Source organism: Xyrauchen texanus, chromosome 14, assembly GCF_025860055.1.
Source record: "Xyrauchen texanus isolate HMW12.3.18 chromosome 14, RBS_HiC_50CHRs, whole genome shotgun sequence".
Taxonomy (NCBI): Eukaryota; Metazoa; Chordata; class Actinopteri; order Cypriniformes; family Catostomidae; genus Xyrauchen; species Xyrauchen texanus.
In genome coordinates this window covers 37,591,217-37,735,395 of record NC_068289.1, presented here as the reverse complement: position 1 = coordinate 37,735,395, position 144,179 = coordinate 37,591,217, and the positions used below count along the sequence as shown (strand labels likewise).

The window sequence follows — 144,179 nt, the reverse complement described above, 5'->3', positions numbered from 1 at the left end:
AACAGTGGTACGTGGTTCCTATGTGTGAGGAACGGCAGCCGGTATTTCTGGTGCCCCCCTATGTTAAGATGGTGCCGCTATTGGGAGTAGGTGCACTACACGGACTGCGAAATATGCGTATAGGGAGCAGCAGTACTGGCCAGTAGTACTACATTGAAGATGAATAATAATAAGAAATGTATTCAGATGGTCCCTTACCACACCCTCTACAGTTTTACATTTAAATTTATGCATTTGGCAGACGCTTTTATCGAAAGCAACTTACAGTGCACTTATTACAGGTACAATCCCCCCGGAACAACCTGGAGTTAAGTGTCTTGCTCAAGGACACAATGGTGGTGGCCGTGGGGTTCGAACCAGCGTCCTTCTGATTAACAGCCCTGTGCTTTAGCCACTACACCACCACCACTCTAGTCTAGTTTCAGACTATAGAATAACTTTCTGAGTTATTAATAATAAAAAGTGTATATCCTTTCATATATGCTGAGAACTTTCCTGACCCATGACTTATAAAAATACAATTATTTTTATTTCTTTAATTATTTAACTTCTTTATCTTATTTATGTGTACATCTGTGTTGGTTTATTTTATATTTTTTATGTTTTTTTTATTATTTATTTTTTTCCTTCTTGTCAGTGATTATAGTTGTACATTGTTGGATCTGTGTAATTTTTTTTTACATCTTATTGAACCTTCTCTTTTTCAATAAACATATCCACCATTTTAGCACAATGTTTAGATTTTTCAGACAGTCTCTTAACACACCCTTCACAGTATTGGCACATTTCAGCATAATGTGTGGTCGTTTCAGACCACCCCTTACACGTATGAAACATTTTCAACTTATATCAATGTTAAATAAACGATCTGGACAATATCACCGTGACGACATCTGACCAGTTTATGGGACCAGTTTATTGGATTTGAAACGGGATGCATAATTTCATATTTAAATATGGGTCAATCCAGTATTTTACTGGACAGGTGGCAACCAACCATACCTGGAGGTCTAATACACCCTCATGAACAAAGTGTAGATATGGAAAATTGTGAGTTTATCGGGAGAAATTGTAAATCGGGAGTACAGTTGGAGGAGGGGTAGAAAAATGGGAGAAACCTGGTAAAATCAGGAGTGTTGGTAGGTATGGTTTGTATATGGAGAATGAGATTTCAGTGGAGGGGAAGATTTTCAGCGAATAGCGACACATTTCAATCTGTTCCTCACACAATGCTATCTTTTGGCTTCAGAAGATAAAGTGAATAAGTCATATATAAGTCATATATATCCATAAATTATATTTTTTTCATAACACAAAAGGAGATTTTTTTGAAAAATCATTAAGTAGTATTTATGCCTGTCAAGCTCAAAAAAAGAAAAGAAAAAAATTATATATATAAATTTATTATTATTATTATTTTGATTTTTTTTAGCTTGACAGGCATAAATACTACTGTATGATTCTTAAAAAATTCTCCTTTTGAGTTCCACTGCAAAAATAACAGCATTCGGGTTTGTAATGACACAAGAGTGGGTAAATAATGAAAGAAATATTTGCTTAAATATGGATTTTTATGACATCAGGTTGTTTCTGCTTATAGAGCTAGCTAAACTGAAAAAGATGCTGCCTGAGATGGTCCGATACGAGCCCATCTTGGAGAACCTGGAGCTCCTGAAGGATGGAGGGGTGGCCATCATAGACCAGTGGATCTGTGCTCATGCAAGGTATTGAACCATATCCATATGGCTCTCTCTGTCCTCTGTCATCGCTGTCCTGTCTCAAAGAGGTTACATAAGGACTGCTTTAAAAAAATAAAAAAATAAAAACCTGTAGGCGGACAAAAATGTGCTTTAGCAACAATGCTTGAAAGATGAGTCATCCACTTGATTTATTTACACTTTGTTGCTTCATTTTAGATTTTTTTGTTGTAATTTTAGTTTTTTATTTCCTATTGAAAGAAGATTTGTTTTAATTATTTGCTATTCCATGAATTTGGGTGTGACTTGGAAAGATTATTTCCTTTAAAAACAAGAAAAACAGGACCTATGACAAATTAGCTTGCACCTTCACCCGTTCAGTCAACTCATGACTTTACTGGTTATGACTTCCAAATCATTTATCAAATGCTGTTGTGCTTTCCTAATTGATTACATTTGTAATCCATGTTGTTTGCAATGACTTAGTATCACTTAATGTTAATCACGTTATCAAGTTACCCAATGCCACCCACTCACATATATGTTGCCTTTCTTGCCAGGTATTTCATCGGCACATCAGTTTCAACCTTCTCTTTCAGAATACACGAGGAAAGGGAGATCCTAGGTTTTGATCCTAACACCACCTATAACCGTTTCTGTGGTGATGGTGAGAAAGAATGTGAGCAGCCCACACACTGGAAAATTGTTTACTGATAGCCACTGTACTGCAGAAAACAAGGTGCAAGATGAACAGACTGCTATTGATTCCTAAAATTCAACAGGATTTATATATTTTTTGAAAAAAGTTTTTCCTGAAAGCGTTGAAAATATATTGTTTTTAAAAGCAGAGTTGATAGTTTTTGTTCAGAACATACTGATAGTGGTAACATAAGACAAGGAAAACAAGTTGAGCCATATGAGAAATATCACATGGCTTTCATCACATACCTTGTGCCATACTCTTCAAATCTGTGAATGCTGCTCTTCTGTTCTCACGATTCTTTGGTTTTGGTTGTTGATCTGTCTACAGAATACCACTGTGATGAAAGCTCTGGTGTATTGTAGACAGGTTTTTTGTATCTGCACAATTTATACCATTTTTCATTTGGATAAATTACATATATGACCATACAGTATTAGTTTGTATGATATTGTTGTCAGTGTTGTGCCTCTGTGTGCTTTAGTTGCTTTGCCATACAGATTTGTATTTTATCTCATTCATTTTAATACTACTTGCATCATGCTTTTTATTTTCGTAAGATGAAGTACAAAATAAAAGAAGAACTTTAAATGCCTAGGGATGTAACATAAAATGTTAAATCACAGTAACGCCAACATCAGCTTTGTTTTCATTCCTTGGACGATGAACATTTCTAAATTTTTCTCTATTTTAGTGTACCAGTGTATTTTTTAAAATGTATATTTTCTACATGCCTCTTACCATTTAAAGATGTTCTCATTTGTACATTTTTGTGCATTGAAGTGGTTATTTTAATGCTTACATGTGATGTGAAAGTTGATTATTTTTTATTGATTGTCAATCATATTTTTCCTCTTTGTTTTCCCTTGATTTTTGTCAAAAGTGTTTTCTTAAAAGAATTTAAACTGATCAGTGCCTTTCAATCGCTAAAGTCTGGTCTTACGTATCCAGCAAATCATAACAGATCTAATTGCAGATAAATGATTTCAGAATAACCACAGTATGTTTTGTTTCCATTTACATAATTTTTATGGGGTTGTTGTGGGTTGAATCTGGTTTCATTTGATGGTAATCTGCCTAGCTCAAAGCTGTACTGATCAGTTTACCTCAACTTGTGGGTGGAGACAATGCTTTGTGACTTATACTCACAAAGGGCAGCATGGGATGCTTTGTTCTACTGGCGTTTCTGGGAAACTTTTCACAGTTCCCAAGATCCATCTCTTTTTAACAACAGGGTGTTAAATGTGTGTCCCAGTCTGGGATGTACATTTTTACAACTCTAGATTTTGAGCTGACCAATATATGTATTTCAATTTAATATATGTGTGTTTAAATCATTGTCAAAACCCCAAATTAAGAATTTGACCATTACTTTACTGAATGGGAGTTGTGGATAGCACAGGCTCAGGAAACTGGTCTGTTGACTAGTGGTGCTGTAGGGTAAACAAAAACAAAGATTTGGACCAGTACTGAGACTAGAGCTGGAATTATTCCATTCCTTTCTTATCTACATTACATACAGGCATTTGGCAAATCTTTTATTCAAGGTATACATTTTATGACTATGATACATGATGAACATGACCTTTGTGTTGCTATAGTGTCACTGCTTTTACCTGTTTTTATTTAATCACAGGTAAACTCAAATTCCTTAGCTCACAGCTCTTATGAAAACTTCACAGCCTGAAATCAATCTGGCTTTTTTCATCAATAACATACAAGAGTGAATAAAGATACACAACACAGATTTCATTTTTATTGATTTGTTATCATTCAGACATCTCCAACCAAGTATTATTGGCATACCTGTATTGTCTAAAAAAAGAACAACAATAAAAATGTCTCACTATCGCATTTATTGGTTTTTATTTCACATGAACTGCACACGCACACGACGCGCGGAATCAAACCGGTCTTACAAGCTGTGCTGTGTGAAACTCCCGCCTCTCACTTACGCTATAGGCTACACATATATGTGTAGCTATGTGTACGGGATATCACTGACAGCGGCGTGAAAATCTGACGAGAGACAGTTGCGCGATTTATTAAGAATTTATTAATCGCTTTTAATTAATTTGCTGCCAGGTGTTGTTGAAATATCACATGGAGAGCGTTCTTTGCTAGGAAATACCTGGCAACATGTCTTCATTATATCACACGCAGTGGATAAATTAATCTCAATACAACAGCCAAAACAAGGTAACTATAGCCTACAACGTATTTCTTTTTTCTTTTCTTTTTCTTTTTTAGTAAGTAGCCAGAGTTCTGGCATGTGGTCAAGTCTGCCAGATACTGATGTAGGCCTATTTGTTTATTTTATAAACGATAATGTAGGTAGCTAAATTGAGAGACAATCGAAGTAACGTCCAATCAATGATTAGGCCTACAATAAAAGTTTATTTGCGGCTGGTATTAAATAGCAGACATAAAAGGAATAAATAGGAAGTATTCAGTAGGGACGTTTTCTCCCTACATATTTAACATCTCTGAAAATTGCTTTCAATAGAAACACATAAGGACAAAGTTAATAAAGGCACCATATTTAAAAAAGACAATTAGCCTTTAAATATTATTATTTCAAATCTCAGTAGATATAATGTTAATACAAAGGCTTCCACTCTCAGACAAAAAAAAATTGCATCACCATTGATGCGTTTCGTATGCCGAGAGTTGATATCTGTGTGTGTCTCGTTAACAACTTCTTTTATTCTGTAAGTTCATAAAAAAATCAAACATTCAGTTTGCTGATTTAATTTTGCTGAAATATGTTTACTGTATTTGCTTGTTAAACAATATGCAATATTGCTTCTAAAACAATATTGATCTTGTTTTAAGTGCTCTGTTTTTTCAGAAAACAATACAAAAATTATCAAGAATATGATTTTTGCCCTAATTTCAAAGGTCTTGTGAGAGAAAGAAAAATAAAGATGTAACGTGGATTCTCTTGACATAAAAAATATAATCATGCTGTAAAAGGGTGTATGGCGAGAAATAGCATTTTAGCTTAACTTAATTCTAAATGTTCACGTTACAATTTACACAAGGTCTATTTCTGCTGCGCCAAACTTACCTCAGACTTACTCATATGTAACACATCTTAAGAAAGTGTTTCACTGCTGTTCAAAAGGTATTTGTATTGCATAATTTATATGGAATTTTATTTCCCCGACTGAATAGACTTAATATTACATGGAACAAATGACAATAAAATGCAATGTAATCTCTTTGGTAATCAAAATACTTTTTACAGTTACATTTATACAATGTAACTGTATACTGATTACTAATTATTTAAATTAAATTTGATGTATATTGATTACCAACAATTTGTAACTGTAGTGGAGTACAGTCACTAATATTTTGTAATTGAAATACATAATCCTGTTACATGTGTTCCGTTACTCCCCAACCCAGTGTATCTCTCTCTCTATATATAGTCGTGCAGTGACACCAATAAAGCAAATACATTTTTAATATAACATCATATAAAGATTTATATAAAGTTTTGTTTGCACTGTTGTGCTTCATTTGAAGTCTGCACTTCAAATGTGCTTCATGTTGTAACATCTAAATGAACTGATTTTATCAAAAATATTATTTTACCGTGACTCACCAAAAAAGGGATTTTTAAGGTTTAGATGTAGTAGAAATAGCTCCTTAAGGTAACAATTGCAGGTTACCCTTTTTTACAGCAAGTGTCGAAAACAACAAAATGCAAGAATTGCTGAATATCTTTGCCAATGTAACAGAAACGGTTACATTTCTGAACATCTTTTCTCTTGTCTTTAATCTGAATTAGCACTTCTCCTCTGATGGCCTCCTTACAACAGTTAAGACTTCTTCTCTGGAAAAATGGCCTGGGTGTCATCCGGCAGCCAGTGAGTAGAGCCAAATCGGAAAATCACTATTCAAATTATTATTATTTACATTTATGCATTTGGCAGACGCTTTTATCCAAAGCAACTTACAGTGCAATTATTACAGGGACAACACCCTGGAGTTAAGTGCCTTGCTCAAGGACACAATGGTGGTGGCCATGGGGTTAGAACCAGCAACCTTCTGATTAACAGCACTGTGCTTTAGCCACTACGCCACCACCACACCTAATTATAAATTAATTATTTATAATGGAGTAAATTCTGTGAAAAATGACAGGTTTCTAGACAAGGTATTATGCACAGCCCAGGTGAAAATGGTATTGATGTTTGAATCATATATGGATTCTGTGAAATTCTGTGGTTGCACTTTCCATTAATGCTTAAAATAAAAGCATGACTTTGCATGATTTACATATTGCAATGTTCGAAGTTAAGAGGAAGTACCCCAGAGGAAGTGGTCATAGTGTGTCTAAAATGTAAGTTACTTGCTACTATCGTCTTGAATTAAAGCAAAATCCACTCTCAAGCGTAATGTTGTACTAAATTCGCTACAACACCACTCATTCTTGTGTGATATTGCTTAAGTAGAGTCTTTTGTAACACACATTTGTGTTTTTTCATGTTTTCAGGCTTGGTCGCTGGCTCTCCTTATCTGGCCTCTTGTGATCTTTATCATCTTGGCCATCACCCGTACACAGTTCGCTCCAATCCTCAAAGAACCATGTGTGTACCTCTCTCAAACATCATCCTATATATAGACTACAAGAGAAAGTCAAATAAATGTGTCAATATCTCACATTATCTAGTGTTTAATGATAATGTTTTAGTGTTTTGAGCTGAGAGTCCAATGGGAGTTTTCTAGTTTTGGAGATCCCTCGAGGATCAGGTTGTTATGTCTGGTCTTTCCCGTAAGTCGCTCCCTCTTGCCTTGCGGTGTGCTGTTCAGGTAAACCCAGTGTTTATCTATCTGTATATCCATCATACTGTAAGTAACTCAAAACACATTTCATAACATCAGTAAACTAATGCTTAAACTTAGTGGTCAACCATTTTGGCATCAGTGCTAGTTCTAGTTGATGTATTTGCCTTAATATTTACATTTGAAAGGTACTTACTGTTTAGGTGACGGTGTGAATAGGTGCTAGTTGTGAAAGAGGTTTTCTATTCTTAGAAGACAATGCCTTTGTTACTTGATTTTCCCACCATGTGATTCTTACATTGATTAGCTCAAGCAACATGATGAAGTAAAGAACCCAAGTGTTATTGGTACAGAAGTGACAAAGAAATATAATAGACGATAATCCCAAGATAAAAGTAGAGAATAAATATTTTTGCAAATGTTTACCTCACAATACTATATTGATATTCTCATGCCAATGGACAATATTTTTATTTAAAGATGCACTCAGTACTGGTAATTTTTTCTTTTGTTGTCCTGGACTTGGACACTGACATCTATCGGCATGGATGCAGCATCATTCAAACGCAATAGATTTCAGTTACCAAGGTGTATTCAGCATTGTTTTCATCATTAAATAAGCGTTACTCCTTTAAAACATTTATTGTAAATTTAAAATCTATGTATAAAATCATGAGCATTTACATGAAAATGAAGACTCCAGTCATTTCAGTGACCATATAAAAGCTGTTTTCATTCTATATGGAGAGGGTCTCATAATTGGGGCTGCCATGTTAAGATCACATGGCCAGCCGAATACTACTCGCTTAATCTCAGCAACCAGCCTGTAATTGGACACTTGTAACATTAGCTCAATCCACTCAAATATTTATATTTAAACAAAATCAAAACTCAGAACTAGCTAAGAATATAACTGCATAAACGCTGAAGTGTGCAAAGCAGATAAAAGAGAAACAAGTGAGTAAAAGATCACAATGACCACATTTACATGCACTTAAAGTGTTTTATTCCAGGGATTTTTGTAGTACCGGTAAGTGGTATTCTGAAACGTCATGTAAACGAGAATTCAATTACCTACCAAAATTGCTGAATGAAACACACAAAGAACATCCAATGCCCAACATGAGACATGAGCTAAGGGTATTAATACACTTTGAGGGTTATTGATACAAACAGTAGGCCTATACTAACATTGCACTATAATTAACTGGATAAAACTTGCACATGATCTTGCTCTTTTTTCATTATTATTATATATATATTTTTACATTATTCAACTTGTTCAACTCATTACTCAAAACAAAAATGTGCTAACACAATTTGTGGTAGCCTTGCATTATTCCACCACAAGGCGGCACTCTTAGAACATAATGTTGATTCAAATGTTCTAAATAAGAACGCTTTATCTTAAAATGTTGACTTGTTGTAGATCAAAATCTAAATCAAATGTTTTTTAATGATGTTAAGTGTTGTTAAAAACACCAGAGGGAGAGAAACAGACCTATCTTCATGCCATTTACACGTATCCACAGTAATAAAAAACTAAATGTTTTACAATGATAATAATGTTTTCAGTCACAGTAAATTTATTCATTTGGGAATCAGACTACACTGGTCACACTGTATGTTTCACACTGTAGATTCAAAAGAACTGGCTCATTAGAGTCATTAATTTGGGAATCAGACTACACTGGTCACACTGTATGTTTCACACTGTATATTCAAAAGAACTGGCTCATTAGAGTCATTAATTTGGGAATCAGACTACTCTGGTCACACTGTATGTTTCACACTGTAGATTCAAAAGAACCGGCTCATTAGAGTCATTAATGTTGTAATCAGATTACACTGGTCACACTGTATGTTTCACACTGTAGATTCAAAAGAACCGGCTCATTAGAGTCATTAATGTTGTAATCAGATTACACTGGTCACACTGTATGTTTCACACTGTGGATTCAAAAGAACTGGCTCATTAGAGTCATTAATGTTGTAATCAGACTACACTGCTCACACTGTATGTTTCACACTGTAGATTCAAAAGAACCGGCTCATTAGAGTAATTTGTTTGGGAATCAGACTACACTGGTCACACTGTATGTTTCACACTGTGGATTCAAAAGAACTGGCTCATTAGAGTCATTAATTTGGGAATCAGACTACACTGGTCACACTGTATGTTTCACACTGTAGATTCAAAAGAACCGGCTCATTAGAGTCATTAATGTTGTAATCAGACTACACTGGTCACACTGTATGTTTCACACTGTAGATTCAAAAGAACTGGCTCATTAGAGTCATTAATTTGGGAATCAGACTACACTGGTCACACTGTATGTTTCACACTGTAGATTCAAAAGAACTGGCTCATTAGAGTCATTAATTTGGGAATCAGACTACACTGGTCACACTGTATGTTTCACACTGTAGATTCAAAAGAACCGGCTCATTAGAGTCATTAATGTTGTAATCAGACTACACTGGTCACACTGTATGTTTGAAGTTTAAGTGCTAAAACAAGCTAAAAATGTGCTAGCATCATGCTAAAATCGCCTAGCGAAGTGCTTAAACCTGCTAGCATCATGTTAACACATGTTAGCATCGCCTAGCGAAGTGCTAAAACATGCTAAAAACGTGCTAGCATCACCTAGCGAAGTGCAAAAAAATGCTAAAAACGTGTCTATCTATCTATCTATCTATCTATCTATCTGAGTGTCTATCTCTCTATCTATTTATCTATCTATCTATCTATCTATCTATCTATCTGTCTATCTATCTATCTAGCAACTAAGTTAAACTTTAAACTACTTTAAACTACAAACTACTTTAAACTTTAAACTAGTTTAAACTACAAACTAATTTAAACTTTAAACTACTTTAAACTATATACTACTTTAAACTATAAACTACTTTAAACTAATTTAAACTTCAAACTACTTTAAACCTCTTCAAACTTTCTGGTCCAAACTTTCACAAGCCAACTTAAAGTTTGTCTTGACGAACTTTTTTTTCTAGTTGGCAGTTGGTATACAGTAGATCTATGTTTTCAAGTAGATTAATATTTAGGTCGGGATCTTCCATACAGATGAGCCACGCCTGCTCAAATGTCAGGCAGAGTTCACTTTAGCTTAAAAGAAAATTATTTGGGAATTTTTTGTGTCATTGTAGTTTTTGCCCTATCAATGTTGCTTTATATTTACATTTACATTTATGTAAATAAGGCAGATGCTTTTATCCAAAGCAACTTACAGTGCAATTATTACAGGGACAATCCCCCTGGAACAACTTGGAGTTAAGTGCCTTGCTCAAGGGCACAATGGTGGTGGCCATGGGATTCAAACCAGGGACCCTCTGATTAACAGCCCTGTGCTTTAGCCACTATGCCACCACCACGCTTTATGTTGGATAAAGCAAAGTATATCTGAAAATATCTGTCACAGTGAAAGAATAAACATTACATTCAGAATTGAAAAAAGTGTAATTATTATCTCAGATTAAATATTAGTTTATGAATGACTAATTAAACAATGCAACAGTCCTTTTGAGGAACAGTCCTATTGTGCTGTATATTTCAGTAAGCATGAATCATTTATACACTTGTCACACCCCAAGCAGATCATGTCGTGTTTATTTTATATCCTTCACTATTGTTGTGATGCTTTGAAACACTATTTGCATGACAAACATTGCATAACTATGTCTATAATGCTACAAAACCATTTTAGTGGTCACTGTTAGTCTATAGTAATGTACTTTATGACTCAAAGTACTGTGTGCGATTTAAAGAACTGAAATAAATCAAACACATTTTATTTCCATTGAAAGTCATACACTGGTGAAACAAAAAGAAAAAATTAAATTTTCTAGAAAACTATGACATAAAATAGAGATCAAAAGTAGACTATTGCGGATCTCCTTCTCAGATTTTTCTCGAGAGTTTCAGAGATCTTAACAATTTCTCAAATTGTGCTCAAATTCGCCAAGATACCATAGTCTGCAATTAAAGATTATACATTTCAGTAAGTATGTGCATGCTATCCACATTCATTGTATAGCTCTGCACTCTTTAAATCAACAATTATCTCATAGTAGCTTTTTGCCCTTGGCTGGGTTTCCTGAAGCACTAAGTAGAACGTTAGCAGCACTTAAGTAGTACTTATTCTCTAAGGTGCGTTTCCCAAAAGCATTGTTGTCCAAGTAGTTTGTAAAAACATTTGTAAAGACAATGGTACATACAATAAATTGAAATAATATATTTTGTTAATTGGAAAGCCATTGAAAACTATTTGAGAGGATAAAAAAGTGTTCAAAAAATCACATTGAAATCAATATGCAGTCTCTGCTGTCTGTGAATGCGACGTGGTAGGTCTAAATTTACAATTTACGAAGACATTTCTAATGATTGCTAGTCATGACAATGGGCCTCGCAGTGCAAAATCTGTCATAAATTTAAAAAATATAAAACCACTGTAAAAGTGATAAGTGGATTTTTTTAGAGAAAGCACTCAAGTAAACACTTTAAAGCTCAGACAAATAACATATCCCAACATACAGATGTTAGGTTAAAATGTACATGAAAGTACAAAGGAAAGTGTATATTTTAGGTGCTGTGACAAGTCAGAATTTCTTCAAAGTTTTTAAAGATCTTAATCCCCTTTCAAATTTTTCTATAGGTGCAAATAAACTATTGTCATATATAATAATAATATATTATCCACTGACAGCCAAAAGTTTGAAGTTTTATGGAAATAAATTGGTACTTTTATGGCTGGTTCAAATCGGCTTGCCTATAGTCTTTTTTACAAGGCAGTAACAAATTGCATGATGCATAATGGCAGTACGGCTACAAGTACACAGAGCCAAGAAATCTAAACTAATGTTCTATTAATATTTAGAACATCCAGGATTTTCCAGTATTAACGCTGTTTTTGGCCATCTGAAATTTTGGCTACAAAATAAATAAAGATTTTTTTTTTTTTTTTTATACATTTCATAACAAAATTCTAATTGAATTGATTTCTCTTTAACAAAATAAAATAATAAAAAAATACATTTTTAAGTTTTATTAAATTTTGTTAAAAAATTACACAATTCATTTTGATGGGATTTTGTTATGAATTTAAATATGTATCTTAGAAATAGGCTGTCTTAAATATGTAAATATGTATCTTAGAAATAGACTGTATTTATGTTGTTGTTTGATTGAAATATATGTTATAAATGTGTTAATTTCGATCTCAAACAAGGAACTAAAATAAATAAAAAAAATAATCATAAATAATATGTTTGCTCACATGATTACCAGCAACACATTTTTCAGTCAGGTGTCCAGGAATTTTACAAGGCCAAGGTGGCAACCCTATTCATGTCTGTGATGAAAAAATGACAAGGCCTAACCCTCCTGTTTCAACAGAAAATATGTCAACACAGGAAAGGAAACTGTGATCACTGTGACATTGCATGGAGCAACATCTGAGCAATGAAATGTGACTCTGCTCTGTTTCTTTTAGGCTATGTGGCACCACGAAACCTCCCAAGCACCGGTTTCTTCCCGTTCCTACAGACCTTGATGTGCAGTACAGACAGTTCCTGCACCAACAGATCCTACCTAACAGATGGACAGTCCAGATCATTCTTCTACAAAGGCCATCGTGGGCGCAGAGATACTGAATCTCACAAGTAAGATATGGATTCCTAGAAGCTGCTGAGCAAAATTACTGATTTTCACAAACACTTACTTTCCCCAAAAGTTGTTTCATGTAGCACCACACAGAAGTTCTGAGGCTAGTGTTTGTTGAGTCTAGATCTTTCTCTAATTAGATGTTACATTGTTGGTAAACCATATTGACTTAAAATTCTAATGCCAAACCACAGTAAGTGATGTAGATATCTGATATTCTGTAGACTGGGATCACAAAAAAGAGGCCATACCTGTATGTTGACACGTCACTGGCTAGATTACTATTGTGCTCATTGCAAAATACCTCTTGCAACATTTCTATCCCCTTTACCTTAGTATTCACAAAGCTAAATGCACTTCTTTTGTCAGTTGTCTAGCAATAACCCATGGTTGTTTTATGCCACAATGTTTGCCAAAGCCATTAGTATACAAGCAGTTCTTTTACATCTGTCTGGGTTTATTGTTCTGTCCTTAATGTCTAGGTTTAGTCAAAGTTAAAAAACTTTGTAGTCAATTGGACCATTGTTATTTTGTTGGTGAATTGAAGGTTTTTAGACACTGTTTGCTTCAACATAAACAAAAAATTTACATTTTAGATTCAGAAACGACATGATTTTCAGAATAAGGGCTAATGAAAATCCCTTATTATTGTTGCAGTTAGTGGGTAAATGTCAGGTTGTTCAGTAGCATATTATTTTGATGACAGGATGTTGTTGCTTGGTGTTGGATACGGCTTAGCAATATCACCTTTAAGTGGCAAGACATGATTACAGAAATATCAATTGTAGATACATTATTATTTATTTATTTTTCCAATGTAAAATGTCAGAAATAGGTATCACAGTTATCTGTTTAGGTTAAAGCATTGCATACTTGCAGAAATCTGTAAAAAAAAAAAAAAACTTTACAAAGATTCCTGGCAAAAGTAAGGTTTAAACTAATTGTTTACATTAGATTTATTTCAATAAGTGTAATTCAGTATAAAATGAGTTCATGTAATGCCAAAGCAAAAATATTTGCTTTGCCATTTACCAATCTGTATTGTTTAAAACGTATTAATTGTTAAGTTGATACTCCTCATTAATGTTAAATACTTCTGAATTCATAATATGTACATTATTTGAGGATTCATGTATTCAGTTTGATGTCAGTTAGTCATACAACTGAAATGTGTTGATCTTAAAAATAGGCTGAAATATATTTTGAATGCATAGTGATTTAATACTAGTTTAATGTAGGTTAAATAAATTTAGAGTTCAATGTTTTTGACACTTACTTAACTTAAAACGATTTAAAAAACTGAATTAGAATAATGCACGAGTGATTTAGAAATTATATGATTTTCAGAATAATAAGGGTGCTGTGGAAACTTCCATTGGAGCATTCTTTAACACTTCCTTTATGAATTCATTCTCTTTGTGTGTTCTCAAACTTGCTACCAGCTCATGTGAGTTTACATTCACAAAACTTTTTTGTGTAATCCCTCACCTAGTGCTTACCATAGTTAAATAATATTCCATCTTTGACTACGTGACTAATCTCTTACTAATATGTGCTTTCAATAATCGGTCTATCCTGATTCTTTGTGTAGGCTTAGGGTTAAACATCAGCATTTATATACGCAACTATAGTTCGCAAGAGAAATAGAAAGCTAAGGGGCTTGAGAAATGAATTAAAAATATGTCCCTTTGGTATTGTATTGACCCATGAGCCTCTGTTCATTTCAGGCTAGCATCACTTCTCCATGGCTTACTTCCACTGGCCGATCTGCAAAAGGGAGGGCTGGTTCACTCCATTCTTAAAAGGGAAACATCAAATCAACCAGAGCTCCTAAAGATATGGGACCAAATGCTCAGTATGTGCATATTTTTATATTTTAATGTAAAATACTACCCAAACCATTCTTTGAAAACAGTGATTATTTTTGCAGTTCTGATTGGAATTGATGCTAGTGACATAGAAATTGCACACTTCAGCTTTAGACTAGTTTTACATCAATTTCTATCAAATTAAAACTTTATTGTGTTTACCCCCTTTTTAAGAATCCAGTCTTCAAAGCAATGCGACTTCTGTTGTGAACACTTTCAACAGCTCTGTACTGGTTGATCAGGTTAGCCAATATAAACAGATTATTTCCTTTAATATTGACATAGCCATGTTCATATGTAGTCTTTATTTTTTGTATATACCACATTATCAAATTCCTCAATTGTTTGGCATAACTGCTAGAATTTAAATTAATATTCTGGGTTCAATATAAGTTAAGCACAATCGACAGCATTTGTGGTGTAATGTTGATTATCACAAAAAATAATTCCGACTTGTCCATCCTTTTCTTTAAAAAAAGCACAAATAGAGGTTACAATGAGGCAATGGACATGAATGGGGCCAAATTTTGGAGGGTTTAAAAGCACAGATTTGAAGCTTATAATTTTATAGAAGCACTTACCTATTTCTTCTGTTAAAACTGAAATATTATTTGAGCTTTAAATTAATTTAAATCGGGTTACAACGATGTTGTAAAATTGACTTTACACAGAAAAGTTTAGTAAGCAATTTTATCAAACTAAAATCACGTTAACACATATTGTTTATGTCTTGTGGGTATACTTTTGAAATAGTGAGTATTTCATGTTTACATATTGGCCCAGATTTGTGCTTTTTTTAAAGATTTTTGTACAGTAGTGATTAAGCTTAACTTGTATTGAACACGGAATATTACTTTAAGCAATTAAATGGAAAACCTAATTGTTTTTCTTGTGTGAATAAGTAATATTTATATTACATATTTATAATACATCATTTGAATTTATATTATATGAAATAAGGAATATTTTTACAGTTTTACTGCCAATATCTGGACTCCCACACCTTTTGACCTATGGTTTTCTGTAATTTTTTCCCATGCCTTTTCCAGTTGTTCATGATTACTATATAAGTAAAATGTATATTTAAAAAAGAATTTCCAAGAGCAATTTTTAGATGATAAAATATTTGTGAATATTCTAGAAAAATATTTCTAATAATTCCTGGCATTTCCAATCCAATATTGAAGCAATCTCATATACTGTGAAGTCACTTACTCAATAAAATTTGAGTTTGAGTTGGCCCTCACAATGAAAAATTATGTTTTTGTTTTGTTACTTTAAACTCTAAAGCCTTATGTCAAACCTCAAACTTAAAACTTCAGAGCCTGACAAAGTACGCTACAGGACTATAGTTTGTTTAATTGGAATGTATTTAAATATTTTACCATGCGTAATGCTTATTCAAGTATGTTGGCCTAAGTAACATACAAATGACAAGTGATATGACCATTAGCTTAGTTATGTTTGTCATTCCATATCGTTTTTAATAGGAGATGATAGCCACCATTTGGGAGTCAGTGAATGTCCTGAAAAAAACCTTATGCAGTTTCCCCTTGACTGCCATGAACATCTCAATAGATTCCCAGGCAGATCCCTTCATACATGGCCTAATAAACTTCTGCATGTCCAACAACACGGTTTTGGAAGCATTCTTACTAACCATGAATCAGGTTCGGTCAGCCACCCCACACAATTCAAAATCTGCTACTGAGTCTAATCATATTATGCCCATGTCAAATGGCAGGGTCATTTAATGAATAATAATACTTTATGGCTTTCATGCTTATCTGTGTATGTTTGTGAGCTGGCAGGTGTTGAAAGATATGCTGCTCAATAATCCGGCAGAAGTGATCAGTTCGGTTGGGCAGGCTTTGGTGGTCCTTGATAGGCTTCAACAAGAGACATCAGTATGGGACTTCCTGCTGGGCCTGCCTAAACTCACCCTGAAGCCCTCAGAGATGATAAGTTCTGGAGCAGAGGAACTGGGAAATCTGAAGAAGTATGTATCCAGGTGTAAAGGGGTTAATGGAAAGGAGGAGGCGAGAACCAGCTTGACGATATAAATAACATTTTAATGAAGAACTAAACAAAAAGACAAACACACAAAGGTGTCAGACAGCTGCCCGTAAATCTCTCTCTCTCTGCAGCTTACAGTCGGCCCTTTCAGTCTTGATTAGCCTGATTAGGTGCCGGGTGTGCAGCATCACGACTCGGCCCCACCCTCTGCCCTGTCACATTCCTCACTCATTCTCTCAGGCCGGGGAGCCCCGGCATGACGTACACCCCCTTTCTTTCCCTGGGAAGGGGGGGGCCTTCCAACCCATCTGCTGGCAAGTCATCCCCAACTTCCTGAATCTGGGAGGGAACAAGGCTAGGGAAACAACAATAATTAAAAACACAGGGGGTACTTCCGGTAACAGTGCAGTACCCCCTAAAAACCAAAGTAAAATTTAAAAGAGAGGGAAAGGCCAACGCGTAGCGGGAGAGAGAGGGGAGAGAGAGAGAAGAAAAAAAACACTTTCTCGCGGTTCTCTGTTACGCTGTAGCTTGGTCCTTGGACACTCCTCCACCCTCTAGCGGACGACAGCCGTGCCTCCCCTGGTGGATCAGAGGCAGTCCTCTGGCCCCTGGCGGACATTTTTTGGTGGACGGTGGGGTCTCCCCTGTCCCTGGCAGCGGTAACCACTCCAGGTGGTTGGTTGGGAGCCCCTCCTCCCCTCTCGGTCGGAGGCCGTTCTTCCGCTTCCAGGCGGCCAGGCTCCTCTGTCCTCCGGTGGATGGCCGCAGCTGCTCCTTTGGGGTGGATGGTAATGGTGAGAACTCCACTACGGTGCATCCCTCCTCCTTCCCGGATTTCAGCACTAGTGTAAAGGGGTTAATGGAAAGGAGGAGGCGAGAACCGGCTTGACGATATAAATAATAATTTAATGAAGAACTAAATAAAAAGACAAACACACAAAGGTGTCGGACAGCTGCTCGTAAATCTCTCTCTCTCTCGCACTGCAGCTTACAGTCAGCCTTTATCCCTCTCTGAGTCTTGATTAGCCTGATTGATTAGCCTAACATCAAGACTAAGTCTTGATTAGCCTGACATCACGACTCGGCCCCGCCCTTAGCCCTGTCACACCAGGAAATCAGTGTTTTGTGTTACAGTGGCTCTCAACTTGTGGCTGCGACCCAAATAGGTCACAGGTCTATGCTAAATGCAAATAATAAACTACAACTAACCATATAATCATGCACAGTTAGAATAACAAAATAAATATAGGTATCAACATTTAAAAGGAGCGAGAAAATGTTTCTCATATCTTTTATTTTGGTATCAAAGCCTGTTCATCCAGTTAAGCTCTATGGTAGTTTGGAACCAATTAATCTGGGCAAGGTAGAAGCCAAATTAAACAGATTCCCACCTGGGCAGGTTGCGTGACATTCTTGAAAACCATGAAAACAACTACGCAATGTTTAAAAGAAATATGGATCCAGACTAAATTAAATACAGTACATGTTCACTTGCATATTTTTGTACCTATGGAGTTCATGGTAATTTTGATACATTTCTAAATTTGATTTTAAGGACAGTTCCTGTATGATAATTTGCATACGACAAAGCATTTTGGTACTGCATTGGGTTGCCACTTGATGTCTAATGTAAAATCTGGGACCTGAAGCAAAACCAGTTGAGGTGAACTGCTGTCATTTAGAGGAGATTATGGCATGGTTTTCACAACACTGTTTGTTTCTAAAACACTAAAATGTTTTAAAAGTTTCTAAAATTATAATGTGTGATCTGCATTCATGCACGTGTTTGTGTTTGTTGACATGTTTTTTTGACTCAGCCTCTCTTTGCTAATCTGCATTTAGGGTCTTGACTTTTATCCAGAGGACTTTTCCCCAAGCCAATTTTTCTACTGACACCATGAACCCAGCGATTGATGAAGGCATTAGCTTTCTCAACCACATCCTTACTTGGAAGGGAAGAGGTATGTTGCAGATGACTTGCTTAACATGTTTTATGACCTGTGACATTTGTGTCACTCTATCATTTCCCTTATTAATTAATTAGCCATTATATTAAGTTTCTTTAATAGGTTTAAATGTTCACTTGGATTGGTACTCACTGGCTGCTTAAGCTTTTTTTTTTGCTGATTGACTAGCAAGCTCACACTGCTGTAAACTACAGAGTAGAACATGCAGTAAGCAGTGTAAGAGACAAGACTTGTTTAAAAGGGAATTCATGGTTTTAGAAAATTGTAACCAGTGAAAAATTTGCTTTGATAATCTGTGAAGAAACAATTCACCCAGATATGAAAATGATGTTAACAAAAAGTATGTTCCAATCCTGTATGATTTGACTTTCTTTAATGGAACAGAAAATTAGATGTTTGGGAGAATGTTAGCCTTTCATTACAAATGCAACCATCCTGTAAAGTGTTACCATTGCATCTTTTTCCATACAATGAAAAAGCAAAGCACGTAGCCCCTGGTTGCTTGCTATAGTGGGTGACATTAGGAAATATAGAAACATATATACCTTATAAAATATATAAAGTAGGGATAGGCATTGATACTTCCTGTTTGGATATTGTATCAAAAATATCTATCCTCACACAAATATATATATATATATATATATATATATATATATATATATATATATATATATATTTATTTTTTTATTTTAAACTAGGGATATTATTATTTGGTTACTATGAACATGAATAATTATCATAAGCTTCAAAGTGAAATAAAGAGGATTAGGCTATATTAACAAATACTTGTGCAGAAAGGAACCATTTATTCTTCCGCTCATCTTAACATGCATGCTGAAAGACAAGACAAGCACTTGCGCCATCGCAATGGTCGTTCAAACAAGAAGGATCAGTGCCTGGTAGAGGCAATGAAACAAAATCAGAGAAACAGCCTCTGGAGTAAATTCACACTAAAATAACAACATATCTAAAGGTGACATTTCTTAAAATGATTTTGTGCAACTGTTGTTAATAAGTAATTAAAAAAAGTTAACCATGGTTTTACTAAAGTAATATTGAAGTAGTAAACATGGTTAGTAATAATGAAACCATGGTTAATTTTTGTAAGGGTAAAGAAAACAGAAGTCTGGGGCCTAGGTAGCTCAGCAAGTAAAGACGCTGACTAGCACCCCTGTAGTCGCGAGTTCGAATTCAGGGCATACTGAGTGACTCCAGCCAGGTCTCCTAAGCAACCAAATTGGCCCGGTTGCTAGGGAGGGTAGAGTCACATGGGGTAACCTCCTTGTGGTTGCTATAATGTGGTTCGCTCTCAGTGGGGCGTGTGGTGAGTTGTGCGTGATTGCGGAGAGTAGCGTGAAGCCTCCACACGCGGTATGTCTCCACGGTAATGTGCTTAACAAGCCACGTAGATAAAATGCTCAGATTTACTGTCTCAGAATCGGAGGCAACTGAGAGTCGTCCTCCGCCAACCTGAGTCACTACGCCATCACAAGGACTTAGACCGCATTGGGAATTGGGCATTCCAAATTGTGGAGAAAAAAGAAACCAGAAGTCTAATAATTTTGTGTTACGCCCACAAATGTAATACATTTTTAATTACCCATTTTATCCCCCCAAAAAACGCTAAAAAATAAATATATTAGAAGTATCAGTATTGGTATCAGTATCTACGATTTTGGACTTGAAGTTATTGGTATCGGATCGAAAATAAAATAAGTGGTAGTGCCCATCCCTATCATAAAGTCAGTTGCCCAAACCAGTCTGTCTATGTGTTCTGTGTGCACCACACCCTTGAATTAAAGGTGAAAACATCCTACTTGGCATGGTGAAAAATTATAATTATCATAGTACATTTAAAACTTGTTCTCAACAAAGCTACAGTAACCAGAGCTGTAAAAGGATAATATTATTTGAGTACTGATGATGTAAGACTTTACTGTTACTGTTTTATCCAGTGTAATTCCCAGAAGGTGAATTCACTCATGCTTCAAGTTAGTATGTCACCTGCCTCCATAAAATCACACTAGAGTTCTCTATCAATCTTACAATTTCCTTTTATTTTTTTCTCTATTTTTAATTAGATGTGTTTGTCAAATTGAGTGACGTCATGACACCAGAAAGCATTTTTCCATTCACTTCAGAGATAAAGGACCTTATCAGTCAAATCCAGATTCCTCTTGACAAGGTAGGCCTCACATTGTTGTTCAGAGCAGGATCTAATCCAGTAAATGGGTAGTTCATGTCCTGAGGTGATATCCTATACATCAAAAACTTTTTCTAAGCACATTTTGCTAATTCTTTTATGAATGTAGTATTTTATGACCTCACATAAATTTAGAGACTACGTACATGGAATATTTGTGCTTATAAAAATGTATCAGTGACACCACATGAGCATTTAAAATGAACCAACGAAGGCAAAAAGAGGTAAAAAAAATTCCAAGGTTCCAGGCATTTCTGTCTGCTCCACTTGTATCATCTGTCATAATGAACAGCACACAAACACAAACCTGTTTTCCATTCTCAGTCTGTGTATCCTGTGTAGTCCTAGTACAATATATAGTAGGTTACCATTACTTTGTAGTCACTCATGTGCTGAAAGTAAGACGAGTGACATCTAGGTTCTCTTCCATAATCTAGTGAGGCTCTGCTGTCTACTGCCTACATAGGTAGCATGCTAACAGAAATAGAAACTTAAAAAAGAACTGATGTGGAATGCTAAGACAACTTACCAATCGTGCTTTTCAAACTACAATAAGTGCATAGCAGACATAACTCACTATTGATTTCAATAGAGTCTGACAAACTTACCGCAAATGTCAGACTCATTCTTTTCACATGCAAATGAGCTTGCGGTTCACTACAAATGTTTGCCAGAATTTAAAGCTCTTCATAATTAGTGGTGAACCTTCAGCAAACTTTTGGCAACAATAAAGTGTTTGCCGCAAAGTTCATTTGCATGGGTAAATAATGATTGTCGAATATGTGGCATGTTTGCCAGAGCTCTTGATTTTTTTGTAAGAGGGACTCTGTTTTAATGAATAGTGAGATGAGTCTTCAATGAACTTACTGTAGTTTGAGGAGCACTTTTGGTATGATGCATGGTTGTCTTTGTTGTCGTAGCATTAGCATGTTGTTAAGATAATGATGCAATATTATGCATAAAATACATGCCACACTTTTTTTCTCCATACTTTACAGTATTGAATGACTCATAAGCTTACTTTTTCTATGTTTCGGCCGCCTGAGCTTGTCTCGTGATTTCAATTGAGTGTTGTGTTAGCATGTTGATAAGCTAAAAACAGTACTCTGCATAAAAAATACATAGTACACAGTAGGGTTGCAACGGTATGAGATTTTCGTGGTATGATAACAGTCTCAGAAAATACCACGGTTTCACGGTATCACGGTATACGGTATTACAAAATTACTATTATTAGTGAAAACAGAAGGGTTATTTTATCTATTTATTTATTTATAAGCAAACACTTTATTATAATTGAAACTTGAAACCATTTATTTTATTGAAGTATGTGTTACACTTTTAAGAATGATGCGGCGTCATCTCTTGGTGTAAAAAAAAGTAAATAAATAAATAAATAGAAAAAATAAGAAAGCTAACAGAATTATAAACATGATAAAAAAATATAATGTAAATATAACATGTTATATAACTAAAGCATGTTAGCATTGCATGTTAAATTAACTACTAAATGAAACATAACATCAGCTGTGTGAGCTTTTGAGGTAATGTCCTAAGATTATTAATAATTAACATATACTGTAGGTGCACGACAGCACAGCCAGACTGCTCCTGTCTGTATCTTTATCTCAGTGGTTCTCAACTGGTTTTGCTTCAGGACAGATTTTACATTGGAAATCAAGTGTCGACCTGCCATAGATTAAACATAACCTGTATTTAATGTATATTGGGTTGCATTTCCTTTTATGTTGCATAGTTTTGTTCATGGTTCCCAGTACATGGATATGCATCAAGTGTCATTATTTTTGTTGATGATGTCAACAACAAAATCTACAGGAAGTTTTCTCTCCCCATTTTAAAAATTGAAGAGCATATTTACTTATATGAGCCCATTATTATCCCGTTAGTTACCTAATATTACATATATATATACACACATTACACAAAAGGAAAGGTTCCTCGTTACCATGGTTAGGCCAGTGTGCTAGTCTTAAATAATAGTAATAATAATAATAAACTAATATATTTATGATAAATAAATACTAGCTGAAACACATCTTGAAACTTTAATTAAAACTGCCACTGTTGATTTAAAATGAGGTCTAACAGATTCTACCTTTAGATTATTTCAAATGAAACATTTTGTCAAAATATAACTCGTGTAAAATCCTGAAACAAATTTGTAAAGGTGATGTGTGTAATTATTAATATTTTTAACTATTTTGGTAAAGGGGCCCACATCGAGCTTTAAGTAGTGCATAGGGTGCCACATTGTATTACTTTTGAGATACAATGTTCTGCATTGATTTGGTTTTTGTATCTTTTAAGCCCAGAAATAGTTGTGTACTAAATTTTCTGAAGTTTATCTGTGACTAGTGAGACTATTCTGCAATTGCGTAAAGTATTATATTGCTCTACAAAGATAGATACTTTTCTATCAGGCATTAAAAAACTGAATGAAGGCGGAGATTATAAATGTATTTTGCCATCTCTACTTCCCTGTTAATTTATTATTCAGTTTTAATAATAATAAAAATAGAACTTTTAATGTTTGTCACAAAGCGGGCGAGTTTACTTTTTTTTTTCTAAAACTTTACCCGTTTACATGCTAAAAGAGTCATGATGCGGGTCTCCTCGATGGATTGACTTTCAGCACACAACTGAATAACACAACTGCATGAATATGATAAATGATTACTGCAAGAGTTAGATTAACATACAGGTGTGAAGGGACTTAAACGTTTCTAAATTGCACAAATAAAAAATACATTTACATATTCGTCTCTGGCTTGCTTTTGCTCGCATGTCAGTGATAACCCCTCCGTGTGTCAATGATGCCGAGATCTACTTTTACATTTAATTTAATCACTGAGAAGGTTTACCTGGAAAATTAGTAGCACCAAACATCACAAGCAGCCTCAAGAATGGACAAAGAGTAGCTGTATAACACTTTTCCTTGAGCAGAATATTGCACTACAGATCGCTAAGTTTGTTCAAAGGAGAAAGCGAGATTGCACAAAATAAGTATAACATTAGGCAGAATATTTCCAATTTGCACAAGTATAAATCTCAAACTGGGATTTTTTGTTTCGTCTCTTATCTGGCAACCCTGAGCATTTAAATGCTTGTGGAGGCGCGTTAGGTCCCAATGCAAGTTAACTGAAATATCCAATGAAAAATTAAAAACGCTTTTACGATAAATGAGCCGCGGGCCACATTAAACCATGTGGAGGGCCTGATCCAGCCCGTGGGTCGTATGTTGCCCATGTCTGCTTTAGCTGTTTGTGACTTTATCATTAAATCTACATTAAATCCTAAATAGTCTATCACTTGGGCGGCCGCCGAAATATCTTCAATGGGAGAACCATGGCATTGCGCTTTCCCTGCTGTCCGCGACCCAGTCTGAATAGACCAGTTGAGAAACACTGCTTTAACTCACACACACACACTCATATCAGACCCCCTTGCCTCGCTTCTCTCAGACATTTTCACGCGTGCGTGAGTGTGTGTCGCAAGTTGACGAGTCTGACAGGCAGACAAGGAATAAAGGAGATGCGCACGTGCATATGAGATTCTGAATTTTTTCTCAATACCGTAGATAAGCAAATGAACATGTATGATAACCGTCAATTTTCAAACCGTGGTATACCGTAAAATCGGTATACCGCTGCAACCCAAGTACACAGTTTTTTGTATTTTTGCATCCATACTTTACTATACTAAATGCCTTAAAAGTTTATTTATACTTGCTTTGACCTGAACTTATTACAGTGCAATATTAAATTGCCTTCTCTGTGAAAGATTCATGTGCTGCTGCCTGAGAATTTGGCCAAAAGAAGATAACGGAAACTGGCTAACTTTTGGAACAGACTTCTTGTTGGTACTATGTCTAAAAGAAATCCCTAAAAGTGCCTAAAATCCCTAACCCCTAACTTGCCTGCAAAGTAGCTCACAAGGTTTTGGAACAGTGCCCTGCTGTTTGTATTTATAAAAACACACACTCACCAACAACTTCACCATCATTTATACTCTCAAATGTTTTGACCTTCTCAGGTAGAAGTGCTGTTCATCGAGGAAGACTTCCGTACCTTTTTGTGCGATCATAACATCAGCGCTGCCTACTGCTGGAGGTGGGAAGTTGGCCAGATATTTCAAGGAATAAATACTGGAAAGGTTTTGCAACAGGTATATTACTCACATACTATGCATATCTACTAAAAATAAAATTGTATGCAGTTCATTTTTACAGTTTGTTTAAGTAAAATAATATTAATAATTGTATCTTTTGATGAAAATGTTCTTCAAAAGTCCAATTTACTCTGAAATTACATAATTTTAATTGACGAAAATTACATTTTAGTTGAAAATGTGCTTTCGAAAAACTTTTAAAGACCAATCTTTAACCAGATTCAGTGTCATTTTCTTCTCAAAATATTTTCATCAACAGTATATTTGAATTAAAATAGTTAAATTATCACCATCATGCATCTTTTTCTTCTGGTCTTTGTTATTGTTGACAAAAAATTTAAAACTTTTCATCAGGTATTTAGATGATTAGATTAACACTGACAACATGTCTACTACATCTAAATGTAAAATAGCACAAATTATACAATAATTAATACAATTATCTTTGGTGTTTGATCACCCAGACACGAGAATAAGTGTGTGAGAACTCTTATTTGAGGTAAGCCTCGCCCTTACCTGCTTTATTAATGGTTATGTGAGAAAACATAGAAACATCAGCTGTGCATGTTACCTTGGAAACTATTTCAAGGTAACACAAAACAGCATGCTAGAGACTGATTGCATAAAACCTGTGCACACTTCTGGGAGCACCAATTAGCGATTTCCCTCAACACAGAAGGAACTCCACAGCAATATGTAATCACCCAATCATGGCTTTCTGTTCAAAGGTCATGCTGCAAGTCCACATGACAAACGATATGTTGAGTAATCAATAACCAACAATGAATTTATACGTAAATGTGAATGATACAAATGTATGAAAATTATGCTAATGCTAAACTTTAGATGACAGTGTTTGAGCGCACATGCTACATATCAGAGATCATATGAGGAGGAAGAGGCAAACAACTCATAGCTGCCTTTGGAAATTATGGCAGGTGCCCTGATGCCTGACAGTTCAGTCAGTCAGATACTTCACAGGCAGCGTTTTGAATATGAAGGCAAATTGTAATGCTGTCATAATGATCTAAAACTACTATTTCAAGAAAATATTTATTAAGTATGATGCTTATTTATAGCTAGAAATGGAGTTCTAATTAAAAAAATAATTATTATTACATTAATAGCCTAAACTAATTACTGCTTTCAATTGCTCTGTCATACGCATTTACATTTTTTAACCAACCAGTAAATCGCTCAGTTTTTGGATTTCGGAGGCAGCAAAGGCTTCATTTATGCTGCCTTCAAAAACTGACCAAATAAAGAAGAGATCTTAGTAGACAGGATGTGGTGCAAATATGTTTTGCCTAAAATGCATGAACATTAGCTCTACTAGCCTGAAAAAAATCTGAATTTTAGCGTGATTTGAGCTAAAGCAACAATCGTTGTGATATTGTTGTCAAATATTCTTGCTTAGTTGACATATGCAATTGAAACATAATCTTTCCACATTAAAGTAGATAGAAGCTGTACTTGTATGATTATTACCTTTATGGGGGTGTTACCAGGATGGTTGTTGAGTAAAGTGACTTGCCTTAAGGGGACATTGAACATACACGCTCTCTACAGGTAATGGTGGCATGGATTAAAAATTCTGCCTCGCAAGATGTGGCCTTCACAAAGGAGGTGTTGAGCAACATTCTGGGCCTTGTCTCTCCAGCGAGCTTGGATGCTGTGCTTAAAAACAGCAGGTCCCAAAGCAGTAGCAGTGACGATCAACCACTGAGCCTGTGGGAACAACTGTATGTGAACCCAGAATTTATTTTGCATCTGTTTTGGTGGAGATGCTGTAATGAGATGCCTTTTTTTTTGTAAAAATGTTTTCTAGTCATGTGGTTCTCAACTAGTTTCGCTTCAGAATCCAGATTTTACATTGGACATCAAGTGACGAACACAATACCAAACCCGCAACCCGTATTTAATGTAGTTTGGGTCGTATTTTCCTTTTACTGTCCATAGGTTTGTTTGAGTTTTTTGAGGGCACATCATGCAACTTGCCTGTGTTGGCATCTTCCTAATTTGGCGAGTTTCTACCCTGTGACATGAATTGTGCCAAAATAATGTACAGTTTATTGGAAGCATAGCCTTTGACATTAACAACAAAATATATAGGAACTGTGTTCTCCTCCCTTTTAAAAGTCCATAATCCTAAAAGTTGATAGACCATTTTTGGGTCATGAACCACCAGTTGAGAACCACTGGTCTAGTTTGTTTTTTTCTTGATGTAATGGTTGGTGTCATTGTAAAGGAGGTCAAGTGTGTCATTCGGTAATAATGATCTCACCTTCACCTCTATCCCATCTTTGGTTTTCCCACTACAGAATCTTTGGAATTGGCAAAGTAGCGTTTGATCTTCTACAAGGGATACCTGGATGGGATTACATTCAGACTTTCATGATTGGTGGCCAGACATCCATGCAGATGGCTAGAGTTGCAATGGAAGCACAGCTATGTATGTATCAGCATGCCCAGGGAAGCAAGTTGAGCAAATGAGCAAACAAGTGATGGAACTATTTCATATGCTATCAATGTACAGTAGTTCATTACAAATGTGAGCATCTGTGTTGCTTATTTGCCTAACAGCATTCATGCAGCTGGTTCTAAAAGATGCCAAGCATGTTCAGGAGATCTTCCTTTCCCTAATGCAGAATGAGACCTTTGCAAATGCCTGGGCTGACCATGGAATGGACTCCATTGCTCAAACTGTGGTCAAGGTGAGTCAGCTTAAGGCACGGGTATACTTAGATTTTCAGACTGACAGTCCATACAGACTTGGCTGATGACAATATTTGCCTCACACACGCTGTGCGTGGAACAATCAGCAATGGTGACAACCGAAGTATACTCAATCATCAAATGGAATTGCGAAAATAATGTGTTTTCAAGCAGGTTTTCCGAAACACTTTCTGTCATCGGTTGGAAAAACAGACAATCCCACTCCAAACTCATGCCATTGGTTGAGCCAGTGTTGCTATGTCAGGCTAATTGGAATGCTTTAACAATCACAGACATGTTTTGAAAGTTCCACAGTGTTTACACTTTTCAACAGATGGCTTACATACTGCATAGTTGTCTCTGCATATTGAGATTGGAAAAGAAAGTGTTTTAGCATTAAAAAATTACAAACTTCACCTTTAGATGTAAGCTTCATGTATTTTACATAAAGCTCCTAATTTACTACGTTGGATGTTGCCCCAATGTTTCATACAGGTTCTAGAGGGCCACACTAACTGCAGTGATCTGTCTGCTCCCTGGACTTGGATGTCAACATTCAGCTCTATAGACCCTCAGAAGTGGGACACCCTCATTTGCTCTGGGAATAACAGAAATCTTGAGCAAATGCTGTTAACACCACTTTATCCTGTAATGGAAAAGGTATAGGAATATATTTAGAATTGATGAACCGAACATTTCATCCTTTTTTTTACTGTTTTGAAAAAATTTAAGATTTTGCCTAAACAAAGTATGTCATCACAGGTCCAGCACTTGGTCGATATAGTAAATGGAAATGTAATGTACAATGTCACACCCTCCATACTTATGGCAGAGTGGCACAGTCTATATGCAACTTACCTGCAGTACAGCACTACCCTCCAGATCTTGATAACAGAGCTCAATCAAGACTACTTTGCTGCATGGACCCAAGAGAAAATTACAAACGATTTGTCCCAGATTCTGCTTAACAGGTCAGAAACCCACTAATACTGCAGTTAAAAAACTACGATGTGACCACTGACCAGAATGTTGCTTGTTGAGAATTACGAACTAACACTGAACAAAACAGTGCATTGGTTTCCATGTACCATAGAAATATGCTTAACAACTTACCTTTATCGTTTATTAAATGTATTTTTACGTTTATTTATACATTTGTTTTGCTTTTAAAACAGGAGTATGAGCACATTTGAGACAATAGGTTCTCTGCTAGAAAACAGTCCTGTGTGGCCCTCAATTGAACCATACTTCCACATGGCATATTGGATTATGAACTACCAACCCAATGCCACTGCATCACCACACTGTGAGTGTCGCTGCAAAAAATACATTTACATATGCATACAAAGTACAGTAAAGGGTCCATATTACTGACATTTAAGACATAGACCTATTTAAGTACAAGTGCAACTTTTTTTTACTATACTTAGTCCTTAAAATGTGATAATGTTGTGTAAGTGTGTGAGTACAAATAGTTATTATCTTTAATTATATTAGTATGATAAATGTGTAAAATTGACACTGTAATGCATATTGATACCATTTTTTCCATTGATTTCAAATTACCATACAGCATACTTGATCAGTTACTTACTGTAACATCATGAAAATTACTTCATCGCAAAAGAAACTGTGTGACTTTGTTATTTGGACCAAATTATAAAACCATTGAATGAATTATGTATTATTTTGTAACAATTTACTTTCTTGCAGGCACTGTTGGTTCATTTGGCCTTACCTGTCAGACTGGATTTACTTGGGAAACATTGGTTCCACAAATTCATTCTCTGATCTCTGAGGTGTCAAGTGAACCTAAAAGCCTTCTAAGGTAGTAATTATTTACTGTGGAACATTTATCGATACTTAAGTAATACTTATACAAATGAAATATCCTTGACTGTTTATTTTCTGCAAATAAAATAAAATGTGTCTTGAAAATGAAGCATGCTTAAAATATTATGAAAGCCAAAAGATGTACTCTGCATTAATTTCATCTTTAATCTTTTGTTGCTGTTGCTGTTGTTGTTGCAAAACATTTTTATATATGTATTTTCACATTTATTTTCTGCAAGATGTGTCATTTTTGTTGTGTATTTATTTTTTTCACTAAAAGTATGTAATATTTTCTTTGGTACTTTGGATTTGAAAAGATCTTCAGTTTCTTGAGGAAAGTTTATAATAAATCTGATCAAATGTGGAATAAGTTCTAAAAAAAGACAAAATGATATAAGAGGAATTCGTTTTAATTTCAAAAGTATTTATTTCACTGACTAGGTTTTCCCAAAATAGGCATTACAATATGGTTATTTATTGTTAACCGATTTTTATTGGTTTTCCAGAAGATGAAAAAAATTACTATATCGCTATATATAGTTATTGTGATCTAAAATTACTCATATCGTGATGTAAGATTTTGGTCATAATGCCCACCCCTAAATCGGTCAAAATAAATACATGACATTGTTTTTAATAGATTGAATGTCTCCACATTCCACCGTCATTAACATACAGACATTTGTCTTATTGCAGACCTATCCAAGGGACCGTGGCTCTCTTACAAAACATCTACAACGATACCTACATGGCACTTTTGCAACATATCCTTCCCAGCAGCTCTAATCAGCTTGTTGGTAATGACAGTTCACTACAAGGACTGTTGCTGAGCCTCATTAATACAATTGACAAGGAAGTCCAGCTCCTCTCCAATATCCAGTCCACAGAGCAGTTTGACAATCAACTCTCGCTCACACTGCTAAATGACATTATGGCAGCTCTTGGACTGGGACAGCTAGAAAATCTGTTGTTAGGAGGTTTCCAGACATTCAGCCTCCACCCAGCCATTCGTCAGGTCCTCACCAATGTCAACATCCAAATGCTTAACAATGAGGGTGGGGTTGCAGTGTTGCATTCGATTTTGAGCCAACTTGGAGCCGCTCCTGCCTCCAGAGCAACAGTATCAGTTAGAAGCAGGGCTTAATAACACTCAGTGCTCTATTTCAAGATCTGGAGATCTGTTCAGCATATGGTCAGGACTGTGCTGCTGATGTCCAAAATGTTTTTAATATTCTAAATTTTCTTTCTGAACTAGTTGCCGTTGGAATTAAGGACTCTTTTCCAATAACACCTGTTCAGAGTAACATGACTGTTTCTGTTGCAGCTGATGTGCTTTGTCTGCTCCTGCCATGGAGCACGTCAATGTCATCAGAAGCCACCATGGAAATTGTCAGTAAGGTTAAACATTTTCTTAACCAGATCTATGCATCACCTGTTGCCAGTTTAACCAGTGTCAATGAAGCTCTTCAAGCCTCCAATCTCACTATTTCAGAATTAGAACAAGTCTGTAATGTAATTCAAAATGACTGGGCAGTGTCCATACTGCCTCCTCTGTCTGTCCTCAATATGGTCAATCAATACCCACAATGTCTGAACACTTACAATGCCTCAATGCCTCATACCATACAGTCTGAGGCTGAATGTGTACTTCAGTTCATTCAGAGTGCTAATGGTTTACTTCAAGTAATACCAGTGTCAGAGAACATTCAAACAACTCTTAGATACTGGCTTAATATCACCGCTGTAGAGTTAATGAAAATAATTGACATGTCTAGCCAGGAATCTGATCCACATGCAATGACCGAAGAGGTTCTGATAACAACACTGTCAACCATTAGACAAAACCTTCAAAGTCTCGAAGTGGAAAACATGACTATGATTACAAGTGAGCTCAGTGTTCTGGAGGACCTTTTGAAAATAGTATTCAAAGAACAGTATCCATATCACACCATTAACTCGACATTGATGGCTAATGGACATTATAAACTGAAGGTATATGGAGAAATCACACTGTGGTATTTAAATAAGCTTGGGAATGCCACCAGTGGCAGCATGTTTGTGGAGATTCTTCATCCCCTTATCCACATAACCAAAATGCAGGTGGCTTTTAGCAATGCAGAAAGTGATTTGACTACATTGGTGATGAATCAGGTCCAGACTTTGACAGCCCTTATACAGCTTCCACTGGATGAGGAAGACCTTGTGCAGGTTGCCAATGCAATCATGACCATACTGCACGGTGAACTGAAACTGATTAAAACAAATCTTGAGATCCAAAATACATTTTATGACTCTTTTGACTCCCCAAAGAACATCAGTATTCCCTCTGAAATCGAAGCTCAGATCATGACCTACCTCAACATGACAAGGGACTGGATCACTAACCCACAACTGACAATGGCTCTTGCCAGAATTTTCCAGTGGAACTTTAGCTCTGTAGACATCACAACACCTGGGATGAATCTTGAACAGCTCATTCAAGCTTTGACTCCCCTACTCTCCCCTGAGGACAAAGCCTTTCTCACAATTGCTGACCAGGTCTCACAGACAGTAAATTATGCTCTACATTTGGCTAGTATTGATGGTGGTTTCCAAAGAGAAAACTTCACCGAAGCCATCATCAGTGCTGTGAAAGTGGTTCTCGAGAGTACGTCTAATGAGACTGGAACTCTACCACAAGATGTGGTTCACAAAATTCTTGATGTCTTTAATGGATCACTTCAGCTGATCCTGAACCCCAAAATGAGCTACACTGAAGCTAACAACCTCACACAAGAGACTGTCCAGTTGGTGGAGCAAATAATTCATGCTCTTTTTACAGCAAACGCAGCTGAGTTGTTGGTTCCCATCACAAATAGCATTTTCACCTATTTGGAGACGATCTCACAACCTGCTGGACCTGATAAATGGAATGAAGTGTAAGTGTAGACAATTCAATTTTTTAAATTTTTTTGTAATCGTTCCTTCCAAACACATACACATAGGGGAAACCGGAATTTGTTGTTACAATGTGAAGATGCCAAAAGGCCAATATCTCAGAAATAAGTTCTTCAGTAAAAAGTCCAATTGCATAAATGCAATTTTTCTATAAGTGGTTCTATAACTATGTTGGTTTCAGACTCATGGTTCATAAAACTATCCTAAATAATTTTTTGTATCATATTTTGAGAAAACTATTACACTTTAATAATAACGGTAAAGAAAGCAGTGCAATACATCCATAGAAATGCCTAAGGATACATTAAGGCCTGATTTAACTATGTGATTTATGGACTAGTGTGTTTAAAAAAATTAAATATCAGCCCAATTTTTCATTTGCGTTTTATGTGATATCATTTTATACACAAATTTCCTTTTATTTTTTTTACTTTTATAGTATCTAATTTTTCTTTAAAAGGATTTGTTTTCAAATAACTTAGAGAGAGATACCAAGAGAAACTTTATGTTCTATTTTTCAGTATTATAAACGTGATGAATGGACTTCAGAATACCCTGCCGTCAAATACCACAGCTCAGCCCATCATATCCATGTTGAAGAAGGTCACAGAAGGTATTCTGAGCTCAAATGAAGGCAACTTGACAATGGATGGGACCACTTACCAACAATTAGCAATGTTCCAGGGGAGCGCAAGCTTTGCAGATATCGCATCATTTGGGATGGACCAACTATTCCAAGCCTTGAAACCTCTATTCTCCCGCGAGCAGAGAGCCTTCCTCATGGTAGCAGAGCAGGTCTCTGAGGTTCTAAACTATGCTCTAGAAGTAGCTAGCACTGATGGTGGTATCCATAGTGATAACTTCACAGAAGCCATCATAAGTGCTGTTAATGTGGTTCTGGAGAGTATGTCTAATGAGACTGGAACTCTACCTCAGGATGTGGCTCACAATATTCTTAGTGCTTTTCATGGGTCACTTCAGCTGATGCTGAACCCTAATATGAGCTATGCTGAAGCTAACAACCTCACACAAGAGACTGTTCAGATGGTGGAGGGAGTGATTCTTAGCCTTTTGCCAGTGGAAGCAGCTGAGGTGTTGTTTCCCATGAGAAACAGCATTTTCACCTATTTCAAAACCATTTCCCAACCTGGTGGACCTGACACATGGAATGAAATGTGAGTGTAGAGAGCATATGTTTACTTGGATCAATTTGAAATTGCTCTCTATATGCACTTCTGTCTCTCTGTCTGTCACAGACCTACATACAGGGATGGGAGGGTTACTTTTGAAATGTATTCCACTACAGATTACAGAATACATGCAGTAAAATGTCATTTGTAACGCATTTCGTTAGATTACTCAAGGTCAGTAATGTATTCTAAATGCTTTGGATAGCTTCTTCAGCACTGGTTCAAGATAAATCAAATTGATCTTGTTTTAAGGATTTTTAGATATTGTTACAGGAAAACAATACAAAAATATTATCAAGAATATAATTTTTGCCCTAATATCAAAATTCTTTCTAGAAAAAAATATTTTTAAAACAAATATTTTGATCCAACTTGAATTTTCTTGATAAAAAAATATGATTGTGCCTGGTAACGTGCATGTAAAATGGCTAGAAATAGCATTTTAGCTTAGTGTAAAGCTGACAATTTACACAAGGTTTATTTCTATTTCTTCTGCTCCAAACTTTCTTCAGACTTACTTCTCTGTCTGCTCAAATTAATGTAACACATCATAAGAAAGTGTTTCACAGCTGATCAAATGCACTTTGGATCGCATCATTTATATGTATAAATGTTTCCATCTGAAAAGACTAAATATTAAATGAAACAAATGACAATAAAATGCAAAGTAATCTCTTCAGTTCAAATACTTTTTGAATGTAACTGTATTCTAATTACTAATGATTTAAATTGTAACTGTAGTGGAATACTGTTACTTGTATTTTGTATTTTATTCCATTACTCCCCAACCCTTCCTACATATATTCGTTTTTGAATATCATGGGTTTATGTTTCTCTTTTTCAGTATCGTAAAATTTATGAGAGCACTTCATTATTCTCTGCCGGCAAACAAAACTGCCCATCCCATCATATCTGTGATTCTCAAGGTCACAGAGTACATTCTAAGCTCAGATGAAGGCAAGTTAACTGTGTGGTGTTTGTTGGGAATTATTTTAATAACTGCAATACTTCATCAACGTATTATAAATATGGACATACAGTACCTATTTTAACTCGTTTAGTCTTATTCAGCCTTCTCACTTTCCTTTTCTTGTGATTTAATCAATCATATTTTTTCAGGCTATTTAAACCCATTGGACAACTTAGGAAACTTTAGTCTTGGCAACCTCAATGAAATATCACAACAGGTAAATTGACAGAAATTACTTTTTCTCAAAGGCCTGTTTCTGACAGCACGTACTGACAGCTAATTCACATGAAAGTTCATTTTGACTGGAAAATATCACATTGATGTATTTATTTTGTTTATTTATTATTTATTGCAGACTGAGATCACTTTTTAGTTTTTTTTTATCATTTAAACCTAGAAACAAATAATTTTTGTAAGGTCACTAATCAAACGTAAGCAAATTGGTGATAGTGACCATGTTAAGTTTGTACAATATCTCAGATTTTCTTGCTGACATTGAAGCACACACAATGGTCTTCAGAAAATGTTCAGATTGTGCTAGGATGGATCATCAGGTTTTGCATGTTGTCATTAAAGGGGGTGTACTAAACTTTATAAATCAACTGTTTACTCAAATTGTTATGCTGATAATATGCTTTGTAATTGAAAAAAAAAAAAGAAAAAAGATAATGAAATGTAATGTAATGTTGTAATATAATTAAATCAGAAAAAAGGGAAATCTAATGTTCACTAATGATCTCAGACTTTTGGACTCAACAGTAACGTATATGTACATGTGATTGTATGCTCATATCTAACTTGTTCTATGGTCCCACAGCTTGCGGTGCTTATGGAATCTATGTCACCATTCTTGAATGAGTCTGCTCAGACTGTCACAGAATTTGCAGCAGTGCTGGTCCAAATCCTTTCTGGGAATGCTGACCAAATGGCCTTTCACATGTGAGTTAAATTAGCTGTTGACAACACAATAACACAATTAACAAAATACACTCACTGAGCACTTTATTAGGAACACTATTGTCCTAATAAAGTGCTCGACGTGGTCTTCTGCTGCTGTAGCCAATCTGCCTCAAGGTTTGAGGTATTGTGCATTCTGAGATGCTATTCCTCTCAGTACAAATGTACAAAGTGGTTTTCTGAGTTACTGTAGCCTTTCTGTCAGTTCAAACCAGCCTGGCCATTCTCTGTTGACCTCTCTCATCAACAACGTGTTCCGTCTGCAGAACTGCCACTCACTGGATGTTTTTTGTTCTTGGCATCATTCTGAGTAAACTCTAGAGACCGTTGTGCTTGAAAATCCAAGGCGATCAAAAGTTACAGGAATACTCAAACCAGCCTGTCTGGCAACAACAATCATGCCACAGTTGAAATCAATGACATTTTTTCTCCATTCTGATGGTTTATGTGAACATTAACTGAAGCTCCTGACCCGTATCTGGATGATTTATGCATTGCACTGCTGCCACACGATTGGCTGATTAGATAATAAAATGAATAAGTAGGTCCACTTGTGTTCCTAATAAAGTGCTAATTGAGTGTATATCAAAACCCATTTGGCAGAAATTAGTGAAACTTTAGGCAAGGCAAGTTTATTTAGAGTACATTTCATACACAATGGCAATTCAAAGTGCTTTACATAAAAAGTATAAAGAAAATGCCAGATACATAAAAAAATATTTAAAAACAAATGAAGAACATTAAATAAGAATAAAAAGTTATACAAAAAAATAAATGTTTAAAATTAATAAAAAATAAAAATAATACCAGAAATAAAATTATGCAATCAGTAAATGCAGCACAGAACTAAACAGATGCGTTTTCAGTCTAGACTTGATTGTTACTTCTGTTGGAGCACACCTGACCTCTTCTGGTAGCTGGTTCCAGCTGCAGGTGGCATTATAGCTAAACACAGTCTCACCTTGTTTTGAGTGAACCCTTGCATTTCTAAGTGATGTGATCCTAATGATCTGAGAGGTCTATTAGTGTCACGATCCCCTGTTGTCTGCCCTGTGTTTCTCACTTGTCATTCCGGACTACACTTCCCATAATTCCCTGCCCTCATCACTGCCAGCAGTCATTCATTGTTCTCACCTGTGTGTTGTTTATTCATTATCCTTGTGTATTTAAACCCTGTTGTTTCACCATTCGTAGTCGGTTGTTAAGTGTAAATGTAATGTTAATGTCTTGTAGATTCTTGTATGTGTTCCTGCCTGAGCCCTTCGTGGATGTTTCCTCTTGTTTATGTCTTTTGTTTCCCCTCGTGGATGTTTTGTTTGTTCCAGTCGTGTTTGTCTTGTTATTTTCAATAAAGCTGCACGTAGATCCTCGTCTGTCTCATAACAATTAGATTTATATTCAACAAGCATATCTGCAATGTATTTAGGTCCTACAACATTGAGTGATTTATAAATGAGTAATAGTACTTTAAAATGTATTCTAAATTTAACTGAAAGCCAGTGTAAAACATGAGGACTGGAGTAATATGTTCAGATTTTTGGGTTCTGGTGAGAATCCTGGCAGCAGAATTATGAATGAGCTGCAGGTGTCTAATTGTCTTTTTGGGAAGGGCAGTGATAATTCTAACCTACTGGTGATGAATGTACAAGTTTCTCTAAGTCTTCACTGGATACATACATCTCATTCTGGCTATATTTTTTTTAGATCAAAGCAGGCTGATTTAGTTATTGCTTTGATGTGACTAATGAAACAAAGGTCTGACTCCAAAATGACACCAATATTCCTGAATAGATTTTTTGGTCTTTAGACCCCTGGAGTCAAGTTATGCGTTCACCTTGGGAATTTCACATTTGTTGCCAAATGCAATGACCTACTTCTTGACATTGTTTAACTGAAGGAAGTTTAGGCACATCCAACTGTTGATTTCATCATTGCACTTGCACAGAGAGTCTATGGGGCTGTAGTCATTTGGGATAGGGTTAGGTAAATATCTGCATAGTTATGGTACACAATTTGGTTCTTTTTCATAATTTGGCCTAGTGGGAGCATATAAAGGTTGAACAGGAGCGATACAAGAATTAAGCCTTGTGGGACTCCACATGTCATGGATGTCCACTCAGATTCATAGTTGCCTATGTTCACATATTAACCTGTCCTATCTTGTTATGACCTTAACCAGTTGTATCACAAAGTAGGCAAAGTCTTTTTTGAACTGTGACTGTTCAATCACAGTAAATACAGTATAGTTACATTGTTTCGTCTTCAGGGTCAATTTGACCATGACAAACAACACATTGTAGAAAAATACAACAGATAAACGCTACATTGTGTTCACCAGTCAGAACCTCTTATGTAACCTATTGCATGAAATTCAGGTTTCATGGTGAACATGGGATGAATATCATCAAGATAATACATGTTCATAAAATCACATGAAATCACTGTTCAAATTAGTTTATCTTATTTCGTCTTAGTTTTGAATGTTAAGCTGACTGTGTTTGTTAAATAACAGGTTGGAGGAGATGTTGGCTACTCTTTTGTCAACCTTCATGGATACTCCTATGTGGGATTCATTGCCCTCTGTTGTGTCCACCATTCAAGAGGTCATTTTGAACAGGACTCAAAATTTACAAGCACAAACAGGTGAGAAAAGCCTGCATTACAACTGAAACTACAAAATTGAACTTTATATAGCTAACAGAAATGATTTCTTCTCCACAGAGTTCTTTTACAGTCTTCAAGGGCCATTGTCCATACTTTTGTCAGACATTTTCCATGCCATGAACTACAGCAGTTTCACTTTTCCCTCCCTTGTTGGTGGATTGCCACAGGCTCTTTTGTTGACTACAGAAGCTTCTATACAGGTTAGAACGACAATTATCTCTTCTAACATGCCTGTTATGACACTTATAATCAGTGACAATGTCAGAATGCAGGTTATTCAGCCCATAATATGGGGTTGGGGAGCTGGTTTGTCTAAATAATCCATTGAAGCTTATTTGTTTTTCACATTTATGATGTTAACTGCACCAGTAACAAAGTCATGTTTATGATTTGTCTTAAGGACCTTATGTGTTTTCAGACACCTATAACAAGTTTATTACAGGTTTAGCTTAAAATAGTGACAATTGATTAAGCAGTGACAAATATTATACAAGGATGGCAGTATAAAATTAGAGCAGACTGAACCCTGAGTTGTCTCTGTATGATTATTTATTTACATTGGTTTTCCTTCTAGCCGACTCAAAACAACTGTTTTTGTGCAGCTTCTGTGAAAAAAATATTTACCTTTGATATACAGACTGTTCTGTCTCCGGTCTCTTATTTTAGTAGTAATTTATGTGTAGGAGGAGATGCCCAGAAAAACACTATTATCAAGGTCACTTACTTCCTCCAATTGTAAACAATTATGTAAAGGAATCATATCACTGAAAATCGGCTAAAAACCGGTTAGTGGGATGCCAGCTTTAGCTGTTAATCAGCTTGTGTGATTCTTATCATAACCTCTTTAGATTTCTAAATGGCCCCGTCAATAGCTACTTTCCCAACATCGGCCGAACATTTGAACAGTTCTAGTAGCATTTCCCAGTAGCATTTCCACTGGAGCACGGTTCGGCAATTCACAATTGTCAATTTACCAACACCTGGGTGACTAATTTGTTTCTAGGTAGTTGGCAAAGTTCAAAGGTGAGGTTAATAAAATTGAATACAAAAAATAGTGTATGTTTGGAGTATCTTCATGATTGTATAATGTTGATGAACTAGTATAGTAAAATGCCTTTTGTGTCAGGAAGGTAGATTGCATTAGTTAGCTCATTAAAACTCAAATAATATAGCATTATATTGTGATGTATTGTATTGTTATTATATTGTATATATTGATATATTGTAATATAGCGTCTCCATAGCGCACTCACTCCAATGTTGACCTCTCTCACAGTCGTCAAATTATGTATTTTTTTGTAATTTCAAAAAACACATTGAAAAAAGAAAACCGTAACTGGCATGTATCAGCAAGGAACGGCATGGATTCGCAAAGAGAACCTTTCGGTCTGATGGTAGAAATGAACTTAATGTGCCAAGAATTAAATAGCGATCACAGAGAAACAGCTTCTGCAGATAAAATAGCATGTATTAGGTGCTGCCTTTCACCCCTAGAGAAAATCTAGTTTCTTTTCACAACAGATGCTTAAATCCTGGCAGGAGTCATATTTCCCTGCCTCCTATTATACATTTGGTGAATGCTTTGTTTAGGAGAGTATCAATGATCACACAATGCAATGCCATTCCTTCAAGTCAAGGGGCCAGAAACAGAATTGTTATGTGTGGGCTCCCTCCCTCGGGCCCAAAGAGTACATTTGGTCAGGGAACAAAACAAACTTACCTTTCAATAGTGAGTGAATTTAGTACATTAATCTGCCATAAATATTTCTTTATGGCCATGAAACATCCTGGTTACTTCTGTAACCTCCAGGGAACGAGACATTGTGTCAATGAAGTGAAACTAGAGGTCACTCTTGGGAGCCCGATACACCTCTGATCTTTGATAAAAAGCCAGTGGGAATTGGCTAGTGGTATTTGCATGCCACTCCCCTGAACAAACGGGTATAAAGGAGCTGGCGTACGAACCGCTCATTCAGGATCTGAGAGAGGAGTTCCCAGCCATTTAAGCGGGTAGTCCAGCGTTGTGGCAGGAGGGACACAACGTCTCATTCCTTCCATCAGGGAACGGAGGTTACAGAAGTAACCAGGACGTTCCCTATCTGTCACTCACTCTACGTTGTGTTGATGAAGTGACACTAGGGGTCCCCTACAAAAACGCCACAACTAGCTGAACTGTGCTACGTGAACTGGCGGTGCGAGACGGACAGACTACTGTGTGCCTAGTAGCCAGCGCACAAGGCCGACACATAACCTCCCCCAACGCTGTTATGAGTGTCGAACTGCCCTTCAGGGACAAGTCTACTGCCCAAAAAAAATGAATAGGGGCAGGATAGCCCAGTCATGCCTTTTCCCTTTTTTTTTTCGGTTTTCTCCCAAAAAAGAGTGAAAATGTGTCAACCGACTGGGACCACCAGTGTCCACGTCGGGGGTGAGGTGTGTGTGTGTGTGGGGGGAATCATATATAATTTTTATAATATATCATATTTTTCAGCTGTATCACTCGCGGGATCATACAAGAAAAGCCAGTTTATGTCTATAAGTGAAACTGCTGCACCTGACACAAAAATGTTAAGAGAATGTGTTGTGATTTTGCTCCTCCTATTTGTGGCTAAATGCTTGCAATATTTCACATAGATGTCGCCACACTGATTTTTAGAGTCATAGATTAGCTATGATACATTTTCCACTGAGGAAGAAGTTGTCAGAGAACGCATAATGCACAGAATAAATGTTCTTTAGTAGATGTTTTGTATGTCTAATTTAAATGGGGAATATTATCATTCCAACAATTTCATTGAAACTGTATATTATGTTGCACCGTAGGTTGCCAGCCAATTAGCAAGTAACCAATTTTTACACACATTTGGTGCTTGGTGAGTGTTAATTTTGTACCATAGATGTTAACTTAATAGTACAACCTATTTTAAGTAATACAGGAAATACATTTTCATTATCACTTAAAATACTTAATTTTGTAAATGGAACACTTAGTCGGGCCCCTCACTGGGTCAAGGACTGCTTTTTCACTTGTCCCATGCTCACAATGACCCTGAATTTTTAGTCTCTGATATTATAGGATAACATTGCTTTGCCTAAACAGCTTTTGTTTTATTGCCGTCCTGTTTCTCGCTATTCTATAACATTATGTTCGACCAGCACATGTTAATTATTTTATCTCATTAGGCTGGTTTGGAGGGTCAGGACCTGAACTGCAGCAAGGTGCTTCAGATATGGCTGGATGTGAGAGAAGCTGCTGGAATAAGTGAGGCCAGCATGGCTTTGTGGTGTAAAGTCAACCTACAGCCAGTCATAGCAGCCTTCAATAAACCAGGAGAAAATACAACAGCCCACAATATGACGGTGAGACAATAAGTTTGCGTGTAAGAAATAATTATATTATTTGCCCATTGGATGCAAATTTCAGGGGCATTTTTTTTTACTTGTATAAGGACATATTTATTTTCTACCCTTATAGAAACATATATGTCAAATACTTCAGTAGAATTGATTACAATAAAAATGAAATCTCAATTTGACAGATTTTAAAATCAAATGATCACCAAACACACAAAAGTACATTATATATGTGTGTCATACACACTACCGGACAAAATTTTGGAAACAATTGACTGAAATGTTTCTCATTTGTATCATCTCATTTCCCTATTTGTTTCTAATATATTTGCTGTTCCTGCTTTAAACAGGGCATGGAGATGGACACTCTGTGGATAAATGACACCGCAGCTATGGTTGTTCAGTCTCTGGAGTCTCTATACTGGGTGCATCTGAATTATACCATTTCTAGTGAACAGCTAACAGAAGTCCTTTTGCACTACACATCAATGCTGTCCAACCTTTCTGTGGCAGAATTAACAAACCAGGGTGACTGGAATGTCCAGCTCTTCCAGCTGCATTTGTATCACAGGTGAAAAAATTATTTTGTAATTTTTGCAGGAAGTAACACAGTGATACTTGACCTGAGTCATATTAAATGACAGCAAAAAACTGCTCTGTTATAAATGAGTAAGATCTTTTAGAACATACACACTCTGTGGTTTATTGAGTCAGTGCAGCTTGAAAGGACTGCCAATAACAAAAGCAAGTGGCGCTAGTGTTCCTATAATACATCAACATTATCATGCATCAGATTATATTACAGAAATATATTCTCAAATTTGCTGAGGGATTTGCAGTTATTACCCGTAAGGACCAGGGGTAGCATCCATGCAAACAAACTGAGTAAATACAATTTGTATTAAGAGTAATTACATTTACATTAAATTTTAAGTATTCAGTTAGACTACCAAACAGGTTTGAGCAGATAAAATAGTTTCTGTAATTCTGTTATCTATGTCTCCCTGCTCTTTAATTGATTCTGCTTTATGTGCTCATCATTGTAATGAATTGACTACTGATAGGAATCAAATTATGCATTTCCCCATATCTGGGCAAATCAGTCATGAATGACTGCAGGAACATTTTTACGCTCACTGTAGATCATTGACCATGATGTAAATGCTCCAAGTGTATTTGAACTATACAGATCTGTTAATATATTGTGAGTGCCCACTGAAATGGAGAAAAAAATCGAGATGAATTAAAGACCAGTGTTTTGCAGTGTATAAGATTTTAAAATATATGTAGTTCAGTTTTAAACAAAGTACAGTGTACATTAAATATATTAATATAGACATTATGTATATATATATATATATATATATATATATATATATATATATATATATACACACACACACTGATCAGCCACAACATTAAAACCACCTGCTGTATTTGTAGGTCCCCCCGTGCCGCCAAAAGAGCGCCAATCTGCATCTCAGAATAGCATTCTGAGATGCTATTCTTCTCACCACAATTGTACAGAGCGGTTATCTGAGTTAACGTAGACTTAGTCAGTTCGAACCAGTCTGGCCATTCTCTGTTGACCTCTCTCATCAACAAGGCATTTCCGTCCACAGAACTGCCACTCACTGGATGTTTTTTGTTTTTGGCACCATTCTGAGTAAATCCTAGAGACTGTTGTGCATGAAAATCTCAGGAGATTAGCAGTTAAAGAAATACTCAAACTAGCCCATTTAGAACCAACAATCATGCCACTGTCCAAATCACTGAGAACACATTTCTCCCCATTCTGATGGTTGATGTGAACATTAACAGAAGCTCCTGGCCTTTATCTGCATGCTTTTACGCGCTGCACTGCTGCCACACTATTGGCTGATTAAATAATCGCATGGATGATTGTTGGTGCAAGACAGGCTGGTTTGAGTATTTCTGTAACTGCTGATTTTCTTGGATTTTCACACAAAACAGTCTCTAGAAGTTACTCCGAATGTCCAGAGAGGGGCAGGTCTGTGGATGAAAATGTTTTGTGTCATTTTTTTTATGTTGAAGTACTTCATCATATACCAGTTTAATATGCAAAGCCATTCGTAAATTCCCCTGATAAATGTAAACACTAGCTCTATGGTACTTTCAGAAATTGCACTGTTTGTTTGGGCATCCTGACCAGCCTGACACTGGTTCAACCAACGGGATGAGTTTAGGGAGGGACAACATTTTTGGACCAATGGCAGACTGGCAGAGTGTTTGGGAAAACTGTTTGAATATACTCATTACTTTTGCAATATAGTGATTTTAGTGTTGCAGAAATTGCACATATATCCTTTAAAGAGCCATTTGTATGGTTAAATATTTATTTTTTGTTGTTGTGCAATTCTAACTTCGTTCTCGTTCATCAGCATGTCCACTGTACAAATGGCTCTGGAGGAAATCAAAACAGAGGCGCCATGGATAGAGCCATACATCGAGGCAATTGGAAAAACCATGGAATACATCCTACAGAGTGGCAGTCTTCTCCAGAACTCAACTGGAAACCCTCAGATGATTAAGCAGGCTCTAGAAATTGTCCTTACTGGAATGAACTTTACACAGGAGTACATTAATTATATCCTCAGTGGAGAAATGTTTTTGAACCCCAATGGAACCACAATTGACAGTATTATAAAAGAAGTGATCCAACAAATAATTGAAATGGGATTGCTGCAGGACTGGCCCACACTGTATGGAATAATGGAACATGTTAATTATTTGGAAGATTCAAGTGGCATTGTGTGGAAAACAATTGAATTTGTAAACTGGCTCAGCACTACTGAAGATACGGGAATCAATTTTGTGTCGGAAATGTTGCTCAAGTTGTATGAGACAGTTAGGCAAGTTCTGCCAACCCTAACCGGGATGACACCTCCACTGAAATGCTTCTCTGACACGTTTATCGACCTTGCTGGGAACTTTTTGTATATGCTGAGACAAATCAAACATACCAGAGACTTATTTGCCCCAGTGGAGCAATATCTAAACCCTCTTCAAATACAGCTGGCTCAAGGACACAACCTACAAGATCTTTTGTCTAATACCAGAAACACCAGAAGGCTCACACATAGTGTGATAAGGGAGCCAGTTGATGACTTCCTTGACATTCTTGACATCGATTACCAAGCCTTACTTGAAATTCTTTCTATTCCACCTACCCAGACTGAAATTTTGGAGACCATCCACATTTTCTTTGCCAATCCAGACCTGGCGGTCATCCTAAAAGGTCTGTTGAGAGACACTAAAGCATATTCAAGTCAGGAGGAAACCATTGATACAGCTCTGAAGGTGCTGTCCTACTTGACACTTCCGAACAATGGACAGGAGTCGTTGAAGATGGTTATGGACATTGTCAATGAAGGATGGAGTCTGGTGGCCCTAGATAAAATAGAAAAGCTGGCAGAGAGCCTAGGAAGAACAGTTGACATGGCCATGCTGCTTTCCGAGCAGCCATCTCTGAACATTGCGCAAACAATTGAGCACATGGCCCAACAACTTCAAGCCTCAGTGTCAAACATTGTCTCACAGCAAGAAAATGGCACCAGCCCTGCAATTGAGTTCCTCACTACCCTCAATAGCATCCTCACCAAGAACATTAAGGAAGTCAATGACACCAGCCGTCAGATCACTGATATTCTTGAAAACATAATTGGTTCATTTTACAATAATGGGTCACAAATAACCGTAGGATCATATTTGATGGCTGTGGATCAAACAGCCGAAGCTTTTGCCTCACTCCTCTCTGGAGAAGTAGCAATGTATTTAAAAATATCTGGACAAATGCTGCAAGCCTTTGCATTGCTCAAGGCATACTCTATAGATACAGAGCAAGTTCTGATTTCAACCAACATGATTTCTAACTCTCTTAACCATGTTCTTGCCCTCTCAAATATCACAACGCTTCCAAATGGACAATCCATGCAAGAGGTCACCCGTCCTCTCCTCCTTAGCAGTGCCATAGCCACCCATGTATTGTTCAACCTCTCCATGTACAACTACAGCCTGAGCAGTAACGCAGAGAAAGAGATGCTGCTAAACCAGACATTTAATCAAATGGTCTTTGTTCTCCCCAAAGAAATGCATGTCTACCTCTATTCAATCAAATCTCCTCTTTTAACTGCCCTCTCCAGTGTATCCAGTACTGCGGAAATCACACCACACTTCCCGGAAATCTCCCAGCAGGTTACATGGTCTCTCCTTGCCTCTCTAAACATAACTTATGATCCGACATCCACACAAATGACTCCAGATGGTCTTGTTTACATTTTGATGACCATGTCCAATCAAGTGTCCATGAGTCTTTTTCAGGGCCTCAAGTTAACCGATTCTCCTATCCAAGTATCACAAGTGGTGGATTCTCTGAGCGAGGCTGTGCAATCTCTATACTCAGTAATGCCTGTTGAAGGAAGACAATACCTCAATATCACACTCTACCTCATGGAGGCAATATCCTCTGTCCTTAATGACACCAGCTCCTTTGGTAATGTAGAGAGAGTTGTATCTCAGATAGTTAATTCTCTCAGTGGACCTCTGGCCAATGTGCCAAACGTTAACACCAACACCTCAGGCAGCATTATTGGTGACCTGGAACAGAACATGAAGACAATCCTAATGATCCTCCAAGGGGATAAAAGCCCTCATAAGCAAACAGCTGACATTACTCTACAGCTGCTGAACACCATCCGTAAATTTATCTCGATGGGCGAGAACAGCATGGAGTTGAATCTCACCCAGAAGGTGTTGGGGACTGCAAGCATGAATATTGGGGATCTGTTTCTGATGAATGACACAAATTGGACAGACAAGTAAGTTTATATAAGGTCTTCCCCTTCTGAAAAAAATATCATGCTGTTTCCAATTTTCCATGTTGGTTAAGGCTGGTTTTTGCTAGTCTGGTGCTGCTCTAGCTGGTGGACCAGAAAAACGGCCAACTAACATGGACTTTCTGTATAAGTTGGTTGACCATGGAGCTCTTAGTGGTTAAGATAGTAAGAAGCCATGTGGGGACACCACTAAACCACCATCCAAAAATACAACATTATGCTGGTTACCAGCAATGCTGGTATTTTCAAAAGGTTTGTTATGAGCTCATAACTGTGCCATTTTCTTCTTGCTAATTGTAAGCCTTTTACTTTGCTCTCATGTTTTCAGCCACCATGAAGTTTAGCCTGAATACAGTAAATGCTAAGTTCATCAAAGAAATACGTTTCACGACACACTTTTGGGGTTATGAATATAAATGAACATGTTGAATTGTAGAACAATATGATTAAGTTGAACCCAGTAAAAATGATAAAGAATAAGTTTTGGTTAGTTAATTAAACTTCTTTATGTTTACTTAGGCTGCCTTTACTGCTGGCAAATGTCGCAAACGGTCTTCCAGATGATCTTCAGTATTCTTCTCTTATAAAGACCATCATGAGAAGTTTGGCCAATGAATCTCAAGGTACATAAATCAACTGAGAAAAGTTTCTGACCTATAACATTGTTCATTCAAGGTCTTTATTTCCATGATCTCTTATGCTGAATAGATACCCACAGTTGTATATAATGCATATGAATATTTTGCATTCTGCTGTGTGAATTCATAATTATCTCTATTTATAATTTACATTTGTTTATCTCAGGAAAAATATGTATGTGTTATGCACTGTAAATATTTCAGACCCCCGATTCTCCCATAAATTACTTTTATACTCTCGCTATAAAACAATATATGTTGCTTTATGTGCTTGTCAATATAAAGATTGGTGAGTTTTCATAGCAGTTCCACAAACAATATATTTAAAGTCTGCTTTTTCATTGTTCTGCCAGGAGGCATGTGGCCAGACTATATTAGAAAGTCTTTCTGCACCTTATTAAATCCCATTCCCGCAGTAGAATCACTTTTTCAGCCTCTGCTGTTTAAATTTTATTTTATAATTTTTTCCCCTTACGTTTTACCTCCTTGCTCAACTGTTGGTGATCCCCAGTATTTATTAGCCCAGTCATTTTTTGAGTTTGCTTAAATATATCATCCTGCTATGCTCCAGGATGCACCATTTGTTGTTTCTTTGAAGTTACACAGTTTATTCATGCCCCTTGTCTGAAGCACACTTTCATTTTCATTGATAAGTCACTCGTTAAGCCTTTCCGTTTGCTTTATGTTTGCTAGTATCCTTTAATAATGACGATGACTTGTTGAGCATTTAATTTCCACATAAGTGTCAGACTTTTTTAATAGCTGGAGGTGTTTCAGATGTTCTGTAGGAGCTGTCAGATCTAAATCAGCACACAACGCCATTAAGCCTATAAATGTCTCTTTTCTAAGGGAGAATTCTTTGCTAGATCATTTGCTGCTTGCTTCACTGTGAGTCTGTCCTGAAAATGTAGTTAGGTTGAAGTTATGATGCCTGTGGGGAATTTAAGTTTCTTTCCTGTGAAAGCTGATTTTTGTATTCCCTTTCCTTATTTTTCTCATCTCTCTGCAGAAAATCTGAATCTTCTACTGCAAGTGCTAAACAGTGTCTTTGAATTTGGATCAGCCAATTGGATGAATGACAGTTCGGGTCTGATACTGGACCACCTGTTGACTCAGGTGAGAGTATTGATGGTTAAGATGCAAATTGAGCTTCATTAAATGAATAGTTAATCCAAACGTTATTTTCTCACACATTGTTGTTTCAATCCTGAATGCAATTATATGTTCTGCTGTAAACAAAATGAGAAATTCTGAAGAATGTACACTCCACTTTTCCATACAATGATAGTTTGTTGTGACCATGGTTGTCAAGCTCCAAAATGGGCAAAAGATCATCATAAAATTATCATAAAAGTGGTCCATATTTTATGTCCGAGTTAGTTTTGTTTGAGAAACAGGACAAAATTAAAGTGGCTAACTAATGTCTTCCTGTCCACTGCAGCACTCAGATCTAATTTGAGCTTTTGATAAATGGTGACTTTATGTGCTGCATGCCAGGTTATATGGCGTTAGCTTTTGCATGTGTCATAAGCAAATATGGTGCAGAGAATAACAAATAAGATATGCAGAGGATAGGAACAATCAGTGAAAAGCAGTTTACATTTTAGTTTATTCGATTTCCAGCTCTCTGGACTGTAAGTTTTACTGTGAGTTGTTTTCTTAATGTTGTAGGTTTGTGCTCTGGAAAATATGGCCTCTATGCAGATGATCAGCCAGGCTCTGTCTCTCAGACCTAGGCTGCTATGTGGCACCATTGTCCCCACATTTCAGGCTCTCCATGTGCTCACAACCAACGTGGTGAACAAAAGCGTTGACATCTATGAACTGATTTTCCAGACATTTGTTGGAGACCCCAGCACTTACAACATTGAAGTGGACTGGTATTGCTTTTTAAAATTACCTTCAATGTGACATTTTTTTTTAGGTCAAAATGAAATCAAAATGTACCCTGTTTACTTTCTTAATATACTGTATGTTCTTTTTGAGCCTGATTCATCAACATCATCAAAAAAAATAATAATTTGGTTTTGTAGTTTTTCATCAAAACGTAATAACTTGCTCTGCCTCTGAAACGACTTTCCTTTTCAGTTGACGTCACAAATCCCTCTTTCTTTTCAACCTCTCCCCTTCAACCACCTGAATCCATTCTGTTTTGTAACACCCACTTTTCATGATCCAATTAATGTACCTCACCATACATATATTTTTTGTTGAAGATCTTGTTTCTCTCTAAAATACGAAAGTACGAGATTACGAAAGTAAAATGGATTGCAAAGGCAATTTACATTGACTGCACAAACAAACATAAATGATTATTAAAACGGTTATAAATCATTATTAAAGCTTTAAGAACTTCTTGAAATTTAATGTCAAAGATTACTTTTTGTTGTCTTCTCTTTTGTTTAGGACCTCAGTCCTCTCTCAATTTGTTGGCTTCGACATCAAAACTCTGAGAACTCTTAACATCAGTATGACATCTCCAGGTGTGTACCACAGTCTCTTCCGGCATAAGAACAGCAGAAACATCTATGCTTTGCAGCCGTCAGATGGTGGTCCAATCAATATTTTTCAACCCCTATGATGTGTGCATGCCTGGTCCCTCAATTGTCTTTTGTATTGCATTTTGACAGCTGAAGTGGAACTTTCAGTGCTGCTGAAAAACACTACCCTGTTTGTTCAGGATGTTGAGCAGTACACCAGCCTCCCCCCTCTCACTATTCGGGCTCTGCTGGAGTCCCCTCTACCCAGCAGCAACATGCAGGTACAGCACAACTCTGTCCCCAATGCATACATCAAGTCTGCTCTCAAAAGATGTGCACAAAAAATGATGGTTTCACACAGTGTGAGGTAGATACAGGAAAACAGGAGAGAGACAAAAATAAATTGAATGACACTCTTTGTTGTCATTTCCCATCCCCTCAGCCAGAGGAGGCTCTTGTTTCCTCACATCCCTTGGTCCTACCTAAGCATCTTATGGAGTTTTTCTTGTCATTGTCGCCTTTGGCTTGCTGATTGAGGGATGTAGAGCACTATTATTCATAAAGCTGCTTTATGAAAGTTCTATGCATATAAAGAAATTGGACTCACCTATGCATTTTTATTTCTATTTTCCACTTCTTGTAATAACAGTGAAGTCATACAGATGGTGGGAATTGCGAAGTGACAAAAATTTTTACTCACCCTCATGCCATCCCAGATGTGTATGACTTTATTTGTTCTGCTGAACACAAATTAAGATTTTGAAAGAATATCTCAGCTCTGTAGTGGTGGTGTAGTCGTCTAAAGCACATAACTGGTAATCTGGTAATCAGAAGGATGCTGGTTCAAGCCCCACAGCCACCACCATTGTGTCCTTGAGCAAGGCACTTAACTTCAGGTTGCTCCAGGGGGATTGTCCCTGTAATAAGGGCTCTGTAAGTCGCTTTGGATAAAAGCATCTGCCAAATGCATAAATGTAAATGTAGGTCCTTTCAATGCAAGTTAATGGTGGCTAGACCTTTGAAGCTCCAAAAATCACATAAAGGGAGCTTAAAAATAATCCATATGACTCCAGTGGTTTAATATATGTCTTTTGAACTGATGAAATCACTTTCACCTGTGAGAAACAGATAAAAATGTCAATCATTTTTTACAATAAATCATCTCAGGTTACTTAAATGAAACCCCTGTTCCCTGATAAAAGCGGAACGAGATGCTGCGCTGATTTAGCGCTTTGGGAACGTCTTTAGGAGTGACCGGCTGTGAATATGTGTGCAACACGTCAATTAAATTGACTAGAATATATAGCCTCTGCTGGTGACATCATTGGATGTGGGTGTCCGGACCCCTTTCGGTTGTGTAGTTGTGCTCACAAGAGCGAAAGAGTTCTCAGACATGAGCTTGTGATGTTGACTAAAGGACATAAGAGCCCGGAGTGGCATGAACATCCAAACTATAGAATCTTATGAATGTGTGTGGAGAGGACTAGCCCGCCGCATTACAAACATGTTGCAGAGGAACACCTTTAACCAAGGCTTTAGAGGAGGCGACCCCTCTGGTAGAGTGAGCCCTGATCTCTACTGGCAAAGCTTGACCGCGCGCCTCATAGGCCAGGGCAATAGCATCCCTCACCCAATGTGACATTGTCTGATTGGTGGCAGCCGTCCCTTGTTGTGGCCCCCATGGCAAATGATAGTTGCCCTGACTTACGCCACTGGCTAGTGCGGTGGACATAAGTCTGAAGGATAGACATAATTTTTCCGGGTTCACGGTAGCCCCATCGTTGAAACACGGAGGACCGTGAAAAAATGTAATTCTGTAATCTTTTTCTACTGTTCTTAAGACTCACATAGAAACACCTGGAAGTAGTTTCCACGCTGCCAGGTTCTCTGAGATGGGTATCAATTCTGACACTTCCTATTGAGGGGATGTCGAGTGTCCCTTGTCCTGGACTATGGCAGGAAGCAACGGAACACCCAACATTTAGCTGGAAACCGCTAACTCCCGAAACACCAGAGGTGGCGGGAATGGAGCAGTTTCGTGGGGGTAACGGGAGGGTACAGGTGGATGTTTCACTTGACCCGTCCCAAGGGGGGGCTACCCCCACAAGGCTGGGTGCAAAACCGTCAGGGTTTTTTTCTTTTTCGAAATAAATGCCCTGAGGTCTTGTTTTGGGTGCTGCTGAGGGCGATGAACTGGCCCCCAGTCTTTACGAGGGGGAGCACGATTCGCCATGCTTTGTTTTTGAGCCTCCCATCTAGAAGGACCGGGGCAGGTCTGGGTGGCCAACGGCCCCTCCCCCTAAGTGCGGCGAGAAAGGAATTGCCCGAAGGCTTCCTCGTGACTTTTTACCTCCTGGAACCTGGTGATAACTACATTCATAGCATCACCATATAAGCCAGAAGGCGAAACCGGGGCATCGAGAAGGAAAACTTTGTCCTTATCTCTGATGCCCGACAAATTGAGCCATAAGTGTCTCTCCGTGCTGACTAAAGCAGACATAGACAGTGGATTTAAAGAATATAGAAAGGTTCCTGCGCATTGCCTAACAGTTCTAACTCCTAACAGAGGAAAGTAGAAAGTATCTATTTATAGCCCTGCTACAGGTGCATTTAATGATGTCACCAGCAGAGGCTATAAATTCAATTTCATTGACGTGTTGCGTGATCTTGTTGCCAAGACGTTCCCAAAGCACTAAATCAGCGCAGAATCAAAGTGTAGCTTTTTGATAGGGAACTCCACTTTCACTTCCACTTTCAGAAAATGAATGTTCTGAAGACAGATTTAACCACTGAAATCATATTGATTACTTTTATGTGGCCATTATGTGATTTTTGGAGCTTGAAAAGGTCTGGTCAATTCATTTGTATTGTATGGAGCTACAGAGCTGAAATATTCTTCTAAAATCTTTGCGTGTGATCTGCAGAAGAAAAAAAGTCATACACATCTGGGATGGCATGAGGGTGAGTAAATGATGAGAGAAATTAAATTTTTGGGTGAACTATCCCTTTAAAGTTGCCGCCCTTTGTCTATCTATTACAGCTCTGCACACTCTGGGCATTATCTCAACCAGCTTCATAAATTGCCACCTGGGATGCTTTTTAAACAGTATTGAAAGAGTTCTGAAGCTTAGCTCTTATATTTTATGTCCTGAAAACTCAAGCTTGTAGCATTCTAGGATGATGTGAAGACTTTTAAAGAGTAACATTTTTGCATTAATCTCAGATTGTCCTTTCTCACCATAGATCTTGACATGGTTTGCAAACCTGCATCAGTGCTCAAACCCCTCATCTCTGGGATTGGGCCCTACTGAGCAGATGATCTTCAGCGCCTTCTGTGATATGTCAGACAGTGAATGGTACAGCATGGCAATTCTCCTGGTTCGCCACGTGGATACGAAGGCCGCTTTGTTCAGGGTAAAAAAACGTAACTTAATTTAACATAACTTACTATTGCTATGAATCCAAAATAATAATGCCCTTTTTATGCTATAATGTATTTGTGTAGATTCTTCTCATTTACTGTAACCTTAGCTCATCCAATCAGAATACAGAGTCAAAAAATGTCATTTTATAGCAGTAGTTTTACTGTAGCTGTAGTTTAACTGTGTATATATATATATATATATATATATATATATATATATATATATATATATAATTCATTTGGGTTATCCAAAAATAGTCATTTACACATGGTTATTTAATATATAAGCAATTTTTCAGTTTCTAGCAAAAATATATATTCATACTTCAAAACTGTATTGTGATTACAAACGGTTACTGTGATACTGTGTAAGATTTTGTTCATAACACCTCCCCCTACCAGGTTGTAGTATTCTATTCTTGTCTATATCATTTTCCTGCAGCTGATGTTATCCAAAGAAATTCAGGATTTGGTGGCACTCATGATAAAGATGGTTGAGTTCCTGATGGATATTATACAAAAGCTTGTACCTGCGCTGAACAAACTGCAGGAGTACCTGGCAGCCATAGCAGATCTTAACCTGGTGGCCAACAAAGAGTTCTACAGCGTGAGTTCTCCCAAAATAAATTGTAGATTTACATAGATTGATTTCCCCAAAAAGCCTAAATACTGTAGGTCTAATGCTGCATTCCATTCAAGTTGGTTCAAAGTACTTTGTATACGTCCTTGGGTGCCGAAATCTAGAAAAAATTGAAAGTTTCCGCACAAGCTTCCAAGTTGGAATTCCGATTTCAAGTGGTGTTCTATTGCACTTTTCCTTGTAGGAAGTTGGAAAATCCGGCTTTCCGAGTTGAATGGAATGCAGCATAAGGTGCTATCAAACATTTCTCTGTTTGTCTGGGCATCTCAACCATCAACACCACAACATTGACTCAACCAGTGACATAGTTTGGGCCAGGACTGTGTTTTTTTCGACCAATTGCTGACTGGGGGAGTTTTTGGGAAAGCAATTTGGAAACAAATTTAGCAATTCCATTTGGTGGTGCTAGCGGCACAGGAATTACACACTTTAGCCTAAACATTGCTACTTCAGCAAAATTGGTAATCCCACCAAGCACTGCCACAAACTTTTTATTTTCTCTTTCTTTTTTAGCTGGTAAGAGGAAAGCGATCCACCATGTCTAGCAGAGCATCCTTCTCCACCATCTCTCGAGCCTTGTGCAAAAACGGAATCCTTACGCTTTTTGCCATCTCTAAACTTCCCATCGCAGCTGAGACTGATCCATCAGTCCAGGAGGCCCACAAGAGAGAAGAACTCATTGAAAAGTTCAAAATCCCTCACGATGCCAGTATGAAAGCATTTTCTTAGCGCACAGCTACATTTGCAATACAGCAATATGATAATGAACTTTCATAATCTACTTCTGGCATTTGGAGTTCAGATAATTAATATACTGCATATGTCCTAATGTATAGGTCCCTTCTGTATGAACCTCTACTTGGATATGGTGAACACCACAGGGGGTGCGGTGGCATGGGCATTCCTCAAACCCATGCTGTTAGGACAGGTCCTGTACTCACCAGACACACCTCTGATTAGAGAAATCATGAGAAAGGTATTGATTTAAATCCTATAAATATTGACATATAGACTGAATTTATACTGTCTACCAATTTTAGATTTTTCAATGAAGATACTTGTATCCAATGCACTTTAACAAAGCGTTTTATTTGTACATTGCATTCTAAGGTTGTGCGACAAATCATCAATTTCTGTCACTCTTTTCCGTCATGATCTATTTTTCTCCAACATGTTTGTTTGAATTTTTACCAGATAAGAAACGTTCCGCATTATTAGATTATTGCGTTAAAAAAATCCTGTTCTCACCATTACTTGGTGGAGATCTCTTTCTCTTTCTCTTGCACACACACACACACACACGCACGCACGCACGCACACACACACACACACACACGCACATAGAGACAAAAAGAGAGTGTATAAAATTGGTTAAAAATAACCATATAAAAATGATTAAAATGATGCTCTAGCTTGAAATGGTTTTCTTTCTTGTCTTTTATCCATCAACATGGTGAATAGCGCTTTGAAATATCTGTCAATGTTTATAAAATTTGGTTTACGATGGAAAATTTTCAGTTAATGCAACCTCTGCATGTTTTTTTCTGGGATTTGAACCCTTGATCTTGTTGCCAGTGGCAAAGCTTTACCATTTGAGATATAAGAGATATAAGAATCTTGTTGCATGCGTTTAAATGGCAAAACACACAGAATTTTTTTTGCATTCCAAATCGTTCAGGTTGTAAATTCTGATTGAATGAGTTGCATTTGAAGTAGGTCCCGTAACTGTATATCTAAAAAAAAATATTGTGGTGTCCTAAAAATACACTTTAGCATTTGTTATCTGACTGTAATGAAACAATTCTCTTATCTTGATTTCCTGCAGTCAAATTCTTCACTGCACCAGTTTGGCGATCTGAAGCTTTATGCTGCTGAATGGATAGCGTCATCATCCTATGTGATGCAGTCTGCTGACCTACTGACTAAAACCTTGCCAATGCTTCAGGTATACTAACTACAAGACGAGACAAAGGCCAACCATGTAAACCTCTCAATGTTACAAACACTAACTGCTTGTTTATCAAACTACTCTACACAGAACTCTCTGCGCAATCCCTTCATCCAAAACTTTATTCAGACCCAGACTGGCATTGATGTCGCACAAATGACAGCAACACTCAGCCAGTTCTGTAAGTTTGACCTCGACAGTTTGATATACGCAATCCATGCAGTATATTGCAGTATTTAAGTAAATTCCTTTTCCTGTCATTCCGACTCAAACCCAATGAATTGAACTGAAGTCGATTCATAAATTCCGATTTGTTCCCCCTACCCTTTACTCTCTGCACAGCGAACATAACAGTTCTGTTGGATAAGAACAAGTTTATCATGGAACAGATCACCACCCTCTCCCAGCTTATGTTGAACCTCTCCTCCTGCGTGAACTTTGACCGCTACAAAGGCATCAACTCCACCGATGAACTCAACACACAGGCAGAGAAACTGGCTCAGAACCGTGAGCTCTTTGCCAGTGAGTACACACACGCATGCGCGCACGCACACACACACACTTCCATGATGAGATGCCTCTTCTATTGACTGCGTTATGTGATAAAGATGAGGACACCACCAACACTGAAGAGCCATTGGGCTGTAAGGCCTGTAATTCAATGCAATTCGATTGAATTCAGTTGAGATATAATGTAGATTTCCACTGTAATCAAATAGCAGCATGCCACTGAGGTTACTATGGCAACAGAGATGCAGCTTCTAGATCACTGCTATGGCTGTGTTCATACAGCAGCAGAAAGAAAACTGTTGTGTTTTCAAGTGTTTTCATGAGGGCCTTTAAAGATGCAAAACAAAGTAGTATCGTTTTAGGTCACCATGGTTACATTCAAGGCTAATGTGAGTTAGAGAAGTGGATTGACTTCAGTTACCATACAGATATTATTCAGATCAAATTGAGAGCCACACCTGTTAGTAAATGGCTGATTCTTACAAAACCTGTCAAGAAAATATCCTGGTTCTATATACTCCAAAAAAAAAAAAAAAAAAATACAATGATATTTGAAATGAAAATTAAACCTATTTTTAGGGCCATATGGATTTTTTACACTGTGACATTTTTTTCATGACAGTTATTACCACAATGCGAAAAAAAGCTGTTATTTTTTATATTCTCATTACCACAATGTGAAGTATTTAAGTATAAGTATTTATATATAAAAGTAGTTATCCCTTGGTACAATCATCTTCACTGATTTTAATCAAAAATAAATAATTGTACGACAGCATCCATAACATAACATCATACAGTTAAAAAAACTGTTACAGTACTGAAAATCATCTTTGAAAACAATGGGAATATTATAAATAATTTGTCCGGATGTGTTACGGCAATGAATCTTTGGGTATGATATTTGGGGATAAATATAACCAGGACATTTTCTTGACAGATTTAATTGGAATCATCCAAATATGGTGAACATGTCCACTATAAGTTCTTTTTATTCACATGTTTTGCATCTCCACAGGTATCATCTTTAATCTTCCTGAGGTGACCTCCAACTCCAGCCTGCCTTCTGAAATAGACTACACCATCCGCATGAATATCGATAATTCCATGCGTACTGACCGCACGCGGAATCCCTTCTGGGTGAAGGATGCCTTCATCTCTGCCACGAAGACACAACGGTACAGCCGAGGCTTCGTGTACCTGCAGGAGAGCATCGAGAGAGCCATCATTGAAATGCAGACGGGTAAAGCCATAGATGGACCCGCGGTCCAGATCCAGGCCTTCCCCTATCCATGCTACTACAAGGATGAGTGAGTGTTTTCCAAACACAAACATTAGCACACTCCAAAAGTCACTGAGCATCAGGGGCTGGATTCACAAAAATATTCTTAAAGAAAACAAGAAAGCTCTTAGGATAAGTTATACAAATTTCTTAAGAATGCAATTCTTGAAAAACTCCTCTCAAATGGGGTTTTTGCCCACATGCACCTGTCCACATACACAAACATACATACAGAGATATATATCCTTTTCACCCCTATCATTAAAGCACAATAAAACAGATTTTCATCAACGGAGTCTTAAGTTTTGTTGTACACAAAACAATAATTTACGCATTTTTAAAATGCAGGTAATAAATGACCTAAAGTACAAATGTAGGGTGGAGTTTCTTAAGATAATTGGTGGGTTCAGACTGTTCAGAATTGAATGAATTATGTTTTCTAAAGTATTTCTCTCGATGCTGTCTGCCATCTTTAATTATTTTTTTCAATGAGCTCATCGCAATGCATTGCCTACTCCACAAAAGGATGCATCCTTAGAAATTGGGGGGAAAAAAATTAGGTGTCTGAGGCCACCTACATTCTAATATGTTTGCATTTGAAAATGCATTAAGTTTACACCTCTCATCCTCAATAAATTGGTGTTTTGCTCCACTGAAAACAAAGCAATTGGAAACACTCTCCAGTAGCGCTTTGGAAAATAATGACATTAGGAAACAAAAGGTTCTTCAGAAGTTCTTAGGATAAGTTATATGAAGTTTGTAAGAATGTTCTTAAATGGAGTCCTGGAAACATATGTAAGAAACTTTTTTCCTTATGAATAAAATGACAGGCTTTGAAATTGTCTAATCATACTAACCTGCTTATATGGTTGCTTTGTCTAATACAACAAATTCAATACTTCAACACTGGTAAATTGTAGCAATAAATTAGTCTACCTGTAATTTTTTTTAAAGTAAAAAGCACATCGCCATATTTTTTTTATGTAAAGCGTGTGAGATGTTTTAGTTTAACGATATTAACCATCTTTGGCATTTGACAATTTTTAATTTGACATGGAAGGAAAGAAACAAAACAAAAATGTAATTAGACAACAAGCTGGAGGTTCTCATTGAGGAAATAACTGCAAGGCTCTCTATCCCTGTTAATTGCCTATAGCATTTCCATCTGGAATAAAAACATCCAATAAGCATACAAATATGCTAGATTATAAAAGTGAAATGTTGTAGTAGTACTATATATGTAGCTAGTATTATTTAGTGTTGCAATGCTTAATATCTGAGACCCCATCCATCATAATTAGTGTAATTATGTTTCTGTGGACACTAAAGATCACGGAGACAGAGCATTATGCAGCGCATCAGTTTAAATTGGCTTGCATGATTGGTCAACACATTAAGAAGTATTAAAACAATATTTATTGTTTGAATTTTGTGATAACATTTACTTGGTTTACAAGTTGAAAATAAAGATAACATAAAACACAAAATAGTCAAAAACGTGTTTTGGTCTAAAATCACATAGCGACTTTGACTCAACTGTCATATCTGTAACCTTATATGGAATCAAAATTCTTGCCCAGAATGGAAACTTCAAAGTAGAATATACTTGCTGTAGCATTGTTATCGGAAAAGACAGTATTTCAACTGAGCAGGTTTCCTAATTTTCTAATGACATGTTATGGTCATTTTATGATGTAGTACAGTTAAGATTGTTTAAGAACAATCTTAAAGGTACACTCAGTGATTCTTTCCTCACTAAAAAAGTTTAACTCCTAAAGAGTGGAGTGGTGGTGTAGTGGGCTAAAGCACATAACTGTTAATCAGAAGGTCACTGGTTCGATCCCCACAGCCACCACCATTGTGTCCTTGAGCAAGACACTTAACTCCAGGTTGCTCCGGAGGGATTGTCCCTGTAATAAGTGCACTGTAAGTCGCGTTGGATAAAAGCGTCTGCCAAATGCATAAATGTAAGACATATATATATAGGAAATTATTAGCTCTCACATTAAAATGAAGACACCAGTCATATCAGTAACCTTATACAAATGTTATTCTACATGTAGAGGGTCCACAGATGAGGGCTGCCATTTTAGAATCACATGGCCAGCCGAATACTACTCGTTTAACCTTAGTAACCATACTGTTATTTTACACTTTTACTAATTGATTAAAGTAATCATTGCTGACTATGTTTACTAAATATCTACAATGGCATCTGAAAAAGAAAACTATTGATTTTAAACTATGCTACATCCAAGCCGCTAGGTGTCAGTGTAAGTCGAAGATGACACAAAGACAAAAGCTACCTTTTAGGAAAAAAAGGGGGAAACTAAATATTCATTACTTTTTTCTTAAGTTAGAAATTAAGAAAAAAAATTATTGTTAAGAAGAATTTTCTTTGCCAATACTTAGAACTAAAGAGCTGTTGGGTGATATCATGCTGATATATTTGTGATATAACAGAAATTCTGTATTATCTAGGAACCATTTTAAAACATTGGGAGTGCTCTGCAACAGCTAATCTAAACTTTTTCTATCTTCCAGTTATCTCAACAGCATCGCTTTTGCCTTCCCAATGGCTCTCATGATTTCCTGGGTGCTTTTTGTTGCCCACTTTGTGAAGAAACTTGTCCATGAGAGAGAGCTGCGACTGCATGAGGTATAAAAACAAACATATTTAGATTGCTAAAAGGCTTTTACTTTAACAAAAAAAAAAAAAAAAGTATTTTAAGGGTTAGTTTTAGGTTTGGGAGATGTAAATTGCAAAACTAGAGTTTTACATATTCTGAAGAAAATAGAAGTAGTGCTTGCCTGTACAAATGTTGCTGCCACAATGCTAAGGTGTTTTGAGTGGTTAGCAAGGTGTTGCTATACAGCTGCTAACTTGCTAATATGTAAATGAGATATTTTTAGCTCATTGCTGTGTGGTTGCTAGAGTATACTGAGCTAAAACCTATCTTCTAGTAATATGTCTGTTTCCAGAAACTTTCATCAGGTTTCTAAAATCTCTTTTGACTCTTCTCACAGTACATGAAAATGATGGGAGTCAATCCTTTCAGCCACTTCTTTGCCTGGTTCATTGAGAGTGTTGTTTTCCTCCTGTTCACCATCATCCTCCTCACCATCATTTTGAAAGGTGGCGGCATCCTTCCTCACAGCGATGGCTTTGTGCTCTTTCTCTACCTTTGTGACTACAGCCTCAGCGTCATTGCAATTAGCTTCCTGGTCAGCTCTTTCTTTGATAAGACCAACATCGCGGGACTGAGCGGCAGTCTTATCTATGTCATCTGCTTCTTCCCCTTCATCGTGCTGATCCACTTGGAGGACAACCTCTCGTTTTCTGTGAAGAGTGCTCTGGTCTGTACTGCATTTCAATCAATGTGCAATATAATATCATTGGTCAGTCATATTTTGGCATGTTAATTGGAGGTTTTTCAGTGAATTTTCCTGTGCCCTAGGATGTTTTTTATTTATTTAATTTTCATAAGCATTACAGGTTTAAATTATAGTTTGAATAGCTTTCAACTTTTGAAAAATGTATCTTCAATTACATTTCATGTTTGTTTTAAAGGGATAGCGCACCAAAAATGAAAATGTGTCATCATTTCCTCACCCTGATGTTGTTCCAAACCTGTATGACTTTTATTTGGTCATGAAACACAAAGGATAATTTTAGGCAGTAAAGTATGTTAGCCATTCACTTTCATTTTATTGATAACGGATGAAATTAAAGTGAATGGAGACTGAGGTTTTATTTGACCTAACATGTCCTTTTGAGTTCCATAAAATGAATAGGTTGCATGGGTTTGGAACAACATGAGGGTGAGTAAATAATGATTTGTGGGTTTAATGTAAAAATTTGCCAGAATTTCACTTTTTTGTGAACAAAACATGTTAATGTCCCTCTATAATAAATTTATAATTTAGCACTATTTCATCCATTGTCTATATATTAATTTGAATTTGCATTTATTCTTTCAGCATATAATTGTATAACTCCAAGCATTTTAGAGACCCTAATTGAAGAATTCCTAATAAATAAATCTGATTGTTTTTGTTTTTGGTCCACAGGGTCTGTTTTCTCCAACATGCTTAAGTTATGCCACTCAGTATATCTCCCGCTATGAAAAACAGGAGGAAGGTAGGCTGACTTTTGATCAAAACCCTCAAGCTGTAATTATTGTTTGTGTGAGATAAATACATTAACGAAATGTATTGTGTACCTACACGTCAGGCATCCAGTGGAGCAACATGTATGTATCTCCTCTGGCTGGAGACACTTCCTCCTTTGGTTGGCTCTGCTGGCTGCTCCTCATAGACTCAATAATATATTTCATAATTGGTATTTACATCCGCATGGTCTTCCCAGGTATGTGTGAGCTACCCACCTCCCAGGACAAGTACAAATAAAGGAATAGTCCACCCAAATATGAAAATGTTGTTAGAATATATTTGCTGTTATTTTCTCTGTGAAACACAAAAGTTCAGAATATATTTGCTGTTATTTTCTCTGTGAAACACAAAAGCTGAATTTCTGATGAATGCGTATGCAGGTCTTTTACATAAAACGACAGTTCATAGTTTCCATGGCTGTCAAGCGCCAGAAGAATTAAGTTATTAATAATAATAACATTTTTTAAACGCCATAAAACCACCATATATGTAGTCCTTAGATGCTATATTCTGCAGGAACAGACTAAAATGTAAGTTGCTATTTCCACTGCAGGTTTGGCAATTTTTTTTTTTATTGAAATGTGAATTCTGACAAGATTTCAGAAGTTTCGGTCTATTCTGCATATAAAGCTTTCATACAACTTTAAAAAACTTGGAATATACCGCACAAGTCATATCAACTACTTTATAGTGCTTTAATGTACATTTTTTTATCATTTTTAAAGCTTCACAAACGAGGTCACTATTAAATGTTGTTGTATGGAAGAGAGCTGCGTAAAGATTCTTCAAAATCCTTTCTTTTGTGTTCCATGGAAGAATAACAGTATATGGAATCTTAATATTTGGGGGAACTTTTCCTTTAACCTGTCCATTTTCTTTGCGGATAGGTTAAAAAATGAGATTGCTATTTGCAGTGTTAATCTCCTCTGTTTTATCTCCCAATCAGGAAATTATGGCATTGGTGTCCCGTGGTACTTCCCTGTGACACGATCCTTCTGGAAAGATATGTTCAGCTGCTTTAACAGAACACCAAAGAAGATTGGCAGAGGGTTGCTCTTCACTAACATGATGCAGGAGCAAAATAATGACAAGAACAAAGGTACAATAACCATTCATCTCTGGAGAGAATTTCCCCACATGTTCATCCAGTGTACTTTTATTTGAACTCTTTACCCTCTTATTGTAACATCTTGGCTTCTCTTTTTCTGTGGTGTAGGGAAAGGTAACTTGCCGGCTAATGGAGAAGAAGACTTCTCAGGTTTACCTGTGGGAGTATCACTGCATGGGCTGACAAAGACCTACGGCAACCGGAATGCTGTCGACAACCTGAACCTCTCTTTCTATGAGGGGCATGTTACCTCTCTGCTGGGTCACAATGGAGCTGGAAAAACCACCACTATGTAAGAGCATTTGTTACATATATAAATATTTCAATAGAATTTGACTTTAGCCAAGCTAATGAAAATACTGCTCTAATAAGAATAAAAATCTGCAATACACAAATATTTTGTATTATATATATATTTTTATAATAGACATTTCTCTCAAAATTGGAGATGCATGTGACACTGCATTAGAATTTGGCTAAAAGAAGGGATCTTGTAAAGACAGCATAATCATGCTGCCTACTGTTTTGGCACAGAGCCTTAATCTCATTTGCATTAATGTATCTACTATACCATAGTATACTTTACTACAGGTATCATATTACTATACTGTACTATGTTTTGCTATGCAATGCTATGATATGATATACTTTACTATGTTATACTTTACTGTACTGTACTGTACAGTACTATATTAGTCTATGCTATGCAATGCCAAATTATGCTATACTATACTATACTATACTATACTGTGCTATATTTCAGGTCACTTCTGACGGGGTTGTTTTCACCCACCAATGGCACCATTGAGGTCTATGGGATGGATATGCAGACGTTTATAGATGATGTGCGAAAGGAGATGGGTGTTTGCATGCAGTATGACGTCTTGTTTGACCACCTTACCACCAAAGAGCACCTGTTGCTATATGCTCAGATCAAAGCCCCTCACTGGACCAAGCAGGAAGTGCATGAACAAGTGCGCAGGTACGTTGCAGCAATAATTTTCTTAAAGTTTTTTTTCTACATTTACTTGTGATTGAATGATATATTGTCAATGGATAGAGTCTATAGTTTATATCCTTGTCAATGGGTAGTGGAAGTAAATATATATATATATATATATTTATTAATGAATATGGGTAACTATTGCTCAAAATACATGTTAATTTATCGATTTTATTTATTACTTAGCAATGAGCTTTATTACTTAATTTATTAATGCCTTACACAAGAAAACACAGTACATAAAAGTGGATACATTCAACAGACAGAAGGGCTTACATACCAGGAGACACATAAGGAGGGGTAATGACAGGGGGATTCATCCTATACATAGACAATGCAACACAATCCCAAGCAACATACAAAAGAGATACATGTTCATTTAAATAAAATATTTTTTTGTACATCTTTGCATCATTAAGTTTTATTAGCACATACAGTATATATCACTATTATATTGGCTGTTAGCCAACCTGCCCAATTGATATCGGTCAGCATCAGCTGGTTAAAAAAATAGGTAAACCTTATTGTAACAAGTAGCACCTTATAAACATTCAAATGTTTCAAAAAATGTATGTCAACATATGTGAACAGTGGGACTAAGTTGTAAAATTTAAAATAATACCAAGCTATAGAAAGTCAGATTTTTTTCAAATCAAATGGTTTATTATGTGTCCTGAAACTGAACATTTGTTGGGATTTTAAGAGTGAATGCACTTAACTGCATAGGAAAGCTATAGGTACAATTGTGTACATTGTGTTTAGCAGTGTGATGTTTCAAGATAAATTGCAACATTTTTAAAAATGGCATATCGGATGAAACTAAAGACTCTAATCATTTGACTCAAACAGGTTTCCATGTAAAAATGTAACTAGGTTTTTTACCAGATGTAGTTTTGTTGGCATTTCTCCCAAGGACACACTCCGCTGTGATCTGCACAAAGTTTTTGTCACATGACTCAGCGCGTCAAAAGTTTAACCCTTTACAGCCTGCACAGATTCTTCTGAACTGAGATCTGGCAGTTTAAATTAATTTAAATGCTGCGTTGCGTATAGCGAAGCCAAAATACAACATCCATGCATTAAATTGGTTGCTATGTAAATATATGCTAGATGGGCGTCTCTGAATGTTGCTTGTGACAAGCCATGAGTGCAGTTTTATATGATGACATGTCAAATTAGAAACTCTACATCAACATTTCTCGAGACTCTTTCATTTTGGTCTATTACACAGCGCTGCGGCAAGCTGTTTTTTAACGCAAGAACACATCCTGTGTTAACAGCCCCTAACACTCTCTAATAATGAGAGATGTGTACTTTGTTTACAGTTGTTGTGTTCATATTAGCTTGTCAGGAGCCATATGGCATCTTCTAGCTTTGTAATCAGATCTTAACATGGAGATGTGGCTTGGTGATCAAAGATTCAGGCTGGTAATTAAAAGGTTATGGGTTCAAACCCCACAACGGACAATTCATGAAGTATCAACATTGTGCCCTTGAGCAAGGCATTTAACATCTGTTCACTTTCTATGAAAGCATCAGCTACATGAGGATTTAATATTAACACATTCTCTGTTTTCTCTCTCTTAGAACCTTAATGGAAACAGGCATGTACGACCACCGCCACAAGCGTGTCGGCACCCTGTCAGGTGGTATGAAGAGGAAGCTATCAATCTCCATTGCCTTCATAGGAGGCTCACGACTGGTGGTGCTTGATGAGCCCACCACTGGTGTGGACCCCTGCTCTCGACGCAGCATCTGGGACATTGTCCTTAAACACAAGCAAGGTGAAATCCCCCTGCAATTCTTCCATTCAGGCCAGGGAGAAAATAATCGCCTGCCTCATACCTGTAGCAAACCCCCATAAGGACTTTGATCTTATTGGGTATCTGACACTCGGTTTAGAATTTAATTAGGCTTGAATGGATTTTCTCAAGGTGCTTGCAGTCAAATCCAGAAAGGGAAAAATCCCAATGCACATGTAGTAACAACTGATTGTTATCCGTCATGCTCCCTCTATTCGGGCCGCCTCTGATGTTTAATTATCTTCCTCAGAGACAGTTAGCGAATTTATCTCAGGCAAGGATTTAAAACCATAAAAGAGGGTCATGTCAGATTCTCCGGTGTTATCTTAGTACATCACCCCTTTGTTCAGAGTCTGTCTTCTTTATCTCTCTATCGGTAGATCTTTGATTTGACATGTCTTTTTTTTACTTTCTAGAGCGAACCATCATTCTTTCCACCCATCACCTGGATGAGGCTGAAGTTCTCAGTGACCGCATTGCTTTCCTAGATCACGGAGGCCTCAAATGCTGTGGTTCACCCTTCTACCTCAAAGACAAACTGGCTAAAGGCTACAACCTCACCCTCACAAAGATGGTAAATTTGTTTAGTTACAAATCTTAACGCCATGAAGTATGTTCTCTAGTGGCACCCAATAGAAATTGGTAGGAGATACAGTATGTAGGAAATCGGTTCCATGGGACAATGGTCAATTATACAGTTTAGCAGTCATCATACAAATGTATTAGACCTCAGAATTCTGCTGTTGACCAATGATAAAGTATTCCAGAGAGCCATTTAGTAAATATTTTATAATATGTCACATTATGAACATGCATTTCCATGCTTTTTGGTTTAGATTCAGACTCCTGATTCAAAGGAGAGCTTCAACAATGATGAATTGAGGGCTTTCATTCAGTCCTACCTGCCTGACGCTCTGCAGAAAGAGGGAGAGGTGGGCGATCTGGTCTACTCCCTCCCACCATACAATCTCCAGAATGCTGCTGCATACCAGTCTCTGCTCACCAGTCTTGACCAGAATCTCGACAGGCTTCAGTTGGGCTGCTATGGCATTTCCGACACCACCCTTGAAGAGGTAATAGTTTGATGTAGTGTGAAGGCCTAGGCGATGTTCTCACATGATTAAGACTCAGCCAAACACGGTTAGATGAGCCTTAGTGGAATGGAACAGGATTCAGGGATATACTGTAGCTATATCCCTATAGGATATAATGTATTTTTCAAAATGTAACAACTTTTAACTTGCGCCCTTGCTTGACATGCCATCTTTAAATGCATGACTATGCTGGTTCGCCAGCTTGACCCACATGAAACCAGTATTAATCACTATGGAAATTCATGCTGGTCTCAACTGGACTTTTCAGCACACTGCAAAAATTATTTCAGTAAGCATTAATCAAAATTTGGTTTTCTCTCTTTTTAAATATCAAAACATCCTTAAAACAAGATCAATTTAATCCAGAAATAAGGTTATGTTTATTAGTTTAGTTTACTAATGTATCTTAGATTACTTATATCTACATTTATTTTTCTTACCCCATTGCCAAAGTTCTTTACTTTTTTACAGTGCTGTCAGTCGATTACATTTTTTAATTGTGATTAATCAAATATTTTTTTCTTGTAGTTAATTGCGATTAATCGCAGATTTTAAAAGTGAGATTGAGTAAAGGTTGCATTTTCATTGCAATGGGCAATAAATCTCTTAAACTCTCTGTGGCAGGGCGGAGTGTTATTCTACACACCCGGCCCCTAATCAGGCTTATCAAGCCTGCGAGAGGGATAAAGGCAGACCGGAGACGGCAGTCCGACAGAGAGAGAGATTTATGGGCAGCTGCCCGACACCTGTGTTTGTGTCTTTTGGTTAAGTTTTATATTAAACTACTATTTATATTATCAAGCAGGTTCTCGCCTCCTCCTTTCCCACGGTTTCGGCACCAGTGTAAAGGGATTAAAGGGAAAGAGGAGGCGAGAACCGGCTTGATAATATAAATAATAGTTTAATATAAAACTTAACCAAAAAATACAATCACACCCAAAGGTATCGGGCAGCTGCCCGTAAATCTCTCTCTATTGCACTTCCGTCTCCGGTCGGCTTTTATCCCTCTTGGAGGCTTGATTAGCCTGATTAGGGGCCGGGTGTGTAGCATCACGACCCGGCCCCGCCCTCCGCCCTGCCACACTCTCATTCTCCACAATATTGTTCTGCCTATAGACTGTGGCTATCTGCTTAACTGGCTAAAAAAATTCTAGATTTCTATCACAAGTCCCATCTGTGCTTGTTTTGTGCATCATATAGAATTAAGAGGTCCTTTCTCCATCATTTTATCACAGACACAGAAGTGCTGTTGTGTGCGTTTGTTGTGAAGTGTGCATCTGTTATTATTTCGGGCAGACACATTACAAAGGTTCCGCCCTTCCAACCAGTGTTTATGCTGGTTTATGCTGTTTTAACAGTAAATGCGGCAATCACAATTAAAAAAATGTACACGTTGTGATGCAGCGGTGCAAGAGTGATGCGTGAGCTCTGACAATCTTGCGAGACAGCGGATGTGATCTAACATGGAGGCGCTCTGACCGTAAACAAAACTAAACTTGAACAGAACGATCTACGTCTAACGTTACTACGGTAACTTCCCTCGCTGTTTTGCATAATACTACAACCGGATCAAACCCACTGTGGAAATCTGGGAAAATGTCATAGATGACTACTTCTACAGACTCCTCACCATGCCACAACCACAAAAGAAACAAACAAGGCAGAGGAGAGCTCAACTACAGTAGAGGTGGGTCTCCTAGAATTGATCAATAACAAACTGGCAATTCTTGAACTGCTTCACATAGACATCAAAGACCTTAAGACCAGTCTTGAATTTAGTCAGTCCCAGATAGAGTCGCTACAAAAACAAGACAAAGAACAAAATGCAGACAAAGATTGCTGCACTCACAGCAACAACCAACAGTGCTAACAGCTGAAAATAAATTGTTTAAAAAAATCCGTACTAGACATTAAGTGCCGTAGTATGTGTGACAACCTGTTTTATTCGGTTATACCAGCACAAGTACAGGACAACCCAAAAGAAGCAATCAAAATTCATGCATTCTGCACTTAACCTCCCAAAAGAAACTGTGAACAACATCACCTTTCACCACGTCCACTACCTCAGATCCAAAAACAACAATAACTACACCAACGCTAAATGTCCACATCCCACCATTGCAAAATTGGAACACTACAAACAGAAAGATCTAGTCAAGATTAAGGGTAAAGGACTGTGACCCACTACCTTCGGACTCAATGATCATTTCCCACAGGAGATCCAGGAAAGACGGAGAATTCTGATCCCATCATTAAACAATTCCTCCAAAATGGAAGAAATGTTGTACTCACCATAGACAAACTGTACAGTTTTACAGAAATGACACTATATTCCGCTTATAATTCATCATAAAAATTGCCAATGAATGTAACAAAATGAGCACCTGTCTACTGCATTCAAAACATGTTACCTGCATACCCAGCTGAAAAGGAAATATGTTTTCAATGTTCCATGTTGTATTTGTCTGACGTTGAATATGTATATTTTCTATCTATTTTACATTTCAGGGTACAGATAATTGTATTAGATATTTAACAAAGCCATATAATATTAAACACAAATGGCAAATCTACAATTTGTTAGCTGGAACTTGTAAGGCATTAACTCACCAGCTAAAAGATCCAAAATATTAAACTCAGAAAACTAAAGTCAGATTTAGGTTTATTACAAGAAACTCACCTTTGGGAATAAGAACACAAGTGATTCACAATTAACAGATATACTCCGCATCCTATAACTCAAAGAAAAGTGGTGTTTCTCTATTCATTAATAAAAACATACCAGTAAATAATCACTCAACTATTTCTGATCCAGAGGGACGATATGTTATTATCAGTATCTCCATATATAATAAAACATTGCTAATATCTATGGACCAAACACAAATAATTTTATCCTCAATATCCAATTTCTCTCAATCAGCCATCATAATTGGAGGACACTTTAACACAGCTATTTACCAACACAAGATAAATCGAACACCACATTTTAAAACCTGACGATCCATGGAAATCATCCAAAAATACTTGAATGAGCTTGGTGATTGCTGGAGACTTACATATCAACCTCAAGAGAATACACCTATTTCTCATCAGTTCATAAATCACATGGTGTATTGATTATTTCTTAACAGGTAATTCCATCATGACAGACATATTAAATACTACAATTAACCCTATTGTCATCTCTGACCATGCACCAATCACCATTACTATTAATAACTGAAATACTACAAAAAACGAATTTAGATGGAGGATGAATACATCACTACTCAAAGACAGAGACTTTATTGAATACTTTAAAAAAGAATGGGCATCCATCATGGAAACAAACCACACACCAGACATTCCTGCACTAAATCTTTGGGAGATGGCTAAGGTCAGATTAAGAGGAAAGATAATATCATACTCTACATACAAATACAAATAAGAAAAAAATTTGGAAAAAGAATAAGAAAATAAAACACACACATTACACAACACATACACTCATAATCCCAATGTACAGATATTAAAGGAGCTAAATAAAACAAAGGACAAATATTAAGATATTATAAAGAAAAAGACAGAATTCCAAAAACAATGCTTAAGATATATACACTTTGAACATAATGACAAATCAGGAAAATACCTTGCTAACCTACTCAAACATAACAGAGAAAAACATGTATTCCTGTAATCAAGAACCCAGAGCTCCATACTTCACATGATATTAATGACACCTTTCATATATTCTACAGAAATGTATACAGCAATAACAAATAACAAAACATTAAAGATACTAATACTTTTCTCAATAATATTATTCTACCCAGTTTAACCACAGCCAAATCTCTTGACTCATTATCAAACACATAATGAAACAATAAATCTCCAGGTTTAGATGAATATCCACCAGAATTATACAAACACTTTAGGGCAACCATATATCACCATCAATACAGATTTAAAAATAATTTGTAAAGTTTTGGCCACACGTCTTGAATCAGTAATCACATCTCTCATTCTGCCCCTGGTGGACGGAACGCCCCGCTGCATTCTTGGGGAACAGAAGGGGTCTCCCCCGCCCCTGGCAGCGGTTCTCCCACAGCAGGCGGTTGGCAGCGAGCCCCTCCCCGCTCGTGGTCGGTGGTCTCAGACCCCACAGTCAATGGAAAGGAGGAGACAAGAACCGGCTTGACAATATAAATAATATTTTAATTATAAACTGAAACAAAAGCCACAAACACACACAAGACGGACATGTCCGTTAACGATCTCTCTCCCGCACAACCCCACGCAGTCGGCCTTTATCCCTCTCGGAGGCTTGATTAGTCTGATAAGGGACCGGGTGTGTAGAATCACGACCTGGCCCCTCCCTCCGCCCTGCCACAGCATCATATCACCACCATTCCAGCCACAGCGAGAGACTAGACAAGGATGCCCCCTACCCTCATTACTCTTTGCTCTATTTGTAGAACATCTAGCTGTTGCAATAAGACAGAATTAAAATATCTATTTAATTTCATTACACAACACCGACCATAAAATCTATTTATACATTGATGATATATTGCTTTTCTTACAAACTCCAAAGACATCACTTACAGAAACAATTAAACTCATTAATGACTATTTCAAAACATCTATTCCATAAATTGGAACAAATCAACAGTCTTTCCACTGAATATGAAACCGCATAATACTAGCATACGGAACATGCCATTTACAATAAATAATGTTACATTCCTAGGAATACACATATCCCCGAACCTCTACGACTTATTCAACCTCAACTTTATTCCACCATTAAAAACAATAGAAGGAGATGACTGCAGATGATGCTTATGGGTCATAGGACATAATATGACCTGGCTATGGCAGTACCTGTCATAGTAAACCTGCATCAACAGAGTGTCTCACCAGATTCCCCAACAGTGGAAGATCACCCGTCCCACCACAGGTGACTTGGCGGGAGCTTCCATTTGGAGAATGGGTCTGTGGTGTGTATCTGTTTGCTCCTCTTGCTGTCGCTGTGGCGGATTGCATGGGGGGGTGTACAGCCACGTTGATTTAGTTAATTAAAATATATAATATAGGTTACATATTACAATGCCCAGAAACCATTTTTAATGTCATGTCAATTGTCTTTGTATTTGTTAAAATAATTTTTGTTATTAAGTACATCTTTGTATATATCTTTGTCCTTATTTGTTTATATGTTGTTATTATATTGTACATGGCATTAATTAATCAATAATAAATAAAGAAAAAATTAAAATTAACACATTCAACTTCTCCCTAATTTGGAATGTATAATTCCCAATGCGCTCGAAATCCTCGTGGTGGTGTAGTGACTCTCCTCAATCCGGGTGGCGGAGGACAAATCTCAGTTGCCTCCGTGTTTGAGAAGTCAATCTGTGCACCTTATCACATGGCTTGTTGAGCACGTTACCGCGGAGACATAGCGTGCGTGGAGGCTTCACGCTATTCTCTACGGCATCCATGTACAATTCACCATGCGCTCCACCGAGAGTGTGAACCACATTATAGTGACCACAAGGAGGTTACCCCATGTGACTCTATCCTCCCTAGCTGCTGGGCCAATTTGGTTGCTTAGGAGAACTGGCTGGATTCAAACTCCCGACTCCGGGTGTGGTAGTCAGTTTACTCGCTGAGCTACCCAGGACCCAACGCATTAAACTTTTTTAATTAATCACAGCGCTACTTTTTTAAAGTATAAACGTCACTAAATTCAGTAAGAAAAAAAAAAAAAATATTTACCAATGGGGTAAACTTATTGTCTTATGCAATTTTGCTTCAAGAGTAAATTTATCTTCTAAGGAAAAGGTTAGCCTCGTTTACTGGAAAATAAGCCAAAATACTGATAAAGCAAAATATTTTTTAATGCAGGGAAAGAGAACAGACAGAAGAAAAGCGTACATCCTGTGTACAGCCATTTATACAACCTCAACAACAACCAGTTGCACTGATGACATTCCAATTACATTTTAAAATGTTGACCTGTTCTGTTTCTCAGGTGTTCCTGCAGTTGACTCGAGATGACAATGACATGGAGTCTGAGAGGAGTGGGGCCAGGTCTGTGTCAGAAAATGTTACAGTAAATGACATGTTTACATCGAGAGAAAGCATTCCAGATGACGTCAACACCATGCACCTTGGAGAGAAAGCCAGTAAGTGGCTTCTTTCAACATACTTTTACAACTACCTATCTGAAAGTTTTGAACTTTGAAAGCTCATCTTAAGACTTTGTATGAGTTAAAACAATTTTGATGATTGCATGGGTCTCATGACAATACTTTCTTTTTTTCTCTCTTGTAGGCCTCACTGGCAAATCCACTGTGAGTGGGTTTGCCCTGATGGCACAGCGGGTGAAAGCAATGTTGCTGAAACGCTTGCATCACTCCAGGAGAGACTGGAAGGGACTGTTCTCCCAGGTGTTCTTGCCTGTGTTCTTTGTAATTGCTGCCATGGGCCTGGGTTCCATCAAGAGTGACCTTCAGCACTTTCCTAAGATTACCATTTCGCCTGCTCTGTACCACGTTGATGAACAATATGCCTTCTTCAGGTTAGACTCACATGTTAATTGACTGTGTCTCAAATGTGTCTCTGAATTCACTTATCAATATAGCAATATTTATCTACATATATTCTTACAACAACATAAAAAAAAGAAATTAAATGCCACATTGAGACCTGTGAATGCTTTTGAGTGCTGATACAAACAAATCATTGAACCGACTTGAAACAGAAAGTTTGAAAGCACTGATTCTCAAAAATTACTCAAACTTATCAACTCTATTGGAATTTCAATAAGAAACAGAGATGCTATGAAAAATTTCTTCTGTCTTAGTGCTATTATGCAAAAGGGGTGGGCACAAACTTTGCCAACTTCCGTCTTTTGTAAAAATGTCTAATATAGCTAATTCAACCTGAGTAAATTGATGAGATGATGAGATAAAAATTGCATTGCAATCACTGAGATATTCACTATACTATATTTTGAACATTCGATATACATAATATTACTAAATATTTTTATTGGACATTCTTTCTACAGCAATCAGAATCCCAGTACCAGCAGTCTTGTAGATGCCATGATGTCCTATCCAGGCATTGACCACTTCTGCATGAGAGACCCCCTAAACTCGTAAGTAATCATCCATATGTCTTATAGAGATCGGACGTTCTGTCCAGCTCTCTGAACTTGCTAATCAGACTGCAGGCCGCTCTAAACCACAAGTGATTAATCAGCTCACAGGCGCACTGCAAATGGGTTTAATTTTTACTTGGCTGTGATTTCAGACTCTCTGATCTTTTTCAGGTCACTTCTTAACCTGTGGTCTCCACCTCCTTTGCTGTGCCTTGGGACTGTGCTACTCTAATCTGGTTGTATCAGTGGGTCTTTTTGCTTTCCCTCTCTTTATTTTATAAACTAATTTACCATTTTCAGTTATCAGTCACTATTTTCTCATCTTCCATATTTCTGCTCATCTTACTCTCTCCTCACCTTGTAACTCACTCACAAACGCTCCATTTTTTGTGTGGGAACTCTCTCTTTTCTTGGTATTGTTCTCTCTCTCAACCACACATCTGAAAAGATTTACTTTTGTAACTCCTCGGTAAGAGCATAAAATCATAAAGAAATAATAAATTATAGTCTGCATAAAGAAACTGAAGCCTATTTAAGGAGTTGTATTGAAAGTATTGTCACAAATTAGCCAAATTCTCATAATTGGGAGCTCCTGTGATTCGACTGGTAGAGCATAAGCTAAGGGTTTGATTCCCTGGAAACATACAAGCTGATAAAATATATACAAGTTGCTTACAGTGTTGTGGTAAATTATTTGTTCCCATCCTGATTTATTCTGTTTTTGTATATTTTTAAATACATTCTTTTAGAACTTCAAACAAGATATAACATAAAACAAAAGGCAACCTGAGTAAACACAAAATACAGTTTTCAAATATAAATTGTTTTTACTGAAGCAAAAAAGTTAAGACACTCAAGCACTTTTCAACTAACTTAATGAAATATTATATAATTTCTTTTGATTTTGTGGTGAAATTTTACCTAGTCATGCTTTTGTGAGATTTACCCAGGGATCATTTACACCCAATATACATTTCCTGTTTATAGGATTGATTTCTCTAGCATGCTTTAAAATTAGTGCATGATCACTGCTTTGAACACTTCTCTCCATCTCTTGTTCATGGCAGAATATGGTATTCTTAATTTTACTAAGAGAAGCATTTTAACAAAGCTTTTGTCTACAGTGTTTGTAAAGAGAGACATAGCACAGGAATCCAGACCTGGACCTCCACAGGCAACAGCTCAGCTACATTTACCACCTGCAACTGTAACAAACAATTGCTGGTGAGCAGAACCATTATTACACAACAAACACGGTCACATTTTCTCAATGATGTGCATCCAATTCAATTCCTGAATTTGAATTGAGTTGGCAAACAGGATGCAGAATTGTAATATGAATTCAAATTTAAGGAATTAGAATTAAACTGCAATGCAATTTAAAGAAATTCAAATGAAGTGCAATGAAATTTAAAGACTGCTGTAAGTGTAGTTTTTAATAAATACATAGATTTTAGTATGAATATTCACGTTTTCAACATGAAGGGTATTCTACAAACATTAGATGATATTAATAATAAATGTTATAAATTTGTGTCACATTTTGCAGTAAGGTTCTGTTTGCTGACATTAGTTAAAGCTTCACTATGTAACTTTGTGCTCTCTTTGTGGTTGAAACTTAAAACTGTAAGCAATTTGCAGAAGAATACCTTACGTCAATCGTGTTCTGGCACTTCTCTTCTGTTGGATGAATCTCCCTATTTGAGCTTACCTTGACATCGCCTGTGTGTGATCATTACTGTAGTCATAACGTGCTATTTTCATGTTGATATTATGTTATACAATTAAACATTTGGAACGGAAATATTACTTGTATTGATGAAGATAATCAACATTCGTATTTACATATTTGATTACATTTTACACTTAAATCGCTTTTCTGACACTTCACTTAAAGCACTTTTAAATAGAGAACACGGGACTCTCCTCAGCCAACATCAGTACATTTTAATATGATTATCAATTTAATATGATTATGTTTTTTCTACTATTAATGTTTGAATTGTACTAGAGTTTTCAATTTAAGAGGTTAAACTCTGAAACAAGTTCAGTAGAAGACTTTATTATTTTTAAACTATATTGTCTAGCCTCAGTTTTTAGCATGTCTATGCAATGCACACAATAGCACGTAAACTTAAAACATAAAACGAGGATTCAATAATGATGGGGATGAAATATACTTTTGTAAAATGTTTACATTTATATGTAAAAATAGTATGCTTAAATATGCAATATAATAGTTACAAGAAGTTAATTTCAGAAGTCATACATATTAAACATGTCACAGTAATTTCACCGGACAACATAGATACATCATGCTCAGTTAACACACGAGTAATGTTCGATTCATAAATGCATGACAAGCAATATAGGCTTCAACAATCCTACCAGAAAATATATCCAAGCATTATAGCTGCTAAACAACTTTGTCAAACGGTTAACAGATACACATCCATCTAGACTGCAACAATGATGTCCTGAACTGTGTGAGTGTTACTAAACTGAGTTGAACTGCGTGGCTTCTCCAGACGAAACATGAGACAGCCGGAAATTCTTTCCTGTATGTGTTACATGATGTAATGACGCAAGGATGAACGTCATAAACCAGCGATTTTGTGCCAAACTGAACACGTATTGCAGCTTTAATGCTAAAGGTATCATGAACTAACAATGAACTATGACTTATTACAGCATTTATTAATAGTTCATTAGTTAATACATTAACTAATTTTAACATACACTACTTTTAACGTAGAAAATGTAGGCTAGATTAATAACCAAGAATAATAAATACTGTTAAAGCGTTCAACAACCTGTGGGGTGTTACCAATTCAATTCAAATTCCATCTCACAACCTGTCAAGGAGCCAATTAACAAATTGTTAATTTAGCCCAGAAAATGTTTCTGTCTGGTATGTCACTCACTTTTCTGCCCATTTCAGTCATGTCCTGCATCAGGTTACGATCCACCTCACATAAGAAATCCATCATCCCAGCTTGTCTATAACCTGACGGGCCTCAACATAGAGAACTACCTGATGGCCACCGCTAATGACTTCATCAGAAACAGGTGAATTTGATTGCGCATGATATTGCAGTTTTAAACCTATTTCAAAAGGTAACAATACATTTATGCCACAAGTTCAAATTTTGGTAGGTGGAATAATAAGGAAATTATGAAGCGCTGGTAGGCTGGTTAATAATTAAAGAGGAAGCGCTTTGGTTTATCTCATCTTTACCGTGGCATTTCCAACCAACTGACATTTTCCATGCTAGTCAAATAGCACATAGGACTGGGGCATGCCACTGGCATGAAAATCATTTATTATGCCTAAAATAGTAAGGCTAGCATTTATTATTCATACATTGCTCTCTGCAAAAAACTATAAATAAAATACACAGCCCTGCCTCAGGGTGGTGGTGGAAATAAATAAAAAGACAAATCACAGCTCTTATAAGAATTTGGGCCAGAATTCACCAAAGACCACCAAGTGATTAAAAGTATACCACTGAAATTCTTTTTTGAGTCGCAAAACACATATGCATTTATTGTTACATAAACTGAGCTGTAATGTGATATTATTTTATTAACTTTATTTTTATTTTGGAATACCATGCATACAATGTCCAGATTTGCTGACATTGAAATTTATGATATGTTTTTGGAGGGCAGGGTTTTGGAGACAGGTTTTACAGCTGAAGGAATGGGGTTGGTCTAATTCATTGGCTAGGTTTAGCAGAAGTTAGCAAAACACCAAAACAGACAGGCTTTTGGAGAATTTGCACCAGCCAGGAGTTACAGTCAACATATCAAACATAAGATTGTATGTTCTTTGTTTCAGATATGGAGGCTGGGACTTTGGAAAGCCCCTCCCACTTGATCTTAAGATGGACATGTTAGAAGTGCCACAGAACAGAACCCTTACTAAGGTAATTTTGATTAATCATTACATATTCCCAATGGCAAAGTGGCTCATTGTCCCAAATTAGCAGTTTATATAAGCATTAACAGGCTCTATTCCAAAATCTAGTAATCAGTATGCTCTATTGCAATATGATAATTAAAGATTTGCTGTAAATTTTACTGATGTTTGTGTCCACACAGGTTTGGTATAATCCAGAAGGCCACCACACCATGCCTGCCTACCTCAACAGCCTTAATAACTTTCTTCTGAGATCCAGTCTGCCACCTGAGAAACGGCAACAATACAGTGAGTTAAATCTCTCTCTTTCTAATACTGTCAAATATTGTCAGTCTGATCTGGGCTGACTTCCTTGTAATATTTTTTATTTAATAGTTCTCTAATAATCTCCTTATATACAGATAGAAGGTGTGATGTACCCTGTTGGCCTTTTGGTTTTTGTTATCACTTTGTCTTGCTTAACCAGACTTTTTGACTTGAAAAATGAATTTGCAGCTTATTCTGGCCTAGAACTGCCTACTTAGACTGGAAGAAATCATCTGACTGAAGTATAAATAGACAAACCACAGTTAATTTAGTTTTGACATGCCATTTGGAGTGGGTAAACCAGAGTGGAAAAAATGTTATTCAGAATGGAGCGACAATATCCACGGACAGTTGTACAGAAAATATGAAATAAATTGGAAATGTGTAATTAGTTTTGAGATCAGATTATCTGTCCATTCAAACATAATGAATAAGTTGCACAATAGTCTTCATCTTTCAAACATTTGTCTCAACACAACTTTGGTAAAGTGTAAGCAGCAAGAAAAATTAAAGGGACACTGGATGTGTCTAATGAACGACATGGCACATTCTGAAATGCAAATAATTTATTCTTGCACACACTGGCAACATTCAGATTCTTTACAAATATGTTGTTTTGTGGTTTGACAGCTTGAATGAAAGATCTATTTAAGGCTACATACAGCGAAACTGCATAATAATCGTCACCATTTCTAATCGTTCAGTTTGCTCCATTGCACAAGTTTAAATGTCACTTTGTTAATTCTTGAAAAAGTACAAAAAAAATGTAACTTTGGACTGCTATCTGCTGCACCGGATCAGCTTGTCCTGTGTGTGTGTGACCAAGAATTGGAAAGCATGCAAATAAGGCTTGTTTTATTCTTTTCAGAGAGAGAAACCATGAAACTGGCAATATTTGGCAAATCTAAGCACTCGTAATATCAACCCCGATACCTTCTAAAGACTCCAACACAACCTATGCACCCCAACTCTCATAAGTTGCATTGCAAAAGGGAAATCTGATTGGAGCTTGCGATTTTCACTGCTGCTTTCTAGTTTTTGCATCAGACAATCATTGAATGGACTGTGGGTGGCCCATGCCTTGTGAGGCTGAAAACATTTGATACCACTACCTTTAGAAGGGAGGCAGTGTTACTATTATATGGCCCAACATAAGGCAGAGTGGTCTAAACTTTAATTATAGGTGCTGAGAACTGAAATGAAGTAATAAAGCTGGACGGAGTCCCCAGTCTTATTTCAGCAATGCCAGACTAACTCAGAGGCTGAGATTAACTGTCTGCTTCCAGGCAAGATTAGGCAAGAAAATCCCAGTGGTCAATAATGGAAAGTAGGGACACAGTCATTCAAATGGATCTGGTGAACTCATTCAGGGCAAAACAGGGCATTAATTCAGCAAATGTTATTCCAAGGAGCAAATTGCTTGTCACATGTTTCATACAAAATGGTACAATGATTGGTTGTACATGTGTGTATTTCCTAGTACACTAAAATACTTTTTTCCACTATACAGCTATCTCACTGTCTAGTCACCCTTATCCTGGCCAAGTGCAAGACGAGGATGTCATGTAAGTACACGCACCCTAGGGGTGTGCAAATCTACATATTTTCATAATTAACTTCACATTCTGTCAATATTTACTCACCCTCACATTTTTCCAAACCTGTATTTCTTTCTTCCATGGTAGAGTCAAATGTAATTTGACTCATGTATTTACTCCTCTTTGATTTATCCCTGAGCTTGGCTTATTGATTACTAACCCAATATAATGTGTTTACTCTGAAGGTGGTTCAGAGGTGAATTGATTCAACAACACCAACCAAAACATGCTTGTATTTTGAACAAAGTGGGCAATTTCAACCATGCCGAAATTTGAAAGTCAAGCTCTGTAACCTGAGCTCATTTGTTTAATTTTTGCAACTGGGATGAGGCTGGTGCAACACTTGCTGCTTAGGCCTGAGAGGGGAAATGAGGAGAGGAGAGGCAGAGAAGGCGATTTTTGAATCTTCAGTTTTCAGTGTATATCTTGATATTACACAAATATATACAGTATATTTAATATTATATATATTGCATTTTTTTTTAAATGTCAATTTTTTGCTATATCTCCCAGCGCGAGTAGCCACTCAAAATAGAGTTCAAATATATTTACATTAAATGTACATTTATTAATTTACTTGTATTAATTTTAATTAGGAACACAAGTGACTTATCTTAATGAGACAGTAACAAAATAAATTACATAATAAAGTTTCAAAATTGTCTAGAAAAAAAAAACAAGTGTGTACAGACAAAAGTGTGACATAGAGTTACTTCTTTATCCTTTCATTTTACTCAGCTTTATTTGAGTTCTATGCCCAACTGACCCAACCCCTTTAATCTAAAAACCAGTGATCCTAACTTCTGTATTCAGGCTCATCTCTCTGCGGTTTGGGTCTCCTCTTGTTCCATAAGATCCTCGATTCTAAGCATTTTTGGTAGCACTATTCTTGGGAGGAGAAATGAGACACAGATGTGTAGCATCCAATGCTTAAGCTCAGCGGGTGACCACTAGAAGAATAAATATCCTGCTGAGACTGAGTTACTGAGCGATGTCTGTCTCTGTCTTTCACAAATCTGAGTCACTTAGAAAGATCATGATTCTCATGGCTTTCATCTTTTCTCCCCACTGTTCCCTCTGTCTGCTCCTGTTGTATATGCATTGAGCTTGACTGAAGAACAGTGTTAAGCTCATGTGAGACTCAGTAGGAAATATGAAGCTCAGTCTGTACTGTGAGGTTTAGACAGCAAGACATGGTTTTCAAACCTAGATCTTCTAGCAGTCAGACGTTCACATACAGTACTCTTAACTTGCACTCTGTTCTAAAACATAGTAAGCTGCCTTGTTGTGCATTGCAAACACGGCAGCTGCCTTCTAAGATGCCCTTCACGCAGAACACATTTTTTTATAGTTTTTCCCATGTTAACCTGCATTAGTGGAACGGTTTTGACCGCTTACTGTTTTTCAGTGTAACGCACATGAGTGATGCATTTTCAAGTTAAAAGAATTAATCTTTAAAAATGCGTCTTGAGACATCTGCTAGACATCAACTCTGTCATATAAATTATTTTCTTCATGCAGAGCTCATTGGAGACTCGACTTGATATTTTTTATAGCAAGAAATAAAATGTTTATTGGATAAAATTTTTAATTTTTATGTATTGGTAAATTGGGTTTTAATTGGATTGAACTATTTTTATCAGTATGATTTGGAATTGAAATATTTGAATTTATAGTTGACATTTGTTTCTCTTTGGCATTAGCATGTTGCTAAGCTAAAGACGCAATATTGTAGCAAGTATAAAAATAAATGGCACACTCAAATATTGTCTAAAATAGTAATTTTTTTAATTAGACTGAACTATTCAACTATCAAGAGTTTTTGGTGTTAAATACATTATATTTATAGTTGACTTTTCTCTCAAATCTTCCACTATCTTGTTGGAATGCATTATCAAATTTTCTCGTCCACAAAAGATACAGTTCATGCAATGAAGCCTTAAATTTGGACCAAAATGAGATATCTTAGAAAGCTGTTTAAACATGCTGCCTTCCTTTTAGAACAGCCCTTGTGTTGAGAGCGTACCTGTGATACTTAAAATGCTGTCACAAAGGTACAGAGCCATATAGTTTTCTCTCAGTGTCAGGTGCCAGATAGAAGTTCAGGTACACTTAGCACACATTGCCTAATGTCTATGTCCTCAAAGTTGCATCCTCTAACTTCTCAATGTTTCATTTTTTACACTCAAGGGTGGGAAGTTTGGTCAGCATACTGGTTGCGCTCTGTGTCCTCACTGGCTACTCCATCATGTCTGCCAGTTTTGTCATCTACGAGGTTCAGGAACATCACAGTGGTTCCAAGAGTCTCCAACAAATCTCTGGCATCAGTGAGCCTTTTTATTGGATCATCAACTTCTTCTATGATATGGTAATTCAGTACCAATTTATAGATGTCAACTTTTTTGGTCTGCTGCTTTGATAAAAAATATCAGAACATAAAGCTGCAGCTTCATGTTCTTAACATGTGTCATGGAAAAAACTATAATCTGAATGTGTCTTGTTCTATATACTATGGAATAGTTTACCCCAAAATGAAAATGCTCTCATTATTTACTCCCCTTCATGTTCTTCCAATCCGTTATTTTCTTTTTCTGTGAAACATAAAAGGAGAATGTCTGAGCTGCTCTTTTCCATACAAGGAAAGTGGTTGGTGATTATTCTGGCAAGCTGCTAAAAAAATAGAAAAGCACCATAAACTTATTAAAAAAAGAAAGAAGTCCATAAACGTGTGCTTTATATTACAAATCTTCTTAAACCATACAACAGCTTTGTCTGAGGAACAAATGGAAATGTAAGATGTTGTTTATTTATGCTCTTCCACTTTGCCGGATATATCAAATCTCATTTGCGTTTGCATTTTTCAAACTTGCCAGTTGATGATCAATTATGTGACATTGGAGAACCAATAGAGTTTGCCTTGAATTATGTCAAACCTGGCATAAAGTGTTTATTGGCAGCATTTTTAATTGAACACTAGGATAAATGAGATTTGAGAGCTCTAGTGGAGAGGAAGATTAGCAGTGAACAATGAATTAATTTTCTGCCTGTTCCTCACACAAAGCATATTACATATTTCATGACTTGGAATATAGCGCATTAAACATATGGACTACTTTTATAATAAAAAACCAACCACTTTTCCTATATGGAAGAGAGCTAGACATTCTGTCTAACATCTTTTGTTCACTTAAATAAGAAAGTCATACAGGTATGGAACAACATGAGGGTGAATAAATGATTTTTGGGTGAGCTATTCCTTTACATTTTGTATTGCGTAAGAATTTGTATTTATGAGGCTTGTTCTGTGGCATTGCAGGCTCTTTACATGATTCCTGTGGTCCTGTCAGTGGCGATGATAGCAGCATTCCAGATCCCAGCCTTCACCGATCGGCAGAACCTTGCTGCGGTCACAGTGCTTCTGATGCTATTTGGGTCAGCATACATTATGCTCCTTTACCACCAGAGACTTTCCTGTCATAAGACAGACGTCTCATTAAAACCTCTGAATGCTGACAGCTCCTCAAGGCACTCTGTGTTATGGATGTATTATTCAACAAATATTACACAATGCAGCATTGGGCCTGTAATAGAGAAAGTTTCCGTTAATCCAGAGACATTAAGGTAAACAATAGGCTCTCTGCTACAGAGGGAGAGCTGCTTGGAGCTTTCCTGCAAGGCCTGGGCTCTGAAGATGCAATTTCACACACTCCCTCACACATTTAATTGCATTGTAGAGAGCGGAGAGGGCACAGTCTGGTTTTAGGCTCCAGAGCTCCAGGCTGCTTTGGTGGGCCTTCATTGTGTGAAGTCAGCAGTCTGCCCCACATTCATCCTTCTGAATGGGACCTCACCAGCTTTCGGCTCATAAATAACCACACATCACAGAAATCCAGCCACTTTCTCTTTAACCTGATTAATTACTTTTATATTAAGCTAAAGTCAAGCTATATTAAGCTTCAAATCGCATGACTCATAAAAGTATCATAACAGCAGTCCATGTGACTTATATTCCAAGTCTTCTGAAGAAGTCAGATAACTTTGTGTGAAGAACAGATATAAATGTAAGTCATTATTTGTTGACAATAGCTGTGTCCCAAATGACACACTACACTATGCACTTATGAAATATACTATGCACTCAGCCATGTAGTGTTTTGAATTTTAGTGTAGTATCATCCCAAATGGAACACTTACTGTTTTATTACTACACAGAAACATTTGCAATTTAACAGCTGAAGGAAGTGGCATTTCAAGCGCATGTGATGTGTTGTGCGTTAGCCAATCTCAGTTCAAGACTTGTATCTCAAAAAAATTACTTATTCACAGAGCTTAGGGTGACAGTAAAGCATTCAACTCACATTTGTAAGGTGCTGTATCCACTGAAGTTACGCCAGCTGCTACATTCATCATTATTTACAATTGTTTTGTCAGACCAGCAGTGCAGCCAGGTAACTCCGCCCCTTCCACTATCTAAGGCAAGCTGAATGCATGAAGTACATTCCACACTCTGTTTTGACGGTTGAAAAAGTGCGTCATCCAAGTACTTAAAGGACTCTTCTTCTGCTGTATTTTCTGTGTAAACATACTAATTGCACTACTTGCACTATGATGTAGAATAGTGCAGAAGTGTGCAGTTTGGAAAGCATCTAATCTTAATTTGGGCCCTTAGCTCTTCTTGGTGCTTTCATGTGAATTCATGAGTGGAGTAACGTCCGATTTGTGTCTTGATTTGGATCTTTTCAATGAGTTGGTTGATCCAGCTCACAAAACTGGTCTAAATGATTCGTTCATGAATTGAATAGCAATTAAAATTTATGTCTGTTCCTCACACAAAGCCATTGAAATACTTGGATTATAGCGCACAAGTTCATTTTGAAGCTTGCCATGTGAATAGGTGTGGGCAGGATATAACCTTTTGTGTTCCACAGAAAAAGAAAGTCCTAGGCGTTTTTAAATTTTTTGGGTGAACTGTTCCTTTAACATGTGGTATGGACTTTACTCCACTAAAAACCCAAATGCACAGGCCAACAAACATAAGCACACACACACACACAGTAAACCCTCAGTTTAAGCACATCCTCTCCCTTGACCCAAGCACCCCAATCACCAAGAGTAATGAATAAAAAAGCAGATCATTCTGCTGAGCTGGGGAGGAGAGAGAATGCTTCACAAAGAGGAAATAGATGAACTCATTTATCTTCTGGCCTCTTAGCTCAACTGTGGAATATATACTGCCTTGCTTTATACTCACTCTTTATGCTATAGTCAAAGCAGAAGTCTTAGTACTGTTGTTTTATCTTCTTCCATGTTTTAATTCTTCTCTCTAGACTTGCTTTTATAACTTAGTTCTTACCACATCGATATCATGATTTCTCTACAGCTTTGCAACCTTCCCTTGGATGTACCTTCTTTCTGCGGTATTCAAGGATACAGAGATGGCTTTCATCGGATATGTTTGCATCAATCTGTTCATCAGCATCAACACCATCATCTCCACATCCATTATGTTCTTTCTTGGTCAGCTTAACCCAAATAACCAGGTGAGAGAATAGTTAAAAAACATGTCCACGTCACGTAAAAAAAACATTTTTTTTAAAAATTGTTAAAAAAAATTACTGTAACAATTTGAAAAAAAAAAATCTGAACTTCTTAAACTAGTTCAAAGAGTTCTCATCCAAAAATCCCAACATGCAGCAATGACAGCTTTGCAGATCCTTGGCATTATAGCTGTCAGTTTGTCTAGATACTCATGTGACATTTCACCACACGCTTCCTGTAGCACTTGCCATAGATTGTTTGGGTACTTCTCATGCACCTTGTGAGAAAAAAACATGAAACGTGTTGAGCGGGTAGAATTCATTGAAGCTGTCAGCTGAGGACGTGAGGTGTCTATTTCTCAAACTAGAGACTCTGATGTACTTATCCTCTTGTTTAGTTGTACATCTGGGCCTTCCACATCTCTTTCTGTCCTTGTTAGAGCCAGTTGTCCGTTGTTTTTAGAAGAATGTAGTGTACACCTTTGTATGAAATCTTCAGTTTTTTGGTAATTTCAAGCATTGTTTAACCTTCATTCCTCAAAACATTGATTGGCTGACGAGTTTCTAGAGAAAGCTGTTTCTTTTTTTTTGCCATTTTTTAACCTAATATTGACCTTAAGACATGCCAGTTTATTGCATACTGTGGCAACTCAAAAACAAAGACAATGTTAAGCTTCATTTAACAAATCAAATACCTTTCAGCTGTGTTAGATATAATGGCAATTGATTTTCTAGTACCTAATTAGCAATTTAGCATGATTTGATCAAAAATTACTTTTTTCAAATAGTGATGGTGCTGTTTTTTACATCAGTAATGTCCTGACTATACTTTGTGACCAGTCGAATGCCACTTTGTTGAATTAAAGTACCAGTTTCCTTCCAAAACAGCTAAATCTGTACATTATTCCAAACTTTTGGCCGCCTGTGTGTGTGTGTGTGTGTGTGTATATATACAAGATGCATAGCTACTGTATATTGACTGGACAGAGGACCTGCTTTGCATATTGTTCAATCCTCTCTAACCTGCTCGCTCTTGCTGTCCTTTTCAGAGCATCAAGGATGTGTACCGTACCTTGAGCAATGTGTTCCTAGTGTTCCCTCAGTTCAGCTTTGGGAATGGCTTGATGGAACTGGCACGGGTTGACATACAGGTGCAGATCTTGAGCGCTTTTGGGGTGGATGCCTACAAGAACCCCTTCAAAATGGATATGCTGGGCTGGATGTTCATCTCCTTGTTCCTGCAGGGTTTCATCTGCTTCACGCTTCGTCTGCTATTCAACAAGTCACTCCTTCGCAAAGTCAGGTACATGCCTGAGGCTTTGACACTTTGTCAAAGTGCTTGTTGGGTCGCTAAAATATTTTTGAAGTAAAAGTATACTGTATGCCTTGGTTGGCATAGAACTAAAAAAAAAAAGGATGAGATTAATTTTTTCAGTGATTCAAGTAACACTGTCAATTGAACATTTAATAGAATTAATTACATGATAAGGTGACTAATTAGTCAAATAAATTGCAAGTGCAAACAATTGCATATATCAATTAATGCTGAAAAAAATACCAGAAATTAAGATAATTCAAAGGCATTATATTCTTCAGTATTTTCTTTTTTTTTGCCTTTAGTATTTTTGTCATGTTTTCCAGTAAAAATATCCAAACATCCATAAAACAAGATAAATTAACTTGAAAAGTCAAATTCTGTAAGAAACATCTATACAGATATGTCTTGCATTAATTTTATTTGTATTACCCCAGTGGCAAATTGTTATTTTCTTGTTTTAAGCAAAACTTTAACTAAATTGGGTTAGATGCATGTTTAAAACAAGACAAAAACTATTTGCTAATAGGGTGAGAAACACTCAATTTAAGAAATGCAATATTCACTGTCCCAAGTGATTTTCTTATGCAATTGTGCTTCTAGACTAAATGTATTTGTAGACAAATCTTATCTATATAAATAGATGTTTAGATATTTGCACTGGAAAACAAGACAAAAATATGTTATAAGAAAATAACAAAAAGTCAGCGTTTTTAATGTGTTATTATTTTTTATTAATTGAACTAAATTAATGTGAAACTGAAAACCCTAATTCAAAGTCATGTGTTTGAACAATGACCAGCTGAAGAGAAGTTTTGGTTTTAATGCTGCTTTTAATTCAACATTGTAGCTATCTGATTTGATGTACATTAATCTGTCCTTCACAGAAGATTAATTTGCCGTAAAAAGGACTTCCTTCAGAGCTACAGTCCCAATCAAGATGAAGATGTGATGGCTGAATGCCTGCGTGTGAACAGTGGAGATGCAAGTGCAGATATTCTGCAGGTTAACCAGTTGACTAAAGTCTACCAGCACCTGAAGAAGAGAGTACAGGCTGTGAAGCAGCTGTCTGTGGGCATCCCAGCAGGCGAGGTCTGTGCTGTTGCAAATCATCGTTTATCATTAACAGCTTTCTCATACACAATTTTCCGATATTATTCCTGTTAGGTCTGCATCATCTACAGTAAATGCATCAATCTATTAAAAAAAAAACTATTTGAGTGGGGAAGAGAAGTTTTTTGTACAAATGTTTAAAAAAAATAACATTAATCAGTATGCAGGTATTCAAAAGCATTATTACCTGCACTACGACCATCCAGCTTCATGAGGTATCCACCTGGGATGCTTTTTAAACAGTATTGAAAGAGTTTCACTGCATGCTGGTTGTTGTTAGCTGTTTTTCCTTCAATATCTGGTCTAGCTCACCCATTTAAAAAATAATAATTTGAAAATTTAGAAACACTTTACAATTGATTTATTTTTTGGGGGGTGGGGTGGGGGAGTATTTCATGTTAAAATAGTTTTTTTTTTGGTCTATAAAAGAACATTTCAAACTCTTAACCATAAACCTAACCAAAAAGCTAAAATGTTTATTAGCATAAATAGAAACATTAATTTAGTCAATTGTCCCAACTTTTCACTGGTAGTATACATTTTGCAATTTATTGTGAAATGGTATGGAGTCTTCCTAATATTCTGATGCCATGCATATGAATGTGGGAACTAGGATTAGCTCCAATAGTTGCATGTAGAAGAGCATGTAAACCTTTTTTCAAAATAAAGGCTTAAAAAAAATATGGATCTAAATTGGAAATTCATGTGCATGCAAACGTTGTCACTGAGGGCTTCATTATTACACATCACACACAAGAATTATGATTCAGCTGTTAAGAATAATTTATGAGAGCAAAACATTCAGTGTGAATGAATAGGTCAATGTCTTTCCTTTAGTGTTTTGGATTACTGGGAGTCAATGGTGCAGGAAAGACCACTACCTTCAAGATGCTGACAGGAGACACCAGCCCTACTAACGGCTCTGCTAAGATCCGTGACATTGATGGGTAATGCCTTTCCTTTAAAAAACTAACATGTACAGTGAACAAAAAACAAAACCTGAATCTGAAAAACCTGTTTTCCAGTAAATATATCTAAAAAAAATCTTTAAAACAAGACACATTTATTTTAAAATAAAAAAGAAATGAGATAGTACATTTTATATTTAGTGAGATGTATGCTTAACATGAAAGTTACATTCAAATTTAATTCAAAGGGAAAACAAGTTTATTTGTCTATCCTCAGTAGTATTTTACTGGAAAATAAGACAAAAGTGTAGTATTTTTACTGATGCTTATCGCCCTTCAAGATTCACTAAAACCCCTTTAACTAGATATTTTTGTTGTGTTTTCATTGTGTGCTCATAATCTCAATGACCTGTGTCCTTAGGAGAATGGTTGACATCATAGACTGCAGGAGAGAGGGCATAAACATTGGTTACTGCCCCCAGGAGGACGCACTTGATGACCTCATGACTGGAGAGGAACATCTTTATTTTTACGCCCGCATCAGGGGCATCTCCAAGAGGGAGATTGACCGGGTAAGGCCACATCTATTTCAAATTCTTTTTGTCCATGGAAAGGCAACTGGAAAGCTTCTCGTATTGACCCACATGAAAGTGCAGGTTTTCTAGCTGTTGTATTAATCAATGGAGTCTATAAAACCTTGCCAGATCTATCTGTTAACATTCATCTGAATGGCAATTGTTATGCTGGCATGTGACCCCCAGAAGTATGCATAGTGATTGCAGCAATTGCTGTAATTTGCTCATGGAGTGCCAGATCTAGAGACTGAGTTTTAGCTGTAAATGCCATGAGACTAATTACTTAGAATCACAGAAAAAGGACAACATCCTGACAATGCTAATTGGCAAATGGCACTTCAAGAATGCACACAGTCCCAAGCCCTTCACAAGAGAATATCCTGCATTGTGACGTCAAATGGCAGCAGGCAGGGAAAAATATAAGTACATAATGATTTTATTAGATCTCTGGACATAGAGAGTTGGGATCTCCTGATTATTGCATTTGACAGAAAACAGTTGGCTTTCCTCCACTTTAATTAACGAGGAAGATAATTAATATTGCATTTATTGCATTTGCATTATTGAGCAGAAGAGGTTCCGTAAAATTTGCCTGAAGACTGAAGATGCAACATTTTCATACATTTTCCTAAAGATTAAAACACTGGTCTAGGCGAACATGTTATATTAGCAAGCTATGTTCAAATGAGTTGATGTCAAAGGCTGTGCGTCCAGTCAAGCTCAATATTATTGTGCATCAGGGGACATCTCGATAGGAGCTTGCAAAATTAGGTACAGTATATTCCAACATAGACAGATTTGTGACATGCCCTCGTTTTAGAAAACCATGAACAAAACTACACAAGGTCAAACAGTACGACCTAGACAACATTACATATGGGTTCACTTGCAGCAAGGATAAACATGGTTTGTTTCACATTGTGTTTTGTGCGGTGAACTACTGGCTAAGAGCAAGAAACCATTTAAATTCAAGAGACATTTTGACCCGATCCTGTCACTCTGTCAGTCTGTCTTTTTGTGCGACAGGGTCATGGCATCAATGTTCTGTGTCTGTCTTGTGTTCTGTCTTCTGTCCTTGCGAGTCCACGGTTTCGGTTGTGGTTGCGCTTTTCGGTCAGACTTGTTTCATATCCTGACTTCCCTTTCTAGTTCGGTTTCGGTCTGTGTCGGGGTCTGGACACTCATGCTTCGTGCTCTGTTTGTTATTGGCATGAGTGCATTGCGCTTATGTCATCTTGGCTGCATGCACTCACGTATATAGTTTATGGCTGTCTCTCGCGACCATGGATGCGCTTTGCGTAGCACTGCGCCCCGGGACACGATCTGTCTTCATGTTATGTGGAGGTTCGGTCATTTCGGTCTGAAATGTTGGGTTTATTTGTGGGCAAACTCTTGCACAGGTTTCCTGTCTCGTCTTGTCTCCTGTTGTTTGCATTGCCTGGTGTTTGCCTCACGATATACGCTTAGGCTATGTCCGGTGTGAGAATGCACAGCATTGCTTTGTTAGCGTTGCCGTGCATTCTCTCGTCTTATTTGCATTGGCATGCGCTCGTGCCATTCGGGTGTCTGTGTCTTGTGAGAGCATGTGGTTTTATTTTGTTTATGTATTTGCCACGTGTCTCTCAGTCTTGCGTCATACCCTGCCTCCTTTTTTGCCCTTTATTAGTTCATTTGTTACACCTGCCCTGCTCATAAACGTGTTTGATTTCCTTCCCTATTTTAGTCTCCTCGTGTGTGCTGTCCAGTGCCAGTTTGTCTTGTTTCATGTTTTTTGTTGGTCTCCTGTCGGTCCTGTTTTTTTAGTCTGTCGGTTCCGGTTGGCGTGGACACAGTTCGTGTGCCCCGTCATCTAGTTTTTGCCCTAGTCTGTGTTTTTTCCCCTATGCGGTAGTTTGTGATTGGTTTGGTATATTTTTTATATTAAGAAAACCCTTTGTTTTTACTCTGCGTTTGGTTCTTGCCTCTGCTACAATCCGTGACACATTTAGAAATAAAACCCAATATTTTAAGTCTCTGTCAAGATAATGGTTCATGGTTTTAAAACTGGCACACTTTAATGATGATGTCACCCTGCTATAAAAAAGGGTAGTACAGGAATCTACTTAACAATTGAACGCTATCAGTCATATCCTGGCTACCCATCTTCTTTGTGAAGAAACTACTGAGACTTTTGAAATTTCTTCTATGGTTTGGCTCATTAACTTGGATTAGTAGAGGATGGTAAATTCTGATGTCCTTAGGGAAGCATACAATGTTAGAACAAAAGAGATGATGTGTAGGTGCATATCACACTGTTAGACCTTTATGGTTTTTGCAAGTTAATGTGAAGCTATTAAAATTCATAGAATGTCTACTTGGATTATTTGATGTATGAATCCAATTAGTTAAATGAATGCAGAAAACTTGACATGCTCTGTGTTGGGGTCAAATGTCAATAGGCATTTAATCAAAACATTATTCAAAGTGACTCATTGTGATGTCAAGACCACACCGTTAATGTGTTCCAACAACTTGTTAAGCCTTTTTGGGTGCAGTTATTGCTTTGTAATATCAAAAAGACTGTAGATGTGGAACATGATTTAAAAAAGTGTGATAATTAAGCCAATTTTGAATTTTTATTGGTAAGATAAAAGAAAAAAAAAAAGAAATCTGTTATACTTATGTTGGGGAGGGACCCAAGTCATGTCTGGACCAGACATGAGGGTTGGCTCTTGACTTGGGACAGTATGCAAATATAACAAGGCCCTAGCAACCACCCAGAACACCTCAGCAACATATCAGAATGTAATAACTTGCTCTGCCTTTGAAATGACTTTGCTTTTGGCTGATGTCACCAAACCCTCTTATTTGTTTAACCCCTATCTATCACCTGCTCTATTCTGGTATGAAACATCTACTTTTCACAATCCGGCTAATTTTCATTTGATAGAAATGCTAAAATCACTCAAATAGGTTACGGCAGTAATATGAGTTGTGAACTGTGTTTCATGTTGACATCTGTATACTCTTCTAGACTCTCAATATTTTCTCATTTTCATCTTTAGGTTGTGAACTATCTGTTGAAAAAGTTGGAGCTGAATTACCACCGAAACAACACAAGTAAGAGCTACAGTTGCGGAACGCGCCGGAAGCTGTCGACAGCCTTAGCCCTGATTGGAAATCCACAGATCCTTCTATTGGTGAGTGAAAAAGCACAAATTACTATTAAGTAAACCATTCAGCAGCACTATAAATCTTTGCATGGCATAAGCTGCATGGAATGTTTTCTCAAAGGGGTTTGAATGGGTAAAACACTGTGCATTCATGACAAACATCTCTAAAGTATGTAGGTGTGTTGATCGGCCAAAGTCTCATAGCACCTTAGTTATTATGACTTGAAGTAATTTTGGCTTGGGGTATTAAAGGAGAGATTGTGGGCTTTGCATTTGAATTTACATTTCATTTGTTAGCTCAAAACAACAACAAAACACACCACATTTTTTTATTTATCTGTCCCTCTTAGGATGAGCCCAGCTCTGGAATGGACCCACGTTCCAAACGCCACCTCTGGAAGATCATCTCGGAGCAGGTGATGGGCAAATGTGCTGTGGTTCTGACATCACACAGGTATGCATGTTTCATACTGCATCACTGTCCTGTATATTTACTGCAGTTGCCTGGACTACCAATACTCTAATACAATTTGTTTTATCTGTGTTATTGGTTTTTTTTTGGCTTTATGTAGTGTTAATTATACAGTTTAGCGGTTATTATACAAAATTATATTTGACCGCAATTAGTCAATCAAAATCAAGTATTCCAGAGAACCTTGTAATAAACTTAAAAACATATTCCAGGTTCAAAACATGTTAAGCTCAATCGACTGTATATGTGGCATAATGTTTAACAACAAAAATGTATTTTGACTCACCCCACATTTCTTTAAAAAAGCACAAATCGAGGTAACAGGTGAGGCAATCACAATGAAAGTGAACAAAAAAACTAGTTGCGAACTTGCCGCAAATTTGCTTCTCATTATTTTCAAATGGAAAAGAGCTTTTGATTCGCCACAATTGTTTGTCAGAACTCCTTGTTGGTAGGCGTGAACCTCCGGCAAACCTTTTTCAACACTGGACAATTTGACTTAATTATGTTGCAAAGCTCATTTGCATGTGATAGTTATCAGTGGCGAGTTTGCCATGAACTCGCAATTTTCGCAAAGGGTGAAGCCAATTATTGGAGGGTTTAAAGGCAGAAATTACAAGCTTATAATTTTATAAAAGCACTTACATTAATTCTTCTATTTAAACATATGTATTATTTGAGCTGTAAAGTTGTTTAAATCATAATTTTTAAGTTGGTAAGTGATTTTATCACACTAAAATCATGTTAAGAAACTTATTGTTTACGTCTTGTGGCTATTATTTTGAAACGGCAAGTACTTTAATTTTTTACTGATTGTCCCCATTCATTGTAAGTGCCTCACTGTTTTTGTGGTAATCAATATTATGCTTTTGACTGATCTAAACTTGTATTGAACCCGGAAGATTCCTTAAAGATATTTTTTATCTGTTATGCTGCTTGTGACCTTCCAGCATATTGCATTTCTGCAGAGTGTCATTTTAAATAGTTTTTGCCAATTCAGATGGCTTTGGGCAAGTGTAATAGGAAGAGTTTGAGCAATATGTGTTTGTGTTGTACAGTATGGAGGAGTGTGAGGCCCTGTGCACCCGTCTGGCTATAATGGTGAAAGGACAGTTCAGATGTCTTGGCTCCCTGCAGCACATCAAGAACAGGTCAGTGGTTCTTCTTCATCATGAGTCAGCAGTTTCCTCCTGCCAATCATTTTCCTCTGTTCTCACAAGTTTCCTTTGTTTTCCACACCAATTGTTGCACTTTATCTTCAGCAGACACTTCATAATTTTGTCCTCGTGATAAAATAATACGTGTTCATTTGACAGGTTTGGCAAAGGATTCACAGTGAGGATGTATTTAGCTGAGGCCTCCTGTGATATAGACGTGATCAGCAACTTCATGCAGCAGAATTTCCCCAGTACATGCCTAAAGGTGAGACGCAATATAGAGCACATCATAAAATATTGTTAATACTACCCTATGTTTGAGGGTACTTTATGTATTTAGATGAATTGAACACCTGTACTTAAGAGCATATTATTGTTTTAGCTGTCTTAGTCGAATTTAACACTATAAATGTTCTGTCCATATAGGATCATCACTCAAATAGGGTGGAGTATCGCGTGCCTGTTGCTCCTGGCGGTGTGGCTTCCATCTTTGACCAATTAGAGTCCAACAAGGCTGTACTTCAAATCAAACACTTCTCAGTCAGCCAGACCACTCTGGATGAGGTAAGATACACAGGCATCATAACTGTCTTAAAGCAATAATTCACCTATATGAATTTGAAAAAAGGAGAGTAATCAAAAAGAGAGAGGCACAGATGTGGTGAAATGGAGACTAAATAATTGTTTTGGCTTGCCTCCTCAGGTTTTCATTAACTTTGCCATGGCGAAGTCGGACACAGACACGCAGGAAATTACTGAAGGCTCGGACGTTGACAGTCTAGACTCTTACAATGCTTTGACCACATGAAATACTTGACCTGCACATAATGCCAATTAATTAACCTTGATAAAAATTATTAATTTAATATAGATAGGACATATTCTATAGACTAAATCACATTTTGATGTTATGATGGATACAAAATATTTTTAATTGTGTAAATGTAAATTTTTATCAGTCTCCAAATAGCTGATGAACAATTATTGAAGAATAATATGAAAATGTATTTGTTACTTCCTCTTATCTCATAAAATGATTCTTTTTAAAGAAATTGCCTGTTTTGTTAGATATTTTGACATTTGAAACCAAAAAGAAATACTGTATGTGCAAAAACTCAGCATTAGTTTACACTTTATGCAAACGCTTTAGCCTTCAATTTGTCTTCATTTAGACAATTTAAATGCTGCTTTTCAAATTAAATTATATATTTTAAAATGTTTTCACTTTTTATTATCTAAATTATTTGGATAGCGCTTACTAGTGTTATCAGTTTTTTTTTTTTCTGAACGTAAATAATTTAAATGAACAACCAAAAATGTGTTATTCAATACAGAATTAAATATGTATGCAGAGTGAAGATTTCATCCTTTTAACTGCTGGCTGCATCAATGCAGCACTTCTCTGGGGTTGGTATAAATCTTTTTTGGCTCCAAGATATAAATGATTCTTCTATGCTGGCACATCCTCACTCTCATTAATATTTTCTCTGAAGGCACGTCTCTTGTGCAAGAATGTACTGAATATTTCAACGGCTCTTTCCTCTGTCTGCTTCAAGGCACAGTTCCTCTTTTAAAATGTACCAAGCTTATTTGTACATTAAAGCTATTTTTCAAATGCAGTTTTTGAGCACTTGTCTTATTGAATATTGCAATTGTGCAATTGGCTCTTTATGTCATAAGTTGTGTTCTCTGGTCCCTCCGCTTAGAATAGTGAGCACTTTTGAAAGAATGACTCCTGAAGTTACTACAGTAGTTACTGAAGTGTGAAGTTACTAAAGTACTTCAGACAAAGTCTTATTCATTTGTAAAAGGAAGTAATCTACAGTGTAGATTCTATTCAGTGTTCATTTGAACCATGTTTCTTTTATGTTCATTCCCTATTTCACAATATTCATACCTAGGCTTTTAGGTGTAGGGGCATAGAACAGTATACAGTATGCTTTATATGATATTTAGTTCCCTTATGATTTTACAGTTGAGATGCATGTCAAGGGAAAAGGTCAAAAGGAAACAATGCTACATTTTGAATTTGTTATAAAAATAAATTATGCAATGACTAGACAAAAAGACAGAGTATATAGAGTAAGGGAGTGAGACAAACCAACTAATGACAAAACATAACAGAATTAATAAAATCTATAGCTACTGTAATACTTAAAGGTATACAAGGTTCTGTAAAAGTTAAGCTCAAACGACAGCATTTGTGATATAATGTTGATAACCACATATACATTTTGACTGGTCAAAAAAAAAAGAAAAAGAAATAGAGCAAATATTTGGGTTACAGTGAGGCAATTACAATGGAAGTGAATGGGGTCCAATCAGTAAACGTCAAAATACTTACTGTTTCAAAAGATGTTTATCATGCATTTATTGTGATTACATTTCTCACTAACCTTTTCTGTGAAAAGTTACATCTGATTTTACTTTTTTATATTAGTGACGACATAGCACTGTAAAACCTGTGAATAATAATAATTAATAATTTATAGAACACATTTAGAGATCTGCTTTAAAAAATGCAATAAAGGGATATTGCAAAGGCCAACAGGATAACATAATATACATTTATTACACTCCAAAATATTTTTTTTCTCTTCTAAGATTTCTGCATTTAAATTTTAATAATAAAATTAATTAATCAATTAATAAATACATTCATTTTAAATTAATACAACTTTTAGGAAAAGATTACTCAATTAAATTTGATGGAATTTTGTTATGAAATGTATGCACAAAAAAAAAAAAGATATCCCCAAGAAAGACGTTTTGTTTTAATCATTTCAATTAGAGAAATAAAAAAATAGCAGCCATGTACAGAGAAAAAAAATGCTCAAATCAGAGCAGTGTAATTGTTTAAAATGTGTTTATTAATTGTGATATTGTGATACAATAAAACAAACTAATATGATTTCCATCTTATCAAAATTGTGTATAATATTTTATCGACTATATTAATACATAAAGTCTATGATGGTGACATGAAAATGCATGGAATGACACATGACCCCAATATAATCCTAAGCATATTTTATTTACAAATATTATATTATATTATATTATATTATATTATATTATATTATATAAACTTAAATGAAAGACCCTTATTGAACTTCATAATTAAAGTCCAGTTGACCAATCAGAGCGTGAGTTCGCTAAACTCCTCCCCTTTGCTTCTCAGCGCTGTTGGCGCGAACTGCAAAAACAAATACACGGTTACATCACTGCGTTTATAGAAATACTGCAATTTCTCTTTGTTTACTGTCATGGATCGTGACCCTGTCATACAGCCAGAGGCAGTGACATGGACCAAGACGAGAGAGGCGATTGCACAGTTCCGAAAACTTCTGCTGTGTTCAAAATGGTGTGTTTAATTTCGATAAGGAAAAAAGCTCTTAACTTCCTGGTTGTTAAAAAACGAACACATTCATTTGTATTAAACGCTAGTAATATTTAACTTGATTTTGCAGCTCAAACATCATGAAAGACCCTGTGTGCCTAGGACTCTGTGAACATATGCTTTGCAGGTAAAGTAAATTAGAGATGCGTGTTGCTGACTGCCTTATATTGATCAATTTATGCCCTTCAGGGCACAGCATGCATATCTGACTCTAGAATCAGTTTTATATATATATACACAGATGGTATATATAATCATGGGATTATAAATAGTATTATGCATGCAATCAAGGTATTGATCAGGGCCACATCAAGAAAATATGTCTGTAGTACAATATATTTAACAATTATAAAATTGTAACCTGAATTTGATATGCAATGCAAGTCTTGGTCAGGCTCGAATCATTAATAGCCTTGTGTAGTAAATATGATCGTACTTTAATAAACTATATTTTATATGCAATAAAAGTCTTGGTAATGCTCATTAGTATCTCTATGTAGTATAATAGATAATCATACTACATAATCCTACTATTATTGGTGTGCAATGCAGGTCAGTGTCCTGGGACACTGATCTCTTAGCCTATTGCTAGCTACATCATATAGTATGCATGTGGTATGTCATGTAGGTCTTGTGCTGGCCCCCATGCTGGAGATGGCTGTAGTGTGTGTCACAGTCCTGCATGGGTGAAAGATATTCAGATCAACAGACAGCTCAGTAACATAACAGAGCTCTTCTGCAAGCTGGACTCCCTACTGAACCCTCCAGAGGTCTCGGGTAAGACAAGACCTACACAACATGACAAGAAGCACCTAAATTAAACTTTAATACATGTATATTATTATATCCTTGCATGTAATGTAGTGAACACAATGAACTTCTTGAATGAATGTGCTTTTTGTTCCACACATAAATCCCCAAGTGAACTTTGAGCCTGGTAATGACTATAATTATGCAATGTTATTATCCATAGTGGTTTTAGCTGGTTGAGTTAAAGCCGTGAAAGGGTGATGTTGCCGGTGGCAGAGAGATGTGCTTCCTGACAGGCAGGTCTGTGGTGCGGAGGTCAGAGTGTTTAATGCTGCAGAGGAGATTGAGTCGGCAGAGGGGTCACACTGGGTCATTCATGCTGGTGAATTGTATAGCTTCAAAAGACATCAGCTAGGCAGGGTAAAAGGAATAGCACTGAATAAAATTGCTCATTTACACAGTACACTTCTGTTTAGCTCTGCCAACATTAAAAGGTTAATATCAGCAAGGGATTTTTAGCCTTTACATTAAATGATGTCAAAGCTCATTTAAAGGGAGAGTTCACTCAAAAATGAAAATTCTCTCATCATTTACTCAACTTCATACCATCCCAAATGTGTGTATGACGACTTCTCCTGAACACAAACAAAGATTTTTAGTAGAATATTTCAGCTATGTAGGCCCATACGATGCAAGTGAATGGTGACCAGAATTTTGAAGGTCCATAAATCATATAAAGGCAGGATAAAAGTTATCCGTATGACTCCAGTGGTTAAATCCATATCTTCTGAAGCGATTTGATAGGTGTGGGTAAAAAAACAGATCAATTAATTTTTCACAATAATCTCCACTTTCACATTCTTCATTTGTTTCTGGCGATTCACATTCTTCATACATATCGCCATCGGACTTAAATATTGATCTGTTTCTCACTCACACCTGTCTGCTTCTGAAGATATGGATTTAACCACTGGAGCCATGTGGATTACTTTTATGCGGCCTTTATGTGCTTTTTGCAGTTCGCAAAAAGCACATTAACATTGCAGTAAAATGCAATTTTAATTGCATTTGTATTGTATTTTTGTATAATTTAATAGATCCAGACCAAAATAATTAATGTCACTTAATTGACTCTTTAATCTATTGTTAAATTTGAATCAATTTTAAGTATTTTTTTTACAGTGGATATCATGATGTGATTCTCCTTATGTTTAGCCACGACCGCTGATGCTGTATATTCAAAAGAGACCCCCATATCCAAGAAGAAGAACTTCAAGATATGGTTTAGCCCAAAGAGTCGCAAAGTACGCTGTTGCGTTGAGAAGCCTGAGGTAAACGTATCTAACGGAGATCAGCAAAAGAAACCCACTACATCACCTGCATCCAAACCTAAAGACCTGTCCGTATTCAACTTCACCTCATCCTCCCAGGACTCTGGGTCCTCAACTCCTCCACGTGGTAAGGTAACTAAGAAAACAAAGGCAAAGAGGGTCAGCCCAGCCAGCAAACGAGCCTGTGGTGCTAAAAAGCCCGTAACAAGAACTCAGGCTATTCAGGAATGTAAAAAGCTAAAGCTAGAGGCCATCAACCTACAGTGGGGCTTTGGTAAAGGAGGTGGTATTGACAGAAAGTATGAAGATGATGAGATGGTAAGTTCTGGAGATGACAACAAGAAATCCAGTAAGAGAGTGTCTTTTCAGTGCCTCAGCAGCCAGCCTGAGGAACCTCAGAAGACTGTCCACCAAGGAGAAAATCAAAATCTCAGTCCTGATGTTGAAGGCACTGAGTCTGGTGGTGAGATGCCATGCTCCTCAGCACCTTCTTCTAATGACCAGCGGTATGAGCCTGTCACAGGCATTCCAGAATCAAACGAAACTGCCCCAGGGCCTATTCAATCTTCCCCTTCCAGAGTACTGAAGAGAGTCAGAGAGAACCAGGACAGTGATTATCCACCTAGTACACCAAAAAGACCCAGAACAATTCCAGGACGAAGCAAGAGCTTATCTAGAGAAAGAATCACACAGTCCACAACTCCTTCAATTGAAGACCTTTCTCCAAACCTAAAAACTTCCAAACAGTCCAAAAAGGAGCAGAATGTGAAGCTGCACCTCTCACCTTCAGCAAGAAGGTCACCAGCTACCCCTGTCCTTGGAAGGAGGTCTCCTGGGTTAAAACGCAACCAGAGCAGTCCAGCTTACATGAAGAAGAACCACAAGGGAGAGACGCCACTGCACTTGGCCGCAATAAAGGTTTGTGATGTTTAAGATTATCCATACCCTGTACCAGTAGTTCTCAATTGCTTTTTCTTCAGGACCCAAGCATTACTTCTGCAATTCAATTTGGTGCCCCGGATGACACAGAAATGACACCCTTTACTTTTAAAATATAGATTTTACTATGAACTGCAGAGGCAATATATTTTCTTTTACTGTGAGTAGTTTCTTTCATGGTTTTCGAAGATGAAGGCATGTCACTCTATTTGTTTATGTTGGCATTTACCTAACTTGGGTAAATTCCAACCTTACCTAAGTGATAGATGAATTTATACCAACATAACATATAGTTTGATTTGACACACAATCTTTGATGTCAACAACAAAATACACTCACTAAGGACTTAATTTAGAACACCTGTACACCTACTTATTTATGCGATTATCTAATCAGCCAATCATGTGGCAGCAGTGCAGTGCATAAAAACAGGCAGATACGGGTCAGGAGCTTCAGTCAATGTTCACATCAATGGAGAAAAACAGTCTCACTCAGAATGGTGCTAAAGAAAAATAAACATACAGTGAGTGGCAGTTTGACCCTGTTTTGTCTGCACAGGGTGATTTGGAGGAGGTACGAAACCTCCTTGCACTAGGAGCCGACCCCAACCTGAAGGACAATGCAGGCTGGACACCTCTGGTGAGTCAAGATAACCCACACGCCCAATGCAGCATACATCTTTTACACTACAGATTTGTTTCTTGTCTGACACGCAAGGTTCTATGTGGTGAAAATGGTTTGAAAGCTTTTTCTTGTTGGGAAAATGTATCTTTGCAGAAAGCTTCATGTTCACTCAATACTCAACTGCTATGAATGGTTAATGTTGATTTCATGAATACTCTTTCATGTTGTGTGGGTGTAATGCAAGTATTTTATCCTGTGTTTTTTTACTTTATCATGTTTGTCTTGCATACCATTTAGTTTGATAAAGTGTAGGTCCATGTAGAGAATTGCTTTCAAAATGGGAAAATGAAATGTTAACACATACTGAAAGCAGTGGAAATTTTGCATTTCTCTTGTCAAATGAATTGGTTTGCATTTACTATGAGTGTTTTCATTCTATACATTAGCATAAATGCAAAAGACAGGTTGCATTGTATTGCTTAAGGGCTTTTGCTAGCTTGGTGATGCTTTGAAATTATTAGATCCAAACTATTATAAATAGGAATATAACAGAATCAGCCTATGTAATATGACGGGAAATCATCAAATCTGCATCTGAGGCATTAATGTTATGTACACAGTTGTGCACAGTGCAGAATTGAATTGAGATGGCCTTTTACATTTCCTGAATTTGAATTGAGGTAGCACATGATGCAGAATTGTCAATTTAATTATAATTTAAGTAGAATTAAAATGGAATGCAATTAAAATAAATTTGTAAACTGCTGTTATTGTAGTTTTAATAATGCATTTCATAATTTAGTATAAAAAGTTAATCACTCATAAACATGTTATGATTAAAACATTAATTAGATTGTTAGATTATAATAAATACTGTTTTTTTTTTTAAATAATATTTAATATTATAGTTAAATAATTATAGTATATCATGATGATAATTACATTATAACAATACATCAATAATATATATATATATATACTCACCTAAAGGATTATTAGGAACACCATACTAATACTGTGTTTGACCCCCTTTCGCCTTCAGAACTGCCTTAATTCTACGTGGCATTGATTCAACAAGGTGCTGAAAGCATTCTTTAGAAATGTTGGCCCATATTGATAGGATAGCATCTTGCAGTTGATGGAGATTTGTGGGATGCACATCCAGGGCACGAAGCTCCCATTCCACCACATCCCAAAGATGCTCTATTGGGTTGAGATCTGGTGACTGTGGGGGCCATTTTAGTACAGTGAACTCATTGTCATGTTCAAGAAACCAATTTGAAATGATTCGAGCTTTGTGACATGGTGCATTATCCTGCTGGAAGTAGCCATCAGAGGATGGGTACATGGTGGCCATAAAGGGATGGACATGGTCAGAAACAATGCTCAGGTAGGCCGTGGCATTTAAACAATGCCCAATTGGCACTAAGGGGCCTAAAGTGTGCCAAGAAAACATCCCCCACACAATTACACCACCACCACCAGCCTGCACAGTGGTAACAAGGCATGATGGATCCATGTTCTCATTCTGTTTACGCCAAATTCTGACTCTACCATCTGAATGTCTCAACAGAAATCGAGACTCATCAGACCAGGCAACATTTTTCCAGTCTTCAACTGTCCAATTTTGGTGAGCTCTTGCAAACTGTAGCCTCTTTTTCCTATTTGTAGTGGAGATGAGTGGTACCGGTGGGGTCTTCTGCTGTTGTAGCCCATCCGCCTCAAGGTTGTGTGTGTTGTGGCTTCACAAATGCTTTGCTGCATACCTCGGTTGTAACGAGTGGTTATTTCAGGCAAAGTTGCTCTTCTATCAGCTTGAATCAGTCGGCCCATTCTCCTCTGACCTCTAGCATCAACAAGGCATTTTCGCCCACAGGACTGCCGCGATACTGGATGTTTTTCCTTTTCACACCATTCTTTGTAAACCCTAGAAATGGTTGTGCGTGAAAATCCCAGTAACTGAGCAGATTGTGAAATACTCAGACCGGCCCGTCTGGCACCAACAACCATGCCACGCTCAAAATTGCTTAAATCACCTTTCTTTCCCATTCTGACATTCAGTTTGGAGTTCAGGAGATTGTCTTGACCAGGACCACACCCCTAAATGCATTGAAGCAACTGTAATGTGATTGGTTGATTAGATAATTGCATTAATGCGAAATTGAACAGGTGTTCCTAATAATCCTTTAGGTGAGTGTGTGTTGTATATATATATATATATATATATATATATATATATATATATATATATATATATATATATATACACTATTATATTAAATATTATATAAAATATTTTAAATAATTTAACTTGGATTTTTCATTATATTTAATAAATTGAATTTAATTCTATGGGCTATGGTGGAAAAACACTTTTTCCCTGAGTGCTCTGATTTACCCCACAGTCTTCTCAGAATTAATGGACTGCAGAGTTTTTAAGACACAGTGTTTTATTGATACACTTCTGTGAGGTTATACCTGCCAGAGAGTGAGACAAAGAGACCCAAGAGCAGAGATACAGTTCAAAGGATATATTAACATTAAATGATAACTTTAACTGTGCTGGCGAAGACTGGTGATCCCAGCACTGGCTGCAGTTGAATTCTGGGAATGTGTGCGCACCGTAGCCGCACAATGGGCAGATCCATGAAGAGTGTGTTTGTAGACGAGTGGGTAAGCTGTGGAAGTCAAGAGCAGATTCATAGGAATCCTCCGTAGCGTAGTGAGGTGCAGAGAACATGGCCAGCAGATTGGAAGGCGATCACTTTCCCGACACAAGGGCAGAGATGAGGAATCCTCCATTGAAACATAGTGAGGTGCAGAGTACAACATCCAGCAGATTGGAAGACAATCGCTTTCCCGACATGTAGGTAGAGATGAGGAATCCTCCATTGAAAATTCTTGAGTGCAGAGAATGAGAGTACAGCGAGCTGTAAGTTAACCACACTCCCGACATATAGGCAGAGATGGGCAACCAAAGAGATACACGAGACAGGGCCAACGACCCATTCTCCTTTTTCCTCGAAGAAGAACCCTGCCCCTGCTGGTGACTAGGAAGGGTGGATGAGACCGGCTACCAGAGAATCATTGGTATACCTGTTCATGTCCTCCTCTCGGGAGCCGAGAGCGAATATAACTGCCCCCGAGTAGCCAGGGAGCAATTAGATCGCACAGTTGTACGAGCGATGAGGAGGAAGGGTCGTAGCGTGGGACCAGCTGAACACCGCCCCCAAGTCATGGTATGTCAACAGTACTCCGGAATCCTACAGCGAAACACAAGACTGGACAGGGGAGACAGCAGAATTAAGACAAACAGTAAGGACTACAAGCAAGAACAGTGTTGGTTGACCAGTCTATATGTGGGTTGTGCATTACCAACCAAAGATGCCCAACACTACCAGTGCCGATGGAGATTGGATCGAGTAAAAGGACAACTTCTCCGTATGATTACCAGAGGCAAAAGAGACTGGCTTCGTGGACTGGGTGATGATGGACAGGGGCATGCCACTGAGGTTGTGGGCGGTGATGGGTTCATCCAACTGGACCATGGGACTCTGCCATTTGGAAGCCAAGTTGATGTCCAAAAAGTTCCCTTCGGCTCTGGAATCCACCAGGGCTGAGACCGTGTGACAGGTAGAGCCATACTGCAGCCGGGCCGGGAGAAGTGTACGAAGTCTGGGGGCTTTGTCCAAAGGTGATGCGCTTGCCAGTAACCCCCTTCCTACTAACGAGCAGTGTCTTTTACCAGACATGAAGCAGAGAGGTGACCAGACCGGGCACAATAAAAGCATAGTCCATTAACGAGGTTGCTTCTACTTATGTGAAATCTGAGTGGAGAGCACTGACGGCATAGGGCCAAGCATTGATCGTCCAAAACGTGGGGGCAGATACAAAGGATAGATTTTGTACTGGATGTTGTCGGATAGATCATTCTGGAACCGGTCCCACATGGCGTGGTCGTTCCACTCACAAGAAGCAGCCGAAACTCGATCATATAATCTGAGGCTTGTGGAGCTCTGTGGAGAAAGTGTGAAAAGAGGCTCAACTAAGATGTCTGTTGTCCCACATGGCAGTCCCCCATTCACTAGTCCTTCCAGCGAGGAGTGTGATCACATACGCCACCTTCATAATCAGGAGACGGCTTATATTATAGATTATATTATTTATATATATATATATATATATATTAGTATTATAGTTTATAATTTATAATATGATAATAGTTACATTTATAATAATACGACAATAATATAATATATATATATATATATATATATATATATATATTATAATAATTTAATAATATACTATTTTTATAGTAAATACTATTATAATAAATATTGATTTTACATGTTATACAATAATATTTTAAATAATTTCATTTTTTGAATTTTTTTATTAATTTATGCATTTTTATTATATTTAATAAATAGATTTTTGTTTTATGGGCTATGGTGCAAAAATTCTTGGGAGGAGTATTTAAGTGCTCTGATTTACCCCACAGTCTTCTCAGAATTAATGGATTGCATTAGTTTTTAAGACACAAAGTGTATTATTGGTACACTTCTGTGAGGTTAAACCTCAATAATCAATATTTTCAAATTTGGATAATGTTTATTTTTATAGTAACAATTTGGTTGTTGTGGACATTTTGTGGTGCTGTATAGGCAATTAATCCATGTTTTGATGGCTGTGTTAATTGTTTTGACAGTAAATTAATTTAGAAAAATGTCTCTTATCAGTTTAGAAATAATGGATTCTAAATGTCAGGGAAAAAATAGGCATAATTAGTCTAAATTATTATTTTAAATAAATGATTTATATTTGGTATCAAAACTTGTGTTGGACTAATTAAAATCCTCTGTTGTGTGACTGTGTTTGCAATTCAGTGAATTCCTCTTCCTGTCTTTCCAATTCACATTCCAAATCAACATCCTGTGGGACGTGGCCAATTCAATTCAAATTCTAACTCATGAACTGAAAGAGAGCCAATTCTTTAAGTCTGAATGTAACCCATCCTTGGTTACCTAATTGTATTTTGTCTTGCAGCATGAGGCTTGTAATCTCGGTCACCTGGCAGTGGTGGAAGAACTGCTACAGCATGGGGCGCTGTTGAATACGCCAGGCTATCAGAATGACTCGCCACTGCACGATGCAGTGAGGAACGGGCACCTAGCGGTGGTCAGACTCTTGGTTGAACGTGGCGCATCCCAAAGTGTTCTGTGAGTACTAAATATGACTCACTCTATGAATATCAGTCACCTGATCAAATACCCAAACGATCACCTGTGGTTGCAGTTTGGTTTGGGATGAAAGATATCAAAGGAACTCAATTTCATGTTTCTTTAAAGAACATTTTGTCTAGGCATTGGTGGTATGAATTATGAGTAATATAAATAATACTTTTATCATGGCAACAATAAATTACACTATGTGTTACATTTACATTTATGCATTTGGCAGACACTTTTATCCAAAGCGACTTACAATGGACTTACTACAGGGACAATACCCCCGGATAACCTGGAGTTAAGTGCCTTGCTCAAGGACCCAATGGTGGTGGCTGTGAGGATCGAACCGGCAACCTTCTGCTTACCAGTTCTGTTCTTTAGCCCAGTGGTGATCAACCAGGGGGTTAGGGGCCTCAGCACACTTCCGGAGGGCCTCAAGATCTCTTAAAATAATATGATAGATTATTATAATTGGGCGGGGGGCTTGGTATGTTTTCTTCTATAATGGAAGGCCTTGTAGACTAAAAGGTTGAGAACCACTGCTTTAGCTCACTACACCACCACCACCACTCTTACTTGCTGGCTATTCAATGATACAAATGTTTAAAGCAGTTCAATGAGAAGGAGAAGGCGAGAACCGGCTTGTCAATATAAATAATATTTTAATGATTAAACTTAAACAAAAGACAAGAACACACACATGACGGACATGCCGTAAACGATCTCTCTCTCCCGCACCATCCTCCGCAGTTGGCCTTTATCCCTCTCGGAGGCTTGATTAGCCTGATAAGCGACCGGGTGTGTAGAATCACTACCCGGCCCCGCCCTCTGCCCTGTCACAAAATGGTTTATATTTTAATAACCATGTGATGCCTTCATTTTAGATAATCCAGTGAGTTCAGTTCAACAATGATCTAACTGACAACATGAATCCATAACCAGCCCACAAACACACACAGCTGATTGTGGTCTTTGCTTACGATGAGGTTGGAGCCCAATGCAGATGAATGAGAAACTAGCGAGTAAAAGATCACAATATATAAACGTTTTGAATCGCAATACAATTAAAATAAAGGGATTAAGAACACTTTTTTTTTGTGCTGTTCATCCCAAGATACCTGCATTCACATCTGGAAGCATTCAAATTTGAAATGCCTCGAACACAACCACAAATTCACCTTTATTCCTCCTCCTTCGAAATGTCAATTCAAGCCAGCAGCCCGTAACCAAGGTAGTTTGGGGTAGGGAACAGAATTTTGGGAGGAAAACACAAACTTGTAGGGGCAGGATTAAAACTGACTAAAAACTTGGCTTAACGGCAACGTGGACTTGCATACGTAAGCAGATTCAGTCATGTCACCGGAAGAGAAAGATTACGAGGTCAAATTATTTTTATAAAATGGCTAATATGCATGCATGAATGCATTAATAAAATAAATAGGGTCAATTTTGATTTCATGCTTTAAGTTTCAAGCTTCATTCGAGGCCATTTTAAAATAGCCGATATATGCACACTTGTGCCAATTCCATTGAATTGTACATTATTGTGCCACTGCTTGGCAACCATAAACAATTAAACTCTGCTTTATGTTGCAGCCCTAAATAACAAGTTCTTCCTTGTCTTGACTAGTTTGGGATAGATCCCGCTGTATTTTCGCATAACACCATTCATTTTCCTCTTTTGTAGATTTGTCCATATATAGCCATGCAAATAAATCTTCCACGGTATAAACAGTATAGCAAAATTTCTACCAGATGTGCATATGTTGGAACTTCTGACGATGTGACTGTGTATATCTAGTGTGGAGATGTTCTGAAACCTCTGCTCTAAAAACAGACACCTACCACCTCCACATGCAATTTATCTGAATGAACTCTCAGAACCTATTTCTCTAAGATTGCAGATGAACACGTAGAGCACAGATGCTCCGCAGGGGCTCTGCAGCTTATATCCCCAAGAGTTCTCAGCATGCATCTCTGCATCTCTTTTTGTCTGTCTGCCCTTTATACATTGATTGACTTGTGCTGTGCTGTACATTGGGAGCGCATAAAGCATCAGCAGATTTATGCTTCGTTAGTCAATGGTGAAGTGAAGCATCAGCTCTGTCATAGAAGCAGTGCACAGAAGCAATCCACTGCTGTCAGACATAATAAATCACTCTCACTCCTTGCCGTGCAGAATTGGAGCAGTGGGGCTATGGCGGCCGTTGGTGTGGGCTGAGCCTGCACTGTAATGTGCTTTATGCATTGACTGGCACATCCCTGTTGTACCAGTTGTTATCTTTAAGGCTTTTCAGGGTCCCACTACATCTGACAAGCTGCTTTTTGGAGGGGTTTGAGTGTAGCAAGAACAAGAAAGTCAGAGCCAGTCTGTGTAATAGAGTGCAACTGTGACCGCCCACTTTTTCAGCGATCTTGATTCTGAATATATTTTTCCATATTTTCCCTGTTTGGAATTCAATAATGTCTTGAAGCCATGAGCCACACCAGCTAGCCCCGAGATGAATCACAACATTATAACTTTTGATTTGAAGCAAAAAAGTATTTGAAAATATTGTGAAAAAGTCTGTACTTGAATAATTTTATGAGGGAATGTACTACTCACCCCGACACATTGCATATGACATAATCAAATAAAAAACGGCTTGATAATATAGAACTATTGATTTATAGTTGTTTGATATATTTGTATATATTTTATATTGAAAAATATATACAAATTGATTATTAGTGTTTGAGAGTGTATGGCAACTTGATCATCATCTGCAGTGCTTTAGGGGCGTGGGAAATTTGAGTAAGTTCAACATAGTAACTCCTGGGTTTGCCTTGCAGAAGCTTGTTTGGTTTGTTTGGATGATCCGAGCAAAGGAACACACTTTCAATCATTGAGATGTGGTTAGTTCCAGTGCTTTGCACTGCTGCTCTCGATTGCTTTGGTTACGTGAAAATCAACAGCTGTGGAGCACCTCCGTGGACTAATTTTCACGCATCCATTGATCTTGTACCGCTGGCATCTGTGTCTGATTTGTCAACTGCAAGATGGATGGAGTTGCTGCGAGGTTTTAACTTAATAATTTCACTCTTTTAACGGCATGGAGTATCTTATTCAGCTCAGGGTGATGAATACACACGTTCCCCTTATCAATATGGGTAGCACATTCGCGTATTTGTGGCGTCTGTGTATGAGACCGTTTGGAAATATTGGATTTTCACTCTTTGCGATTGGAAGCTGTTTGCAGCTCCAAAACAAAATAATTTACATCCTATGGGGGAGAGAAGAGACTGGGATTGTGGCTCATGAATTCAAATGAAATTTTATGGACCAGTAGACCTCTTAATTGTCCCCCAGGTGTTATCTCTGTGCTGAAGCTTAATCTTAACATACATCCTGCTCTGCCTTCTTTTCTTTCACTTCCACCGCTCTTCCCCACAACAGGGTCAAATGATCCATTGAGGGGCTTATCACACACACACTGCTCGCCAAACAGATCCATTAGGCCCTATTTTGTCAAAGGGCTTAACCATTCACTCCTGTTAGTTGTGCAGACTGTGCAAACAATGTCATTGTCTTCATTAATAATTATGCTTGCTCTGACCCACCTCAGTAAGACAATTCTGATGCTGCTTTTTATGTAGCCTTAAACTTTGTTGTTGTCATGATGGAGCACAGATTTTAGGAACAAATATATATATACAGTAGTTTAGGTGGAGGAGATATAATTCAGTTTCATGCTTAAAAGAAAATATTTTATTTAATATTTCTATATTCATAATTTTGTATTTAAAATATTAATCTCATTTATTTTATGCAAATGTAATTACTGCTTAAATGCATTTATGCCACCTCTGAGCAGAATTAAACAGTCTGTGTAAATACACCTAAATGCAGCTTCTGTGCTCTCTTTGCAGTGTAAAGATGGCTTAATAGTTGTGTCATAGTGGAAAAACCAGTCACTGCTCTTAATTAAATTCTTTGTTTGCTTGAATAATTACTGGAAAAACTTTGTTCATTTAATTGAGAAATATTTGATGCTCACATGCCATTGTTGATGTTTAATTTAATGTGAGTATTTGTTGAACTTAAAGGTGGTGTAATTGTTTTCAATATTAAAATACTTTCTTTTATGCTAGTTATGCTAGTGGTGCAAAAATTACACACTTTAAAATCTAATCACAATAATTGAATTACACCCTTGCCTTTTGAATCATGAAAATCATATTTATGATTATTGCAAGCTGGTTGTATGGTACCGAAATGCTAACAATTTGCCATGTGTAAGATGCATTATCAGACTTAAAAGAGCCTATATAGAGAATACCAAGTATGTCCTTGAATAAGAGTTTGTAAAAATACCACACAACATGGTAGTTTGCATTTAAAAAAAAAAAGTGTCTGGGTTTCTCAGGAATATGTTCGGCCTGCGGCCTGTGGATTACGCACTGACTCCAGAAATGCAGAAGATCCTAATATTGGCCCCTGAGGTACCCCATCCTGTGACAACCCCCCTGAGCCCATCCGGCAGCCTCAGTAAGGTACACAACTATGAACTGGCTCACAATAAAAAAAAATCCTGATAACAAACAACAACAAAAAAAAGCACTGGTATTTTGTACTTTGCCTTTAGTAATCTAGTAATTTAGTACATTGCTTTAGTAATCCCACATCTTTTAAGAATATTAATGTAAAAGGAGTGTGCTTTACTTTTTGTATGTATACTCTTGTAGGCTGCAGGCTGTGTTAGGGGGACTGGTCCAGTGGTTCTGATAGGCAGTCTGCTAACGCAGACTCAGCAGAAACAGCTTGCCAAAGCAGCTAAACTCCTTGGAGGGAAACAAGTGGAATCCTTTACTAGTGCCGGTACATCTCTTTTAATGCATTGACAACATGAGTGTGTAATATAGTGTGGTGTTCGTAAGTATGACATAAATATTTTATACATTATTTTTTCTGTAAATAAAAAAACACAAACATGGTTTATATACAGGGTTGCACATAACTTTATCAGTGAGTTACTCAGGTGAGTACCAGGAGATGGTGTTTGGTACTCACGCCATATGTAGCGTAGTCTTATTAAGTGCAGTCTTCCTCACTGTCCTGCCGCTGTTCTTCATTCAGCTTGTCTCACCATCTGGCAAGTGGGCGACTGGACATTTCTTCTCGGCTAGCTTGTTTATTAACAATAGCTTGCGCCACATTCGTGTGCTCCTTGCTCTTTTCATGTTTGTCAAATAAAGGATGGTTGAAATTATTTGAGCCTTTATAAAACGCACCTGTTTTGTCTGCTAGATGTGGATTTGAGCGGCAAATCTTGCACCCCATTTCAGTGCGCTCATCGTTAGCTTCAAGCCACTGCACATCTTTGAGCCACTTTTCCGAAAAAAGTCTTTTTTTCGGCTCTGGCTCCAGTTGGCGTTTCTTTGTAGGTGGCGAAACGCCAAAGAAGCTGCTTAATGTCTGTTGCTTTTTGGACATCTCTGACAGTATAACTTAGTTGACAAGCAACATGTCATGTGTAAGTTTAGATGAGAAGATCGGTTAAGTACGCAAAGGCGCGGAGTAACACAAGTCGCATTACGCATTCCTGATTTTTGTCGCGCATGCGTACCAGTTATGTGCACCCGTGTTTATATATACATTCACAGCCAATCTATATACTGACATATTAACACAATTATTATAATTTTTTTATTGTAAATAAATAGGATTATTTAAACACCACATGGACAGCCAAAAGGAGTTTTGAGAATAAAACAATGAAACCTTTTCAGTGAAATTAAGTGTCTCTTCTTTCTTTGCGCATAGGACGAGAGCATTATAAGCCATCCAGCTGAAGTATAAGAAGGATATTATGAAATCATACATAATGAAACCAGCTCTTTGTTTGACAAATGTCTTTCTTTAGACTCAAACAACTTGTGCAGTGTTTCATCTAAGCAATCAAAGTTGGAATAGAGCAGAATTAAAGTAATTGAAGTAGTTTTTCATAAGCTGTACTTATGGTTGAACATGCAGACTGTGCATTTGTCACAACAGAAAAAGCTTTTGGATTGTTTTCTCAGTGGTTTTCTAGAATTGAAGGGTTTGGTGAATTGTTCTTTTATTTATTGGGTGCCTCAGTGAAAAGTAGCTGTGTTACCTACAAAAGGCTTTGTCTAAAACTGAGGGAGGCTGCTTTGGTGCCACATGGCCCAGCAGCCAAGGATGCATCCTTCAAAAATGCACTCACAAATTGACCAGATTGAGGTATATCAGTCGACAGGATGTTAAGCAGACGTTGAATTCAGACATGCTTCACCCATATGTAAAAACTGCAGTTCAAATAGTTAAAAACTGTTATTCTGATCTCAAGCATTTTGTTCTTTGGAGGCAGATCAGTTGCCAAATATGTAATCTTACTCTGCAAATTAGTACACATGTCTGCGTCGTTTAATAATGCAAATTCTGAGAAATTCAGTTTGTACGCTATTGTGACCATAATTGGAAAAGTCAGGAGTCTTCCCAGCACTGGTGTTTATTTAATGGAGATACTTAAAGGGACAGTTCACCCAAAAATGTAAATTCTCTTATCATTTACTAAACCTCATGCAATCAAAGAAGTTTATGACTTTCTTTCTTCTGCAGAAAACAAATGTTGATTTTTAGAAGAATATTTAAGCTCTGTAGGACCTTACAATGCAATTTAGTGGTTACCAGACTTTCAAGCTCCAAAAATCACAAAAAGGCAGCAGAAAAGTAATCCATATGACTCTAGTGGTTAAATCTATGTCTTTAGAAGCGATATGATCGGTGTGGGTGAGAAAAATCAATATTGAAATCCTTTTACTATAAATCTCCACCATCACTTTCACATTCTGGAAGTCTGAAATATTGATCTATTTCTCACGCCAAAGTGATTGTATTGCTTCAGAAGACTACTCGTGTCGTATGGATTACTTTTATTCTTCCTTTATGGGACTTTTGCAGCTTGAAAAGACTAGTCACCATTCACTTGCATTGTATGGACTTACAGAGCTGAGATATTATTTAAAAAATCTTAATTTGTGTTCAGCAGAAGAAAGAAAGCCATACATATCTGGGATGGCATGAGGGTAAATGTTTTGGGTGATATGTCCCTTTAAAGAAGCTAAAATATAAGATAGCTTTGATTAGCTTCACGTTTTTGGTCACTTCGTAATTCCCATCATCTTTATGACTTCATATTAATATCACTCTCTAAGATTCACAGTCTGTTATAAATGCTCAACATGAGATTTTATTTTGTGATTAAATGTCTTTCCAGTCACCCATGTGGTTGTACCAGATGATCCCGCTACGGCTTCTACCCTGACCACACTACAGGGCATCCTCAATGGCTGCTGGATCCTCCGTTTCAGCTGTAAGTCCACAGTAATCACAATAACGTGTCATTACCAAAGAAAACGCTTTAGATTGGTACAAAGGTTTGTGCTCAATTAGGTGATATGCATTTATATATTACTACTAGTTGAATGGCTGTTCTTATTTCTAGAAAAGTATGCAGGGATATAGTAAAAAAAACTGTGTTACTTGTGTAGATATGCACTCTTTTGAACAATGTTTCCTCTAATTTCCTTTTTGCTCAGCAGAAATATCCAATGTAGTAGACATGTCCAGTGTTCACTTTACCCATATTACTATTTTGACACCCCAAATATGTTTCTATCTTCTTCTTCTGTTTTTTAGATGGCAGTTTTAGCTTAGCTATTTCTCCCTCAAGATACAAAAAACCTTTTTTAAACCTCACTTCAAAAAGACATGCTGTTGAAACAGTCATGAAAATCCCAGAAATATCAGGGAATGTTAACATTTCTGGACTTGATACATTTCTCAACACAAGGGTTATTTCTGTATACTTTAAGACTAAAACTGTTCATTTTAGAAAACATTGTCATAAACTATTCTTAAATAATTCATGAAAAATAAAGTAAGACTAAGTGAATAAACAGTGGTTTAAAAGCTAATTAAAAATGAGCAAAATAATAGTTTACGTGAGTGCAATCTGTATAAAATCATTTTATATTTCATTATACAATAATCACACATGACCGGAAGAGTCATGGAAATTAATTGCTCAAAGGGTGTGAAAACCTTTTAGAAATATTTATTGTTAGATATTTGATTCAAATCACTTAACTTGATACTTCTCAAATAGCAGAATTTGAGTTTGAGTGATTTTGTCTCGTTGAGTTTAGCCCCTCTTTCTGTGTCACACTGTATGAGCTCTTGATACTGTGCCTCGGCTCTTCTTTTCTTCTTTATGGGTCTCTGTGGCTCGGTTCAGTGCTCATAAGTGTGTGAGCTGCCAACTCCACTGATCCACATCCACCCATCTCACACACACTCGCTGAGCTTCAATGTCCTCTCCCATCATCGTGAATCTAATTAGCTAATATGCTAATGGCTCTGTACTGCTCGGCTAACAAGCTGGCCCTATCGTCCAGAGAGAGCAAGTCGGATTAACCCCGGAATGTAGCATTCACACCACCACCGCCCTCACCGGGAAAAGAAAGCTGTAATTAGAATGGCAGAGGAAGTGCAATTATAGCTCATGATTACCATGGAGGATTCTGCATACGTGTGTGTGTGTGTGTGTGTGTGTGTGCAGAAACACACTTGTATTGGGATTCTGATACGATGGGCTTGGTGGGAAATAGAGATAGCGTGTGAAATTCCGGATGCAGGAATGCCAATTCGGCTAATGGCTCAGCATCGCACTGCCACAACGGCATGCAAAATCTTTATTTAAAGTGGGTTTTTTCCATGAGGATAAGAGACTACACTGGGATATGGACCGAAATGGTTAGTTACCCCTGCAATTTGATTTTCGTCAGAGGTATATTGAAGCACATGTCTCCAATGCCAGGATGAATTTTGTATTCTTAAACGAATAATTTTTTTTTTTTACTTAAGTAACACAAAATGTATGAAAAATGAAACGAGACTAAAAACACCTGTTGAAATCTAGCTAAAATCTAATCGTTTTCATTGTCAAGCTATTTCAAAATGCCTTATTTTAGATGTTAATAACTCAAAGTTTTTAACAAAGTTATATTGATCACTCAACTTGTTCTATAACTACTAACGCTAAAAATGAAACTCAAATATTTAAAACTAAAAAGAAATGTGTCCTTATCATAAAAACTAATCTGAAACCAACAAAATTGCTGAAATTAATTAAATCAGGTTATTTTAACCCTAAAAAGGTTTTTGTATCATGGGGGATACAAACATTTAAGAGGTTGGGTAGAGGAGCAATGAGTGAGTCGGTCAAACATTTGTGAAAATGATTGAAAAGGTTGTCCCTGCAAATACTAGTATGTGACTTTTTATATAAATTCTTGAATCAATTCACAATCCTTATCTAGAAGTAAAAAGGCAGCATTTTCTTTTGAGAAGGCAGCTGACCTTTAGGAAAACGCTCCTATTGTTTCAATGTTATTTTCATGATTTCTACAAACTTTAAAATTGAATATAAAATCAATATTTTAGGGAAAAAAGCAAGCATGGAAGTGTATTAATTGGGCACTAATGTGTTGAAAAATAGCAATACATAATTTTTTTTTTACCTTTATTAAGTTACCTTTATACACTTTCCCTTTAAAGGTATTTTATTTTCAAACGTTATGAAAATAGTATTAAAATAAAGGCTAAAACAAAACTACTGATTTTTTTTTTTTTTAGACCAAAGTAAAATAGTGAACACAGAATGTAAAAAATTAAACTAAAAACAGCTTTTTTTTTTTTTTTTTTTTTAAATAACCAAAATTAAACAAGCATTGTTTTTCTTGTCTTCTAGCTATGTCAAAAGGTCTTGCTTATTTTAGACTTTAATTACTTTTCACTCAACTTATCCTTTTACTACAATTTCCAATTGAACAGAAACAAAACCTAAAATTGTAAAAGCTAAACTGAAATTAAAAGTATTGAAAATGCATAACTATTATAATCTTGTTTAACAACAAAAGCCTTTTGGTTGGGGAAACAATCAGATCAAGGTAACATCTTTACCCAGCTCTTAAAGCTGGTTCATATATATTTAGACACCCTTTACAATATGCCCATTTGTTCCCCTTGTCCTTTTTCTGGCATCATCCTCAAAAGAACAGCAGACAATAGCTGCCATCTCATACAGAGCTCTTTAGTCAAGAGGCGACCATTTCAGACAGAGACACAACTAGGGCAAACCAAGTAGAACGCTATCAAATTGTTGTAAACAAGTTCAGCAAGGAAAGGCTTGTGTAGTACTGTGTATATTGTGCTTCAAGACCAATTGTGAAGCATTTTACCTGACAAAAATGAACAAAAAGATTGTTTTCAACCTTTCACCCAAAGATCCTTGATGCCTCTAGCTCATCCAAAAAGGATAATTCTCTCATAATTGTCTTCCCCCTAATCTGTCTCAAACTGGTTTGACTTTCTTTCTTCTGCAGAACTTAGATATTTTGATGAAGATATGATGTGAATATGTCGATCAAGTCAGTGGGGTCCAAAAACACACTTGGGCAGCATAAAGATAATTTATGAGACTCATTTGGTTAAATCCATGTCTTCTGAAGCGACACAATCAGTTTTAGGTTAGAAACGTGCTCTGCTCATGTATACTCGCTGTGCACATGCTTCAAGCTCCGAGGAGACTGCAGATGGCAAGAAAAAGGTACATTCTGGTCTGTTCATGGATGAAACTACTTGAGTCTTATGGATAACCTTCATGCTCCCTTATCTTTTTAGTAATTAATAACTTTTATATTTGCCAGTTAACATGCCAAAAATACAAATCTTTTGACATGTCTGAACATTTAAGAACCTATTAATGACTTGCATTATAGTTTTAGATGAAAACCATTGGGTTATAAATGATTTATAGGCTTGAATTCCACCTGGGTCAAAATTGACCCTCGAAGCAACAGGTAAATGCAGATTCTGAACGCAATAGGAGGGTTAAAAAACCTTTAAAAGTAGTCCATAAAATTTGTCTACTATATTCTGTGCCTTCTGATGTCATACGGTAGTTTTTTTGGTTAAGAACAGACTACAATTTAGGTTGTTCTATCCTTTTAAAAATGTCCCTCTACTGCAGCTCTCAAAACTAATTTCCCATTTCATGTACTGTATATCAACTGGATCATTGCATTCGGTTACAACACACATGAAAAGCAATAGAGCATTGGCGTCAATGACATCAACCTGGTCTGAAATGTTAACGCACCATTTTTGAATCTGAGTGCAAACATGAATGAGACCTCCGAGCATCAGCAGAGGGAAGATTATCAGTTAATAACATTTAATTTTTGTCCTTTTTGGATCTTGACTGTCATATTCCCTATGGACTATTGTTGTATGGAAATAAGCTGCAAAAAGCATAAAAATATATCATTTTGAAGTCCACGGAAAAAAAAACGGCATACTTGATTGATACTTGTTTTGTTCAACTATTCTTTTAAAATGGTGTTAAGGTTGAGATTTATCTGTTCCTTCTATCTTTTTTACTCTCTCCTTCTCGATCTTTCTTCCAGGGGTGAGCTGTAGCCTTCAGGCAGGCAGCTGGGCCGGTGAGGGCGAGTACGAGGCAGGTGAAGGCTCCCTGCGGGCCCGTGTGAACAGAGGTAGCCTGGTGAGTGACAGGCCGACATGTGGAGTGCCTAACAACTATTGACACATTTTCCTCTCCAGAGAGGAGGAATAATGGCTGAGTGAAATCCTCTGCTGGTCCCGCTCATTTAATGGTCTCTCATTGTCAATCTTCTATGTTGATCTGCTCTCCTCAGGCTTGCTTGGCTTTTATTACTGGCTGCACTTTGGATTGTGGCTTGTTTAGAAAATCACACACTTCCCTGAGGACTGGGGATTCAATGGGAGGCGACATACTTTTAACTTTCTAAGGAGACTGTGCATTGTTTGACAATATAGGGCATTGGTGACCTCCCTAGGCCATGATGTGCAGCTCAAATTCAGTGCAACAAAACAGTCAAGCTTGGTGTTCTGCTCCGATTACTAAGAAGGCTCACAAAATAACCTATTGATAAATAACAATAATATGTATATATAAACTACTCAGCAAAAAAAGAAAACTGCTTTAATTTTCAGCAAACTTAACATGTGTATATATTTGTATGAACATAAGACTCAACAACTAAGACATAAACTGAACAAATTTCACAGACATGTGACTAACAGAAATGTAATAATGTGTCCCTAAACAAATGGGGGGTCAAAATCAAAAGTAACCATCAGTATCTGGTGCATTAAGTACTGCAGTGCATCTCCTCCTCATAGACTGCACGAGTTTTGCAAGTTCTTGCTGTGAGATGTTACCCCACTCATACACCAAGGCACTTGCAAGTTCCTGGACATTTCTGGGGGGAATGGCCCTAGCTCTCACCCTGCGATCCAACAGGTCCCAGATGTGCTCAATGGGATTGAGATCCAGGCTATTCGTTGGCCATGGCAGAACACTGACATTCCTGTCTTGCAGGAAATCATGCATAGAACGAGCAGTATGGCTAGTGGCATTGTCATGCTGGAGGGTAATGGCAGGATGAGCCAGCAGGAAGGGTACCACGTGAGGGAGGAGGATGTCTTCCTTGTAATGCACAGCGTTGAGATTGCCTGCAATGACAACAAGCTCAGTCCGATGATGCTGTGACACAACGCCCCAGACCATGACGGACCATCCACCTCCAAATTGATCCCGCTCCGGAGTACAGGCCTCGGTGTAACGCTCATTCCTTCGATGATAAATTTGAGTCCGACCATCACCCCTGGTGAGACAAAACCGCAACTCGTCAATGAAGAGCAATTTTTGCCATTCCTGTCTGGTCCAGCGATGGTGGGTTTGTGCCCATAGGCGACATTGTTGCCGTTGATGTCTGGAAAAGGACCTGCCTTACAACAGGCCTACAAGCCCTCCGTCCAGCCTCTCTCATCCTTTTGCGGGCAGTTTGAGCACTGATGGAGGGATTGTGCGTTCCTGGTGTAACTCGGGCAGTTGTTATCCTGTACCTATCCCGCTGGTATGATCAGCTGTCCTTCCTGTCTCCCTGTAGTGCTGTCTTAGGTGCCTTACAGTACGGAAATTGCAATTTATTGCCCTGGCCATATCTGCAGTCCTCATGCCTCCATGCAGCATTCCTAAGGCACGTTCACGCAGATGAGCAGGGACCATGGGCATCTTTCTTTTGGTGTTTTTCAGTCAGTAGAAAGGTCTCTTTAGTGACATTGATTGCCTACCATCTGTAAGCTGTTAGTGTCTTAATGACCGTTCCACAGGTGCATGTTCATTAATAGTTTATGGTTCATGGAAAACATTGTTTAAACTTTTTACAATAAAGACCTGAAAAGTTATTTGGATTTTTACAAAATTATCTTTAAAATACAGTGTCCTGAAAAAGGGACGTTTCTTTTTTGCTGAGTGTTTTATATATATATATATATGGAATATTTGTGTGTGTGTGTGATGTGTGTGTGTGTGTGTGTGTGTGTGTGTGTGTGTGTGTGTGTGTGTGTGTGTGTGTGTGTGTGTGTGTGTGTGTGTGTATGTGTGTATATGTGTATGTGTGTATGTATGTGTATGTGTATGTGTATGTGTGATGTGTATGTGTGTGTGTATATAACCATGGTTACTAAACCTTAGTACATTGTTCAGGGTTTAATCGTAAGACATTTTCTGGTTTTCGTCCCTAAAACACTCTTTTGAATGGAACTACTTTTCACCACGGATTCAGCATCTTGCTCTGATAAAGCTCAAGCCTTCTGCTTGTTCGAAGACATCACTTCAGAACTAGCAACAGAGGATTCAGGCTTGCGCTGCTTTTCTGGAGCATTCACTGAAGTTAAAAGTTAGTGCGTGTGTCTGAGAGTTTGTGTGAGAGTTGATTTTGAAGTATCGAAAGAGAGAAGCTCAGAAACTGATAAAACACCAGTGGTATTACCTTTATTTGTTGCAGCTCTTATCAGAAGTAATATCGCTTCAAATTTGCTAAGATCTACACAAGTGGCCAAAAATTGGAATGATGTACAGATTTTGCTCTTATGGGATGAAATTTGTACTTTTATTCACCAAAGGGCATTCAGCTGTTCACAAAGTATAGTTGGGACATAATGTGAAAAATTACTATTACAATTTGAAAACTTCAAAGTGCTCTAAACAAAAAATCCTCCCTGTGCAGCAATGTCAGCTTTGCAGATCTTTGGCATTATAGCTGCCCGTTTGTCCAGATACTCAGGTGACATTTCACCGCACGCTTCCTGTAGCACTTGCCATAGATGTGGCTGTCTTGTTGTCTCACTTCTCATGCACCTTACAGTCTAGCTGATTCCACAAAAGCTCAATGGGGTTAAGATCCATAACACACTTTTCCAAATATCTGTTGTCCTTTTGTCTGTGTTTCTTTGTCCACTCTAATCTTTAATTTCAAAAGTGGCTTTTCCTTTGCAATTCTTCCCACAAGGCCTGCACCCCTAAGTCCTCTTTACTGTTGTACATGAAACTGGTGTGGAGCATCTAGAATTCAATGAAGCTGTCAGCTGAGGACATGTGAGGCGTCTATTTATATAGAGACTATGATGTACTATCCTCTTGTTTAGTTGTGCATCTGGGCCTTCCACATCTCTTTCTGTCCTTGTTAGAGCCAGTTGTCCTTTGTCTTTGAAGACTGTAGTGTACACCTTTTATGTATAAAATCTTCTGTTTTTTGACAATTTTAAGCATGCTATAGCCTTCATTCCTCAAAACAATGATTGGCTGACGAGTTTCTAGAGAAAACTGTTTATTCTTTGCCATTTTTTACCTAATATTGACCTTAAGACATGCCAGTCTATTGCATACTGTTGCAACTCAAAAACAAACACAAAGACCATGTTAAGCTTCAGTTAACAAACCAAATAACTTTCAGCAGTGTTTGATATAATGGCAAGTGATTTTCTAGTATCAAATTATCAATTTAGCATGATTACTCAAGGATAAGGTGTTGGAGTGATGGCAAATGGAAATGTCTAAATTTGATAAAAAATGACTTTCTTCAAATAGTGATGGTGCTGTTTTTTACATCAGTAATGTCCTGACTACACTTTGTGATCAATTGAATGGCACTTCGGTGAATTAAAGTACCAATTTCCTTGCAAAACAGCAAAATCTGTACATTATTCCAAACTTTTGGCCACAAGTGTAAGTTTTAGCACATCTCAGCAGCAGCGAGTGTCGCCATAATTCTGATGTAAACCTTAACAACTGTTCCCCGTCTGTCACTCAGTCGACGTTGTGTCGCTGAGTTGACACTAGGGGTCGCTCTTGCGGGGCACGGCCATCTCTGATTTTGAGAAAAGGCCATTGAGAATTGGCGTGTGGAATTTGCATGCCACTCCCCGGGACATACGGGTATAAAAGGAGTGACGCTGCAAATACACATCAGATATCTTTTTCAGAGCCGAGAGAGCAGTCATAGAGCTGAATTCCTCTGCTGTTCCAGTCATCTCTGCAAGCTGTTGGCTTTACGGCGCTTTTCAGCGGTCCTCCCCCTCGCATACTACGTAGTGCTGAGCATACACCCTGGGCGCTTCAGCAGCTGATAAAAGAGTTACGTAGTGAATATACTTCGTTTATATATACATTTATACTATATATATATATATATATATATATATATATATATATATATAAAAACATTAAAGAGTGGCACAAACGGTGAAGCGTCTTTTTCAAGATGTCTTTCCGTTTGTGTGTGTTTCCTGGTTGCGGTCGTTCTCTCTCCCCGTCTGATGGCCACGATCGTTGCCTCTTGTGCCTGGGTGCTACCCACGCAGAGTCGGCGTTCGTGGATGGTTCATGCTCTCACTGCGAGAGCATGCCCATGGCTACGCTGCGGTCGCGCCTCGCACTCGGGTGCGGTGACTCAGTCGCAGGCTGGCGCAGAGCTGACAGCCATGCTTGCCAGGGCAGCCGCGAGTGTCGGGCTGGAGTGGAATCCTCCGCCCCCCCGAACCCTCGCGGCTCGATGATTGGTTCCTGGGGCCGGAGCGTCGCTTACGGCCACGCTCCGCCCCCGTTCCTTTCTTCCCGGAGGTGCATGAGGAGCTTACGCTGCGTGGCGCGCGCTTTCACAGCCCGCGACGCTGAAGCGGTAAGCTCCTCCGCTCTCACTACCCTCGACGGCGGGACGGCAAGGGGCTACATGGCGATTCCCCAGGTGGACCAAGCGGTTGCGGTGCACTTATGCCCGCAAAACGCCTCCACCTGGCGGAACCGCCCGACGCTTCCGTCCAGGGCCTGTAGGCTGACGTTGTCTCTGACGGCTAAAGCCTACAGCGCTGCTGGACACGCCGCCTCCGCCTTACATGCCATGGCACTCCTGCAGGTGCACCAAGCCAAGGCACTTAGAGAACTACACGAGGGTAGTCCTGACCCGGGTCTAATGCAGGATCTGCGTTCGGCGACCGACTTCGCCCTCCGGGCAACGAAGGTCACGGCGCGGGCTCTCGGGCAGGCGATGTCCACCTTGGTGGTCCAGGAGCGCCACCTATGGCTCAACCTGGTCGAGTCGCGAGAGGCTGACAAGGTACGTTTCCTTGACGCCCCCATCTCCCAGGTTGGGCTGTTTGGCGACACCGTTGGGGACTTCGCCTGGCAGTTCACAACGGTAAGGAGGCAGACGGAGGCTATACAGCACATCCTGCCCAGGCGGAGCTACAGGCCCCGCACCCCGTCTGCTCGTCGCCCAGCGCGTCCCCCTGCGGTACCAACACCAGCCCCGCCACAGCCCGCCCCTCGGGGCCGGCCCCGGTGCGGAGCTACCCGCAGGACGGCGATGCCCCCCGCCTCACGGCCGGCAGCCAAGAACCCTAAGAAGGCTTCGAAGCGCCCCTGAGACGGGCAGCCCTGGGACTCAGGGAACTGCACTTCGGGAGCTGGTAAGCAGACCACTCCCCCGCCGGAGGGGCGGGTGGAGAATCCTTATTTCCTTTTGAAATTTATTTCACCGCACGCCCAACGGGCTGCGGTACCCACATTTTTTTATGACCTTCTTTCTCAGGGTCAGGGCACCATCTGGCACCCGCGACTAGACCTCTGGAATCTCCATGTCTGGCCCTTGGACGGGACGCGGTAGACTTAGGTGGCCTACCACCAGCGGTGGTAGACACTATCACTCAGGCGAGAGCTCCCTCAACGACCTGAAGTGGCGTCTGTTTGCTCAGTGGTGCTCTTCCCGTGGTGAAGACCCCCAGAGATGCGCAGTTGGATCAGTGCTTTCCTTTCTGCAGGAAAGGTTGGAGGGACGGCTGTCCCCCTCCACCTTGAAGGTGTATGTAGCCGCTATATCGGCACATCACGATGCAGTGGAAGGTAAGTATTTAGGGAAGCACGATTTGATCATCAGGTTCCTGAGAGGCGCGAGGAGGTTAAACCCCCCCCCCAGGCCGCACCTCGTTCCCTCGTGGGACCTCTCTGTGGTCCTTCGGGGCCTTCGGGGAGCTCCCTTCAAGCCCCTTGAGTCAGCAGAGCTAAAGGCGCTCTCTCTGAAGACCGCCCTCCTAACGGCGCTCACCTCCATCAAGAGGGTAGGGGACCTGCAGGCGTTCTCTGTTAGCGAACTGTGCCTAGAGTTCGGTCCGGCTTACTCTCACGTCATCCTGAGACCCCGACCGGGCTATGTGCCCAAGGTTACCTCGACCCCCTTTAGGGCTCAAGTGGTGAAACCTGCAAGCGCTGCCCCTGGAGGAGGCAGACCCAACCTTTACGTTGCTGTGTCCGGTGCGTGCTCTTCGCATCTACTTGGACCGCACGCAGAGCTTTAGAAGCTCCGAGCAGCTCTTTGTTTGCTTTGGCGGACAGCGGAAAGGAAGCGCTGTCTCCAAACAGAGGAGGCCATCGATGCCATCACGATGGCATACCATGCCCAGCATGTGCCGCCCCCTGCTGGCCTACGAGCCCATTCTACCAGGGGCGTTGCGGCTTCATGGGCGTTGTCCCATGGCGCCTCTCTAGCAGACATATGTAGAGCTGCGGGTTGGGCAACACCTAACACCTTTGCAAGGTTCTATAACCTCAAGGTTGAGCTAGTTTCGTCCCGTGTGTTATCAGGTGACACAAACAGGTAAGTTCGGGTCAGCTGGCCGGGTGTATCGCTTGTGCATAGCGCCTTTCCCCTCCCTTGAGGTGAAGACGTGCGCTCTTTTCCCTAGTTGCGTTCGCAGGAAGTGTGAACCCTGGACGTTCTTCCTCCCTAGCCTAGCGGCTGTCGAGTCTTCGGAGAGGCTCACTGCCGCCCCGGTACGGCCGTCACTAGGCCCCCGTACTGAGGTAAGTGCTCCACATGTGCTGGTTGCCCCCTTCGGCAACCCCGTGTGATGTATATCCCGCAAAATGGTTTCCCTACCGGCAAACCGCGTCTTCCTTGGACAGAGGGCCCTCTGCCCTGGGTCGCCGTGTTTGTAGTAACCCCTCCCCACCTTTGGGTAGGGTCTACCACGGCGCCGTTCCACACGATGTGCTTCCGCTGTTAGCCGGTAAGACCGTGTGTGTATTCCACGTAAACCCCCCCCCTCGGGGCCGGGTGTGGTCTCCGCGGTGTCGTCCTCTTTGGAGGGACACCCCCCAGCTTGGACCATTTATATTTGGCCCCCAGCCGAACGATTGCGTTTCTTTTACAGGGGAGAAAATAGAGAGAAGGCCCCGGCTGGGCCAGCCAGTCCTTATACTTCTGAGCAGTTAGCTGTTCCCCCTAGGTGCAGGGGACCGCTTCATGCCTGCCAGTGTGTTGGGGGTAGTTATGCGACGGCTTGCTGCACTGGCTACGAGGCACACGGAGGTTTGCCTGTCTCACACCGCTTGTCTGCGTAACTCGGTTCAGCTCTGTGGCGTTTTCCATGGGACCCCTAGTGTCAACTCAGCGACACAACGTCGAGTGACAGACGGGGAACGTCTCGGTTACTGACGTAACCTCCGTTCCCTGATGGAGGGAACGAGACGTTGTGTTCCCGTTAGCCACAATACTGAACCATCCGCTAAAAGCGCCGGGTCTTTGGCTCGGCTCCTCAATGCGATACCTGATGTGTATTTGCAGCGTCACTCCTTTTATACCCGTATGTCCGGGGGAGTGGCATGCAAATTCCACACGGCAATTCTCATTGGCCTTTTCTCAAAATCAGAGATGGCCGTGCTCCGCAAGAGCGACCCCTAGTGTCAACTCAGCGACACAACGTCTCGTTCCCTCCATCAGGGAACGGAGGTTACGTCAGTAACCGAGACGTTTTCAACCCTTCTGAAATGCTGGTGACGTATGTATGAATGTGCGTGAGCATGTCTAGGTCTTAATCGATTTACTTTAACAAGTGTCATTGTTTATATAGTTATTTTGGTGCATGCATGTGTGTGCGCGTGTGAGAGAGATATGAGAATGAAAGAGAGAGAGCTCAAGGACACTTTTCAATTGAAATTTAGGATATAATGGACATTGTTTGTCATTCTTTCTTATGTACTTAACCAATGTCTTTGTTTTAATTGGTTATTTTGTTATGGTAGCCTGCATGGCTCTTTGAAATAATTTAGCAAAGTGAATTAGCAAAGTGTTAAATGCTTGCGTCTGATTGGTTCACAGATGTTCTTAGGTGTGCAGTTATTTTTCAAGTAATTGTCAAAGTATAGGAACCCTTCAAAAGTTCTGTAGGTCCTATTTAAGTTGTGAGGCGTTGTTTTTGTGGCTTTGTCTTTGTAACTTATGAATTAGTTAGCACACATGCCAGTTGTCTGGTGATTCTTCATCGATGCGTTGCCTATTGAATTGCTCTCATCTTCTCATATGCTTCTATGTCCTCAGCTGCCTCCACTCTTTGATGGATGTTTCTTCTACTTACTGGGTTCCTTCCACAAGCCCCCTAAACATGAGTTGCTGCAGTTGGTGAAGGAGGGAGGCGGTCACCTTCTGAGCCGTCAGCCCAAACCTGACAGTGATGTCACTCAAACCCTGAGTGCAGCAGCTTACCACGCCCAGCCTCATTCAGACCAGACCCTCTGCACCCAGTATATCTTATATGAACCTCAGAGCTCTTACAAACCCAAGCGTGTTCGGATGGGTAAGGTCTGGTCGGCTCCCTCCACCTGGCTTCTGGACTGCATCAGTGCCTTTCAACTTCTGCCTGTGCCAGAATCCTAGATCATGTCCTTGCTTTGCTTTCTTGCACCTAAATTACATAAAATAAAACTTTTTATGTCCTAGAGAATGAGGTGTTTTTTTTTTTCCCCCACCTCTTTCACTTTTAGAAAACTTAGAATAACAACATCAGAAAGTCTATACTAGTCAATACAAAAATATATATTTTTTAATGTTAACAATCTTTCTGTGTACCGACTCAAAATTCAGTATCTGTGTGCTGTCTATCTTGCTTGCATGTGTATTTGCTCATGTGCTGTACGACAAGCGCTTGCGCCTTGTGATCATGCAGCTGAACGCGTGAATGGCCAAACACACACTTTCACAAAATGCCTGTCTTGGCAAGGTATTAAAAGTGGCAAGGTTCTTTTTGTTTAGGGATTGTGAACAGGTGGGACAAAAATTTAAATATCTGATCTGTACACTGGACTTTGCAGTGTAAAAGAAGCCTAATAGACGTGCAACTGTCTTTTATGTCGGTAATATGAATCAAACAACCATATTGTCGAGAAAAGCATTCACTGCTCTTTACCGAAAAACAAAAAAATGTATTTGTGGTTAAGTACTTTCTACATTGAATAAGATAAAACATGAACTTAAAACATGAACTTAAAAATGTTAAGTAAATTCTTATCTTGGACTCGAGCCTGATTTTTTTCATATACCTCTACAGTAGTCCAAACTGTACAGATATTAAAACAGATTATGGAACAATTATACACTTTCAGCACAGTTAACATAAATCGCCCTTAAAATAATCTGAAATTATAAAAGGCTGTTTGTGAAGTCATATAAATATGACAAAGGGAAGAGAAAGTAAATATTATTTTACTTTTTATATATATATATTACACACATACAGTGTGTCATCATGTAGTAACCTCCTGAGACCCCTGTGTGACTGCTGTGTGCATTTTTCCATTTCCCTTTTTGTTTTGTAAGTAGCACCTAATAAACAAGCACAATTGTTTTTAGTTTTTTTTTATGCTAGAGCAAATAGTTTTCCTAAAAAGTTTAGTTTTCTGTAAAGCTGAATAAATAATTATTATTCAAAGTAATGTCCAGCATCATCCAATCACTGCCAACCATGCTAAAATAAAATGTTACATTATAAAATTGGTCCAAACTTTATCTGCAGCTTGAAACTGAACTTTTGGTGGGATTTTATGATTGAATGCACTTAGCTGCATAGAAAGCTATAGGATGCTCCCTAGCTCCCTATTTAGTGAATGATTGATGATCTTAAATAGTCTCCGAACAGTTTAAAATGCACCTTATTTTCATCCTAATTCCATATAAAGCCTCTGAAAGCAACATTTTGCAGCTTTTGGATGAAACCCATTTATTGTCAATGTGAAAATTAACAGTAAATATATAGCAATGCATTAACTAATGTTAATGAATAGAATTGTATTGCACGGTGATAGCAAAATAAAATATAACAAAATGTATATTAAAATTAAGTTTAAATGACCCACAGATGTGTTAGTTGAATGTTATTTAAAATAACTAACATGTTTTTTTTTTTCTACTTTTGAGGAAATGTGGTATTTGTTAAATGTGGACAATTTGTTTCCATATATGTGGACATCATGTTTATCATGACGCTGATGTATGTAAAATGATTTTTTTTTTAATGCGGCACATCAAACGAAACTAGAGACTCCTCATTACAACCAAAAGTGTTTCAATGAAAAAAGTTTCTTACCAGAGGCACTTTTGTTGGCGCTGTGTCGGTAGGAGCGCTTCAAGGAAATCGATGGCATGCTGTTGTGTCACGTGACTCGGTGCTGCTGAATTTTACCATTTAATGATCGTCTAGAATAGTCTCGTGAACTGTATTCAGTAGGTTTTTGTTCATTTAAATTATGCATTGCATATATAGCAAAGACAAAATATAACGTCAACGCATGTGGATGCGGGGTTGTACAAGGTTAATCCTAAAATAGAAAACGTTGACATTTATTTGCTATTTGAATATATTTCACTGGTAAATTAAATAAGTACATTTTACATAATTTTTCAAAGCTGGTGTTCCAAGAATGCATGGGCTTGAATAATAAATGAGCTTGCATGATTCACCGTTTTTATTGTTTATTTTGCTGTTAGTTCTTGGTACATTCTTGTTTTGTGCAGTCTTAAGTTCATGTTCTTCTCAAAATGACCTGTTCATGATCAAAGAAATTATCTGTTGATTGTCATCATCATGGTGTTTTGTGCACCAAGTGATGAGGTCTGCGTGCACAACCTAGAGTTTGTCTCAATTGCTTTGGCTCAGTTCTCGAAAGATTATTATGTTTTATCAATACATTGTTCAAATCTCTGAACAGTTAGATTCTTGTTTAAACGAGATTTGAATTTTTTATTGTTTAAGCAAATTGCACGTGTTTTGGAACATGCGTACAAAATAGTAAGTACAATTGTCCACAATTTGCACAATAATGCTGATCAAAACTGATGAGTTGATTCTCAGTGAAATTGTCATACTCTCCACAACTTCTAAATATTCTTTCATCGTGTGAGCCATCACATGCAAAATGATCCATTCAGTTATCAAAATCTGTCAGACATACATGTATATTCCATTAATATCTATGACATAGAAGGTTTTTTCATTGTGGTAATCTTATGTTCACTATATATGTCTTTACATGTAAGAAATGTGTAAAAATGTACACGCAAATGTGAATTTTCTGTTCATATGTAACGCATTGCTACCAAATAAATGTACTGTATACATACAAATGTGCACATCCTTTTTCTGTGTAATACAGTATTGTACAGTATTGACTTTCCCCAGTAAACTTTTACCTGCTGTTGATCTATCTAATAAGTATATAATAAGCTCCGTGTGATGCACAATAACATTTCAGCTAGACAAAACTGACATTCTTGTATAGTAGAGTAAGCAGTCAATGAAAAAGTAGAAAAAATATATTTTATATATAACAAACATTTCCAGGGTTGACTGCCATGGGGAAAATACATCTAAACATTTTGACCAATACGGCTCACACGATGACAAAAACACTTCATTATGGTGGCATTGTCCAATTTACTGACACAACAACTAGGTTTTGAAGCATGAATTAAATGTTTTGGGTGAGTTACTCCATTTTGCAGACATGCAATAGAGTTGTGATGTCCCATAAAATAGTTGTGACTGCACACTTTCAGTTTAGAGAATGTTAAAACCGTTTAAAAAAATAAGCCAAAGCGATTGAGAAAAACTGTAATATGTTGTTTCTGTCGCCAGAAAGGCAAGGTAATGTTGTATCATAGACTCCATAGCATGCATTTGTTATATTTACTCACTCACAATAGAGGTTCGATAAATTTAGTTTTAATAAGCCTTCTACAATCGAAAGCCAATATTGTAATGTCATTTAAAATGTATCAATTATTATTTTAATTATCAAAATACTATTATTGACATGTATTAATATAGTGTTTTCATTTTAAATGAGTGTGTTCAATAGAATATTCCCCTGTGGTACTAACATTTTTATTTAGAATTGTGAAATGTTACTTGTATTGGTATCAACCACTGATTTTAAGGTACTGTGACAACAAGCATATTATGAGAAAGAATATGTACTTTGTTTTCACCAAGCTTTTGTATTGGAAAAAACTAAAGAGCCTTGCTATCTGTTCAAGATTGATGTCACATGGCAAAACTGAGGAGAAAAACAGTATCTGCATGCCTTTCACAGTCAATTGTCCTTGTTCTTGTCTTCTGGGCCAAATTATGCCATCTGAAAGCTAGAACATTATGAAAATCTTTGCCATTGTTCGGATCTGTGACCTATCTTTAACAGATTCACAAGTCGTCTGCAGACCATTCAGATATCTCTTGGGTTTCAAAATATCCATCTTCATCAGACTTTTAAATGCAATTCTAATTACTTGGATCACTTTTGTTTAAAACCCAAATGTTATTCATATAGTCCAGGACAGAATAATGAGTTGATTCTGGCAAGCTTTGCCTTCACAGAAGCAGAGGTGCATTTTGATTAGATACAAAAACAACAACCTGAAGTGCTGAATGGGGGAAAAAAACAATTAATCCTCTAGTCAAATAGGTGGCCCTTTCAAACAAACAAGTTTTCTTGCTTTTTGTTTCTGTGAGGGGTTACACAAATGAAAGATTTTTGGTCTTCTCTGGCCATCTCCCAAGACACTGTGTTCAATGGGATTAGTCAGGGATGCTCCTAATTGCTATTGATTGCTGTGAGCTGCATTAAATTGCTTCACCCTAGTCCTGCAGGGATGTGGAGGGAGGCAATTAGTGGTGTGGACAGGATTTCGGTGGGGTGATTAATTGGAGGGTATTGGGGGTCCTGTTTGTAAAGGGAAGGGCCATGCACCCAACTCTTAACACCTGACTTTGCAAACTTTAACACATCGCTGCTAAGAGTTAGCTTACAAACACTAGAGGCGCATATGGTTTCTGAAAAAACGTGTAGGCAGACAGTCTCAAGAGCAAAGTTTCTCATTACATAATGTGGTTTAAATTTGAATTTGTTGTTTATTGCATCCTGACTTATTCATCCAATATCTTTCTAGCCTGAATTTATATTAAAGGGAATGTCCTGAGTCTATATAACATGGTTATTGTCTAGACAGCAGTACGCAAAAGTGGTTGCATCAGAATAACAATGATATTGTAAATCTCAGAACTGCTCAGGAATGATCATCAGAGTATTTTTTAATTTTCTAGGAATCAGGTGTTGCCAAGCAAGCCGTTTCAAAGGAATAGTTCACTCAAAAATGTTTTGTGGTAGGAGCAGACCAAAATGTAAGTTATTAACTTATAGTGTTCCCCTCTTCCAAAGCTCTCCTTCACCTTTGCAGGCAGATTAAAAAATGAAGGGTTTGACGCCATAACACAATTGGTTCCAACATGTTTTAACCGAACTCAAAGCACCAGTAAAAATATGTGGAATGGAAAGTAAGATTTGACCAACATGATCACACGGGCTGTCGGCATGTTGTTTTCAAAATGTTCCGGTATCCTAGGATCAGCCTCTCAGACATTTTGCATTGGCTCAAATGCGTTTACCTTCTCCTGAGGTGTAACCCCTTACCACGTTGCATCAGCACCATGGTCAGATCCCAAGTTGACACCAGGAAGTAATCACGGTTCCATAATGAGTGACTAGCGCGATTCGGAGATGCATTTTTCTCTCTTACATTACATTTGATCTCCTTTATGGTTTGGTTTGAGGGGTTCACTTTGTAAAATATGCATTCCACTTCACTGTATTACAGCCTGTACAGCTGAAAAGAACTCGCTTCAGAACTCACTTTTGGCGCCCTTCTGTGGACATTACACCTTGAAAATGGAGCTCACTCATTCCCATATGCCCAACAACACTTACGGCCACCGGGGCAGTGTTTCACATTTTGGTAAGCAGAAACCGATTTTACCTAAAGAAAATCTACCTTTGAGATCAGTCTGGATTTGTCCGCTGCAGTTGAATAACAACATAAATAAATAATCCATGGGAAAAAAAACAGCATTCATTCTTGAGTGAACTATCGATTGGCTGTATTAAATAATGCTAGACTGGGGTCCAGTTTGAAAGTGCTATGTCTTAGAAATGGGTGCAAAGCCACTCAGCTATAACTGTGAAACTAGTGTGAAACTACAACTGATCTTCCTCTGGATGTTGGAGTATGTCGATTTTCCATGACTGGAAGTAATTCAGCTCTGGCTGCTGTTTCTGTTACTTATGATGAAGGTTGCACTTCTTCAAAAGCTTTTAGGGGTGCACTTGGATCTCTTTGTGTTACTTCCTGCTTTTGTATCAGCACTTTAATGCTCTCCTAGACAATGACGGATGAGGAAACCTGTGGTTGAGTTCATGTAATGGTCTGAGTTCCTCTCTTTTTCTACACACTATGACCTCAGTGTGGCATCTGTTTTCATAGCACTTGCAGAATAAAGTGAACTTGTGCTCTGCTCTCCCTGTGACAGAGAGAATGTGATGTTTCCACACTGTAAATGACTGGTTGAATGTAAAATAGTGCCTTGTCAGCAGAAAGGAACTACTAATATCTGCAGTATCAGAGATCACACCCTGTGCAACAGTCCAGAGATGAGCTGGATGGATTTGCTTATAAAAGAAAGAAAGAAATCCACACACCATCTTTCTTTTTACTGAATAACACTTTTTTTTTTAGGTCGATTTAACAAAATAGTTTTGTCTTCATAAATAATACACATTTTTAATACTCATTCTACCTCTGAATTTAGAATACACATTAAATGTTTTGAGATCTGTACATGTTTATATATTATTAGGGCACCTGGGCTTGAACTTTGTACTGCCCCACATAAAAATGAAACACATATTATAATATAATTTCTCATCTAAAAGAATAGTACTATGAATTTTAAAGGAATAGTTAACTCACAGTTGAAAATTCATTCATTGTGTACTCATCCCAATGTTGTTCCAAACCCATATGACTTACTTGCTTCTGTGGAATACTAAAGGAGAAATCATGAAGAATATACTGGTCACTCTTTTCCATGCAACTTTTTTCTTTATAAAATAAAACAGTATATAAGACTTGTGCACTATATTATATAAACTATATATTTATACATAGTTTATAATAAGCTATATATATATATATATATATATATATATATATATATATATATATATATATATACACACACTACACTATATAAGTCCATTTTGAAGCTTGAAAAATGGAAATGTCAGAGTGAGCAGTATATGGTTCAAAATGTCTTGTTTTGTGTTCCACGAAATAATGAAAGCTATACAGGTTTGTAACAACACAAGGGTGAGTAATTAATGATGGAATTTAATATTTTGGGTAAACTAGCCCTTTAAATGTTACACATCATAGACTAAATTATGACCCTCAGTGCCCGCAAGTAATAAAAGCTGATTGTTTAACAGTATTTTATACTCTTCCATTATAGATGCAGTTTGTTTGTTTTCAGGCACATATAACAGTTTTGTTTAGGAAAAAATAACAATCTTTCACAGCTTCCAGCTACAGTATGTCAGTGTCTCAGAAAAGAGCAATGGTTCACTTTTACAAAACTGACAGTGAATGGTGAGACATTGACAGACATGGAAGGCCATGTGCATGAAGATTCAGGACTTTCAAGAAACATTATGTTTCTTCACATTGCTGTCAGACCACAATCTGGTCCTTCCTTCAGAGAACATACTGTAGTTTGTTATGAATTAGAAGAGTCCTAGAACAATTACATACAATGTTTTCCAAGTCATCAGGCTGGGCCATTTTGAATTCCATGTGATTATCAAAAGAGAACAGAGAAAAACAAATCATAAATGGAGACAGATGAGAGTTTTAAGTGCCACAGCTGACCTTCAGTCAATAAATAAGATATAAATAATTCTGTGTAGAGTGATGTGCTGGCAAAATAATGTACAGTTGTCCAGTTTAATGAACATTTAGGGTTAATCTATTTAAAAAATAGAAAAATCTGTCTTATCACATACAATAATTCAAGGACACATTTTGTTTCAATCGTGTGAGAGGCTGAGACTTTGTAATCTGCATTGGTGTGTTTGAGTAAATCTCTAAATTCTCATTACTCTAAAGCAAAATATATATATAGTCTATGTATTATTTAAATGGTATACATCATGATAGTATTTGTAGTGTTCTCTTTACTGTATTACAGTAATGAGAATCACCATTGATAATAATGGGAATTACAAAGCTTAAAAGTAACATTTGTGGATGCATTGTGGTAATGAGAATTTGGGGGGTGGGGGTGTCTTATATAGTCTTAATGGATTTAATATAGTCTTTTTTTCTTAATGAATGTGACCTGGGCATGTTTTCATGAGATTTACCCATTAATGTGATATCTTTACAACTACATGCCAAGAGATCTTAACAGTAGAAATCTCTGGTAATTAAATATTGGATGAAGTTCAAGGCAAAATTATCCTTGCAGAGCTCATTTCTATATCGGAGTGAAGGACATATGGTTTTGGCACCAGATGTATTAGTCTATAACTATATTAGAGGACAGATTAACCCAGAAATCCCCCTCTTCTCTTAAGAAAAGCAAGAGTTATGTGCCCACTGGGATGGGCAGATAAAAAAAAGGAGTAATTGAAGCCATGGGAACAAAAAGATGACCCGTTCGCCTAAGTCTCAGCTTTACTTGTAGCTGTGGGTCATTGATTTGTACTTAGGCCTTCATAGTCTCATTCGTGACAGCTTGTATACTCTTCTGCATGCTCTATTGTTATATATTCTCTCTGTATTGGATGATGGTACAACTACACAATAATCAGTTTTTTGATATGTTAACTTACTTGACTTACTCTGGGCAATGTTTATTAGTATTTCTTTGACATTTTCTTTCATTTATGGACTTTTACAGGTCATTAGATCAATCGAGATGTAATGATGTGCTGACTTATAGTACAAGCCTTGGCTTCTACCTTGAGCTTTTAAAGACTGGTGACCCTGAAGTTATGTAAATAACACAGGAACATGTTAAGATAATGTTAAAGGCAGTGGGTGAATATATTTAGAGCATTTGTTCTCAACTGGTAGATGACCGAAAATTTGATTTACAGGTATGTTCTGGTAGGGTTGTGGACAGCAGGGAAAAACAATACTAAATACAAATAATAAAATTGGTCACATAATCATATAAAGTAAGGCTAAACAGATAGGCTTATCAAATTATCAACTATTTGATGCTTTATGCACTCAGCACTCACGGCTTGACCAACGTAATGGAAAGGGAGAAGTTATGGGGCCACAATGCTTTTCTGACAAAAGAATTGTAATTATTGGTGACTGTGGCAACTACTCAAACTTATGTGAAGACAGTAAGTTACAAATGCAAGTTGAATGCTTTACCATCACCCCACACTGTGTGAATATGTACAAAATAATTGAGGTATAAGTGGTGAACGGAGTTTGGCTAACATGCTAAAGCTAGCGGCAATGCATCATGTGTGTTTGAAACGTCACTACTGTCAGCTAAAAAAGAGTGATTCTGTGTAGTAATAAAAATGTTAATTTGGGACAAAACAACACTTTGAAAATTCATACAGTAGATGGTGGTGTATATTGTGAGTGTACAGTGTGTCATTTGGAACACAGCTATAGTCTTTTTCATTAAATAGAGATGTTTGTACATAATGCTAATACAAGAGAGCAAGATACAGTTGAAACCTTTCTACAATAACGGCAGGATTGGCTATATTGGTTTAGCCCTGCCCTTTTAGGCACAAAACTGTCTGGTATCTCCATGTACCGTGTCTATACCGTATTGTGTAAGTACATAGTGTCGGCCAGCTTATGCAATGTCTTGTTTCCTTAATCTCAGGGAACCGAGGTTACATACGTAACGTCTAGGTTACGTATGTAACCTCCGTTCCCCGATGGAGGAAACGAGACGTTGTGTCAGAGAAGCGACACTAGGGGTCTCTCTTGAGCGCCGATATTCACCTCTGAACTATGAAAAAAGGCCAATGAGAGTTGGCAACCAGCATTTGCATGTCCCGCCCCGGACATAAGGGTATTTAAGCGGCGCAAATACGGGAGTTCATTCAGGATTTTTCTGAGGAGCCGGAAAAGGTCCGGCCACAACAGGGGCTCGGCTCAGCGACGTGGCAGGGGAGACACAACGTCTCGTTCCCTCCATCGGGGAACGGAGGTTACATACGTAACCTAGACGTTCCCCTTCTGTCGCTCTCTCCACGTTGTGTCAGAGAAGCGACACTAGGGGTCCACTTAAAAAGAGCCATGCGCTGAGCCGTGTACGTAATCTGCTGATACAGGAGCGAGCAGGTATTCCTACGTGCAGAACGACCAACTGTATCAGGCTGCACGTACCCTTCCCCAATGCCCCATTTAAGCCATCAGGATTCCTTATCGTTACCCTGGAGGGGGGAACAAGGTGATGGCCGCCAACATGGGAACGGGCCAGCCTGGCTGGGCCTCTTTTCTCTCTATGTTTCTCGCATAGAGCAACTACGGCCGGGGCCCTTACACGCATTGAGGGAAGGGGGTCTTAGCCCTTATTAGGGCGGAGAAGACCCTGCGGAGGCCACACCTACCCGGGAGGGGAGGCAAATTTTGAGTGGCAAATACATCGCATGGCCTATACTTAGGTCTTATGCGGAAAAGTAGTGCGGTGGTAGATCCAGCCTCGCAGAGGGGGGAAGCATACAGCACGGCAACCGAGGCAGCTGTAACTGCCTAAGGGAAACACGGAGTCAACTCGTGAGGGGACAGAACCATGGTTTTACACACAGGGGGAGTCCGAACAGGAGGCCTTACCTGTGGGGCACCTATACCAGTACAGGGTAGCTTGCGGTACCCGCAGTGGTTTGGGTCGGCGAGTTCCTCCGCAGAACTGCGACCCACGAGGGCTAGGGAGGAGTCAACCAGTGTCCCAAACCTGGGATCTCCTGGGAATGAAGGCGCACTGTTTCCCCTGGTTAGGGGGAAGGGCGCTGGGTGCAAGCGATTCACCTGGTCAGATCGTGGACGTGCCACCGAGTTCTACGGGCTCGGTACCTGAGAGAACACGGGACGACACTGACTCAACTCGGAGATTGTATAATCTCGCAAAAGTGTTAGGTGTTGCCCAGCCCGCTGCTCTACAAATGTCTGCTAGGGCAGTTCCCCTAGCCAGTGCCCACGAGGATGCAACACTCCTGATGGAGTGGGCTCAGACCCGCAAAGGGGGGCACGGCCTGGGTGTGATAAGCCAGGGAAATGGCGTCGACAACCCAGTGGGCGAGTCTCTGCTTGGAGACAGCATTCCCTTTCTGCTGTCCCCCAAAGCAGACGAAGAGCTGCTCAGAGCGTCTGGTGCTCTGTGTGCGGTCCAGATAAATACGTAAGGCACGTACTGGACACAGCAGTGAAAGGGCTGGGTCTGCCTCCTCCCGGGGCAGCGCTTGCAGGTTCACCACCTGATCCCTGAAGGGTGTGGTAGGAACCTTGGGCACGTAGCCCGGTCGCGGTCTTAGGATCACGAAAGTGTCCGCCGGACCGAACTCCAGGCAAGCGTCGCTAACAGAGAACGCATACAGGTCCCCGACCCTCTTGATGGAAGCGAGCGCGATCCGCAGGGTGGTCTTGAGAGAGAGGGCCCTGAGTCCAACTGAGTCAAGCGGCTCGAAGGGGGGTCTCCGGAGTCCCATAAGGACGACCGAGAGATCCCAGGAGGGAAACAGGTTAGGCCGGGAGGGAGTCATCCTCTGGGAACCTTTTAGGAACCTGACGATTAAGTCGTGCTTACCAAGAGACTTGCCGTCTACCGTGTCGTGGTGGGCCGCGATAGCGGCAACATACAACTTGAGGGTGGAGGGGGACAGCCTCCTCTCCAGCCTCTCCTGAAGAAACACGAGCACTGACCTAACTGGGATCGCCGCGGAGGATGCCATATGCTCCAGGAGCCGTTGGAAACGTTTCAAAGGGACCACGGTGCCTGGTTCAAAAGAAGCGAGGCATTCCAGCACTGACTGAGCACGCTCGTTGGAGAGACGTGCTGTCATTGAGACTGAGTCTAACTCCAAACCGAGAAAAGAGATGCTCTGGACCGGGGTGAGCTTGCTCTTTTCCCAGTTGACCTGAAACTCTAAACGGCCGAGGTGCCTGGTCTCTGTGTGCGCATAGTAATTCCTGCGAGGAGGCCAAAATGAGCCAATCGTCGAGGTAACTGAGTATGCGTATGCCCGCTCCTCGTAGCGGGGCAAGAGCCGCCTCTGCGACCTTCGTGAAGACGCGAGGGGACAGAGACAGGCCGAAGGGGAGGACCTTGTACTGATACGCCTGGCCGTCGAACGCGAACCGTAGAAAGGGTCGATGTCGAGGGCGAATTGAGACGTGGAAGTACGCGTCCTTCAGGTCTACCGCTGCGAACCAATCTAGATGCCGGACGCCAGATAGAATTTGTTTCTGGGTAAGCATTTTGAACGGGAGTTTGGACAAGGTCCGATTGAAAACTCGCAGGTCCAAGATCGGTCGTATGCCGCCGCCTTTCTTGGGTACAACGAAGTAAGGGCTGCAGAAACCCTTCTTCGTTTCGGTTGGAGGGACAGGCTCTATCGTGTCCTTGATTAGAAGGGAGGCGATTTCCTCGTGCAGGGAGTGGGCATGTTCGCCGTGCACTGCGGAGGAACGAACGCCCACGAAGGGGGGCGGAGACCTGGCAAACTGAATTGCGTAACCGAGTCGGATGGTCCGGTGCAGCCACCGTGACGAGCTGGGCAGTGAAAGCCATGCCTCTAAGCTCCGTGCTAGGGGCACCAAGGGGACGAGTATTTTGGACGTACCCGGCGGGGCTTCGCAGCAGTGCGGAAACAGGTAACGCGGCGTCGGGAGGCGCTGTGGCGTCCCGAGGCTCTGGTGCTGAGAATAAACTCAAAGCACTTACCTTGTTCCGCGCACCCGGCAGGGGGCGGGTTCGTGACTGAGGAGGAGGTCTGATGCTGGCGTCCTCTGGACTCGTCTGAACCGGCCGGCCGGGGAACAGTCGTGGGGCTGAGGGCGGAAGCACCGCATCCTGGGCGCCGAGACTGTTGAGGCCTGAAAGCAAAGTGCCGTGAGAACAGCATTTGCGGCCATGTGACCCAGAGGTAAAGGAAATAACTCTTTTATTGAGAATTTGGGTGCGGCAAATGAAAAAACAAAAGATTCTCCTCCCGGCCCTCCACCGGGGGATGGAGCGGTCTTACCACCTCCGGAGCTAACTTCTCGTCCTCTGGGTCCGCTGTCTCAGGGACGCTTGGGAGCCTTCCGGGTCCTCGAAGGGGTCCGTGAGGCAGGGGGCGGAGGTTGGGGCGGAGCAGAAGGTCTTCTGGCCGCGGGAGGACGCCCTCGGCGAGCAGGTGGGGCCTGGGCCATGGCGGCAAGCTTGCGGCGCGGCATGATGTGCGAAATGGCCTCCGTCTGCTTCTTCACCAGGGAGAACTGCTGGGCAAAGTCCTCAACGGTGTCGCCGAAGAGGCCGAACTGGGAGACAGGGGCGTTGAGGAAGCGAGTCTTGTCAGTTTCACGCATCTCAACCAAGTCCAGCCATTGCTGACGTTCCTGGACCACCAGAGTGGCCATCGCCTGCCCGAGTGCCTGCGCTGTGACCTTCGTCGCTCTCAGGGCGAGGTCGGTCGCTGAGCGCAGTTCCTGCAGCGTGTCGGGATCAGGGCCACCCCCGGGCATGTTGCGAAGTGCCTTGGCTTGGTGGACCTGCAGGAGAGCCATGGCATGCAGGGCGGAAGCGGCGCGTCCGGTAGCGCTGTAGGCCTTCACAGTGAGCGAGGATGTTGCTCTACAGGACCGGGAAGGGAGTACAGGGCGGCCCCGCCAGGTGGTAGTGCTTCCGGGACATAAGTGGAGCGCAACAGCTCTATCCACCTGGGGGATCTCCGTGTACCCGTGGTGCGCTCCGCTGTCGAGGGTGGCGAGGGCGGATGAGCAGGTGGCGGTGTGACGAGTGGAGAGGGGTGCTCTCCACGAAGACGTCAGCTCATCATGCACCTCCGAGAAGAAAGGAACCGGGGGCGGGGGCGAGGCTGTGAGCGGCACCCCACGCCCAAGAACCAATCGTCCAGCCGTGATGGCTGTGGGGAGGATGGAGGGTTCCAATCCAGGCCCACGCTGTTGGCTGCCTGGGAAAGCATATCGGACATCAGTGCATGTCGGCCTCCTCCTGGGCGTGCAACCCTGAAGGCGGCAGCCCAGAGGAGCCCTCAGCATCAGAGCCCATGCCCTCCGATGTCGCGGCGAACTCATCTGCTTCCATCGCAAGAGGGTAGGCAGACTGGCTGTGAGGCGAGTCGCCGCCACCTCGAGCGGGAATGGGAGTCAACGAGCGTGCCGGGGCGTGGGTGGTCCGAGGGGGCGTACCCGGCGGAGCTGCACCCGCTGCCATCCCCGAATCGCCTCCATCGCCAGCCTCATCGTCCTCAATCCCGTGGGAAGAAGGAGCGACGCGGGGGGCGGCTGGAGTGGCTTGCTTACGGTTGTAAGCAAGCCGCGACCGCAACGTTGTCATGGTCATGTTCTCGCAACTCTACCGTATCCAGGAACAACACAGGGGCAGAAAGGCATCTTTATAAAGACGCGTCCTTAAAAGGACGTTCAACGCCGCTGTGTTTTTTGCTCTTTTAGAGGAAATTACTCTTTTAAATAAAATCACTCTTTTATGAATGAAAGAACTCGTGAGAGCTCTTTCTTATCTGCAACTGTCGATGCGCTCAGGGGCAGAAAGTGCACAGCCATGCAAACAGGAGAAAGCCGCTGTTGTGCGCCGTAGAATCCAACAGCATGCAGCAGAGGATAGCAGGAACTCGGTGTGTAAAACGCAGCAGTCTGCAAACACGACCATCGGCTACGAAGAAATTTTCTGAATGAACTCCCGTATTTGCGCCGCTTAAATACCCGTATGTCCGGGGGCGGGACATGCAAATACTGGTTGCCAACTCTCATTGGCCTTTTTTTCATAGTTCAGAGGTGAATATCGGCGCTCAAGAGAGACCCCTAGTGTCGCTTCTCTGACACAACGTGGAGAGAGCGACAGAAGGGGAACTGAGATGTTCCCATATGGTTCAGTACACTTGACATTGCGTCACTCAGCTAATGCTATGGGGAACAGATTCCCATCACGCCACACAACATAACCTTCCCAGAGAGGAAACATGATGCTGCAGTCTTGACATGAGTATGCCGCAAGTAAATGACCCTTATGGTGAGCCAGGAGAGGAACACTTAGAATATATATATATATATATATATATATATATATATATATATATATATATATATATATATATAAATTTATGAACTACGGTCATATGGTATGAACTAACACCTTCAGAAACGCAGTCGGGAAAGAAGATAATTTGTAATGAAAGTGCCTGTGACTTTTGGGAAATACAATGGTCTGAACGGCAGTTGTGTAAAATGACAGGGAGCCTGTACTTAAAAAGAGGGGCATAAGTATATGTTTGGCCAATGAAATAGCAAGCGCTCTAGATAGATATGACTTGCTATGAGAGAGACATTACATCTAGGTTGTAAAATCTTGCTAATGTGTTTTGAGAAGACCATCCTGCTGCAAAACATATGTCTTGAAAGGACACACCATTCGTCCATGCCCATGAAGAGGCCATGCCTCTAGTTGAGAGTACTTTAATACCAACTGGGCAATTCGAACCCTGCAACTCATGAGCCAGGGCAATCGCATCAGTGATCCAGTGAGAAAGTCTTTGCTTGGAGATGGACATTCCTTTTGTGCATCCTCCATAGCACACGCAGAGCTGGATAGACAGTCTGAATTGGCGGGCGTGCTCAACATATGTGTGTAGTGCTCGCAAAGGGCATAACAAATGCAAGGACTGTTCCTCATCTGAATTAAATGGAGGAGAGAAAAAGGCTGAAGGTGAAACACCTGCGCTCTGAAGGGACCTTAAGCACATAGCCTTTCCTGGACCAAAGTCTGTAAAGTCCCAGTCTGTAAAGTCCCAGACCAAACTCCAGACATGAATGCTTGCAAATCACCGACACATTTTACTGAGGCCAAAGACACTAGTAATGCAGTCTTAAGAGACACGCAATTCAACATTCCATAGGCTCGAAGGGAGGCCCCGCAAGTGTTTTTAGGACCAAAGTTAGGTCCCAAGTCGGGACTGCAGCTGGGTGAAAATCATGTTTGCCTATAGAGGTGCAGGGACAATTAACAGAACTGTTTCCATGTCCACTCGGACTTTCCAGATGAGAGAACGGAGGCGGCACACATACTTGAGTTTCGCCGGCCATATGAGGGCCAGGGTATCCTGGCGACTTCTATACGCCACTACTGTTGTGTCATCCAAACAAATCAGAATGTGGTGATTCACGATGTCGGAATGAAAAGCTCTCAAAGCTAGAAAGACAGCCAGTAGTTCTAGATGGTTGACATGCCATGCCCGTTTCGCACCTGTACAGGTGTCGAAAGTCGGGCATCCATCATATACCGCACCACAACCTGTGTTGGATGCATCTTGGGTCAACACTTTCCTTCTGAAAACTTGACCCAGCATAACACCCTGTTGGTAGAAGGCTGGCCCTGTCCATGGTGCTAGAGCAGCCAGACAGCGGCAAGTTATCGCAATGCGCATGCGCTACAGGCTCAAGGTGCAATGTGGAACATCGCTTGAGCCAGTACTGTAGAGGTCTCATGTGTAACAGACCTAACAGTATGACGGCGGATACTGCTGCCATAAAACACAGCACGGATTCGAGACAAACTCCTAAAAAGGAGATTTACTGGCTGGGGAAAAGTGTTCTTTTCACCCAGTTGACATTCGATTTTCCATATAGCAAAGCAGCAAGTCTCTGTGTTTGCTCAGTAGTGACTCTGATTGGCTAGTAATAAACAATCACCGAGGTAATTCATAACACACACACGCCGTTCATTTTCAATGGGGCGAGCACCACATTTATACATTTTGTGAGTGTCCGGGGAGCCAGAGACAGACTGAAATAAAGGACTTTAAATTGATACGCAATTCCCTCGAACACAAATCTAAAAAGCGCCTGTAACGCGATGCAATTGGAACATGAAGTACGTGTCCTTGTAATCTATTGATGCAAACCAGTCCTGAGGACAGATGTTCAATAAGATCGGTTTCTGAGTTAATATTTTGAATGGGCGCATTGCGAGCGTGCGATTCAAGTGTCTCATAACTAGAATGGGCCGAAGCCTGCCATCCTTTTCCAGAATGAGGAAATAACAGCTGTAAATCCCGCTGTGTGTGTCGCAGTCTGGGTCAGTTTCTATTGCGATTTTTGCAAGGAGACTTTGAATCTCTGCGCGCAACACCGGCACATCCTGTGGTCGGATCACAGATTGCGAAGCGCCGGTGAAGCAAGGTGGCCGGCGTACAAACTGAATCGTATGACCATAATTGATCGTTTAAAAAACCCAGTCTGACATGCCCAAGGGCTTGTCATTCATTCGTGCAGATAGACAGAATGCTTATTAATTCATGTGAAACTACCTATATCGCGTTCTTTGCGAGAAAATGGTGTATTTGCTCTTTGAATGTCTTGAAGAGCTTAGCTTGGAAAACTTGGAGCACTGCCATTGCATAGAGTGCTGAGTCAGCTTGGCCCACCACGGAGTTTGCTTTTCCAGCCAGTGCGGATGTCAGTCGAGACAGCATGGAAGGATGAGTGGGGTGTGATTTCCACACCCTGGTACTCGCCGGTCAGAGATGTGCTGCTACCGCCACTTCCACAGGGGGAAGTTGGGCATGACCTTTGTCTTCCCTGTGATCCACTTTAGTGAGGAGAGTGGAATCGCTGAATAGGGTGTGCGGCAGGATTTTGTCAGTTCGATATGAAATTCCGGGAAGAATGGGCAAATCTGCGGAACATGGTCGATGACAGTGTCCGGACTGCAAGAACCATTCATCAAGACCGAGCTCTTCGCCCACTCTTGAAAGGACGCAAAGCATCTCCTTGCCTGTGGCGTATGCACACTCCTCGCTGGGGGAAGGGCCGACAACGTCCTCCATTGACCATTCGCCAAATGCAGCGAGAGACATAACATCGTCCCCAACATCAGAACCACCGAACATGACAAGGTCGTGTGTTGTCATGCACATACTGTATCAGCATAGACACGGTACATGGAGATACCGGACAGCTTCGCGCTTAAAAGAGTCGGGGCTTAAACACCATAGCCAATCCTGGCATTATTTTAGAAAGGTTTAAACTAGGTCATGTAGAAGGACACTCCCCCCATAGCGTCAATTTAGTGATGCAATGTCAAGTGTACTGAATCGTAAGGGGACC

General features: G+C 38.6%; 3 protein-coding genes and 1 long non-coding RNA gene across 4 annotated transcripts in view; all 4 read left to right on the top strand.

Moving 5' to 3' along the window:
* Positions 1-4,245, top strand: part of pofut2 (protein O-fucosyltransferase 2) — an 11,211-nt gene extending 6,966 nt beyond the window's left edge. Inside the window, exons 8-9 of the mRNA XM_052142645.1 lie at positions 1,601-1,724; positions 2,258-4,245. Of these exons, the coding sequence (XP_051998605.1) occupies positions 1,601-1,724; positions 2,258-2,411 (278 nt within the window). The 3' untranslated portion in view covers positions 2,412-4,245. The remainder of the gene's footprint in view (positions 1-1,600; positions 1,725-2,257) is intronic.
* Positions 4,246-4,422: 177 nt separating this feature from the next.
* LOC127655417 (uncharacterized) lies at positions 4,423-8,301 on the top strand. The gene is made up of 3 exons (XR_007972037.1): positions 4,423-4,596; positions 6,197-6,275; positions 6,905-8,301. It is a non-coding gene; the product is annotated as an uncharacterized LOC127655417 (long non-coding RNA).
* A 37,652-nt stretch (positions 8,302-45,953) lies between these two features.
* LOC127655416 (glucosylceramide transporter ABCA12-like) lies at positions 45,954-95,521 on the top strand. Its single transcript, XM_052143246.1, has 45 exons — positions 45,954-46,580; positions 47,118-47,221; positions 48,246-48,352; positions 48,908-49,116; positions 49,643-49,719; positions 49,867-49,997; positions 52,960-53,130; positions 53,583-53,747; positions 54,294-54,489; positions 54,617-54,756; positions 55,606-55,725; positions 55,819-55,909; positions 56,071-56,250; positions 57,257-57,548; positions 60,065-60,179; positions 60,548-60,877; positions 61,592-61,661; positions 61,755-61,889; positions 62,640-62,792; positions 62,910-63,093; positions 63,565-63,783; positions 65,392-65,588; positions 66,023-66,180; positions 66,443-66,679; positions 72,720-72,873; positions 73,022-73,268; positions 73,761-73,850; positions 74,978-75,077; positions 76,795-76,922; positions 77,695-77,782; positions 77,958-78,063; positions 79,592-79,646; positions 81,870-82,047; positions 82,996-83,111; positions 85,060-85,219; positions 86,266-86,519; positions 87,419-87,623; positions 88,482-88,591; positions 88,974-89,124; positions 92,172-92,306; positions 92,630-92,733; positions 93,810-93,902; positions 94,068-94,173; positions 94,335-94,472; positions 94,612-95,521. Exons 1-45 carry the CDS (start codon positions 46,015-46,017, stop codon positions 94,714-94,716), a joined length of 7,170 nt encoding a protein of 2,389 aa, XP_051999206.1. The 5' UTR covers positions 45,954-46,014; the 3' UTR covers positions 94,717-95,521.
* A 1,692-nt stretch (positions 95,522-97,213) lies between these two features.
* On the top strand, positions 97,214-127,568 carry bard1 (BRCA1 associated RING domain 1). Its single transcript, XM_052142947.1, has 11 exons — positions 97,214-97,272; positions 97,379-97,435; positions 97,937-98,085; positions 99,274-100,307; positions 100,888-100,968; positions 106,003-106,175; positions 110,591-110,717; positions 110,910-111,042; positions 113,465-113,560; positions 117,717-117,814; positions 126,012-127,568. The coding sequence occupies exons 2-11, from the start codon at positions 97,389-97,391 to the stop codon at positions 126,345-126,347; spliced, it is 2,274 nt and encodes a 757-aa protein (XP_051998907.1). The 5' UTR covers positions 97,214-97,272; positions 97,379-97,388; the 3' UTR covers positions 126,348-127,568.
* The last annotated feature ends 16,611 nt before the right edge of the window (positions 127,569-144,179 follow it).

Excerpts from the sequence above, each read along its gene's own strand:
- LOC127655416 (XM_052143246.1), top strand. The coding sequence starts at position 46,015 with ATGACTCCAGATGGTCTTGTTTACATTTTGATGACCATGTCCAATCAA. Across the intron at positions 63,784-65,391 it reads GTGCATGAACAAGTGCGCAG|AACCTTAATGGAAACAGGCA; the intron begins GTACGTTGCAGC and ends TCTCTCTCTTAG. Across the intron at positions 72,874-73,021 it reads GCACCTTGGAGAGAAAGCCA|GCCTCACTGGCAAATCCACT; the intron begins GTAAGTGGCTTC and ends TCTCTCTTGTAG.
- bard1 (XM_052142947.1), top strand. The coding sequence starts at position 97,389 with ATGAAAGACCCTGTGTGCCTAGGACTCTGTGAACATATGCTTTGCAG. Across the intron at positions 100,308-100,887 it reads TGCACTTGGCCGCAATAAAG|GGTGATTTGGAGGAGGTACG; the intron begins GTTTGTGATGTT and ends TTGTCTGCACAG. Across the intron at positions 106,176-110,590 it reads GGCGCATCCCAAAGTGTTCT|GAATATGTTCGGCCTGCGGC; the intron begins GTGAGTACTAAA and ends TGGGTTTCTCAG.